The 142,623-nt window shown below is 50.9% G+C and overlaps 1 protein-coding gene across 2 annotated transcripts; it reads left to right on the forward strand.

Annotated features, from left to right (window-relative positions):
• Nucleotides 1–28,762: 28,762 nt before the first annotated feature.
• ADAMTS14 (ADAM metallopeptidase with thrombospondin type 1 motif 14) lies at nucleotides 28,763–119,168 on the forward strand (the record flags this gene model as incomplete). Of its 2 annotated transcripts, none has more annotated exons than XM_082674188.1 (22): nucleotides 28,763–28,859; nucleotides 30,557–30,999; nucleotides 53,490–53,646; nucleotides 59,193–59,383; nucleotides 88,718–88,801; nucleotides 89,489–89,645; nucleotides 91,618–91,723; nucleotides 93,441–93,584; nucleotides 94,236–94,368; nucleotides 95,768–95,881; nucleotides 98,200–98,348; nucleotides 100,300–100,475; nucleotides 102,729–102,862; nucleotides 103,226–103,349; nucleotides 104,324–104,404; nucleotides 107,836–107,999; nucleotides 110,825–110,993; nucleotides 111,442–111,574; nucleotides 113,423–113,630; nucleotides 116,442–116,571; nucleotides 116,680–116,790; nucleotides 118,482–119,168. In XM_082674188.1, 22 exons carry the CDS (start codon nucleotides 28,778–28,780, stop codon nucleotides 118,973–118,975), a joined length of 3,684 nt encoding a protein of 1,227 aa, XP_082530314.1. In that variant the 3' UTR covers nucleotides 118,976–119,168. The 2 variants fall into 2 exon arrangements, with proteins under 2 accessions (XP_082530314.1, XP_082530313.1); XM_082674187.1 differs by having other exon boundaries at nucleotides 28,778–28,859; nucleotides 89,489–89,636.
• Between the last annotated feature and the right edge of the window lie 23,455 nt (nucleotides 119,169–142,623).

The following is a 142,623-nucleotide window of genomic DNA, read 5'->3' on the forward strand; positions in this document are numbered from 1 at the left end:
GAACAGTAGGTCTGGGATTTCTCTGTGAGAGTGGTGGCCTCAGATTATAGAGTTTAGAAAATTGATGTGGGTTTTGTGAATGTCTTGAGGGCCATGCTTGGCCATGTCTGGGAGTTTTGTAATGGGTTACTAGTGGCCAAGGCTTGTGAAAATTTAAACGTCTCACTGAGCTTAAAGCTGAATGGAAAAAAAAAAAAAAAAAAAGAAGCTCTGAGTAAGAGTCTGACTAATGGCTCTTTGGAAGAAATAGAGCAGTGTAGGAGACTTTTCCATGTGCCTTTCAGCTAGAAAAGTTTTGTCTTAAAACCCTGAAGCCTTATGCATTTGACCAGCACAAAGTACTGTGCACATTCATCTGTTGTAACTCACCCATGAAGTCTTTACTGACCACCTACTATATGCTAGGTGCTGATGATTACAGAGCCACACAAGATAGGATTCTGTCTTTAATGGGGACTACAGTCCGGAGAAGTTTTAGCACCGTGGCTGAGTTTATAGTCTTGGGAGCCAGACTGCCTGGTCAAAATCACTGCTGTATCCCAACTAACAATCAACCTTGGATAAGTATCTAATCTCTTTAAGCCTCAGTGTCCTCATATGTAAAATAAGGCCAATAATTGTACCTATCCCACTATGCCTGTAACTCAAAGTATTGCTGTGGAGATTAAAAGGTAATGTATGTACAGGGCTTAGCACAGAGTAAAAGATCTAAATAAAAGGTAGGTCATTGGCATAAAATTTTAAAGGGGGTTTGGGATATGTGGCTTAGAAATGAGGAGCTTCAGTGGTCCAGAGTAGTGGTTTTAGGTTCAGTTAACCCACTGATGTCACAGGACTCAGACGCTCTTGACGGATTGGTAGGTGGCAGACATGGCGCATTGGTAGGTGGCAGACATGGTTTTCAGGGGGCAGGATAGCAGGAGCAATGGCATGGAGGCAGGAAAGAGAGAGACCCACATCAAGGAAATAGCTTGTGTTTATGAGTAGGACTAGTATGTAGGAAAAATGGGTAGGTATTAATGATCATAATTATTATAAATATCCCATATTTAACACTATCTGCCAGGCACCTTGAGAAGTGCTTTAAAATTATGATGTAAATTAATCCTCCCAGTAGCATATGAAATCTCCCCATGAAACGTTGAAAGTTGCCAGCCAAATATCCGTTTTAGGACAAAGCCCTACACTGAGGAGAAATGGCTGGGAGTGGAATCCAAACCAAACAGGACAGTGAGGAACCAAGTAAAGAGAAGATCCAGATGAAAGTAGGGGAGTGTAACAGGAAGCAGTTCTCAAGCTCCTCCGAAGCCACATCTTAAAGCCATTTTCCAGTACAACAGAAGGGGGAGCCCTAGAGCCATGAATCTTGGCCAAGAAATCTGCCCATTCTTCCTATTCAGGAGTACAGGGAAAACCTACCTCACTTAAACACTGGCAACAGAAAAGAGTTGAGGGAAGGAAGCCAGCCCCACTCAGTGTTCTAATAAGAAAAGGGACTAATGAGCATAAACAGGTCCTCAGACAATGAGGTTCTCTGGAAAGGCCTACAAAACAAATGACATTTTTACTTTAATATTTCAAAATGAGCTAAAAGAATTTTTTTGAAAAATGACTGAAGGTATGAAATTAAAGCATAACACAGGATCATAAAAATTCATAAATGAGGGCCTTCCCTGGTGGCGCAGTGGTTGAGAGTCCGCCTGCTGATGCAGGGGACACGGGTTCGTGCCCCGATCCGGGAAGATCCCACATGCCGCGGAGTGGCTGGGCCCGTGAGCCATGGCCGCTGAGCCTGCGCGTCCGGAGCCTGTGCTCCGCAATGGGAGAGGCCACAACAGTGAGAGGCCCACGTACCGCACAAAAAAAAAAAAAAAAAAAAAAAAAAATTCATAAATGAGATAATTGGACAAAAGGAAGAATTGAAAAGAGTTCACATAGAATTTAGTAAGGAGAAACTATTTTTCTTTTCTAAAAAGAAAAACCATCTCAGAAATGAAAACTAGAGTGAATACCAGAGTGAATAAATAACACAAATAATATCATAAGGGAAATAGAAGATGAAAAGAAGGAAAAAGAAATAAAAATAAACTGGAGAATGGGGGGAGAAAAGATATGAGAGAAAAAGATAGGTATGGAAGAGAAGATCCAGCCTGTATGTAAAAGAGCATCTTCTTTTAAGGGCACATTGAACATTTCTCTAAATTGTTTATCTATTGGGCCATAAAATAAGTCTCAAAAGTGGAATCAACTTCAATGGATTGAAAGTTTACAGAGAATGCTCTGTTATCTAATGGATTTAGCTAGAAATCAAGAACAAGAACAAAAGAAAATCCCAAGATGTTTGGAAATCAGCCAATATCTTTCAATATGACCCTAAGACAAAGAGTAAATTAGAAAATACTTTGAACTGGATGATAATAAAAATATAAAATGCTAAAATATGTGGGATGTGACAAAAGTCAAGCTTCGAGGGAAATTTATAGTCATAAATGCATATATTAGAAAAGGAGAAAGATTTACTATCAATAATTAAAGTATCTATCTCAAGATGCAAAAAAGGGCAACAGATTAAATCCGAAAAGTGTAGGAAGGAAATAATAAAGAGAAGAAATTAATGAAACAGAAAGCAGATATACCATAAAGAAAAATCAATAGCCATAGTTGTTTTTTTTAAATGACAAATAAAATGTATTAACCTTTAGCAAGACATATAGAAAAAGAGAGAGAAGGCACAAATTAAAAAGATCAGGGAAAAAAAAAAAAAGATCAGGAATGAAAAAGGTGATATCAGTACAGAGCCTACAAACATTAAAAAGATCATAAGATATTATGGACAATTTCATGCCAATAATTTTGACAATTTAGGTAAAATCAATATTTTCTTAAAACCATAGCTTACCGAAACTAACATGGAAAGAAATAAAAAATGAGAATAAGCCCATACCTAAAAATAAATGCTTTTCCTTTTTAAAATTAAGATTTGTGTACCATAAAAGTCACCCTTTTAAAGTGTAAAATTCAGTGGCATTAAGTACATGCATAGTGTAGTGCAACCATTACCACTAACAGTTCTAGAACATTTTCCTTACCCCCAAAAGAAGCCCATATCTAGCAACTAATCCACTTTCTCTCTCTGTGGGTTTGCCTATTCTGGAAATTTCATATACATGGAATCATATGATATATATATGTGACCTTGTGTGTCTGGATGCCTTCACTTAGCATAAGGCTTTCAAAATTTATCCATGTTGTAGCATTTATCAGTACTCTATTCTTTTCATCTCTGAATAATATTCCATTGTATAGTTATACCACATTTTGTTTACCAATTATCAAATGATGGGTTGTTTCCACTTTCTGACTATCATGCACAACGGGGCTATGAGTATTCATACACAAGTTTTTGTGCGGACATACATTTTCATTTCTTTGAGGTATATACCTAGGAGTGGAATTGCTGGGTCACATGGTGACTCTAGGTTTAACTTTTTGAGAAATTGCCATCTGCACGTGGGAAGTGGCATCTCGTTGTGGTTCTGATTTGCATTTCCCTAAGAACTAATGATGTTGAACATCTTTTCATGTGTTTATTGGTCATTTTGTATATCTTCTGTGGAATAATGTCTATTCAGGTACTTTGCCCATTTAAAAATTGAGTTATTTGTCTTACTGTTGAGTTGTAAATTTCTTTTATATATTCTGGATATTAGACCCTTTTCAGATATATGATTTGCAAAAATTTACCCCTGCTCTGTGGGTTGTCTTTTTCACTTTCTTTTTTTTTTTTTGCGGTATGCGGGCCTCTCACTGTTGTGGCCTCTCCCGTTGCGGAGCACAGGCTCCAGATGCACAGACCCAGCGGCCATGGCTCACGGGCCCAGCCGCTCTGCGGCATGTGGGATCTTCCCAGAGTGGGGCACGAACCCGTGTCCCCTGCATTGGCAGGCGGACTCTCAACCACTGCGCCACCAGGGAAGCCCTTTTTCACTTTCTTGATATTGTTCTTTGAAGCACAAAAGTTTTTAATTTTGATAAATTTCAGTTTATTTATTTTTTTCTTTTGTTGCTTATGTTTTTGGTGTCAAATCTAAGAAACAATAGCCTAACACAAGGCAGGATTGCCTAATCCATGAGGATTTATACCTAAATTTTCTTCTACGAGTTTTGTAATATTAGATTTTAGGTTTAGGTCTTTGATCCACTTTTTTTTCAGGTGATAAATTAATTTTTTAAAAATATCCTAAGAAAATCTCCAATATTAGAAAGAAAAACACAACTGCTATCAATGATAAACATTATCATGAGAAGACATTAGTATGGATATGGAAAATCTACTCCTAAAGCATACAGAGTACAGTCTGAGTGAAGTTGTAATGGTGGAATAAATAGAACTCCTGCTTGCTATTACTTTTTCCTTTCAACTTTATTGAGAAATAATTGACATATCTTGTAAGTTTAAGGTGTAGGTACCACATGATTTGACTTACCTATGTTGTGAAATGATTACCACAGTAAGTTTAGTTCACATCCTTTGATCCATTTTAATTTTATATATGATGTGAAGTGGAGGTCCCACTTCATTATTTTTCCCTGTATGTATAGCAAGTATGTATTCCCAGACCATTTGTTGAAAAGACTAATTTTTCCCCACTGAATGGTCTTGGTACACTTGTTGAAAATCAATTGGCTATAAAAGCATGTGTTTAGGGAATTCCCTGGCAGTCCTGTGGTTAGGACTCCGGGCTTTCATTGACGAGGGTGTGGGTTCAATCCCAGATCAGGGAACTAAGATCCTGCGTGCCGCAGAGCGTGGCCAGAAAGGCATGCATTTATTTCTGGGTCCTCAGTTTTATTTCACTGATATACCTCTATCTGTGCCACACATAAGAACCTTATGAAGGTCATTCTGAAGGGGCAAGACCTCCAGTTACCAGGAGTGTTTTATTTCCACCATCAAGATTCTATTCTGTCTGCATGCACTGGCCTTGGAGTCAACTTATCCTCTCCTGTGGCTTCCATTGCCACCCCAGAGGCTGATGATACTCGGATTTCTCCCCAGCCCAGGGATCTGGGGTGGGTTCCATGGGCTGAGTTCCAGAAACCTCAAACCTTTGTTCCAAGAAACTCTTCCCTTTCCCTTCTGAACTTCTCTTCCCCATTGCAGGGGGTGATTCCCACCTGCTCCCAGTCACCAAGACAAGAACCAGTGGGATCATCTTTATTTGCTCCTCGTCCCTCCAGCCCCTTCCCTCAATCCATCAACAGCTGTGTATATTCATCCAACCTCTTGGGTTTGCGTACCCTTTCCTAGACCTGCAGCCGGTAGGGTCAGGCCTCCTCATGTCACCCATGGCCTGTTGCACAGACCCTCATGTGCTCAGATCCTCTCCTGTAGAACAGGTTCATTCCCTGTCCAACCACCTTCCGTGCCTCCCTATCAACTAAGGGATAAACATCCAACTTGGGAAGGGAGCCAAGTAGGAGCTAGGCATGTGGAGGTATAGAATCATGCGAGCAAAGGAGCTGGCAGTGAGGGGAGGGTGCGTACTGTGGATACTGGAGGATTAAAGTTCAAATTTAAAAGTATTGTTTTGAGCATCTATTGGGGCAGACACTGTGTTAAGCACTTAATGTGCATTATCTCATTTAATCCTTACGCAAGGTCACGTAGTAGGCAGCAGAGCTGGGGTTTGAACCCAGGTGGGCTCAGTCCAGAACTCCTGCACTTAACCACCAGATGGCTTCTTTGCAATGTTGCCGGCAGCCAGTCCTGCACAGGGGGTAAAGTGCCAAGGAGGAGAGCAATCCTTGCCTGAACAATCTCTCGCCTTCTTCCCCCGCATTTTCTTGTCCTGCTTCTCATTTTGCAGATGAGGAAAGTGAGGCTGAGCGGTCCCTCAGCCAGCGGGAAGCAGAGCTGGGACTGACACAGACCATCCGACCCCAGAGCTTCCTGGGAGTGTGATCCAACATGACGAACGTGGCACTGACCGAGGAGTGGGGAGGCCTGGCTTCCAGGTTGGTGCACTTGTTTATGCATGAACTGGAGGCGATGGGAAAGTGTCCTGAGTGTCCGCCTCTCCGTCCGTGCCCAGACTAGCCCTGCCTACTGTTGCGAGGCTGTTGCGAGGCCCAAGGAGCTAGAGCCGGTCAAGTGCTCTAGGGACCGGAAACACGCTGTGTGTGAAGAAAGGCCAGTGAGCAAACCTCAGGGGTCCTTACTGCTGTCCAGCGATGCTGAGGGAGGAGCGTGTCTGGGTGCCCGGAGAAAAGACTAGACCATGAGGGAGGAGGGTCAGGCTTGAGCTGAAGGTGAGAAAACAACTGTTAATGAGTCATCCTTAACAGAATCATCCTGTTATGAAATGAGCATCCTTCAGAGGTAGTGAGCTCCCACCCCTGGGGAGGGGCAAGCAGCTGCTGGAGGGTGTGCACTGGGGGAGACAGGAGCTGAGTCATCTCAGTTCTGAGACCAGTTCATATGGAGATTCTATCTTTCGGAGAGGCTGTGCTTCTCAATGCAAATGGAGTTCTGAGAGTAGACCCTACTATATTTGAAAGTTTATTGTCAACAAGTGGGGAAAATGCTATTTTAGATTGACCAGCAGATTTTAAAAATTGAAGAATAGTTGATTTACAGTGTTTCAGGTGCACAGCAAGGTGATTTAGTTATACATATATATTTTTTTCAGATTCTTTTACATTATGGGTTATTATAAGATATTGAACTTAGTTCCCTGTGCTATACAGGAGGTCCTTATTGTTTATCTATTTTATATATGGTGGTGTGTATGTGTTAATCCCAAACTCCTAATTTATCTTCCCCCCTTACCCCTTTCCCCTTTGGTAACCATAAGTTTTTATTTTCTATGTGCGTGTGAGTCCATTTCTGTTCTGTAAATAAGTTCATTTGTATCATTTTTTTTTAGATTCCACATATAAGTGATATCATATGATGTTTGTGTTTCTCTGTCTGACTTCACTTAGTACGATAATCTCTAGGTCCATCCACGTTGCTGCAAACTGCATTATTGTATTCTTTTTTATGGCTGAGTAATATTCCATTGCCTATAGGTACCACATCTTCTTTATCCATTCCTCTGTCAATGGACATTTAGGTTGCTTCCATGTCTTGGCTGTCGTAAATAGTGCTGCAATGAACATTGAGGTACACGTATCTTTTTGAATTACAGTTTCCATCTTTTCAGGATATGGACCCAGGAGTGGGGTTGCAGGATCATATGGTAACTCCATTTTTAGTTTTTTAAACAATGTCTGTACTGTTTTCCATAGTGGCTGCACCAATTTACATTCCCACCAACAATGTAGGAGGGTTCCCTTTTCTCCACACCCCCTCCAGCATTTATTATTTGTAGACTTTTGGATGATAGCTGTTCTGATCGGTGTGTACCAGCAGATTTTTTTGTTTGTCTTCATTTGGTTTGGGGAAGAGCTAAAAGATAGAATTTATCTTTGGGTTAAAGATGGAGCTTTGGTTAAAAATAAAAACCACTTTTGGGCTTCCCTGGTGGTGCAGTGGTTGAGAGTCCGCCTGCCGATGCAGGGGACATGGGTTTGTGCCCCGGTCCGGGAAGATCCCACATGCCGCGGAGCGGCTGGGCCCATGAGCCATGGCTGCTGAGCCTGCGCGTCCAGAGCCTGTGCTCCGCAACGGGAGAGGCCACAACAGTGAGAGGCCTGCGTACCGCAAAAAAAACAAAAACCAAAAAATCCACTTTAAAATGGGCCTTTGGAGAAGAGGAAGAGAATAGACCAGATCCTGAGGGACCTTGGGGTCAGGCCTGCGGGTCTGAGGTGGGCGGTGAGGGACAGAATTGTCTTCCCTGTGACTGGCTCCCACAAGAGTCTTCAGGGCCTGGCCTCTGGGGGTGGAGTGGGGAGTGTGATTGTCTCCTGTCCCACCCAGGGTGGGTAACATGCAACATGTCAGCAAGCGGAGGACATCTGGGGATAGCGAGTCAGGAGCCTCTGTAGAGGTGGGCCGCCAGCAGACTCCACGGGCTTCAGATCCAGGGTCCCGCTGAAAGCGTTCTTTGCTGTGGCATAAGGCCCTCTTGAGGATTATAGGAAGGTTTTTGTTGAATGTCATATTCCAGTGGCTGGTACACCTCTTTCTTCAGTTTCCACCAAGAGAGAAATACACTCACGACAGGCATTTTTGTTGTTCCGTGGAACCCCAGAGCAGCTTACTAATCTCAGAGGGACCTGGAACTTTTCCATGAGTAGACCCACCCGGAGAGGGTTATCAGGACTGAGGTGGGTGACAGGGAGGCCAGCTCTGTTTGGTTCCCAGTGCAGGATGGGGAGGATGGAAGGAAGGCCCCTAAGTGGTCTCAGGAGATTTGGGGTTAGAGCAAAGTCAAGTTCATTGCAGCCCCTTCACTCCCTGGACAGCAAGGGGCTCTGAGCAGGACAGGCCGGGGCTGAGAGTCACCCAAAGCCCACATCACAGGATCCAGGTAATTAGCAGCAGGCTGTCCTCCTTCTCAGAGCCCAGCAGCTCTAAGAATAAACCCCGTGGTTCTCCGTGCCCGGCACAGCATTGGAGGGACCAGTTACGGGTCGTATAAGGATTCGTGAATTCATTGCCCAGCCAGGGCATCTGGGGAAGACACCTTTACAGAGCACCTGGTGGAATGAAAAGCAGGGGAGATCCCATCCCCATCCCACCTCCTCCCAGTAGCCCTTGATCTGCCCCGTCAGCCACCTCCTATCCCTTTATTTCCCTGGACGAAGGGCCTCAGCAGAGCTATGTCCCTTGCATTTCAGCTTCCTGGGAACCCAGATGTCTCGGTTGCTCTTGGGGAAGGCAGCAGGCCCAGCCTTTGGGTGGGATGAGCCCTCCCCACAAGCCCCACTGCAGTTCCTGAGAGCTCCCCCAAGACTTCCTGAGGGCTGTAGCGCAGGCACCCGGCTCCTCTCAGGCGTGGGGCGCCAGTCACCTTGCACACGAACTCCAGGGTCCCTTCACTGAGGGAACAGGTGTCTTTGACCTCCGACTTCTGTGCAGTAAGTTTGGGGTCACAAGAGCCAAGGTAGTCATCGTCCCAGCCAGAGTCCTGCACCCTCAGGTCCCCCCACCCCGTGGGCAGGGCGTGTCGTCCACCTGGGGTGATCACTGTACCACACCATGCCGGTCCTCAACTCCTGGCCGCCAAAAAAGACCTTCAGGTAGGCGTCCGTGGCAGTGGTCCAGTCTCCCCACAAACCTGTCACCAGGAAGTTCATGACCTCCAGGCGGGCCAGCCCCTTCTGCTGGGACCGCGGTCCTGGTTGGTGGCCGCCGAGCCATGGCACAGGCACTGGCACAGGTCACAGGGGCTCTTTCACTGTCCCTCCGAGGAGCCAGGAAGAACCTTGTGGAAGCCACATAGATAATGGATGTGGATGAGCCTATAGGTCTGATTTTGTTTAATGTTGCCCCCGATTATGAAAGCAATACTTACTCATGTTGAAAGTTTGGAAAGTACAGAAAAATCATTTAAATAACATAGTAAATGCTCTCTCAGCCTAATTCTCCATCAGTATCACCAACCACATCACTGACCCCCCTGTTAGTAAACTAGCACTGCTGGATCCATCCTATCCCGGGAAGGCTCCCGTGAGGCATCCTGAGTGGCCTCTGCTCATGCCCCCGTCTCCGTCTCTATGCTTCTCATTGCAAACAGAACATTGCTTCTTCTTCCTCCTTCCCAGCATTACATTCTCCTTGACCTTTCCCCCACCCAGCAGGCCTCACCCCTGCAAGAAGCAACACTCCACCAAGTTTGTGCTGAAGCTGTACTGGTTCTGGAACATTGGCCAACTTCCTCGGGAGTGCGGGAGAGCTGGATTTGGCCCTGGCCAGGTAACACTGGGAGCTGGAGCTGTAGGTGGGCCAGTTGGTGGGGGCCAAGGGCAGGTGCTGGAGAGAGCCCCACTGCAGGCATCGTGTCAGAGGGTGCAAGTGCCGTTGGGCCACAGAAAGTGCTATGTGTCCTCCAGGAAGGATCCCAAGTGCCGTAGGATGGTCGCATCCATGGGCTCTCCCGCCGGCCACAAGCAGGGCAAATGGGCCGCAGTAGGAGGGGGATGCCTGGGAGGAGCTGTGGAGACAGGAGCATCAGCTCACGTGGAGCTGAGCCCGAGAAGGAAGTATAAGAGCATATAAGTATATAAGTATAAGGTCTCTGCAGCTTCTCACCTCCTTCCCTCCTCAGCCTCTGCACACACCGCTGACTCAGCCACACCTGCCCTCTTTCTAGCACCTCCACCTCCAGCACGGGCAGGTCTCCTTGGCAACAGTGGAGTGAGTGTGGGGTGTGAAGCAGGAGCTGAGAATGGCTTCTCTGAGGGTACTTAGGGGCTCTCTGGAAGGGAATAGGCCCCATTCTGAAGCCAGTGGCTCCTGGTCACTGTTAACTGAACTGGACTTGGGTCTGCTTGCCCGACATGAAGCAAAACCAATCTGCTGACCCTGGGTTGTGGTGAAGGAAAGTACAGTGTTTGTTGCAGAGTGCCAAGCAAGGAGAATGGGCAGCTAATGCTCAAAAGACCCAACTACCTGATGGCTTTCAGGCAAGGGTTTCTACAGGCACATTAGGGGTGAGGGTTGCAGGGTGTGTGATCAGCTTGTGGACATTCTCTGATTGTTTGGTGGTGAGATAACAGGGTGGTATTTCAGGAATCTCAATCATCAATTTTCTCGTTCCAACCTGTCTGGGGTCTATGTTCTGGTGGTCATCACGCAGTTAACTTCTTCTGCCTGGTGGGGGGGCGGGTCTTAGTTTCTGCAAAACAACTCAAGGATATGTGTTAGGATATTATCTATAGCCCTTGAGGAGGAGCTGAGTGTCCTTGACTTTGTTTTATGGCTAAGCTATTATTATTTTGTTTTGTTTCACTGCTTTCCTTTGTTTTCCTCTAATTATTAACTGATTACGTTTGCTCTTTGGAACTCGGGGAATTCCTAGGAGGCTAAAACTTTTCAAAATATAAGCAAGAAGCGGGGGACATGGGAGGTCTGACCCAGGAAGGTGCCCTCAGGGCCTGCTCGATTTCATGACCAACCATCGCAGTTTGCCGAACAGGGACTTTGAATGCTACAACTGGAAAAGTCCTGGGCAAACCAGGATGAGTTGCTCACCCTTGTCACGCACCCAGCCAATGCTTAATCTGATCTGTGAGAAATAGGACAGGGGACCTCTAGATGCTGTAGACCCACCCGGCTCTGGCCCCACTGTGGTCCCTACATCTTTGGGACCTTGGGTGTTCTGTTGAATGGGTTCCAGTGCTGGCTCTGTGACCATGGGCCAGAGCCTCTGTTTTCACATCTATAAACAGGAGTATTGATACCCACTTGCCCAGCGAAGCACACAGGATCGTTGTGGATATGAAAGGACCTAGTGGGGACCCCTGACAGGCGGCTGCTGGCATTGTGGTCATCTTCACCCCTGTTCTCATTCTAGTGTAGGGAGCTTAGAAAACTGAGCCCAGCCTGTGGTCACCATGTCCTTACCCTGCTGCAGCTCTATGTACTTGCTCTGCTTCCAGACCTTTCTGATGGAAGCACGTTTCTGGGCCATTTAATCATTGCCTCTCTCACCTGCACAGCTTAGTATAGTTTAAAAGGGCTTTCACATCCGTGCACAGTCTTATTTGGTAATTTCTCATTTACAGAGCACAGAATATACCAAAGCCCCCAGACCTGTGTGTCTGAGTATTTTGTCACCCTCATTTAGAGCAAGAATACTAAATGCAGTCCGAATAACAGCTGACATTTGTCGAGTTCTTACGATGTGCCAGGCACTCTGCTAAGTACTTTGTATACAGTAACAGTCTGATAAACCAGCTCTGTGATTTTCCCACTATACAGATGGGGAAACTGAGACTTGGTGGGGCGGTTGTTTAAGAAACATTCTGTAAATCACAGAGCTGGTAAGTGGCGAGCCAGCATTGCTTATTTTCCTTAAGCCCTTTGGGATCCTGCAAACCAGGAGCAGTGCATGGAATCCCCCTGCCACAGTATCTACTGCCCGAGTTGGGGGTATCAGGCTGCTGAGGTTGGAGAGACGATGGAAGGAAGGAGGTAGAGTTGGTCGATAGGGCACCCCCTGTTGGCGTGGGTGCCCTGGGCAGGATGTTGGGGAGCTGGGTTGGAATATTAGAGCTTGTGTTCTCCTGCAGTGTGACTTTGGCCAATTCACCTACACTTTCTGCCTTCAGTTTTCCCACCAGAGAAATTGTTGGCATACTAGTTGTCATCATTCACAGCATTGCTACTTTGTGATAGCTTAGCCTTTCCCATGGGTTATCGGGTTAATCTTTGCAAGATTCCTCATGAGTGGGTACCATTTTCTTTTCATTTTACGGAGAAGGAAAGTGAGACACTTGAGTGGTGAAGTGACTTGGACCAGGTCACTCAGGTGGTTGGTTAGGCTTGGACGTGGACTTGAACCTGGTGTACTGGGCTTGAACCTGGGCTAGTCTGGTTCCAGAGCCCAGAGCTTTAACCTCTGGGCTGAATTTGTAGAGCCCTCTGGTTCCTACCATCTGGATGAGATCTGGGTTCCACTGGGACTTTCTGTCTTGTTAGGGTCGGGGAAGTAACATGGATCAAGCAGGAAGGAATCCCAAGGGTAGGGGTCCTCTGTGGGCAGTCACATCTGAGTCAGAGGCTGCACCCCGGGGGGACCTCCTTATCAGTTTGATGTGGTCCTGGAAGTCCCCACCCTGTCCCCAGCCTCCTTCCCTCTCCTGGACTCCAGTTACCTGGCTCTACCACCAGCCCTCCCCTGTGTTGTCTTGGATTCTGCTTCTAGATGCTCTAGTCCAAGGCAGAGCTCAGCCAAGGGCAGAAAAGGATGTGGCTCAGAGCTCGCCCTTGTGTTTATGGAGGCGGGTAGCGTCTCCTGCTTAGCTTACAGGCTTCTATTGCCCCCACAGTAGCTTTTGGGAGATGTCTATGGCTTTCTGTACAGAACTATCTCTTTGAGGATTTTTGCATAACAAATGGCCCTGCAAGGTGAGGATCTTATCTCTCCCCAGGGCAGAGGGCAGATTTTTTTTGCTGTGCCCCCAGGGCAATGATTGGGCAGGCTTGCTAGTAGCCCCTTATAAGATTGGAATTTCCTAAACTCAGGGCTCCTCAGCTGTGACCCAAACCCACCGAGGGCATGGCATCCACCCAGGCCCGCCTCCAACTTGGTGGAACTTGGGGGCGAGGGAATGTGAGGCTCATGCAGCTAAGAATGCTGTGAGCCAAAAGGTCCTTGATCTCTGGCCCGGGAGTTTCGTGTCTTCTGTCAGGGAACTGGGGATTGGCGTACAAGCGGGGTGACATCTCAGGGTCTTCGCAGCTTCACAGGTTTGGTGACAAGGATGGGTGCTGATGGAGACGTATCTTTCTGGAAGAGGAGAGGATAAGAGCCCGACAGAGGCAGCTGTGGGGGGGGGGGATATACCCCACAGACGTGGTAGCAAAGGCTCTCACCCAAGGGGTTTTTGGGGCATAAATGTTCCCCACTGTCCTTCCTGGTAATGAGGCTGTGGGGCTCGAGGGAGGAGGGAAGTGCGCTGCCCGCCTGTCACTTCGGCTGCTGTTTGCACTGCTGCAGCCAGGAGGAGGAGGAAGGACCAGGCGTCCCCGAGGCTGACAGACAGCGCTGGGTGGATCCAATCTGAGCCCAGGCTGTTGCAGTGCTGCTTGAAACCCAGAGCGCAGGATGGACCGCAGCTGTGGACATTTCTTCCGGTGACGGCTAAATCCACCTGCTTTCTGGGCCATTTGCCCCTCGACAGCGGTGCACCTTCCAAAAGCCGCTCCCTCGGGACTGAGGGAGGGCTCCCCCCCGTAAGGCAGTTAGGTCACCGGGTGTGGCTGCCTCCAGAGGGGGCTCATCTCTCAGCTGCTCTCCGGGCCATGGGGCTGCAGGGGTATGTGGACCTACTTTGATCACTCAGTGGAGGTCGCTTGCTTCCGAGTAGGAGGAAGCTTCCCCTGGGACAGCTGGAGCGGACTCAGGGAAGCACACGGCTCAGGAGCCCTGGTTCTGCAGCTCGTACTGTGCAGTCTTAGCCTATTTCACATTTGGGTCTTCACTGTGTACCTCAATTCTCCCTGCACTTTGCTCTCTCCATGACCTTGTGTTCTGCGGCTCTCTACCGCTCTGCCCGAGGCTCAGCTCCACTGACCCTAAGTAACCATTCGGGGACTGAGTCAGGGGCCCTGGGAGGGATTTCTGCCCTGCTTCCCACCCACACAAGCCTCCCAGTTTCCAAGGCTGACTTGGCTAATTGATCTGGAGGCCTGTGGAGCGTGAATGTGCACGGCTGGCTGCAGGGCTCAGCTGGCCTCAGCTGCTCGGAGTTATAAAAAGAACAGAAGTGCTGGTGGCGGTTGGGTGACTAATGGTGACCACTGGGGGTGTTGCCATCAGCTGTTGGGTGAGATGGTGTGTATCCAGCCTCACTGAGTTCCCAAGGCCTGAGTATCCCTGGAGCCTGATAGCCTTTCTCACCTTCCAGCTGGGCCTGCGGGGACTGTTTCTATCAAGAGCTTGATCAGTGCACAGAACTCAGTCAGGCACAGAACTTGATCAGTACCCTGCGGTCTCCTGAGAGCTGGCTGTGGATCCAGCCCAGCTCCAGGCACCATGGGGAGCCACGTGCTGTGAGGAACCATTAGGAAGCTAACAATTTGGTGACAAATGCTGTGCTTGCAGACCCTCCAGGAGCTTGGAGAGCGTGGATTTTGGAGTCTATGAGCCGACTCCAAGTCCCAACTCTGCTGCTTACTTGGGCTGGTTACTAACTTCTCTGGACCTCAGTTTGTCTCATCTGTAAATGGGGACAATCCCTAACCCACGGGGGTTAAATGAATCAAGATGGTAAAATCAGTTTTAACCTGACATTGGATCCTAAGGGAAGGAGACGTTATCCTTGGCTGGGTCACACTTAGGACATCCAACCCTCCCTGCCCCCGCCCCTGGCCGAAGGCTGAGCTGGCCTAGACCAGCCCTAACAGCAGTCTGTGGTACCTGCACTTCGCTCCACAGATGTACCATTATCACTATTATTTAGTAACAGGAGATAGGAGAGGTTCTCTCCTTGGTGACTTTTTTTTTTTTTTTTTGCGGTACGCGGGCCTCTCACTGTTGTGGCCTCTCCTGTTGCGGAGCACAGGCTCTGGACGCGCAGGCCCAGCGGCCGTGGCTCACGGGCCCAGCCGCTCCGCGGCATGTGGGATCTTCCCGGACCGGGGCACGAACCCGTGTCCCCTGCATCGGCAGGCGGACTCCCAACCACCGCGCCACCAGGGAAGCCCCCTTGGTGACTTTTCACTTAAGCCCGGGTTGGTAAACTATGGTGGTGATGGTCATCTTGGGCACGCTGTAGGAGCTGGCGGGCTTTTCTTTGCGATTAGCTCCCTGCCAATGGGAGCCTGACCTGCAGCTCCCCACACTGGTGCCAGCGTAGACATTTTCTATCCCAATCTAATCCCTAATCCACACGCCCTTCATGGCAATGAGTTCAAACTCTTAGAGGAATCATTGAGCCCCCTGGAGAGAGTGGCTCACCCAGTATGGAGGGCTGAGGGGAGGGGACCTTGATGCTGGTCCATGAAACACACATCCATTGAGCACCTACTGGGTGCCAAGCTCTGGTGAGACAAAACCTGAGCCAAGAATGGCCCCTGTCCTTAAGAAGTTGATAAGAAATGCTTCAACAGGAAATGTGTGTCTTTCTCCAGACCACAACAGGAATCTCCTAACACTGCAGCAGACTTAAGAAACCACAAATGATTAATTGATGCATTCATTCGTTGATTCATCCAACATTTACAAAGCATTTACTGTGTTCCAGACTATATGCTAGGCAGTAAGTAAAGGTGGAATGAGATCTTTAGTTCACAGTTATTAAACAGATGGATGATTTCAGCACAGGAAGTCCTACGGACTTGTCCAAGGTATAGACGTGGAGCAGAAGAGGGTGTGATTGGATGATTTGCTGGCTGGGAGAGTGGGAGTAGTTCTATGTCTCGGAGCGTTTCATGGAGGAGGTGACCACTGACAAAGGATTTGAAGGAAGGGTATTGGCCTGCTGGATGGAGGCGTGGGGCAGAGGCACCCGGGCTGAGGGGTGCAAAGCCCTGGGGGCTGAGTCATTGATGGTCGGGGCTTAGAGGCACCACAGAGATGATCTCATCTACCCACTCCTGGTGCAGAGGGCAGCAGGGACTGCCCAGAACTACCCAGTCAGTCAGCAGCAGAGTTCTGACCAGAGCCTGGCCTCCTCACTTCCCAACCAAGTTTTTTTTCTTGCTGAGCAAACGCTAGACATGACACGAAACATCATCTTCCCACTTGAATCACAAGCAGGTATGCATTCAGGTCATCTGAATTTAGCTCAAAGTTTGTAAATGGAGAGCAGAGCTGGAGGGGCTGACTGGGGTCAGAGCTGGGGTCTCTGCAGTGCTTTCCATCGTGCCCAGTACATAGTTGATGCTCAATAAACGTCTGCAGCCTTCTCCATGGCTGGATGGCGGGTGACAGCCTCTCCCTCTTTTGGAGGTTGCACACATGACAGTTTTTGACTCGCGATGACTTGAAGCTAGGGCTTATGAAAGCTCTGTGCGCTGGAAGGCAAGAATTTCACAGGCAAAGCGTGAGCACCTGGGTTGCCCTCAGTTTGAAAAGGGGCAGGTCATCCTGGAAATGAGTGAACGTAGATTCACCTCCAACCACTCTGCCCTTTGAGTGGTGCAGAGGGCAGGGTCTTCTGAGTCACTCAGGGCTTTCAGTTTTAGGGGCTAAGAAGGAAGTAGAAGTGCCAATAATATTATGCCTTCTCTGTGCTGGTTCTTAAAGAGCTTTCAGACATGGCTGGTGCGGTTAGTGTCTGTTCTTGATGGGAGGCAGATATTTGTAGTCTCATTATCCAGATTTAGAAAACTGAGGCTCAGAGAGGGGCACAGCCCAGGGCAACCTATTGGAGCAAAGTTGGCCTTGAGTAAAGAGAAGTCACCACCACCTGAATTGCATTTCAGAGACTCAATTTCACCACCAGACTGCTACTCCACCGTGTTGACAATATATAGAAACAAAGTAGTATTCTCTGTCCTTCTGAAGTATATCAAATATATATATAAGGCAGATATCTTTTTCTGGAAGATTTATTATTTGTTTATTTATTGGCTGCGTTGTGTCTTAGTTGTGGTACGTGGGATCTTCATTGAGGCATGCGGGATCTTTCATTGCTGCATGTGGGTTTTTCTCTTCTCTAGTTGTGGCATGCGGGTTCCAGAGTGCGTGGGCTCTGTAGTTTGTGGCACGCGGGCTCTCTAGTTGAGGTGCGGGAGCTCAGTGGTTGTGGCATGTGGGCTCAGTTGCCCCATGGCATGTGAGATCTTAGTTCCCTGACCAGGGATCGAACCCGTGTCCCCTGCATTGGAAGGTGGATTCTTTACCACTGGGCAACCAGGGGAGTCCCAAAGGTATATATCTTTATATTATAGTTTATATCGATACATAATTATATGACATATTATATAGTTACTAAAGTATGTATTGTATTATATATTAAATATGTTATACATTTATATATCATAATATATAATATATTATACATTTATTTATATACATTATATATAATATACATTTTATAGTATGTATTATATAAATTATATATTTAAATATAAACTATAACACAAAGATCTACATCTTAATATATGTATATCTGCTATATTTCAGAAAGACAGACAATCCCGTGATAAGCACCCCTCCCGCTATATCTTAACATTTTCACCCCTTCAGGCTCTAAATCCTCAAGTGCCCAGTACCACAGTGTGAGTGAGGAATTTGAGAGCAGTTTTTACATCTCACTAGCTTTCCAAATCCTAACACTGCTCCTGCCCACTCATAGAAGCTTCTGGTGGCTGCTGGAGCCCTCTGGATGGGCCAGAGCCCTGGACATGGCCTTTTAGGCACCTCAGGGTCGGATCCCTGCCCACTTCTCTCCACCAGCCACAGGGCATGTCCTCCAGGAAGCATCTTCCATCGGTTCACCTGTAGGTTTGGAGTCCCTGCTCTGTGCCCTCAAGCACCTGTGCCTACACCCCTCCCAGCAGGTCACCCCCCCACCAGAGCCCCCTTGTCTGTGACCCTCACTATGTTGCAGGAAACAGAGTGAGGCTCAAGAGGATGGTCACGTCCCAGGTCTCAGACGAGTCCCTGGGACAGCCACCAAGCGTGGGTCCTTGGCTTTGCGCAGGAAAGAGTTCAAGAACGAGCCATAGTAAAGTGAAGGAAGGTTTATTTAGGGAGATACGCACTCCATGGACAGAGTGTGGGCCATCTCAGAAGGCGAGAGTGGCACCAGGGTATGGGGTTGTCAGTGTTTATAGGGGTGGGTAATTTCATAGGCTAATGAGTGGGGGGAGTATTCCAGCTATTTTGGGGAAGGGGTGGAGATTTCCAGAAATTGGGCCACCACCCACTTTTTGACCTTTATGGCCGGCCTTGGGACTGTCACGGCGCCTGTGGGTGTGTCATTTACTTGCTGATGTGTTACAGTGAGCGTATACTGAGGCTCAAGATCTAGTGGAAGTCGACTCATCTGCCATCTTGGACCTATTTGGTTCTTTTTTTTTTTTTTAAATAAATTTATTTATTTATTTTTGGCTGCGTTCGGTCTTCATTGCTGCACACGGGCTTTCTTTCGTTGCGTCGAGCAGGGGTTGCTCTTCGTTGCGGTGCGCGGGCTTCTCATTGCGGTGGCTTCTCTTGTTGCAGGGCATGGGCTCTAGGCGCACGGGCTTCAGTAGTTGCAGCACACAGGCTGCAACTATGTTGTGGCTTGGGGGCTCTAGAACGCAGGCTCAGTAGTTGTGGCGCGTGGGCTTAGTTGCTCCGTGGCATGTGGGATCTTCGCAGACCAGGGATCAAACCCATGTCCCCTGCACTGGCAGGCGGATTCTTAACCACTGTGCCACCAGGGGAACCCGACCTACTTGGTTCTAATCAGTTTATGTCGTGTCCTCGGGCTATGTCATTCTTTCATTCTTTTAAAGGTTGTGCCCTGCCCCCTTCCCTCCTGTTTCAACTAGACGGTGAGTGCAGAACACACAGACTGGTCTGCCACGGTCACCTCTGACTCCCGGTGTCCAGCACAGAGCTGCGACAGGGGCATGCCAGGAGTTTGTTAGATGTTGGCCACGAGTTGGAAGCCAGAGCAGGGAGAATCTGTGTCCTGGGAGTGAGGAGGCCACCCTGACCATTAGAGCCGCAGGGGGAGACAGGACCAGCTGTGGCATTTTGCTGAGTTGGCTCATTTTGGAAAGTTGGAATCAATCTGGGCTTCCCACATAGTAACCATTCACTGCCCTCCCTCCTTTTTCATAGAAACATGATTTGTTCATCTTCTTCAGAGCAGCTATGGCTGCATAGGAGGGCCTTGGCCCTTGTTGGGGACTGGCTGAGGAATGGGCTGAGGGCAGTTCTGGACTCTGAGGGCAAACTGCTGCAAGGGGGCCTCTGGAAGCCTTTACCTTGTTCGTCAAAAGGGGCACGAGAAAATGCAGAATTCTGTAGGACAGATGTCCTGGTTTCTTCAATCAAAAAATGGAGAGGAAAAAAAGAGGAGGAAATTGTTTAGATTAGGGGTCAGCAAACCTTCTCTGGAAAGACCAAGTAATAAATATTTCAGTCTTTGCGGGCCATGCTGGCTCTGGGGAAACTACTCCACTCTCTTTGTAGCAAGGAATGAGCCAAAGAACATGTCAACGAGTGGATGTGGGTGGGAGTGTTTACAGGGCGGTGGCGGGATTTGGCCCTAGGTGTAGTTTGCCCACCCCTGGTTTAGATGAAAAGACTCTTCTGTGACACAACAGCCAAATGCAATGTGTGGACTTTGTTTGGACCCTGATTCGAGCAAACCAAGTCTTAAAAACAAAACTAAACAGAACAAAAAAAGTTGTGCCAGTCGGGGCAGTTTTAACAATGATGGGATATAAGACGATCTGAAGGAATTGTGGTTACGTGTGTTGTTAGGTGTGACAGAGACATTATGGTTTTTGTTGTTGATGTTGTTTTGTTTTTAAAGAAGAGAGAGTCTTTATCTATTAACTACTGATACTAAATGGGAGATAATGCCTGAGATTTGCTTTCAAATAACCCAGGGTGTGGAGGGGAGGAAGTAAAGAAAACGTGATTGGCCAGGGGCTGCTAATGATTGAAGCTGGGTTATGGGTGAAAGTGGGGAGAGGCGGGTCTTCATACTATTCTGTCATCTTTTGTGTATGTTTGAAAATTTGCATAGTACAATTTTTTTAAAGTGGGGACAAGAAAGAACTCCCTCTTCCATTGCCTCTGGTGATCTTCGCATCTGGTGAACACATGTTGCCTGGCACTAATGCAGCCATCTTGTGACTCAGAAGGGACAAGCCTGAGGATGAGACTAACCACCAGACATGGCAGAGTGGAAAGAGGAAGGAGCTGGGGTGTCGGATGATTCTTTCGGGTTGCCAAATTAACCAGGCCGGAATGGGCCTGCTCCAGTATTCCATATTACATGGGGTAATAAATTAAGCTATATTTAATTTTGTTGTTGTTACATGTAACTCAACTGATCTGGAGAAAGGAACAGAATGGAGGCCTGGCTCTTCTCTGCTGCAGGGTGCCACCATGGCATCTGAGGGGACACCAGGATTGGAAGAAAGGCTTGTGAGAAATGGGTCCTTGCCAAATCTCTCCGAGTCCTTCTGTCATACCCAAGGGGCTCCAGGAAATGGGAGTGGTCTCTGCTTTCTGCCTAGTGATGCCGAAAACTTGGCCTCTGTGCACTGGTGCCAAATCAAATCTCAGAGACAGAGTTTTGGGTGAAGTAGAAAAGAATAGGTTTATTGCTTTGACAGGCAAAGGGGGACACAGCGGGCTCATGCCCTCAAAATCTGTGTGTCCCAACCTGGGGGATTTGGTGCGGAGTTTTATAGCACTGGTTCAAAGGTGGGGTCGCTGCGAAGGATCAGGGTGTGTGCAGGGCCTGCGCTCCTTTAATCTGAACTCAGGTGGTCTCCTGATGAGCTTCTGTGGTTCTCGAGGTAATCAAACTGTGACCTCTCTGGAATGACGAATGCTTCATCAAGTACTGTACTTAACACCTTCCATTTGTTGGGGGTTTTAGTTCTGCAGAAGAGCTCAAAGATATTGTTATGTGTATCCTTTGAGGTGGAACCAGGACCCTGCCACAAGACTGCACTATTGTTCCTTTCTTTTTTTCTTTAATAAATATATATTTTTAAATTAATTAATTTTATTTTTTGGCTGCATTGGGTCTTTGTTGCAGTGTGCGGGCTTTCTCTAGTTGCGGCGAGTGGGGGCTACTCTTCCTTGCGGTGCCTGGGCTTCTCATTGCGGTGGCTTCTCTTGTTGCAGAGCACGGGCTCTAGGCATGTGGGCTTCAGTAGTTGTGGCACGTGGGCTCAGTAGTTGTGGCTCGTGGGCTCTAGAGCACAGGCTCAGTAGTTGTGGTGCATGGGCTTAGTTGCTCTGCAGCATGTGGGATCTTCCCGGACCTGGGCTTAAACTCGTGTCCCCTGCATTGGCAGGCAGATTCTTAACGCTGTGCCACCAGGGAAGCCCTGCACTATTGTTTCTTGATTGCTCCTTCCTTGTCTCTGCATCCCCTCACTTCCCTGATTAGCAACCCGTTGAACCTGCCCTTTGGAACTCAGGGAAGGTCATGGAGGCTGAAGCCTATTCCCTACAAACAAGAAACAGGGGACACAGGGTCCTGCTCGGTTTCACTACCTCTCCTGAACCCCAAAGGGCCAGTGTCAGGGGCTGCACTGGACTTTGGCTAGAGGGATGCTGGTATTGTAATTGTAGACCGACAGTTTGGGGAGAGGAAATGGCAGAAGGAGAGTTCCTGAAGGACAGCTGGCCTTTCTGGCATCCTTCCTTACAAGGACAGGGAGACCTCCTCTCCCTGAACCCTCAACACACAGTAACCACAACCACAGAAGGTCTACACACAGGGCACGACAGCATTGTTTCTAACTGATCTCACGGTTCAGCTGGTCTCGGGGGTATCAGCTGTTCTGTAATGCATGACAAATCACTGTGGTTAACTTAGCCCATCCGGGTCTCCTAGATACGGTCATTAGACATTTGCCAAAAAATGTGCAGAGGGAATGCTGGGGGAAAAATGGAGAAGGGTGATGTGGAGAAGGGCCTGGTTCCTCTGTATGTCCCAGAGCTCTGCCAAGGACTCAGAGTTCACATAAACTCAAGCTCGGGTTTTGGAGATGGGATGGGAGGTGGGGGGGGGCAGCCATCAATAAGGAGCAGGTCACAAATCCTCAGTGAGTTTGTTCTCAGTCCCACTTTTGCCCCTATTTTCAAGGCTATGCTTACAAAAATGATTCTTAAATAGGAACATGCATCAGAATGCCCTGGAGGACTTGTTAAAATACAGATTACTGGGCCCCTCCTCTGAGTTCCTGATTAAGCAGGCCTGGGGTGGGGCCTGAGAATCTGCATTGATGACAGACACTGAAGGGATGCCGATATTCTGTTGCTCCGGGAAACCCTGATTTGAGAACCACTGGCCTAGAACTTCTTGGCAGGACAGTGGCTCTCAGGTATCAGGAAGAAGAGATCCAAACTTTTCTTCATCTTCACTTTGGGCTGAGGTGGGAACCAATGATGAACGGCCAGGGGGGCCTGGTCCTGGGTGAGAGGAGCCTAGAGTGGTGATGCTCTAAGATTACCTGACCAGGAACCGGGAGTCTTGGGGTATTATTTTGCTCCTGAGTGATCTCACTGTGTGGCCTTGAAAAGGTCACCTCTGCTCTCTGGGCCTCAGTTTAGCCCTTTATAAAATGAGCACATGGCACTTGTCTGTATGTTATAGTTTTCACAACAAAAAGGTTTTTTGAAAATAAAAAGGAAGACAAAATGAACTAGGTGACCTCTAAGGGGATGAGGGTGGGGGAATCTCATGCAGGCACCACGTGTACTCAGAAGCTTGTGGGCTGGAATCCAACTTGGGAGTGAATATGCCTGATATTAAGTAGCTGCAAGTACTGCCTGGGGCAATCGCCCAACCTTGCAGAGCCTGGAAGGAGGATGAGGATACTCATGCCTAGGGCTGTTGTGGGAACTGATGCAGATATGCAAAGTGCCTGGTCATAGGTGGCTGCTAGGATGATTGCTTTGTTATTTTCAGTATCTCTTCAAGGGTTGGGGGGGACACAAAGGCGACTCTTCTCCCCCATCTCTGCCTGACTGTGGAGCCTGGTGACCTTCTTGTTGATGGTGGAATCAGAACTTGCAAGTATATATCTCAGGTTTTCCCCTGGAACGATTATTCTGATAAATGCTTAACTCCCCAAATTTTCTTTCTTCCTTTCTTCCTTTCTTTCTTCCTCACTCCCTCCCTCCCTTCCTTCCTTCTTTCTTTTTTTAAATTTTTATTGGAGTGTAGTTGATTTACAATGTTTTGTTAGTTTCTGCTGTCCAGCAAAGTGAATAGTTATGCATATACATATATCCACTCTTTTCTGGTCATTACAGAGTATTCAGAAGAGTTCCCTGTGCTATACAGTAGGTCCTTATTAGTTATCTATCCTTATCTATCTATATATAGTAGTGTGTATATGTCAATCCCAGTCTCCCAGTTTATCCCTCCTCTCCACCCTTTCCCCCTTGGTAACCATAAGTTTGTTTTCTACATCTGTGACTCTATTTCTGTTTTGTAAATAAGTTCATTTGTATCATTTTTTTAGATTCCACATAAGCAATATCATATGATATTTGTCTTTCTCTGTCTGACTTACTTCACTCAGTATGACGATGTCTAGGTCCATCCATTTTGCTGCAGATGACATTATTTCGTTCTGATTTATGGCTGAGTAATATTCCATTGTATATATGTACCACATCTTCTTTATCCATTCATCTGTCAATGGACACTTAGGTTGCTTCCAGTTCCTGGCTATTGTAAATAGTGCTGCAGTGAACATTGGGGTGCATGTGTCTTTTTGAATTATGGTTTTCTCAGGGTATATGCCCAGTAGTAGGATTGCTGGGTCATATGGTAATTCTATTTTTAGTTTTTTAAGGAAGCTCCATACTGTTCTCCATAATGGTTGTACCCATTTTTTTCTTTTTTTTAACAGCTTTATTGAGATGTAATTCACATACCATAAAATTCATTCTTCCAAAGTGTACAATTCAGTGTTTCTAGTATAGTCACAGTGTCTTCAGTATAGTCACATATATACTAAATATATGCAGTCATCACTACTATCTGAATTTAGATCGAAGCCCCACAGCCATTAGCACTCACTCCCTATTCCTTTCCTCCCCAAGCCGTGGCAGCCAGTAACCTAATTAGTATCTCTATAGATCTAGCTATGCTAGGCAGTTTTTATAAATGGTTAACTCCCCAAATTTTCCATGAACTTTTCCTTCTCCAGCTTCCATTCATTTGATTATTAATTTAACTAATATTTATTGAGGGCCCACTAGGTGCCAAACACAGGACAGGCACTGGGGATACAATTTGGAAAAAAATCCAGACAAGGTCCCTGCTCCCTGTGGAACTTGTGGTCCAGGGGGGGAAGCAGATGTTAATCTGTGAATCACACAAAATCAGGTGAAACTCAACAGTGAGAAGTACTGTGAAGGAGATGGACAGAGATGGTGTCCCTGGTTGGGCGGGCCAGACAGGCTTCAGGTAGTGACGACTAGAAGGCTGTCCAAACGGTGAGCAGGGATTGACTGGGCAAAGAGGCAGGATAGAGCATTCAGGGCAGAGTGGACAGCCTGTGCAAAGGCCCTGAGGCAAGATGAGCATGGTGCATACAAGGAGCTAGCCTGGAGGGCTGTGAGTGGGGGGACACGGAGGCAGGAAGGACAGCAGGACCACCCTGTGCAGAGCCTCATAGGCTGTGTTAGGGAGTCTGGTCTTTGTCCCAAGAGTAACAGAGCCTTTGGAGGTTTTATAGCAAAGGCAGATACATGATCTAAGGTGTGATTCAAATATGTCCTCGGATGCAGTTGGAGAAGAGGTGTCAGGGGCCAGAGCTGGGGAGAGGGTCTGTTAGGACAAACTTATGGCAGTGGCCATTGAAGGGACGCTGGTGACCTGGTGGGGCAGGGGACGCATTTGAGATGGAAGTAGCTGTATTTGGGGGTCCTTTGGAGTTGAGCACATAGGGCTTGGAGGTGAGTTGGTGACTAGGGTGGCCTGGCTGTCTGGCTTCCTAACTGGGTGGATGGTGTGGCTGTCACTGAGCTAGGGGGGAATTCCCTTTCTCCTCACCTGAGTACGTCAGAGCTCAGAGGGCCACTGGTCCCACCAGGAGACACAAGAAAGGGCTGCTCTGTGTGTGTTTCAGGGTAACATGTAAAGCACAGCAGCTGGCACTCAACAAATGACAGCCACCTGCTGGGCCCCCAAGCTGTGACAAGCCTATGCCACTAGTGTGCCGTGTCCCCCATCCACATCCTGCCAGGGACTTCCGGGCTTCTTGCTGCGCAGACCTGTCTCAGGCTGAGGCTCTTGCTTCCTTAGGGGCGTCTGTGGCGCCCCCTGAGGTGGGGAGATTTTGCTGTCTCAACCTCAAACCCCCTCTTCCTCCTCTTGGAAGGTGGAGCAGGGGAGGGAAAGAGCTGGTACCTGGGAGAGAGGCTGTGCTCCTGCAGGTGAGAGAGCAGGTACCTGGGTTTAGTCTCACTGTAAACTAGCTGTGTGACCAGAGGCGAGCCCCGTCCCTCTCTAGACAGAACCTGTAAAATGGGGTTGGGGCACTGGCTTGGAGACTGTCTCAGGGCACCTCCAGCCCCAGTCTCTAGGGTTTTGTCTGTGCTCAAAGGAGAATGTGCCAGTGGTTGGGGCTGTCTTCCTCGTCAGGGGGCGCTCACGGGTGACCCTCCTCCCGCATCCGCATCCGGTGCGCACTTCTCCGTTCCTGTCTCTCCTGGTTGTCAGGCTTTCTCTTGCACCTGTCATGTCTTCCAGGTGGTTGCCGACTGTGTGCAGTGCAAGCTGTTTGCATCTCCCCATCTCCTGCCAGGGCTTTGGACGGGAGGAGTGTTGGACAAGTGTCGGAGGGCTGTGAGCAAGAGAAACATCCAAGCAGAATCTCAGGTGAGAGACTGGGAACCCAGAACCTGCCGTCCTTGGAGGGTTCCAGCAGATGCCAGGAGATTTCTTTGCTTTGGCTCCGATCATCTCCAGAAACAGGGCCGGCCACGCAGCCATTTCCTCCACCTTCTGGCCCAGGCTCTGAGCTCTGCTCCCATGTCCCCTCTTCCTAACAAAGGCTTCCTCAGTAGAAAAGAGCTTGGACATACAATATTTGCCAACAAAAGCAACCATTGTAGCCCCAGGGAAGGGGGTTGGGGTAGAGAGCCAGGGAAAGGTTTTGCTCTCTGCTTGCCGAGACTGGCTCCAGGGAAGGCCTCAGCCCACAGTTCATGAGTCAGGCTGCTGGGGTCCCAGCTGTAGTCTCTCCCTCTTGACTTACCAAGTCTAAGGCAGGAAGTATGGGGTGGAGTCCAGGGAGAGCACTGCAAGTTCCCCTGGGATGGCCCTGCAGAGGGAGAAAATTAGCAATCACATGCCACGACTTTTCCCTTCTGTCGCCACAGGGCCCCCACTCTGCAGCTGGGAAAACTGAGCCCCTGAGAAGGGAGGCAGGCCATTTAATCCTGAGCTCATCTGACGGGTTTGCGGAGGGCCAGAATGGAGACGGTTCACTGCCTCTCCTGCAAGTTCCCACTGACACGTGGACACCTCACACTCTTGCTTCATCAGCCCTCACACACAAAACCACAGTCTGGCCCTTGACTTCACGGATCTTAAAGAACCAGAAAGAGGAGAAAGAGAACTCTGTTCTTCCCAAACTTAATGTAGATCTGTTTGCTGGTGCCATTTCAAATAACTGGATGCTCTGATGTTGCTTGGAATAGAACACACTCTGCATTTCCACAGGACTTTAAAGTTTACGTCTGTGACTCCTGTGATCCTCACCATTTCCTCTTTGACAGATGAGGTACTGCAGCCCAAAGGGGGAAATGACTTGCCCTTGGTCACTTGGTCTGTACTGGCAGTCTAGCCTACAACAGCCTTCTGACCCCTACCCTTGTCTCTCTCTCCTACTCAGCACTAGATTCTGGGTCCTGATGCCAGCTCTGCTGCAAATGAGCTGTGTGTCCTGGGACATGTCACTTCAGCTCTCTGAACCTCCTTCATAAATGTACTGGCCCTCCAAAACCCTGATGTCATTTCATTCATTCCACAAGTGCTGCTTTCCAGGAGGCCTGAGTCAGGTCCTGGAGCCGTGAGGATGAAGATTCCAGCTCTCTGCCCACAAAGTGGGACCATATTCAGAGCCCAGGGAGGGTGTGGACTGGGAAACCTCACATGGAGAGAAGAGGGCAGGAACCCAAGTTCTCTTTCAGGGGACCCAGGGATTCCCAAGAGAAGTCTGGTCAGAGAATTTGCATCCACAATTTGGCCACCCTTTAAGAAAGCCCTACAACAAAATGTCTGAACTCAAAAGAAAGATTAGGGGTCTTTATACACTTTACAGAAAGGTTCTTTACTCTGCAGTTCTTAAAAACAAAACAAACCAAAAATAACAAAACTCCTTTCTCCAATTCCCACCTCTGGATTTACAGTGCATTCGAAAATTGTTAGGAACACATTCACAGAGTAAAGCAGGAAAGGAAAGGAGGAGTTGGCCTGTTTGCCTGACTACTGAACGGGTCTCAGCAGCATTGCAAAACCAGCAGCCACTCTTATCTCTTAGACTCAGTTTTTCCCACCTTAGGCTGTGTGGTGGATACATTGGTGCCAGGTGTGGAAGCAGAGAATGGTTGTTTATTGAACCTTACTATGTGCTATAATTAACACCCATTTCGCAGACGAGGAAACCGAGGCTCAGAGCTAGGATTTCAATCAGGTCTGGCTGACTGTAATGCCAGGGCTCTCGGCTCACCTTGCTCAGCCCTGCTCTTGACTAAGACACAGATCAGTCACTGCACTTGGGGGCCCAGGGAGCTGTAGTCTACAAAATGGGTAGATTCAAGGGGCGGAAGATTACTGGGGACATCAAGACCATTAGGAGAGAAAGGAGACACTCTCTTGGGGGGGGGTGCTCACCATCTCGCCATCCAAAGGCGAGACATCCCATCGGCCCAGGAGCTCTGGAAACTGGGCCCTGCAGTCAAGTAAAGGGTGGTGGGGCGGAGGAGCCTAGGAAAGTAAGGGCCATCACTCCCGGGGAGCCCATGAGCCTGAGGGGACACTCGCCCAGGGAGCCCGAAGCCCCAGCTCGGGCTCCGCGTGGCACTTCCGATCCGAGCCCTGCGCCCCGCCCACGGGCGCTCTGAGCCCCCAGCTCCGACCCGCGCCCGGCCCCGCCCCGCCAGTGTGCCCACCCCCGGCCCGCCCCGCGGTCCACTTGCCCGGCTCCCGCAGCGTCCCGGAGCGTCAAGGCGCTGGCGGATTGACCCGCCAGCAGTTGGTAGTGGGGGCGCTGGCGCGTCGGCCGCTCCGCTCTCCCGCCGGCAACCTCGGGCTCCCGGAGCCAGCGGTCCAGACGGCGGCGCCGCGCGGGGGGCCGGGATCGGGCGGCTGGAGGCTGCGAGGCGGGAGGCAGCGGAGGAGGCGGAGGCCGGCCGAAGCCCCGAGCGCGCCCCAGTCTCGCTCGCAGCCCGGAGCTCGGGGCTCGGCGCCCTCCCGGCCCGCGTGCCCGCGCGGCCACATGGCTCCTCTCCGCGCGCGGCTGTCCTGCCTGCTGCTCTTGCACTGTGCGCTCTGCGCCAACGCGGGCAGCAGGACCCCAGGTGCGTGCGGGTAGGGCGCGCAGGGGCGCGCGGGGTCCGGGGTGCACGCGGGTCAGGGTGGCCCGAGGGTGCCCGAGGAGCCCGGCAGCTTTCGAGCGGGTGGGAGGCTGTGCACACGCTGGGTCTGAGCTCTCTTTTCTTACCCCAGTGCCACCGACGCTGTCCGGGGATTTCTCTTCCTTTCTGGCACAAGACTAGGGAGAGACTCCAGGAGAGCACTTGAGGATAGGAGCCTTTTCTTAGGGGTTGTGTATCTGTCTCTTGGTCTCTGTGTTTCTCTCTCACTCTCTGTCTCTCGCTCCTGTGTGTCTTTCTCTCAGTGTCTTCTCTGTCTCCAGCTTGTATGCATGTGTGCACATATGTGTGTACGTATGTGCAAGTGTCTGTCACACACACAGAATCAGGCTGGCAGGTGGTTGCCCCACACCCCAGTGAACACCGGGCACTCACACTGCTGCACAGAAACACACATACATCCCTCTCCCCCAGCATTCTCACACTCTGTGCTGTGCAGACAGCCTCTCACACGCAGATCAGACACACTCCACCCTCACTTTGCAGTGTGAGGTGCCCTCCTGGTGGCTCTGAGCATGGGGTGGGGGCTCTGGTCAGTTCCAGGCAGGGTGCCTGCTTGTCTCTGAGCTCTGTTCACGTACCAAACAGGATCCCCCTAGCTGAAGTCTTGGGGGTGCTCTGCTGCAAAGGGTAAAACCAGAGGAAAGTTCGTCGTCTCCCTCCCCGCCCTCCAATAACTGCCTTGGGCAGGAGGGATTTTCAGGGCACATCATTTTCTAGGTTTTATCAGTGCCGTGAAGGGGGCTGGGGACACGAGATAGAGCTGTGTGGAAATGAAAATTCCTCCCTAAGTCCTATCCATGAATCACTAGGCCTAGAAGCCAGGGAGCTGTCATTCCTGCCCTGCCTGGCTCGGCTTAGCGAGAGCTGTGTGAGGACGGGCTGCTGGCATGCGGCCTGGAGCATGGGGCCATGACCTCACGCTTAATTCAGTCCGAGTGGGCAGGTCACCCCTGTGTCTACTTTTATTTTTGAAGATCTATATTTACCCAGCTTGGGGCTGGGCCATGTGAAAATCTCGGCAGCCACTGCTGCTTAAAAAAGTTTTCTTTCTAAACCTGGAAAAATGTGGAACCTGCATTCCCTCCCTTCCCTCTCCAGCTCCTCTTTTCTCCTTGACACGTGCCCAGGAGGCCCTGAGTTTCTAGGTGTGTTTGTTTTGCCAGCTGTGTTCCGGGAGCTTGGCGACGAGGGCCCTACCTACCCCGGGGTGGGCTGGTGACTTCAGGGCACTGGGGAGTTTGGGCACATCCAGCCATCCCTCTTTGCCCTGGGGGCTTTCGGGGAATTTCCTCTGTAGTGCCCAAGGTTGGAAGGTTTGTTGCTAGAGTGACAGGACTCTGGCATCATTTGTTTCCCTCCGCCAGCTGTAACAAGGGCCTGGGGGCTGTGGGGAGCAACGTGTGTCTAGCAGTTTACGAACTTGAACACCGATCATCCAAGTGCAGAGATCCAAGGGCTCTGGAAGCACTGGATGAGAAATAGATGAAATTGGGCTAAGGGGTTCCTCCAAGGTGACGGTCAAGGTTGCAGAGCCCTTCCTGCCCCCATGGGATTTCCAGCTTCTCCCGCTTAGCTCTGCCCAGACGGCACTGAAGTAACTCTTTCTTTATTTCCAACAGAGTTGAGCTTCTCAAGAAAGCTCAGTGACTATGGTGTGACGGTGCCCTGCAGCACAGATTCTCAGGGACGCTTCCTCTCCCACGTGGTATCTGGGCCACCAGCAGCCTCCTCAGGGAGTACAGAGGTGGACAGACCACCCGCACCACGGTCACACTCCGGTCCCCTGCGGGTGGCTCGAAGCCCACTGCGCCCCAAAGGAGTGACCTTGCAGCCTGGCAGCGGGGGGCGCTCCTCCCTCTACTTCAACGTCACTGTTTCTGGGGAGGAACTGCACTTACACCTGCGGCCCAACCGGCGGCTGGTGGTGCCCGGAGCCTCGGTGGAGTGGCAGGAGGATTTTCGGGAGCTGTTCCGTCAGCCCTTGCAGAGGGAGTGTGTCTACACCGGGGGTGTCACGGGCATGCCAGGGGCAGCTGTCGCCATCAGCAACTGCGACGGATTGGTAAGGGACAAGGCTTTCATCAAGCAGCACCCCCCACCCTCCCCCTTTCCTCTCCGTCCCCCTCACCGAGCCAGACCGACATGGTTTTCTCCTTGGCTCCCGTGCGTTCGGGATTCCTGTGGGCACAGCCTGCAGTCTGGGCCAAGTCAGGGGCTGCGCCGTGTTCCAGAGAGAGCCCCGCGTGCCCCTTTGGCCACCAGGTTCATACTGTGCCAGCTGTAAAGTGGCCGAGATAGGATGGTACCTTATCCTGTTCATCCCCTCACCATCTACGGACACACGGGACCACAGCTCACCTGTCAGGGGTCTGAGAGCAGACACACGCAGGCGTGAGGCGGGCCGGCTCTGCTGGGGTTGGGTCCTGGCTGTGCCGCTCACTGGCCCTGTCACTTTGGATAAGTTACTTGCCCTCCTGTGGTCCTTTCCCTTAGCCATGAAGTGGGATTTATTCATTCTGAACGTATTTACCGTGCGCGCTCCACGTGCCAGTCGGGAGCTGGGAATACGGCAGTGCCTGAGACAGACACAGTACCCTGCCCTCTTGGAGCTGATGTGCGGTGATGAAAATATGACCTACCTCACCAGGCAGCACGGCCAGTGGTTGACACCTGCTTGGCACATGGTCAGGGCTGTCGGTATCAGCTGCTGTTATTATTATTAATTTATTTTTTTTTTGCGGTATGCGGGCCTCTCACTGTTGTGGCCTCTCCCGCTGCGGAGCACAGGCTCCGGACGTGCAGGCTCAGTGGCCATGGCTCACGGGCCCAGCCGCTCCATGGCATGTGGGATCTTCTCAGACCGGGGCATGAACCCACGTTCCCTGCATCGGCAGGCGGACTCTCAACCACTGCGCCACCAGGGAAGCCCGCCGTTATTATTTTTACTGCTGTGTCCTTCCTCGTGCCCCACTGTCTCTGGTCCCGAAGCCAGCCTGCTCTTCCGTGGCTCTCTGATGTGAGTTCCCTTTCTCAGGACCTGCTCCCTCCTCCCAGGCACAGGGAACCCCCTGCTAGTTGGTTCCATGTTGCAAACCAGAAAGCCACAGGTGGCTTCTCTCCTTCTTGTGCTCAACTCAGGCTGGATCCCATTCCCCTTGCTGCCCCGTCTGCTGTGTATCAGGCCCTTGTGAGCCTGCGTGGCAGCTCCAGGGCCTTGATGGGCACTGTTTTCATGGTCTCTGCTTTGCCAGGCACGAGCCGATATGTCCAGGAAAGGACCTGCTTGCCCGTCTGCCTTTGAGCTTTAAGAGAGGGATGCGTCAGATGCGGGGATGGTAAGGGGGGGAGTCTTCCCTTACTGGCAGGGCTGGGAACACTTCTTACCATCTTCCCATCCTTACGAGGTATCTTCCTGCTGAATGTCATGGCCGCCTTTCTCTAGACCAGGGTTTCTCAATCTTTTTTTCATTATCATCCCCTGAGGAGCCTTTTAGACATTTTTTTCCCCAATTGCTCCCCAATGAAACCTTAATACCACAGCTATACTGAATATCTGTGCTTTATATATGAAAAGAGTAAATTTTCTGCCTCCCAGATAACCAATTTTTGCCCCATCGGAGGCACTAGAGCCCCCATTGAGAGGCATGGTCTAGGCAGTGGTTGGTTTTCAGAGTTGAGTGTGCACCAGAATCACCTGGAATGCGAGGGTTCTGTGGAGCGGACGTTGAGGAACGCAGATTGTAAGGATAGCTGGAGAAGGCTGAGATCTTGTCCTGGTGCCAGGGTGAGCCTTGGCTGCCATCCCGCCCTGGCTCAGCGGTCCTGGGACTCTCCTCAGCCTGTGGCTAGCGCTATGCTGTGGCCACAAGTTTTGGTTGAAAATCCAAAGTGACGTGAGGAATCGCGTAGAGATGCCGTGTCTTTGCAGATGGAGAGATAGAAGGCACCAGTGCGCGTCAGCGGCTTGGGCTGAATGACGTGGTGACCTGAAGTCATCAGCCGAATGGGCCGTAAGCTGTTCAGTGACATTCCTTGACAACCTCCGTCAGTGTCCACGGGGACCTAAACAGAGGCGTGAGTGGATGATCATCGCCATTAATATGTAACTGCCCACACCCTTTGCACCCTGGAAACCTTCTTATCATTGAACCAGCTCAGCAGACATCGACAGGTGGTCACTGGATGCTCAGCTGACGTTGCTGACTTTTGGGGGCTTCTGAGGAAACGTTCTCATTGGCTCTGTGACCCGGGCAAGTCACTTCCCCTCTCTGGGCTTTACTCTTCTCATTTGTCCAAGGAGGGGCTGCACTCACGCCTCCCTGGCAGACAGAACTCGATTCTATGTGACATTTGCAGAAGCTGGGTCAGGTCTCGGAGGCTCCATGGATGAGCTCCTGGAAGCCTGTTCTGCGGTGGGACTGAGGCTCCGGGAGTGGCTTGCCTGGTCCCTGCATTTGGTGAGAGGCAGAACTGGACCTCCTGGGCTGGGCCCCTGCTTGTGCCCTGGGCTCCAGAGTCCAGTCCCTAAGGCCAGTTCTCAGGGGTCTCCCTGACCTGGTCCCTGACAGGGACCACAGCCCAGCACAGAGGCTCCCTGTCCAGGGCAGCGATTTCCTCACCTCCAGCCCACTCCAGAAAATGGCCCTGTGTCCCGTGAGAGCAAGGGCTGTTCACTGTCACCCAGCTGAGCCACCTTTGGATTCAAAGGCCACAGTGCAGCCCTTCTGATGATAAGATTTCACCCTGCATCTTTACGTGGACTCTGGGTTTTAACCCCATCTTCTTCCATGTCTCAAATGCTGAAGTCATTCTGTCCAAAAAAATACGTACTGATCACTGGCCATGGGCAGGGTCCACACGGAGATGTGAGAAAGTGAAAGTGACACGAATAATAACAGCAACAGTCATGAGCCATGGCCACAGCCCGGGCACAGCACACATACTGTCATGTGCATTCATTAACTTCAGCCATCGTGTAAGTGGGGAAACTGAGTCATGGGGAGGAGGTGTGAAGATAATATCAATACATATAGCTTCTATTGGCACAGGACTTTATAGTTTATAAAGCCTTTCAGTTGTATGAGGTGCGTACACAGATATTGTTGTAACCCTGCTTTGCAGAGAGTCAGGTCTTCAGGTCTCTGTCCTCAAGGAACTTGGGTGCTAAGCAGGGGGTACACCACAAATAGTTTCAACAGTAACTTTTTGGTTTTCTGTAGCACAGCAGGGAGGGCTATTTGGTAAATGGGAGTGATTATTATCTTTGTCTTAGAGAAGATAGTATTTGAACTGGGTCTTGAAGGATGAATAGAAGTTTGTTGGGGCCAGAGGGTGGGTAGGGCGTTCTGGGCAGAGGAAAGAACTTGCCAGTGAGGGAGCACCATGCTGGACGGGGCCGGGGAGGTGATCCTAGAAGACACTGGGCAGGTGGGCCTTGGTCTGACCTTGAAGGAAGGGCAGGATAGGAGAGGGGGCCCAGGGCAGGGAAGCAGCAGCCTGTTATCTGAGAAGAGTCTGGGCTGGGAGTTGGGAGCCATGACTGTGTGACCCTGGGCAAGCTGCCCTCCTTCTCTGGGCCTCCCTTGCCTCCTGGGTGTATCATGGAGCCTGTAATGGATGAGCTCAGAGCACCTTCTAGCTCTGGCATTGGGACCTTGTGACACAGGGCAGGCCTTGCTGGAGGAGTTTGAAGCCAGGCCACTGTAAACGTGTAGTCGACTGCCCCTTCCTGGCGGGTCCTGGGTCTGCTCCTGCCAGGCCTGGGCGGGGCTGCAGGTGCAGAGAGGAAAGACACCAACCCTGAGCTTGGCCCTCATGGCTTAGCAGACCTTCCAGTTGGAAGACGGTCGGAACAAACCCTCCTCTGTGTGGACAGACTTGCAGCCGTTTGGACTTCAGCTGCTCTGGTGAGAAGTGCTGTGTCTAAACTGATGACTCGATCCTCCTTTCCAGCTGGAACCTGCAGTGGGAGCAGTGACCATTATCTCTTCCACGTCTCCTGCCGTCCCACAGAGTCAGTCACCACGGGCACCGGGACAGACACTGGGCGGGTTCTGTGCACGGCGGTTAATTCATGCCTGACACTGAGGAATGGGCACTTTATCTCACTTCCCACCTGCTCTGCTGGAAGGCCTGGTGTGTCATAGTCGGGGAGGGGGTCGGAGGCGGGGGACCAGGAATGAGGAAGCCAGGACCCCTGCCCCAGATGAGTCTGGAGGATAATGGGAAACCAGACATAAAAGCAGACAGATTACAATCCTGTGTGAGTCAGCAGCAGGAGGACCCGTTTGTTTTGGTTAGGGGATCAGGGAGGGCTCCTGGAGGAGGTGGCATTGGCTCAAAATGGTTCAGACATTATAAACGTGAAAGAAAGTGCCAGGCCCTTGGCCAGCAGAGAGAACTGCTGACCCAGAGCAGGCTTGTGGGTGTTTGGGGGAAGGAAATAGGCGATGTGGGGAGGCCCAGTCGTACCTGCAGAGTGTTTCCTCTGGGGTTGGGGGCAGCTGCCAGACACTGGGGTCCCAGATTGGGAATGCGCCCAGGCAGCAGTGGCAGCCTGCTGGTCTACTCTTCAGAGCCTCGCTTGGGGATCCTGGCCAATCAACGTGGCAGTCCCCCCAATGCTCCTGTGACCCGAAACCTCAGGTCCTGTGGGCAGGGAGGGCCTGGGTCATCTCAGGTCCCCTGGCTGGGGCCAGGTGCAGAACAGACTCTCTGCTAGCAGTTGTGGTTCTGAAGTCCTGAGAGGCACATAGAGGCCTGGGTGGGGGGGCCACTACTTTGTGGGTCCTGGAGGGGTTGTGGGGTGCAGGAATGAGATCAGCAGAGTGGGACCCCTGCATACCATCAGGAGCCCAGGCTGCCAGCCTCCTGAAGGCCACTTGCCCCGCTTCTACCTCTGTCTCCGGGGCTCCTGGGCCTCGCTGCCCCTGCACTGGGGTCACGGGGGCTGGGAGGCGTCACGTCCCCCCCTCTTTGCCCTCAGTGCCTCTGTGAGTCAGGGGCCTGGTGTGGAAGCAGCCGCACGTGTAAGATTTGTCACCATCTGGTTCTGTTTTCCACCCTCTGCAGAACGTGCATTTTTAACGGGTTACAGAGTAGACCCCTGGCAGGCGGTATGGGGAGAGGGCAGGGGAGACTGTGTCCCAGTTCTGCTTCCTATCCTCTGCCCAATGGTGTGCAAGTCCCAGCAGTTCTCTGAGCCTCAGTCCTTTTGTCTTTAAAATGGTATTAAGATGCCAGGTGGAGGGTGTGTGTGTTGGGACTGACAGTTGAAATGGCCCGGGGTTCCTCTGTGGGGTGAGGAAACGTCCTAAAGATGATTGCGGTGGTGGTTGTACAGCTTTGTGCAGAGACGAAAAGCCATTACATTCTGCACTTTCTTTTTTTTTTAATTTAAAAAGAAATTTTTTTATTGGAGTAGAGTTGATTTACAATGTTGTGTTTCAGGTGTACAGCAAAGTGAATCAGTTATACATATACATATACAGACATTCTGCACTTTAAATGGGTGAATTGTACGGTACATGAATTATGTTTCAGTAAAGCTGTTACCCGTAGGGCCTGGCCCATAGAAAGCCCCGTGACAGGCATTTTTAGTCATAATTAGGAAACAGTCTAGGGTGGCAGAAATTGTGGAGTCTCTCTACTCTAGTACAGACTAGCTGTGTGACCTTGAATAAGTTTCTAAATCTCTCTGTGCTTGGGATTCCTCATCTGTAAGGAGGAGAGGAGAACAATCGTCTATAGGGCTGTTCAGAGGATTAAATAAGAAAATGTAAAAAAGTGAAGGGCCTGGTATATGGTGGGGCCTTAAAAATGGGGATTATTAATAGTAATATTTATTACTTTTTTATAGTAATTACTACAGTAATTACAGCTATCATTAATGGTGAGAAGTACTAAAAGTATTGTTGGAGTCCCTCGTACTGCAACAGTACGTAGATTATCAGTGCTCTCTGATGTGAGCCCGAGGCCACCTCTGGTTCCCTGCCTCCCCTCTGCTGTGGCAGCTTTCTCTGCAGAATGGTGCTTGCTCAGTGCGCGGGAGTGTATTACGACTGGTCTGTAATAACCCCACATGCCTTCCAGGGCAGGAGGGTACTGAGAGGTGCCAAGTGGAGCATTCTGTTAACAATCTGTAGGCACCTTCCCCCAGCCAGGCCCTTGACTAGCTCCTGGGGATGCAGGGTTGAAACTCACCCCTCTCTCCCTGTGCTCCAGAACCCATGGTTTAAAGAAGGCCGATATGCACAGTAGACAGCATGAAACAAGACTGATCACACTAAACGTCAGTGTTGTGTAGGAATGCAGGGAAGTGTAATGCACTTGGTAGGTGGCCTAGAGGTGAGTACTGAGAAGGAGAGGTGCTCAGGGAAGGCTTCCCAGCGGAGGGGACATTTGGCCTGGGTATAAAAGCATCAATAGGAGCTTTTAAAGCCAAGAGCTAGGAATTTTAGGCATTCGCAGGGAAGGAAATCCTACGTCTTTGCAGGATTCAGGAAATGGTGAGTCATCTCAGCTGCTCTCCACTGGAAAGGGGGGCGATGAAAATGTAGTTTGGAGAAACTCTGCCTCACTGTGGACTTAGATTTGCCCCTGTGGCCATAGGGAGCCATGGGTTTGTAAGCAGGAGTCGCTTTAGTATTTGGGGAAGATGCTAATCTTTCCAGCTGCATGCTGGCGCAGTCCTACTGTAGCAGATTTGCCTGGGGCTCCTCGGTGTCTTTGTGCCAATATCTGTCCTTGCCCCGAGGTTGCTCCATGACGTCTAGGGAGTGAGTGGGCTTTCCTGGCAGCTCCTTGGCAAGCACCCAGCTCTGCCTTGCTGTCTGTGCCTGCCCTGGGATGTGGAGTGTGAGGCCTGGAGTTTCAGAGGTGCCCTCACCCAACTGCCCGGCAGGCCTGTCCCCACACATCGTGGCCTGCGGGCTGCCTGCCCCTACACATCTGTGCCAACAACCCTGGGAGGGGCGGGGGATGTCTGGCCCCGCATTGGTGCAGAGCTCGTCGCCTTGCTCCACCTGCCTCTCCAGCCCCGATGGTGGATCCTGCCCTGCAGACCCTCCCCCTCCCCAGCCAGCCTGGTGTGTTTGCACCTCACTTTGGAGCCCATGCCTTTGCTCATGCTGTTCACACCTCCCACGGTGCCTTCCCTTCCCTCTGCTTGAGGCATCCCCCATCTTGGCCACCCAGTTTCCAGAAGTCAGGAACTGTCTTAAATGTTTGCATTTCTCTGCATGCCTAGCACAGGGCTGGGTTCGCGGTACACAGGAGGTCGGGACTTCAGCTGCCTCTAGGAGCAGGGATTAGCGCAAGGGAAGAGGGCCAGGTACTAGGGGAGAGGTGGGAGAGCGGCAAATTCCTGTTTAAAGGGAGTGCCGATCTGGTATCACATTTGAGAATTTTAAGAGAGAAATCAGAAATATGGATTTTTAAGCAAAGTGTTCTATTTTTTAAGACAGTGTGTGGGCCCAATGCAGCAGGGCTCTTAGCTGGAGGCCTCAGCTTGCCAGTGAGCAGTGCAGGGGATGAGAGCATGACCCCTGCAACCAGACTGCCTGAGGTGAAATCCCAGCCTTGGCTTTTTCATGCTGTGTGGCCTTGGGCAATTACTAAGCCTCTCTGTGCTTCAGTTTCCTCATCTGCAAAGTGGGGATAATATTAGTCACTTCATAAGAGTTGTCATGTGTGCAAAGGGCTTTATTAGCACAGTACCCTATATGCTTCAGCCGTCGCTATTAAATGGTGTGGATTTATTGGTTGAGTCTGCCGGGTCTGAGGGGATGGGAGCAGGAGAGAAGAGGAGAGGAAGTCAAGAGTACCCCAGTTTTCTGCTTTACAACCCCAGAGGGGTCTCTGGGCCTTTAGCTGGGCAGGCAGAGCCCATTCATCCCAGCCTCCTCCAGGCTTGTTCATTTTTTTCTCAGGCTGCAACTTGCTTCTCACTCCCGTCTACATTCTTCCCCTGGAACATTCCCATTGGGCTCTCAAAGGGCAGGGTCTGAGCTTAGTCACCTGTGTGTCTCTATGACCCCGGCACCTGCCACAGGGCAGGCCCTCAGTGGATGTTGAGTGAGCTGACGGACCAGGAGAGGGAACGTGGCGGGCTCCCTTTCAGAGGCGGCATAAAGCTCACGTTGGCATCTTCTCACCTCTGTCAGATGGGGAGGGACAGCGGGCCTGTCCTCCTCTCTGTGGCTGTCTGTCTGCTCCTAGGCCAGCGATGGATGACACATGGCACTCGCAGTGCCACTTGGCCTCCTGCACGCCCGGCAAGCCCAGCAGGTCAGCTGTGCACGCTGCCCCCGAGTGCGTGTCCCAGTGTGTGCTCCAGGCACCCATGCCCCGTGGGCCTGAGCCAGTGGGTGAGGCGAGACTGTTTGCTTTCCTGCCCTCAGTGTGCCCTTTACTGGCGAGTTTCTGTCTCCAGAGCTCGCATCCTCTGCGAGGGTGCAACCTGCTTCATCACGTTTGCTATTCAGGTAACACAGTTCCCTGAGAAGCCCTCAGTCCTTTGTAGAATTTATGTTTCTATAACGAAAACAAGAAATTGTCTTTTTAGAGAAAAAGGGAGCTTCTGACCTGCCACATCAGGGTGACTGTGGGTCTTTAGGTAGAAAGTGGCCTACAGCCCTTCTTACACTTCATAGAGTATGTCCCCCGTGGTCACTTCCTGCTTGTGGGGCTGTGGTCTGGGGGCTGCAGGCATGTGGTGACTTGACCCCAACCAAATCCCAGGAGGCGGGAGCACAGGTTTTCCTGGGGAGATAGGCAGTGTGGGGAAACTGAGTGACTGTATCAGTTATCCACAGCTGTGAAACAGACCAGCCTAAAACTGCTGAACTTAAAACAACGGCATATTCTTTCCACAATTCTGTTGGTTGGCTGGGTGATTCCTCTGCCGGTTGCTGCCTGGACAGTTGGTGAGGCTGGAAGGTCCAGGCTGACCTCATTCACACATCCGGCATTGGTGCTGGCTGTTGGCTAGGCAGCCTCAGTTCTCCTGTCTGTGGCCTCACACCCTCCAGTAGGTAAGACCAGCTTCTTTCACGGCAGTCTCAGGGTAGCATTCCAAGAGGGTAAAAGTGGAAGCTGCAAGATCTCGTAAGGAAGATCTTCTAGTCTTGGAAGTTGCATAATGTTGCTTCTGTGCATTCTGTTGGTCAAAGCAAGCCACGAGGCCAGACTAGATTTTCCAAGAGTGGAGGAATGGACCCTACCTCATTTCGAAGAGGCATGGGAGCAGAGACAGGAGGCATTGTTGCAGCCATCTTTGCAATCATTCTCCCATACTGACCCTAGGCAAGTGGCTCGACCTCTCTGAGCCTCAGTTTCTGTATCTGTAAAGTGGGTGTTCCTACCTTGTAGTTTTGTTGATTAGAAATCAGGCACTTACAAGTGCTGCCACAGTGTCCAGAACAATGAATGGTAGCATTTGCTGTTATTATTGTTGATCTCTTGGAATAAACATAGAAACTGAGGCAGGTTCCACAGTGGGTTTGTTTCCAGACCCCTGGACGCCCATTCTAGTGCTCTTGCTTCCCAGAAGGCCCCATCCCAGCAGGTCCTCTGTCTGAGTGGCCCAGGGTCTGGATCCTGGGTGGTTTTCCAGTCTTCGAGGCGGTCTGATCTTGCAGTTTCACTTCCCGAGTTTCCCCACGGCTGTGCCTTGCTGTCTGCTCTGGGTTAATAACTTATTTATGATATGGAATAGAAGCCAGACATCACCTCACTGCCGCTCCTTCCGTGCAGAGCCGGCCTCCCATTCCAGGGAGGGCTGGTCTAGGGGCTAGTTTTATTTTACTTCCCTGGTATCTTCGGGCTGGCTGGAGGGAGGGTGGCCTCTGGGCTGCTCCGTGGGCTGGTGAGTGGGGTGGGGGCTGTGCTTGCCTTCCACCTGCCTTCCAGCCTCAGTGCGGTCCAGGCCCAGGGCTGGGCTTTTGGTGAGGACCTGGGGAATTTCCGCATTCCCCGGACCCTGCAGTGGAAAGTTCCCAAATCATCCGCCAGGCCCGGCCTTCTGTTTTCAGCATGTGGGCCTTTTCCTGCCTATAAAGCCTTAGAAACAACAAGAACAACAATAAGAAGAACAGTAGCAGTAATATTTGTAGGCTGCCTCATCCCTGGCGGCTCCAGGGAGCTCTGTATCAGCACAAATAACCCTCCTGTTATGAACACCTCCGGCAGTGAATCTCAGCTCAGCGTCACTGCCAAAGTTCACCCTAACTCAGCTATGACCGGAAGAGGCTTTGGGGGCCTCTCGGTCCCCTTCTCACTTTTCCAGACAAGGAAGCTGAGGCTCAGGGAAGGGAAAAGACTCACCCAGGGTCACGCAGTGGGCGACAGTCAGGGCCGATGGGGTCCAGGTCCCTGACTCCCAGTCCCGTGCTCCCCCCACAATCCCACACAGCTTCTCCTGAGTTAGTAGACGGGAATCGTTCCTGGAGGTCCTAAACCCTGTAACGGCCAGGGCCTCGGTGGCCATGGCAACGACTTCAGAGCGCAAACACTGAAGGGATTGGTCCATCAGTTGCCTCGTGGGGGGCGTCCTGGGAGTCCTTGGGCCTGGGTGCCGAGTGGAGGTGTTTGCGAGGCTCCCCCTGCAAGGGTGGACAGCTCAACTTCTGCGTGTCGTTGTCCTCCTGAAGACTGGGAAACCTGTTCAGAGAAAACAAATGCCAGCCTCCCAGTGAGCAGGATTTGAAGCTCAAACGAAACCTTCTGGTGCATCTCAGCTCCAAGTCGCCATTGCCGCTGTTTTATCCATTTTCAGAATTTTGCAGGGCAGTGGGTTGCCGTTATGCACACATCACTTGACATGGAACATTAAAACCCTGCACTCTCCTTTTCTTCTTCTTGCCATAACATGGCTGAGGGGGCAGTAGATCAGGCCCTTTTAGAGAAACCTCTGAATGTGGGAGTGTTTGTTAGGACCTGGTCGGTCTGAATGCAAACCCTGTTCCCCACGCTTTGCTTGAAGCCCTTTGTCAGTTTTTGCTTTTAAGCCAGCCAAATATTTATACCTTTGATCTGTCCAGAAAACATTCGTCCCCCCAGGCCACCCCGCCCCACAGCAGAAGTTAATTTCCGCCCCTTGAGGTTGGCAGGAGCCCACACTCTGAATTAGCTCCTCCAGCCCAAAGAGGCCTTGTTGAGTGCTTATATTTTCTCACCTCATAATTCACAGTCCCGAGGCTGTCCCCTAAGCCACAGCGTGTTTTGTGGGAGAGGACTCTCATTAAGGGTGGTATGCCCAAGGGGGTTCATTCTGGAGGATTGGACCTGAGGATGTTGGCCGAAGGTGCCTTGTTCCGAAGTTGGTCCTGTGTTGTGGATCAGTACTTGTCCTCTTGTGGAGAAGCTCGCATCTGGAAGAGGGAAAGACAGACATATGTGGGCGGGATAGAGCACCCGCCAGAACCACTGGGGACGTGGAGGAGGGGGCGGTGATGGGGTAACATGTGAGCTGGGCTGGAAGGGCATCCCGCAGAGCTCTCCGCAGGGCACAGGCGTGGAGGCCCGCGTGCACAGGTGTGGCTTTCCAGCTAATGTGGTTCTGTCCGCTTGTCCCCACTGTGCAGAGGAGGGCGGCGATGCCTGGAGGGGTATATGTTGTCAGGACCCCCGTGTGGGGTTAGACCTGGGCCCGGCACAGGAGTTCAGGCGTCTAGGTCCACTCATCTTTCCATTCTCCTGTGCTCACCTGCCTCTGCAGGGCCCTCTGGGGGCAGGCTGATGTCAGGATGGATCAGAGGGGAGCCCTGGCTGGGACAAGTGACCTGCTGGGGGCCAGCCCTCCACTGCAGGTAGGACCGGCCGCACCCTTTCCTGGAGCCACCCCGCTGTCCTCTGGCTTGCTTCTGAGCTGTAGGGTTCAGGCCTAGAGGCGGGGAACCGTTCCCCAGCTCAGGGCCTGGCAGCTACACCGCCTCCTGGCGTTTGAGGGCTGCTTCCTGTCTCCTTGTCTTGAAGCCTCCGCTGCTGCCAGGACTTTGGGCCAAGCAGGGAGCCAGGTGGAGCTCCCAGCCCAAGCTTGGTGGGCCGTCCGTGGTGGTGACTGAGGGGGGAAGCCTCAGAGCCACTTGGCTCCTGGGCGTAGGGAATGGAAATTAATGGTGGCTGCCAGCCTGGCAAGGTCTGCCCTTGACTCTGGCTGGGCTCCAGGGTGGGGGCTTGCGGCACAGGGGGACTCTCTGAGCACCTGCATGTGAGGCCCCGCCCTGCCGCTGGGCCAGGACCCCTGCCACTGGGCAGGGAGGGGTGTCATAAAAAGCAAGCACCCTTCCTGTAAGAACATGTGCCAAGCCTGAAGCAGAGCTGCAGGAAGATCTAAGCAGCTCTGTTCCCCGCAGAGCCAGAGGACAGACTCGGTCGCCGCCTGCAGCAGCAGGAGCAACGTAGAGATGTCGCTGTTAATGTCCTCACTCTCTGCACTGTGGGCTCCCAGCTGGGAGGGCTGTGACAACATTGACTGGCCACTGGCCGCCCAGTAGATCACAGCCTCCCTCCCCACCTCGCGGACCCACCCAGCTCAGGGCAACTTTGGCGAATTACGCTTCACTCGCAGTGAAGTGGCACCTTAAGGGCAGGCGGTGGCTAGGTTCTAAGATAGCGCCTAAGGCACAACTCACGTGTCGTCCAGGTGATCCTTGGTCGTGCTCAGCCCGGGGAGATGCACACAGTGTAAGAGGGGTGCAGTCACCCGGCCTGTCTGGACTCCCCTTCCCCGCCCCCCCTTGGTCTGGGTGTATACTCAGTGTCCTCTTGTCCCCTGTCTGTCTTTCTTGCCCACTTCCTGTATTATGACCGACTGATTCTGGTCGGACACCTGATGCTGATACTGCTGTTTGTGAAACATGAATGATCACTTAAACGTTCCATTTAGTGCCATTACACCATTTGGGAGCTTCTAGAATTGAGACCAGGGGTTCCTAGCCCTGGGTGCACGTGAGAATCACCTGGGCAGCTTTGAGACACTGCTGATGCTTGCCGCTCCCCCACCCACCCACCGCCCCACCACTGCCCCATCTCCCTAGATGTGATTCATTTGTCTGGGGTGTGGCCTGGGCGTCAGTCGGTCTGCAGATTCCCCAGGTGACCCTAATGGACATCTAGGGGTAAGACCCACTGCTGTAGCCTCCTGGAAAAGTCTACTTTGTGTTTGACGGAAAAGTTGGGGGACCAGGGGAGCCAGTCCGAAGAAGGAAAGAAAGGAAAAGGCCACACACCTGCTGTGGGCCAGGCCTCAGCAGGGGGCATGTCCCCTTCATTACATCATTTCATTTCGTTTCAGGCATGGAAACTGAGGCTTGGAGAGTGTCACCCAGCTGGGAAGGGTCCAGGCTGGGACAGAGCCCCAGGTATTTCACTCCCAAGTGTAGCTGCTGCATCACTTTGCAGGGAGGTTGGATGACAGAAAAGGAGGGTTACATTGGGTTTGTTTCCTTCTTTTAAACTTTGTTTTAAAGTCATTGTTATACAATTTTTTCTTGCTCATTGTAGCAGGCAGACATGCTGTGCGGAATCAGGTTTCCTTTTCAGATAGGGGAATCATAGAAAAGTTAGAAAACACCTAAATGTTTAAAGAGAAGGAAATTGCCTGCAAGTTCACACCCAGGTGGTGCATTTCCACCATCCTTTGGTTTGCCCATGTTCTGTCTCACATTTACAATTCCTGTGAATCAGTCTTTTCTTGGTAAGGACTTTTCCCTTAAGGATGCCGGGGAGAAGGATCTTTGCTACAAATGGGCTGGGCCCACCAAGGCCCCAGTAGCCTTTCACCCAGCACCTCCCAGGGTGTGAGGCCTGCAGAGGTCATGACCCTGGGAAGTGGGCGGAGACAGCAAGCATTCATCCAGGGTAACTGCCTCCAGCTGGTGGAGGCTCTCCTCTTCCCGTGCTTCATCTGAGCCTCAGGGCCTTCTGGGACTTCTGCTGCGCCCGCCCGTGTGGGGTGTGCGTTGCCCTTTGAGGACAAACCTGGCGGCTCTCGGCTCCATCCTCCGAGGGCTCCTTCCTCCTGCCTGTCCCCAAGGCTGCAGCTCGGCGTGAATCAGCTTTCAGACTCCCCTTGGCTTGGGCCCAGGCCTTGGCAGCCCAGCCTCCAGCAGAGCTCCTGTGGCTTGGGGCTTCCACATCAGGTTTGAATTATGTGGAATCTCAGCGTCCGCAGGCTTTCATCCCAGCCGTGCTGACTCACGCTTCCATGGTAGCGGGCCGCCTGTGCACCTCATGCATGTGTGTCGTCTGAGTGCCTGTGTGTCGTCTGTGTGTGTGTCATCTGGGTGCACGTGTGTCCCTTGTTCCTGTGCATATGTGTCATCTCCGTGCTTATCTCCCTGTGTGTGTCATCTAATGGCTTTATTGAGATTCACGTACCATGTAAGTCACCCATTTAGAGTGTACGATTCAGTGGATTTTTATTATATGCCCAGAATTGTGTAATTATCACCATGTTCAATTTTAGAACATTTTCACTATCTCAGAAAGAAGCTCTGTGTCCTTTAGCTATCGCCGCCCCCACTCTCCACCCCCTCTCGCCACCCCCAGCTGGGATCCATTACTCCAGCCCGCGGCAACCACTAATCTATCTTCTGTCTCTATAGATTGCCCTATTCTAGAGTTTCAAATGAATGGAATTGTATAATATGTGGCCTTTTGTGACCGGCTTCTTTCACTTAGCATAATGTTTTCAAGATTCACCTATGTTGTAGTATTTTTCAGCATTTCTTACTTTTTTATGGCTAAGTAACATTCCATTATAGGATACACCACGTTTTGTTTATCCATTCATCTGCCGATGGGCATTTGGGTTGTTTCCACTTCTTGGCTGCTGTAAGTAATGCTGCAGTGAACATTTGTGTAAAGGTTTTTATGTAGACTTATGTTTTCATTTCTCTTGAGTTTATACCAAGTGGAATTGCTGGCTCATATGGAAACTCTGTTTAATATTTTGTGGAACTGCCAGACTGTTTTCCTAAGTAGCTGCATCGTTTTACATTCCCACCAGCAATGTATGAGGGTTCCAATTTCTCCACATCCCTGTCAACACTTGTTAGTGTCTGAGTTTTTGATTCTAGCCATCCTTGTGGGTATGAGGGGTATCTCATTGTGGTTTTGATTTGCATTTCCCTAATGACTAATGATGTTGAGCACCTTTTCATGTGCTTATTGGCCATTTGTATATCTTCCCTGGAGAAATGTTTACTTAGATTCTTTCCCCATTTTTAAATTGGGTTGTCTTCTTCTTAGTGAGCGGTAAGAGTTCTTTACCTATATTAGACGCAAGTCCCTCACTAGGAGAGCAGAGGCTGGTTTCATATCTTTTTGCACCCCACCCCCACCCCCAAGCCCAGCACGCAGTAGATGCTTCGTAAAGACCTACTGAGAGAGGGAACGATGGTCTCAGGCTATGGGGGCGTGTGGGGTGGCACTGGCCACCTCACGTTCATCGTGAATCAGAGGCAATGGCCCAGGATGATCCCACAGAGGGTCTGGTCCCTGCAGGTTATGTTGGGTGTGTCTTTCAGTTGAATTGACTTAACAGAACCACTGGGGAGGTGGAAGGACTTGAAAAAATCCTAATCCCTGGGCCCACCCCTCCCCTTGGTTTTTGGCTTGAGTAACTGGGGAAAAGATAGTGTCATTTGCTGAGATGGGGGAGGCATGGGGAGGAGGAGTAGGTCTGCTTTAAAGTTTGCGGTGCCCAGCGGAAGCCCAGGGTCTCTATCAGGGAGACTGTTGTACGGTCTTACATGGAATTTCGGGAGGGGTCAGAGCTGAGGATGTAATTTTGGAGTTACCTGCAAATACATAATCCCCATAGGATCAGGAGAAATCCCCAGGGAGCATGTGTGTGTGTGTGGCTGGAGGAGCTGAGTGAGACCGGGACAAAGAAGTGATTTCTGGCTCTGGCCACATGAGGTCACAGGTGACTGTGATGAGAGCAGTTTCGAGGAAGTGGTGGTTCTAGAAGCCCCTGTGGTGTGGATAGAGGCGAGGCATGGAGGTGCAGGCGGTGAGTGTGGACAACTCTTTCTGCTGTGGAGGGAAGCAGAGACCCTGGCAGTAGCTGGACAGGGCTGGGAGGGAATTTCACATATGGGAGATCCTCAAGTGCGCTTATCAATACATGTCAACGAGACTGAATCAGGAGAGAGGGAGGGCCTGGTGATGCCAGAAAGAGGGATGCTAATTGCAGGAGTTAAGTCTTGAGGCGGTGAGAAGGGGGTGGTCCTGAGCACAGGGCATGGCTATGGGAGCTCATGTGGTGGTGGGAGAGCCCTGCCTGACGGTGTCTGTTTTCTCCTTGAAAACAGGAGAGGGTGGGGGCGGGACCAGTGTTAGATGTCCAAGCCAATGGGAAAACGGGAACACAGGTGTAACAGGGCAGTGCTGCAGAGTCCCCTGCCTGCATCGTGCTCACGTGAGAGCTCTGGACACTGATTCCAAGGGAGACCAGTGGGCACCGTGTGCATTTTCTCCATCAGTGTGCAGACGTGGAGTGGGTGGCGGCTTGGGTTGAACCAGGGCAGAGGCTTCTCTGGGAGAGCAGGATGGAGGGAAAGGCAGGAGAGAGTTATGGGTGTTTGCACAAGAACTATTATGTGTCTGGATCGAGAAGTCCAAGGTGGTGAGAGGAGAAGTGAGGACTTGGAGGGGGGATTGACAGTGGTGGAGTGGTGGGGCCATGTGTTGGAGGTCTTGATGAAGTTTAATTGTAGCTGGAGCCAGCGTGCTAGAGTTAGGTGAGCAGGATGGTGCGGGGAGAGAAGGAGACACCCGCAGTCAAGGTTTCTGAGGTTGTAACAGGTGATGTGATCTCGGAGGCAGCCTGGCTGGCAGTGGCTGGGGATAGAAGTAGGTGGCTCTGTTGGGGGCGAGCCTAGTGGAAGCCACTTCTGATTCTCATGCCATTCCCAGGGTGTGCATCACCCAGCCTCCACTTGCTGGGTTTACTTTTGTTTCCTCCAGTGGAACAGTTTCAATCTGAATTTGCTGGAAGCCTAGAACCTGAGACAGCACAGCTGGCAGTCAAACCCTCGTAATGGAATTTCCAGAACAAGTTCAGGCCCGAGAATGCACTCTCCTTGGGAGGTGGCAGGATGGTAGGGTTGGGGGTGGCCTGCTCTGCTTCTTTCCCTGCTGGGGAGCCCCACATAGGCCGGCCTTGGAAGGAGGAGGAAGGGGAGACCTGGCCCACACCTCAGCTGGCTCCACTGCAGCCGCCATCTCGAAATGGGCCCTCTTTCTGGGCATTTGACAAAGGTTGGCCAATCTGAGGGGGCAGCAGGGGGGCTCGGGATTCCCCTTTCCCAGACCCGGGCTGGCACAGATGGACCCCTGTCCTTGTCCAAGTCTGGACTTGTGCACTGTCCAAGGTGTCCTTTGGGATCTCGATCTCTGGCCTCCCTGGAGATCTGTTTGTTGGCTCGTTTTACCTGTGCCTCCCAGTTTACGTGCAAGTACATGCAGTTTTAGAATAAACATGTTTATATATACACATTCCCACATACATACGAATTTCAAAATAGTATGACTTCAGTTATCTGCTGAAATATTTGGGACCTCACCCTGATGATAGGCAGCTGCTGGTAACCAGCTGAGCTCTTCAGTTATGACCCATGGCAGGACACAGGTGAGTTCTATGGCAGCAAGTCACCTACGCTGTCATCACCCGTCTCCTTCAGGTGCTCTGGAATTACACTCTGGGTTTGGGGTTTTTTCCTGAGGGGAAGCTGGACTGGAAGACCTTAGCTAGCACGGCCTGAGGGCCCCTGGATGAAGACGCAGAAGAAGCTGTCACCTTTGCAACCAGAACAGTGTCACAGCCGTGTTGGAAAATTCAAGCAGGCCCCTCCCTCAGCCACACAGCTTCCAGGAAAGAGTCCTCAGGAGCAGTCGTATTAACGGGTCTAGAGCAGGGCTGAGCGGCCAGGCTTGCCCTCTGGTGGGTTTCCATTTGGAGAAATTGCCCGAAGGCCTATAGAGTATGTGGCTCAATTGGATATAAACAGCTATTTGTTGTCATTTTTATTGCACGAAGGATCTTTCTGGAATATATTTCCTACTTATCTGCTGTTTCCAGAAGAATAACTTATGGGTGAAAACAGATACAGCTGACATTTATTTTCCATTCCACCAGAACTTAGTTTCTCCCCCTTTCTTGATTTCTTATACAGAAATTTGATTTGATTTTAGTGCTTAAAATTAGCCACCACTTGTCGGAAATATAAACATCTCATAAATTGAGAGACGGGAGTAATTTGGTGAGGAGGCAGAGAGCCAGAAGGTTCCCGTTGCCAGGCTGTCTGCCCTGAGCGGTGCCTGGTTTCCTGGCCAGGGCAGCGCTGGAGGGGAGCGCGGGCCAAACCTCTCCTGGTGCAGACGGGGAAACGGAGGGCCGCGGGGAGGAACTGGCCCAGGCCGCCTCCTGATCTGGTGGCCGGGCCTGCCTTGCCATCCCTTCTCCAGGAGGAGGGTCTCGGAGGCCAAGAGGGAGCCCAGACGTGGCCCAGAACTGCCAAGGCCTGGACATGATGCCCTAAATAGATGAGGGTGATCACTAGGGAGGTTCTGATCTGGATGTCAGTGAGGGGGTGGGGTGGAAGTGGGGCTGGTGGGATCTGCAGTTACAAAGAGGTTTGAAACTTACTTCCTAGCCCTTGCATATGACAGGGCTTGGGTCTTTGCCCTAAACAGTTCACTGGGTGGAAAAATAGGGGTTCCTTTAACTCTTCCCTGGGGAGAGGGCTGAGGGTATGGGGGCTAGTCCAGTCCCAGGAATCCCGGGGCTTCCATGGCTGGTAGAGGAGAGCTGGTGTGTGCGTGGAGGGTGGTCACCAGGCGGCGGGAGGGGTCTGCACCCCCTAAGGCTGTGTGCTGAAATTTCTCCTCATCCTCACGTCAGAGGTGGCAGGTGGACTGGCTTCCATCGAATGTTTTCGTCCAGAGGTGGGAAATGAATATCCTGCTTGCTCTGCAAGGCCAGACCAGAGGCCCAGGGACTTGCAGTCGGGACTACGAAAGAATGCTCCAAGTGGGCCCCCAGGCCAGGAGCAGGGCCCGAGCGGCCTGAGGTAATAGAGCCTAGGTCAAACAGCCACACAGAGCTGGGCTGTTGTTCTAGTGCTGTCCCTTACTTGCTGGGTGACTCTGGGCAAGTTACTTAACCATTCTGAACCTCTGTTTCCTCATCCATGAGATGAGTCTAATTTTTTTTTTTTTTTTTTTGCGGTACGCGGGCCTCTCACTGTTGTGGCCTCTCCCGTTGCGGAGCACAGGCTCCGGACGCGCAGGCCCAGTGGCCATGGCTCACGGGCCCAGCCGCTCCGCAGCATGTGGGATCTTCCCGGACCGGGGCATGAACCCGTGTCCCCTGCATCGGCAGGCGGACTCTCAACCACTGCGCCACCAGGGAAGCCCGAGATGAGTCTAATATTAGTGCCTATCTCATAGGGTTGTCGTAAAGATGAATTAAGATGTGTAAATATAAGTGGCAGGTACTGTTATTAATAGCAGTGGCAATAAGACTGTTCCTAAAGGGCAGAATGTAGAGAAGTGTGTTTCAACTCAGTAAGCCATTACGAGTGTCCCCACCCAGAATAGGTTATGTCTTGAGAGGGGGAGCTCCCTGTCACTGGAGGCATCCAAGCAAATGTCAGAGGTCCCCTGACTGGGGATGTTGTCAGGGTATTGAAGCCTCAGACTGGGGCAGGCATGGCCATCTTGAAAGGGAGGCGTGGGCTGGAAGGTAGTACCTTGCAGCCCAGCCCTGTGCTGTGCGCATCATTCTGGAACCTGCGTCCCTTATATGAGGCACTGAGGTCTGGCGGCCACAGGGACCCAGTGGGTGATGTGGCAGGGAATGCCAGATTCTGAAGAATCCTCCTGTGTAGTGGGTTAGCCAAGTCCCAGAACGGGGGAGGCTGTGATCAAGTGACCCAGTGTCGGGGGCGGGGGGCGGTAGCTGGATGGAGTCTCCTGCCCCCTGGTCTGGAGAATTCTCCTCTGCCGGGCTGTTTGCAGAGCTATGATGGGCAGAGAGAAACAGAGCAACTATAGCCCTCAGTGAGCCTGGGTCTGTGTGAGTTTGGCCTGGATGAAGCACAGGTTGTCTGACTTGTGCTGTGAGGGTCTCTTGCTTTGCTTGGTCCAGGGGGGCTTTGGAGGGGTGGCAACAGTGCCCTTGGGTATCAGACGGGGGTACAGAAGTTGGGATGGGATGGATGGGCGTGGGGCTTGGCAGAGAGTCTCTCTTGGCAGCCGAGCTGCAGTAGCTTTGGGGGGAATGCCCTGGGCCCTCCCATCCTGCAGCCCTATGTACCCTGGAAGACAGCTTCCTTCGGCAGGCTCTGCGGGTCCGCAGTGGCAGAGGACCTTCGACTTGGGCCTCTCACTTATGCAGGTAAGAGGCCCATCACTTATGCAGGTTTGGCTCAGTCTCTGCCCACGAGCCTGAATGCCTCCCCAGCCCCACACTGCCCTTCCTGCTTCCACACCTGTGCCTGGGTCCCCTACCTGCTGTGCCCTTTCCAGCTCACGTAGGTTTCTTTTGCTACCCTGTCGGTTTCTCCCTTCTTCCGATGCACTGATTACCCTGCCGCTGGCCGTGGAGGTTGAGCGGAGACTGCCAGTCCCAGGGTGACCATGTGACTCAGGCTGGACCAACCACAGTCTCCCTTGGGCTGTTCCAGATGAGACTATGCAAGGAAAGCCTGCTTGTCTGTGGTGTCAGAGCAGAGCTGTGCCTCTAAGAACATAGCCTTGTCCTGGAGAATGAAGCTGATGCAGAGCGGCCCATGAGGAGGGTGGAGAGGGAGCCGTGGGCACTGGGCCCCTCACTTCCAGTGCCTGCACCTGCCATGGTTTGTCCAGGGGCCAACACGCTCCCCTTTGGTCCACAGGGGTTCAAGTTGAATTTCTGCCCCTTACAACCGAGAGCCTGATGGATACCTGTCCCTCAGGTATATCCGCCAGTGCGCCAAGCCCAACAATTTGGATACCCTCTGCTCCTCTGTGGGCCCCTCCGTCCAGACAATGAGCAACTCACAGCCAAAGGCTGGGCCTTATTTATCTGTTTCTCCCTGCCCTGGGCACATGGCAGGTGCAAAAGTAAAAAAAAAGGGAAAGTGCTTTAAATGAAAGGACGTGTGCTTAATATAGAGTTTGACGTTGTCATTTTAGTAAGCAGACTAGAACTTTTGCAGACAATTGAGTGTCACCTGATCAAATGGTTACCTTGGGAAGCCCCAAACTTATTCGGGTAAGGCTGGCTATTTTCCCTAGAACGTTTTTTGGCCTCCTGATTGGAGCAGAAGGCCATCCTGGATTTGATCCAACATGGTGTTTGCAGTTTGATGGAGAGACATAGCAGGAAGGGACAGGAAGAAGATGGGCTGCTGCTGGGAGTTCGCTGTTGTGTGCTCAGGAAGCCTTGAAGGGGGTTCCCTAAGAAGCCAGCTCAGAACAGGCTGAGGTGGGACAGTTGGTGGAATTTTGTTGCGCACAGTAGCGGCTGCTTTACAAAGAGGCAGCTCCTATGCAAAGGGGAAGGTTTATAAAAATGGCTCCTTCCTTCCCTGCTTTGTGTTCACAGCTGCGTTCCCAGTGTCTGGCGCAGGGCTGGTATGTCGTAGGCACTCCGTAGGTATTTGTCGAATGAGTGAAGGAATTCAACAAGTATATATTTTTAAAGGATTGCCTCCTGTTTTCCAGGCACCATGATGGGTGTCTCTTACTGCTTTATAGAGCTGATGCGTGGGTGGTAGGTAGGGGACCTGTACCACGTCTCTTCACACACATCCAGTTATATGTTTCATTGGCCCCTGTGAATATTGCCTTCATTGGGACCTAATAACATGTTGGCTGGGCTTGGCCAAGGTTATATTTTTATGTTTTCATTTCCAAGGCCAACACTTGGTTTTTTTTTTTTTTAAGGGTCTGTTTTGATGCAGGCGAAAAATTAGAGTAAAAACAGAGCGCACACTCCTGGGGCACTGTCCTGGCTCATTTATCGTCAGCAGACATGAGCTGCCCTCCCTGGTGTGTATGCGCACATGCTTTAAATCTGAAATAACCGCGCTTTGTCCTGGAGTTGGGGTCCAGTGCCCACCTTAGGTAGGGATAATTAACCTTTACTGATAGGACTTTCCCTTCTTGTCTGTCTGTAGATGCAGGCAAATCCGCGGGATAGTGATAGCACTTTGGGGTGCTTTGGTGTGTGTACCTAGTCCCTGTGACAGTGACCTGCCATTTTAAGCACTGGAACCCTTTGTTTAAATGAAATGTTACATGGAACCCCGTGAGTGTACAACACAGTGGAAGTGGATCTGCTCTGCTTGCAGTGGGCATGGGAGCCCTTGCTTGGCCCCCTGACACCCCCTCCCATGTCCCTGCTGGCATCCCAGGGCCCCCCAAGCCCCTAGAGGAAGAGTCTGTACTCGTTTAGTCGCACTTGTTTGCAGTCGCACACGCTCACCCGTTCTGTCGTGTGTTCACATCTCTTCTCTCTCCCCCTCTTTCCTTCTGCTCGCCGTGCCCCTGGTTCAGGCGGGCCTCATCCGCACAGACAGCACTGACTACTTCATTGAGCCCCTGGAGCGGGGGCAGCAGGAGACGGAGGCCAGCGGGAGGATGCACGTGGTGTACCGCCGGGAAGTCATCCAGCAGGCGTGGACAGAGCCTCTCGGGGACCTTCACAATGAAGGTAGGCTGTGGGCGGGGCCCCCAGCTCTACCTCCGTCCACACCTCAGGGGTGTTTTTAGGTAACTTCTGGCCTGAACTTCTCAACTCCTGGCCTCAGTCTTCTCAGCTGTGTAATGGGACTGGGCCATGTAGACCTACTGCACTAGCAGAGAAATGCCACTGGGTTTTAGGGGCTACCATAACAGGCTGGAGTTGGGGCCCAGAAGGGTACTTGAGTCCCCTGAACTGTAGTCCTTGGGACTCCAGTGTCTCTGAGGGGCTCAGTGCTGCGTTGCAAGGCTGTTTCTCTGCCAAGGCAGAAGGTGGAATGGCTGCAGTTAGCTCTTCCCCCCCCGAAAATCATCTCAGCCCCTGGGAACCACGGGAAGGAGGTTCTTAGGGCACTTGTAGGGAGACTGCCTGGGGTCAGACCACCAGGGTCAGCTCTGTGTCCAACAGACCATTTAAAAATCCTACCTCCACCACTGTCTACTGTGTGACCCCAACAAGTTACTTAACATCTCTGAGCCTCTTTTTCTAATCTGTAAAGTGGGGGCGATCGTTGTTACCTCTAAGGCTGTGTGTATTATAGTGTGTACAGAAATCCCCGCATGGAGCTTAGCACCTAGTAGGTGTTTGATGAATGGTTGCTCTTATCACGGTCTTGTTATTGAGGTAACTGCTGCCATGTTAGGGTGAGAGCCCTGCGAGGGGTGTCTCTGCACCCCAGTGACCAGCACCAGAGCCTGCACCCCGGCCTGCACGCCTACTCAGGACGCGTGGTTAAGTGAATGAAGGAGTGGATGCAACCTGTGCTGGTCCTGGGGCCGTGCCGACTTCATAGTCGGACTGAGCTTTGTCTCGAAGCCCCTTTGGCCACTAAGACATGAGACCCTGGGTGGAATCTGGCCATGAGTGACCACACCCTCCTGCCTGGGCCCTGGCAGGGTTGGGCCCAGTGTGAAGGAATGCCTGGAAACCAGTTGTCCCCACATATAATGCCTCCGCTGAAGCCCCAGCTGCTGTCCCCCTGTTGCTCGCAGTGATGCTGCACTTACGTTGCGATGGTGGAGGCCTGGCGGCGGCGGGGTGGGGGGGGAGCTGAGGGACTGGGCGGAGCCTCCGGGGGTCTGGGGAGGGTCTCAGGAGCAGGTGGTGACCGTTCCCACCACCATGGCTGGGAGGAATGACAAGTCTCCCTCGGGCTCCAATTTTATCTGAGGCCAGTTCTGAATCAAAAGACCGTAAATCCTCCCTTATGGGGAGAGACCTTGGGGAAGTCCTACTCCAGGGCTGTGAGCCTGGAACCGACCACACAGTCCACCACCTCGGTCACTGGCTGGGAGGCTGAGACCGCTGAGCTCAGGGTGGGGTTCAGGCCCCGAATGCTGCTTTGACTCCCTTTCATCAGGCTGCCCGGCTGAACCTCCTGTGGGCCTGTGGGTGGTGTCGTGCCCTTGGTCCATGTGGGTCCTTCCTTAGAAAGACAAGGGTGATAGGGGACTTCCTTGAAAACCTGTGACTGTTAATTTAAGGCCAGCTTTGCATCTGAGCCCAGTTTGTGAAGTGTTTCTGGGTGCGGCTGTCTCCATTTAACATCTCAGTTAAGATGAGAGGTTTGACCTTGGAGGCTGTGCCCTGGACGTTCCTATGCTCCTAATGCTGTCCTTTCCTCAGTCCTGCTTTGTAGCCGCCTTCCCACTGTCCAGGTCCCTGGGACCTGGATGCCAACAGGACATACGTGCCTGTTGCCAGAGTTCTGGCTCCTCGGCTGGGGGCCGGGGCTGCCAGACGCCAGGGCAGCTCGTCCCCTGGCCAGGCTGGGGCTTAAGGCTGCTGCTGCTTTTTTGAATCGAGAGAAAATCCATTTTAACATACAATTCAGTTTGGGTTTTTGTTGTTGTTTTGTTTTGTTTTTTTTAACATCTTTATTGGGGTATAACTGCTTTACAATGGTGTGTTAGTTTCTGCTTTATAACAAAGTGAATCAGTTATACATATACATATGTTCCCATATGTCTTCCCTCTTGCATCTCCCTCCCTCCCACCCTCCCTATCCAACCCCTGCAGGCTGTCACAAAGCACCGAGCCAATATCCCTGTGCCATGCGGCTGCTTCCCACTAGCTATCTACCTTACTAAGTTTGTTAGTGTGTATATGTCCATGACTCTCTCTCGCCCTGTCACAGCTCACCCTTCCTCCTCCCCATATCCTCAAGTCCGTTCTCCAGTAGGTCTGCGTCTTTATTCCTGTCTTACCCCTAGGTTCTTCATGACATTTTTTTTTCTTAAATTCCATATATATGTGTTAGCATACGGTATTTGTCTTTTTCTTTCTGACTTACTTCACTCTGTATGACAGACTCTAGGTCTATCCACCTCATTACAAATAGCTCAATTTCGTTTCTTTTTATGGCTGAGTAATATTCCATTGTATATATGTGCCACATCTTCTTTATCCATTCATCCGATGATGGGCACTTAGGTTGTTTCCATCTCCGGGCTATTGTAAATAGAGCTGCAATGAACATTTTGGTACATGACTCTTTTTGAATTTTGGTTTTCTCAGGGTATATGCCCAGTAGTGGGATTGCTGGGTCATATGGTAGTTCTATTTGTAGTTTTTTAAGGAACCTCCATACTGTTCTCCATAGTGGCTGAACCAATTCACATTCCCAACAGCAGTGCAAGAGTGTTCCCTTTTCTCCACACCCTCTCCAACATTTATTGTTTCTAGATTTTTTTGATGATGGCCATTCTGACTGGTGTGAGATGATATCTCATTGTAGTTTTGATTTGCATTTCTCTAATGATTAATGATGTTGAGCATTCTTCCATGTGTTTGTTGGCAGTCTGTATATATCTCTTCACAATTTTGTGGGACCATCACAATTATCTAATTCTAGAACACTTCCATCACTCCCATAAAAAACTTGATACCCATGAATTAGCTGTCACTCCCGTTCTCCTCTCCTCAACCCCCTGGCAACCACCAATCGATCTTCTCTCTCTAGAGATTTGTCTCTTCTGGACATCCCCTGTATGTGGAATCATACAGTCTGTGGCCTTTGTGACTGGCCTTCTTTCACTTAGCATGTAGGGTTCATCCGTGCTGGAGCATGTATCAGTACTTTACTCCTTTTTATGGCAGGGTAATAGTCCATCCTGTGGAGAGACCACATTTTGTTTATCTGTTCTTCTGTTGGTGGACATTTGGGTTGTTTCCATTTTTTCGCTATTATGATAATGCTGCTATGAACATTCTTGTACAAGGTTTTGTGTGAACATATGTTTTCAGTTCTTTTGCATATATACCTAAGAGTGGATTGCTAGGTCCTATGGCTACACTGTGTTTAACTTTCGGGGGAGCTGCCAAACTGGTTTTCAAAGCAGCTGCAGCACTTTCCATTCTCATGGGGCTTCTTGGGTGGGCTCAGTGAACGTTCCCAGTGACCTGCTGCCCTCACCTCTCCTCGCTTTGAGGATTCCCTATATCTGGCCCATGAAAGAGGGTGTGACTGGAACATCTCCAAGGTCTATAGCTGATGTCAGCAGGCCCTCCCCAATGCCCGTTACTGTTTTTGTTGAGAGAGAAACCTGGGTGCTGGTTAGGGTGTGATAATGGGGAGTGGCAGGTCTGGGTTTACATTCTGGCCTTTTGCCGTGAACTTACTGTACGACCTGAGATGAGTCAGGCAACCTCTCTGAGCCTCCCTTTGACAGGCCTGGCAGGGAGAGCTGTGAGGGGTCAAGTTCCCTGTTTCACTTGCACTGCTGCAACCTCCGGGCACTGCTCATGTGTTGGAAGTGGCTGTTATGATTGTACTCACTCCGTGGATAGAGCCCTTGCCCCTCCTTCTGCCCTCCTGGGGGTCTTCTCCCCTCCCAGGAATTTGTCTCTGGGCTGCTGCACTCACTGTTGGACTCAGACAGCAGGGCCACCAGGAGCTCTGGTGCAGTGTCACCTGCAGAGAGAGAGGCGTTGGCTTCAGGGGCAGGGAGGGTGGACACCAGCCTGAGCCCTGCTCACCAGGCTGTGCCTTGCATTGTTCAGAGGGCCGGCTGCCCATTTCTGGTTTCTCCACTAGGCCAGTGGCCATACATTTTCCCAACTCTTTTTTTTTTCCCATATATTTATTTATTTTTGGCTGCGTTTGGGTCTTTGTTGCTGCACGCGGGCTTTCTCTAGTTGCGGCGAGTGGGGGCTACTCTTCGTCGCGGTGCGCGGGCTTCTCATTGCGGTGGCTTCTCTTGTTGCGGAGTACGGGCTCTAGGCATGTGGGCTTCAGTAGTTGTGACACACGGGCTTAGTTTCTCTGTGGCATGTGGGATCTTCCCGGGCCAGGGCTCAAACCCATGCCCCCTGCATTGGCAGGCGGATTCTTAACCACTGCGCCACCAGGGAATCCCGGCATGCGGACTCTTAGTTGTGGCATGCAGACTCTTAGTTGTGGCATGCATGTAGGATCTAGTTCCCCAACCAGGGATTGAACCCGGGCCCCCTGTACTGGGAGCGCAGAGTCTTACCCACTGGATCACCAGGGAAGTCCCCATTTTCCCAACTCTTAAATCTAGTGCTTTCCTTCCTTTGCACGATAGCACTACTAACCAAAGGGAAAACAGAAACAGTGACATGGAGCCCTGTGGTTCCCTGTTGCCCTGTGATCTGATTTCAGTCCCTGAAGTACCCATGTGCATGGAGGCTTAGAGGCAGAACTCGGGTGTCCGTTGATTCATTCCTGAGGGTCAGTGGGCGGGGTCTCCTTATACTCACAATAGATGCTGCAGGCGCAGCTCCCCCTGCTCGGGGCCCTGTGTTCCCCGCACTCCAGCGGGTTGTCTCCTGCTCTCCGCCAGCCAGTTCCGATACGCCCTTCTCCAGAAGCCTTCCCCAGCTCCCCAGTCCTGGTGTGGGTCTCGGTATGGAAGCCTGCCCTAGTCAGTCCTATTATAGCCTTGTCATACAAGTTAATCATACAAGTTTAAATCATATCATACAAGTTAATAAATGCTGGTTAAAGAAGTAAATATTTTGCTTTCATCCAAAAGGCCAAAGCTGTGATGGTGAAATTTGGAGTTGCTGGCGGTGATTGGGAGGGATTTGAGGGGCACAGGGCATACTCCAGGGGTCCCTAAAATGCCCCGTATAGGCCACGGTAACATCACAATTTTTTTCCTTTATTAAGATGTTTACACCCAGCGCCACCTTTGATTTTTACAGCAAGCTTGTGGGGCAAGAGATCAAGGATTATCCCTCCCCATGTCACAGCGGGGGAGGGAAGCCTGGAGCAGCAGCGGCGCTTGGGCTAGGATGCACAGGGAGATGGGACCGAGTAGGGACTGGAACCCGGGCCACTTCTCGCCTCTCTGCTCTTCATTGCCTCAGAGACTCGCCGTGTCCTCGTGCCAGGGAAAGGGCTCATGCCCACCAGTTACCTGGTATGGCACAGACCCTCATGCTGCCTTGGCTTTCAGAGGCAGGGAAAGGGGCACGCTTGACGGGGGCGGCGTCATGGTGACAGTCCCTTATGTGGGTTTGACCTCGGTTTCTTCCCGTCCCGGTTCCAGCTTTTGGCCTGGGTGACCTTCCCAACCTGCTGGGCCTGGTGGGGGACCGGCTGGGAGAAGCAGAGCGGAAGCGGCGACATGCCAAGCCGGGCAGTTACAGCATGGAGGTGCTGCTGGCGGTGGACGACTCGGTGGTGCGCTTCCACGGGAAGGAGCACGTGCAGAACTACGTCCTCACCCTCATGAACATCGTGAGTGTCCCCGAGTCCCGGGGCTGGGGGCAGGGACTGGGGTGGGGGCCCCCGGCGCTGGTCTGATGGACAGTTTCTCCTGGGCCTGGTGTTTTCTGGGTAGACTCGGGGAAGTCACTGCCTGCTCCCTAGTCCAGCTGGACAGCGATTTCCGTGGTGAGATGGGCCTGAGCAGGCATGATGTCCATCCCAGGCCTCAGCCTGGTCTCAGCTGTGCATGCCTGTGCTGAGGTGCCTACAGGCAAACCAGAGCCCATGGCCAGTGGCTTCTGGGCTTGGACACATTCAGAGCCTGGGTCAGGCACGGCCGGGGGCCTCACTTGCCTTAGAGTTGAAGGGACTTCCCTGAGATTCATCATCTGGAGAAAATGCCCAATCCCAGGCTGGGGAGACTGGCTAGTGAGCTGTCCGTCTGCTAGGGGGGATCCCAGGCCGCCAGGGTGGGCCTTGGGTGTTCGCAGAGATCAGACGGGCAGGGAAAATGAGGGTCATGGGCAGATTTTGAGACTGTGAAGCAGAGAGGCCATGCACTGTCCAAAGCAGGTGGTCACTGCTCAGCTGCCACTGGAGGCTCTCATGCTGAGATGCAGGGCTTTTGTCACAGAAAGGCCAGTTTTTTAAAGAAAAGTTAGAAATGCAGACAGTTTTGTTTTTTTAAAAAAACTTTTTATATGGAAAATTTAAATTGAGATATCCAAGTGGAACACCCAATTTTTTAAAATGCTAAAATAAAGAAACCCACTGTGAATGCGGAATAAAACCTATTTACACACCACATTTGGCCTGTGGGCTACAGTTGGGCACCTCTGACCTAAAGGGGCAGAGACGAGGGAGGCCAGGGGAAAGGAGGGTGAAAGCGTCAGGGGTGGGCTTGCACTGTTTCTCTTCCGGCAAGAGGCCTTTGTCAGAGGCGCCTGCAGCTGTGGCTCTGGGAGGATGGCGACCGGTCTAGGCACAGTGGGACCTATGGTGGAAACTGCTCAGGCCTCGGCCGGATGCTGGAGAGACGGGGCAGGACCTTAGGCCCTCCTTTATGAAGCCAGGTGGAGGGGTGACGTGGGGGTCAGGCCCCAGCTCAGAATACTAGGGTGCTGTGGAGTTCAGGCAGGAGGAGGCAAGCACCCCATCAACAGGAGACGACAGGGCGGGGCCTTCAGCTTGGAGTCTGCAGGAGACCCAGCTCGACGGCTCATCATAAACATTCATCCGGAACATAAGAGCTGAGAAGGAAGATATATATACATGGTGGGACCTCTTTATTTTTTATTTTATTTAAAAAATTTTTTATTGGAGTATAGGTGATTTACAGTGCTGTGTTAGTTTCAGGTGTACAGCAAAGTGAATCAGTTATACGTGTACAAATATCCAGTCTTTTTTAGATTCTTTTCCCACATAGGCCATCACAGAGTATTGAGTAGAGTTCCCTGTGCTAATAAGGACCTACTGGTCCTTATTAGTTATCTATTTTGTATATAGTAGGGTGTATGTGTCAATCCCATTCTCCCAATTTATCCCTCTCTCCCCCTTCCCCCCTGGTAACCATAAGTTTGTTTTCTACACGTGACTCAATTTCTGTTTTGTAAATAAGTTCATTTGTACCAGGTGGGGCCTCTTTAGAAAGCCAAAGTTTCCAGCCCCTGCCTGGGCCTCCACTGGCCTGAAGGTTAGGGTCCTCTGACCTGAGGCCTGTAAGAAAGTTGGCTGGCTGCATTCTCGCGCAGACCAAAAGGTGACTGCAGGCGGGCCAGGGCTGCGATAGGATCAACTTACACTCAGTCTAATATGCAAGGTTCTTGGAGGCTGTGACAGACGGACGTGCAGCCAATCACAATGATCACAGTACTGCGTGGGGAGGAACATTAGTGGATTGGCCAAGAGCGTGGGCTTTGAAATCAACCAGTCTGGCTCTGCCCCTTCCTGTCTTTTGACCTTGGGAGCAAGTCAAAACCCCAAAACACCAACCCTCTCGAGTGTCCCTTTTTTGGGTGCTTCAGGTCTTACTTGCGGCATGTGGGTTCTTTCATTGTGGCGCGCGGACTTCTGTCTAGTTGTGGCACGTGGGCTCTAGAGCGCATGGGCTCTGTAGTTGCGGCACGCGGGCTCTCTAGTTGATGCGCATGGGCTTAGTTGCCCCGCGGCATGTGGGATCTTAGTTCCCCGACCAGGGGTCGAACCTGCGTCCCCTGCATTGGAAGGTGGATTCTTTACCACTGGACCACCAGGGAAGTCCCTCCCCACTTTTAAAACAGCATTACCTGGGGACTTCCCTGGTGGTCCAGTGGTTGGGACTTCACTTTCCAGCGCAGGTGGTGTGGGTTCGATCCCTGGTCGGGGAGCTAAGATCCCACATGACTCGTGGCCAATAAACCAAAACGTAAAACAGAAGCAATATTGTAACAAACTCAATAAAGACTTTAAAAATGGTCCACGTTAAAAACAAAACCAAAAAACCAAAAAAACCAAATAAAACAAAAACCCCCCAGCACTACCAATACTTACTATGCAAGGGTTTGGGGAGATTAAATGAGGCGCATAGCACATAGCATGGTACCTCGCATGGCATAAGCTCCCAGTAAGTAGTTGGTGATAATAATATGGCTTTCATGAGGGACGTGGTAACACATTTCTGGGAACTAAACAGCTGATGAGCAGAAGTGTCAACTCCATGGTCATGCCAATCCCCCTGGCAACATTTGTAGGAAAATAAAATAGTGTGATGCTGCCTGTGCTGTCTGGGGTCCATAATCCAGCCACACGGGAGGCAAGGTGGCTCTTAGGAGGGCATGCAACCAGACCCTTGTAAGCTGTGTGACCTTAGGCAAGGGACCTGTATTCTTCGGAATGTGTAGCTTGTAAGTGATGGAAAACGAATTCAAACTAGGTTAAGAAAAACAGGGCTAAAAGAGATGGGCCAGGTTGTGGAAGGGACAGGATGGAGCTGGTTGTAAGTGTAATCGGTAGTAGAGGCTTACATGGACTCTGTTTTTAGGTTCCCTTCTCTCTGTGTGACATCCTAATTCTCTTTGACCAACATCTCTACAAGACAGATTCTGGCTATTAGCATCATGAAGCTCTTCTTTTTTTTTTTTAAATTTTTGTATTAAAGTATAGTTGATTTACAATGTTGTGTTAATTTCTGCTGTACAGCAAAGTGATTCAGTTATACATATATGTACATTCTTTTTTAAATATTCTTTTCCATTGTGATTTATCATAGGATATTGAATATAGTTCTCTGTGCTAGACAGTAGGACCTTGTTGTTTATCCATTCTATATATAAAAGCTTACATCTGCTCACCCTAACCTCCCACTCTATCCCTCCCCCAGGCCCCTGGCCCTTGGCAACCACCAGTCTGTTCTCTATGTCCGTGATTCTGTTTCTGTTTGATAGATAGGTTCATTTGTGCCAAATTTTACATTCCACATAGAGGTGATATCATATGGTATTTGTCTTTCTCTTTCTGACTTACTTCACTTAATATGATCATCTCTAATTGTATCCATGTTGCTGCAAATGGCATTATTTCATTCTTTTTTATGGCTGAGTAGTATTCCATTGTATATATGTACCACATCTTCTTTATCCATTCATTGATCCATGGACATTTAGGTTGTTTCCATGTCTTGGCTGTTGTGAATAGTGCTGGTATAAACATAGGGGTACCTGTATCTTTTTGAATTAGAGTTTTGTCTGGATATATGCTCAGGAGAGGGATTGCCAGATCATATGGTAGCACTATTTTTAGTTTTCTGAGGAACCTCCATACAGTTTTCCACAGTGGCTGTACCAACTTACATTCTCACAAACAGTGTAGGAGGGTTCCCTTTTCTCCACACCCTCTCCAGCATTTATAGTTTTGTAGACTTTTAAAAAATTTTTATTTATTTTATTTTATTTATTTTTGGCTGCGTTGGGTCTTCGTTGCTGCACTCAGGCTTTCTCTAGTTGTGGCGAGCGGGGGCTACTCTTCGTTGCGGTGCACGGGCTTCTCATTGCGGTGGCTCCTCCTGTTGTGGAGCATGGGCTCTAGGTGCACAGGCTTCAATAGTTGTGGCTCACGGGCTTTAGAGCGCAGGCTCAGTAGTTGTGGCGCACAGGCCTAGCTGCTCTGCAGCATGTGGGGTCTTCCCGGGCCAGAGATTGAACCCATGTCCCCTGCATTGGCAGGTAGATTCCTAACCACTGTGCCACCAGAAAAGCCCTGTAGACTTTTTAATCGTGGCCATTCTGACCAGTGTAAGGTGGTGCCTCGTGGTAGTTTTGATTTACATTTCTCTAATAATTAGTGACATTGAGCATCTTTTCAGTGAAGCTGACTCTTATTGCCATAGCTCCCTGGCCAGAGACAAAAGAAGTTTCCCCTCAAGTTCCCAGGCAAAAGTTCCTGGGGCTGGGCTCTGATTGGTCTAAGTTTGGGTCACATGACCACACTTTGGACCAATCACTATATGCTGGAGAAGGCGATACAGTTTTTCAAAGGAGGAGAGGGACTGGACATAGGCATGGCCACTGGAGAAATTGTTCTGAGCTCACGAGACACCCCATTCTGTGTCTGTTATACCATTTAATCCCTGAGAGCCTCCGTTTTTCAAAATAGCGTCTGCTCTTGGGTTGAATATGTGTAAAGTATTTAGCACACACCTGGCACATAGAGAGTACTCAAGCAATGTGTTCTGCGTTCTTATAGCTCTGTTGTCTTTGTGTGTGTGTATATGTGGTTCTTTGTCAAAGTCTCTGAAGGTGGGGTCCTTGAGGGTGAGAACTTTGACCTAGGCTGTTTTGAAACCCAACAGCACACAGCATAGGTGTCTAGTACAACACCTGATAGGTGATCGGTAAATGTGGAAGTGAATGGTGTCTATGGGAGAAGCAGGGAGCCAGCATGGGAAAAAGAGAAAACAGCAGATTTCTGTCTACAGTGCCAGCGTTAAGAAAAGGGCAGGGGTAGAAATCAGCTCCAACTGCAGGAGCCCCAGGGAGGGGAGGGGGGCCAGAAAGTCTACCCCTTGCCACCTCTTTGTTTGGTTACTAAGTCTTTTATCCCTGAAGTAGCATGTGGTTTGCCACTCAAAGAGCAAAAGCTACCATGTGCAGCCATTTGAGAAAGAGAGGGAGGGGGGGAGGGTGACTCTGCCTATGAACACACCCACCTCACTGGAGCACTTGACCGCCCACCCAGACTCTATAAATTGCTAGCCCAACCTAAGACCACACAGCTGAGTACTAATCCCATTAATGGCAGAGCCAGGCTGGCCCCTGGAGCCAGCAGGTGGAGAACAGGAGGGAGAATGGGAAGGGGGCAGGGGAGACCTTAGGAAGCGCTCGGTGCTGGGACCCTGGGTCCTGAATCCTGAAGACCCCAGGAATGTGAGCTGGGCTCTATTCACAGCCCCAGAGTTTGCTAAAAGAAAATTCTCAGAAAAAGGTAAAATCATGACTCTTCACACAGAAATAAAAGCAGGCGTTGTGTTAAAGATTTTACTCTACTCACTGATCAGTGAGGGAACCAGACAGATGTTACAAGCCATTCAAAAGAGAACCCAAAGAACAGAGACATTTATAGATCAGGAATTTTGAAACGAAAACGTGCAAATAGAGCCAAAATTGGCTTTTTCACAGGGCGGAAGGGAAGACAGAATTTACATGTCTGTAGACAAGAGTTTTGCATTGCTATCAGTTACCTAACACTGCTCTCAGTTGCAAAGCAGCTTCTGTAGCATCAGATTCAGATAAGGCCAATAGGTGTGCTGTGGACGGTGCATAGCTTTCACGGAAGTACACATTTTTATTCCCTGAATTTGCGGCCTGGACTGGGTTGCAGGTAGAGAGCCCTTTCCATGGATGGCAGGGAGTCTGGTGGTGCATGGGACTTATGGGCTGCATCCTCCCTCCTGGAGCTAGAGGAGTGGCAGATTCCCTCAGGACACAAGGGCACACCCTGGATTCTGGCTGTGTGAGAGGACTAAGCAACTACATGGTGGGACCTTCCCCCCCATACCTCCCCAAGAGCTGACCTGCCAACGCCCCTCCCTTTCTGGATTCTGGTTGGGGAGTAGGGTATGGAGAGAAGGCCTAGAGTTAGGAGTGCTTGAGAGTGGGTAGTCTGAGGAAGACCATAGAGCTCTCTTTTCTTGGGCCACATGCTCCATTCTCTCTCGCATCTCTCAGAGAAAGCTTCCCGTCTGGGCCCCTGCATTAAGGATTGCGTTGCTCAGCTTCTCTTGGTTGGACTGAAGTGTGAGCATGGCAGCAGGTTCTGGAAGGGTAGAACAGACTTGCTGGAGCCCCACTCCCCAGCTGGCCTGAACCCCAGTCTGGGCTGTCATTCATTCATTTGTTCAGAGCCAGGTGCTACGCTGCCTCAGTGGGCCTCCCCTATGCTAGGCATTTGGCAAGATGGGGGTGGGTGTGATCTGGGCTCTTATGGTCATAAGTGACAGAGACCCAGCTCACACTAGCTTAAGCCAAAGAAGGGATTTATGGGACAGGACAGCTCCAGGGACTCGGGCCTCAGGTCCATTAGGATGCTCTCTCCTTTCCTCCCTGCTTGTCTGCTTGGTGATATAAGCCAACAGGAGCCAGGCTTTCTCTCCATGGCAGGAAACAGGACCACTGGCAACCCCAGATTCCCACACTTCCTGCTCTTAGGACCCAAAGGCAAAGGGATCCTTTCTGCCCTCCTAGGGAGGATTAGCCTGGGTTGGGTCACATGGTCATCCTGGACTAATTGCTGTGATTGGAGCGTTGGCTTGGGCCCCCAGGTGGAATCTACTGCTGTGAATGCGGTCAGGTGGAGCAGTGTCTGTTCCTAGACACCAAGCGGTGAAGCATGCAGAGAGAATAGCTTCCACAGTGGAGGGCTCAGAAAGAGTGGAAAATGTATGTACTCCCTTCCCTCAGGGCACGTAAACTGTTGTATGTCCACAAACAATTGCAAATTGGGGACTTCCCTGGCGGTCCAGTGGTTAGGACTCCACACTTCCACTGCAGGGGGCCCAGGTTCGATCCCTGGTCCAGGAACTAAGATCCTGCATGCTGCACAGCACGGCCAAAAAAAAATAAATTAAAACTAAAAATAAATAAATAAGACACGATAGTGAAAGCCTTCATTTATTCATTAAAAATACATTAAAAAAAATTGCAAATTACATAATTCTTGAAGTCATTAGAATCATTTTTGAGCAACCGCCGGGAGCCAGGCTCTTTATAAACGTGACCTCGTTTACTCAAGTCTCCCAATAACCCTGTGAGAGGTCTGAGTATCCCTGATGTTCTTACACAGAAACCGAGGCGCAGAGAGCTGGCTGTAACATTTTGGTCGCCCAACTGGTCGGGTACGGGGCTGAGATCTGAGTGACAATCTGTCGACTTCAGAGCCACCCTCTCCCCACGGCCTCTGCAGAGGTCTGTAGCCTCAGCCAGGTGGTGTTGTCCATGGCTGGTGACCCAGATGTCAGGGAAGAATCAACTTTTCCTCTACCCTCTTAGGTTTAGTACCTGGAGACATGCAATTTAAACTGACAAAAGACAGATTAGCAAGAGAAAAAGAAAGTTTGTTTACGTATGCAATGTGCTTGTCCGTGCAAGTGCTCAGTGATGAGTAACTCACAAAAGGGTGGTTAGAATTTGGGGCTTATATGCTTAACTTAATAAATGGAGGAGAGGGGAGAAGAGGCTCTATGGGAAGGGCAAATAGGTTTCTTTAGGAAAGATAAATGGGCTTTAGGAGAACAACTGGGAAATAAGAAAGTTTGTGATAATATATGTTTATGCAGGTGCAAGTGGGCTTTCTGCCTTTTTTTTTTTTTTAATGACCATGAAATTCCCCTGGGGAGGGGATTTATAGTAGCTCATTTCCCCAGAAGTTGCTGCTTTGTCAGAGGTGGGAATTTCTGAGATGGTTTCTTTCTGCATCTGTTGAATCTCAAATGTCTTCAGCTTAAATTAATATTTATACCAACTCTACAGTTCTGAGTGGGTCCCCACACAGGCCAGGAGTGGGACCCTGGGAGTGACCCCAGGAAGTGAGTGATTATATGTGTGTGTGTCCTGGAGGGACCAGGGCCCCGTGCCAGTCCCTGAGGTCCCCGCTTAGGGTGGAAACCCACATGTTGTGGGCTCTGCGCCACTGTGTGCCCTTGGCGAGGCCCCTACGGGACACACAGCACTGAAGGCCATGCCAGGAGGGCCTGCTTTGGAGGCCTGTTTCCATAGTCTTGGTTCTACCTTCCTTCTCACAACCTACCAGAGAGTAGGCGAGGAGGAGAGTAAATGTCTTCTCTCAGAGGTTCTGGAGGACTGTTTGAGGCTGGTTCCTTGCTCACTGCTGCCTCGCCCTTGTGGGTGTGGGAACAGAGGTGTGCAGCTGAGACAGAGCTTCCCTCGAGGGCTTGTTCCTCCGGGGAAGAGAGGCTCACAGCACTGAGATGGGCCACGCCTAAGGAGCTGCTGCCTTGCAAACCTGCGGCTGCCCCAGGGGGAAAGTGAGGGTTTGGGGTTCGGACTTTCCCAGGTGCAGTGGACAGCTAGCCAGAGTTCCTCCTGTGGCAGTGAGTGGAGGGGCTGCCCACAACCTCTCGCTCCCAGGGGACCAACAGCACATCCTGTCCATCGTGTGGGAACTTGTATTTGGCTGGGATGCTTGAAGCGCTAATTCCCTTAGGGATTTCATGAAACCGGTAAAAAGGGTGTCCCTTTGCTCTTCCCTCGCAGCACCTGCCTGCCTGTGACCGTTTCTGATCCCGGTTTCCGGGGCCAGGGCTGGCCTGGTGGGATCAGAGAGAGATCTGGTTCCCAGGATGGATGGTCTCATTGTGCTAACGCAGGGAGGAGGCGACAAAGCCCTTAGTGGAGCTCGGAATGATCTGATCAGGCCATCAGGCCCCAGTCACTGTAGCTCTCAGGGGCACCTTGCCTCTCACTTTACTTTTGCATTAACCTGGGCATGTGCTATAAATATTCATGCAGCTCCAGATGGTGGGCAAGGACTCCTCCTCAGCAGTCCCTCACATGCTGCTGGGCCCTGGATGGACTTGGCTTTCCAAGCCGTTCCTTGCTTTACCCATCTGTAGTGGGTCTCTTTCCTTAAGGCTTCTTCAAATCTCAGGGCAAGGGAACCATTAAAACATTTTTTTTATTGGAGTATAGTTGATTTACAATGTTGCGTTAGTTCCAGGTGTACAGCAAAGTGAATCAGTTATACATATACATATATTCATTCTTTTTCAGACTCTTTTCCCATATAGGTTATTACAGAGTATTGAGTAGAGTTCCCTATGCTATACAGTAGGTCCTTGTTGGTTATCTATTTTATATATAGTAGTGTGTGTGTGTTAATCCCAAGCTCCTAATTTATCCCTCCCCTCCACGTTTCCCCTTTGGTAACCATAAGTTTGTTTTTGAAATCTGTGGGTCTGTTTCTATTTTATAAATAAGTTCATATACATCATTTTTTAAAACTAGATTCCACATGAGTGATATCATATGATATTTGTCTTTCTCTGTCTGACTTCACTTAGTATGATAATCTCTGGGTCCATCCATGTTGCTGCAAATAGCATTTTTTCATTCTTTTTTATGGTTGAGTAATATTTCATTGTATATATGTACCACATCTTCTGTATCCATTCATCTGTCGATGGGCATTTAGGTGGCTTCCATGACCTGGCTATTGTACATAGTGCTGCAATGAACATTGGGGTGCATGTATCTTTTTGAATTATGGTTTTCTTCAGACATATGCCCAGGAGTGCGATTGCTGGGTCATATGGTAGTTCTGTTTTTAGTTTCTTAAGGAACCTCCATACTGTTCTCCATAGTAGTTGTACCACTTTATATTCCCACCAACAGTATAAGAGGGTTCCCTTTTCTCCACACCCTCTCCAGCATTTATTGTTTGTAGACTTTTTGATGATAGCCATTCTGACCTATGTGAGGTGATACCTCGTTGTAGTTTTGATTTGCATTTCTCTGATAATTAGTGATGTTGAGCATCTTTTCATGTGCTTTTTGGCCATCTGTATGTCTTCTTTGGAGAAATGTCTATTTACTTATTTTTTATTTTTTTGGCCACACTGCACGGCTTGCAAGACCTTGGTTCCCCGACCAGGGATTGAACCTGTAGCCCCTGCAGTGGAAGTTCGGAGTCCTAACCACTGAACCACCAGGGAATGCCCAAGGAATGTCTATCTGGATCTTCTGCCCATGTTTTGATTGGGTTGTTTGTTTTTTTCTGGCATAGAGCTGCATGAGCTGTTAGTGTATTTTGAAGATTAATCCCTTGTCCGTCACTTTGTTTGCAAATATTTTCTCCCATTCTGTGGGTTGTCTTTTTGTTTAGTCTGTGGTTTCCTTGCTGTGCAAAAGATTTTAAGTTAAATTAGGTCCCATTTGTTTATTTTTATTTTCATTACTCTAGGAGGTGGATCAAAAAAGATATTGCTGTAATTTATGTCAAAGAGTGTTCTGCCTATGTTTTCCTCTAAGAGTTTTATAATGTCTGGCCTTACATTTAGGTCTTTGATCCATTTTGAGTTTATTTTTGTGTATGGTGTTAGAGAATGTTCTTTTTTTTTTAAATTTAATTAATTAATTTATTTATTTTTGGCTGTGTTGGGTCCTCATTGCTGCGCGCGGGCCACCTCCACTTGTGGTGAGTGGGAGCCACTCCTTGTCATGGTGCACGGGCTTCTCATTGTGGTGGCCTCTCCTGTTGTGGAGCATGGGCTCCAGGAGCATGGGCTTCAATAGTTGTGGCTTGTGGGCTCCAGAGCGCAGGCCCAGCAGCTGTGGTGCACGGGCTCAGCTGCTCTGCGGCATGTGGGATCCTCCTGGACCAGGGATCGAACCTGTGTCCCCTGCACTGGCAGGTGGACTCCAAACTACTGCACCACCAGGGAAACCCAGAGAATGTTCTAATTTCATTCTTTTATATGTAGCAGTCCAGTTTTCCCAGCACCACTTATTGAAGAGTCTGTCTTTTCTCCATTGTATATTCTTGCCTCCTTTGTCACAGATTAATTGACCTTAGGTGTGTGTGTTTATTTCTGGGTTTCCTATCCTGTTCCATTGAGCTATATTTCTGTTTTTGTGGCAGTACCATACTGTTTTGATGACTGTAGCTTTGTAGTACAGTCTGATTCCTCCAGCTCTCTTTTTCTTTCTCAGGATTGCTTTGGCCAAGGGAAACATTTGAAACATAAGGGGCAATTTTCAGCATTTAGTGAGTGCCTGTTGTGTACCTAGTATGACAGACAGACTCCTGTTCTAGGGGACCTTTGAGGGCAGTGCTGAAGGAGGTGGTATCCCTATGGACTCAGGGAGAGAGGAGAGCTTTCTGGAGGAGGTTGGTCCTGAGCTAATCTTGGCGGGGAGGGGTCTGGCAAGGTGAAGAGCATACAGGCCAAGCGTGGTGGCAGCCGGGCTGCACAGCCCTGGTGTGCAAGGGAGGTGACAGAGGCCTGCAGAGAACTCTCGGTAGTATAGCTGTGGTAGGATGGTCCATCAGGCAGTAACGTGGGCTCTTGAGTGGTGAGAATGCATGAAGAACATTGCCTGATGGTGGTACCCAGGTGGATGAGGGCAGGAGAGGATGGATGCCAGAGGCCAGCTGAGGCTTTGATGGGGCAGCAGAAAGACCCAGGATGTGGGGACTCTGAGCTATCCTGTCATTCCAGTACCTACCGCATATCAGGCACAGAGCTGAGGACTTTACAGGCAGGCTTCTTGAATCCTCACTGCTGCCTTATGCAGGCAACGTTCTGCGGCTCTGAGAAGCTAAGGCTTGCTCAGAATCTACACAGCTAACAAGTGGCAGAGCTGGGATTCGAACTCATACCTGTCTGATTCTAAAGTTTGCACCTTCCTTCCACTACTGCTGTGGCAGAACTTGAAGAGGGAGAAGGAGGGTCGCCGGACTCCCGGCCCAGGAGGTGGGAAGAACGTTGCCCCTTTGCAGAAGGAGCCTCTTCCTGAGATCGTCTCCATAGCAGAGTCAGGATCCTGACGTTTCACCCTGGGGCATGTTTCCTGCTCTTGGCTCCTGGCTGTGGCCAGGCCTGCTGCTGCCGGCAGGAGCCCCCTCCTTGCCTGGGGTGACGCACCGAATCTTCTCTGGGATGAAGAATCCCTTTGATGTGAGGATATGGGGATCCTCCTCAGGCCTGGAGCCAGGGCAGAGGGAGGTGAGAAGAGCAAAGAGGCCCTTTCATTGGTCCTCACCAAGCCAGCCTGCAGCCGGACGCCTCTTGGCATCCCACCTGTCTGGGTGGTGGACCCTTTGCCCACCCTGCTCCTTACCTGCCCCACTCGGCTGACACTACGAAGGTGTTGAGCACCTCTTAGATGGCCTGCTAGGAAAAGCTTGGCCCCCCTTCTAGATCCAGGAGGTTTGGCTGTCAGACCTGGACCTTGGTGGCCTCAGCCTGGGAGCGTGGCTTTCTGTTGTCACTAAACGTGTTAGATATTCATCATAACAGCTGGTTTGGAACACCATGAAAACTGCTTTCCTGCTGACAGAGTGTTGCTTTGCCAGACCTCTTCCTTTCGGGGATATGTGAGAAGGTCAGCCTCCCTGCTCACTGGAAGGATGCAGATCCCCCTCCCCCCTCTCCTTTTGGTCCTTTCTCTTTTTTTTGACTCTCCCCTAAAAACTTTCCACTGTCTTCATGACACTCAGAGGCCACTCCCCAAAAAGGGAAAGCAAAAATTCATTTACTTTAAGGTAGTTTTTCTTAACCGGGGGCAATTTTGCTCCCCAGGGGACACTTGGGAAGGTTTGGAGATATATCTTGGTTGTCACAGCTGGAGGGGCTGGGGTGCTTCTGGCGTCTAATGGGAGGGGCTCAGGGATGCTGCCAAACACCTTCCAGGGCACAGGACGCCCCCAAGAGAGAGAATCGTCAGTGTCAAAGTATCCCTCGTGACCACGTGTGACCCCCGCCCTAAGGTGTAAGCTCCTGAGTTCCCTGGCAGTCCGGTGGTTAGGACTCAGTGCTTTCACTGCCAAGGGCCCAGATTCAATCCCTGGTCGGGGCACTAAGATCCCATAAGCCACGTGGCACGGGCCAAACGAAAAAAAAAAGGTATACACTCCTGTTGCCCCACGCAGGCGAGCCCACCGGGAATAGAACAGGCCCGGTGCTGGGATTCCCGGCAGGCATTCCTGGCAGGAGAGCGGTGATAACAAGCAACACCCTTCGGGGATGAAGAGAGCCTGACGGCTCACCAAGGGCTGTTGTATCTGGCTTCTCCCTCGCAGGTGTGGAGGTCAGACTCCTGACTGCTTCTAGGGTGATCTCATGGGCCGCTCCTCAGCCGCCGAAGTGGGAGGTATAAGCTTTAAACTAACTATAGCCGTTGCTCTTGGTTGAGCGCAGGCCGTGTACCAGGCCCTGTGCCAAACGCTTGACCGCTGCCTCCCCTGCTGTCCCCAGGCCTCCACAGGCTCAGAGGAGGGTCGGCGCAGGGCGAGATCACGCGCGGAGCACGGGTCTTTCCAGGCCTGCTCACTGCCTGTCTTCACACACAAGCAGGCTGACCTGGGCTGTAACTGCTCCTGCATTTTGGAAATAGGTCGCGGGGGATAAATGCTGAGTATTGTGGACTCATGAAAGGGACTCTGTTGGGCTGGGAGGCCTGGCCCTGAGCACTCTGGAACCAGGCTGCACGAACAGCCCGGGTGTGAGGTGGGCTGAGTGGCCGGGCCCAGGAGGACGGCACGGGCCAGCCTGCAGGCTCTGGGAGCCCCAGGGACAGCCGCACCTGAAGAGGTGTGCCGGTTAGAGGCCGCTTGAAGTGCCGGCCTGTAGCCCACACCAGCCCGTAACTGAACTCGCGGGGAGGGGATGGAGTAGGTGAGCCTGTGGCAGCTGAGAAAGGAACCTGGAGATTCAGCACCCTCCTCACACCACCCAGAAAGCAGCCTCATATTCAAGAGCTCACTGGTGACCTCAAAGGCAGGGCCTGCCAACGTGGCATGTAAGTCAGCATGGCTCCCTGGTGAGGCCTCGGTGTCCCAGCCCAGGGCACAGCAGGGCCCAGCTCTGGCTCCTGCGTGGGTCAGCGCCCGAGGGCCTGGGGAGAGCAGGGACCCCAGGCTGTAGGCAGCAGTATATTGCTGACATACATCCGCACGTGAGCATGCAGGCGTGTTTACAGTACATGTGTTTACACACGTGCATATACATATGCCCGCATCTATCCGTGTGACATGGATACATGCACATGTGCACACACAGATGAGTTCAGATGTGTGTGAACACATATTTACTACATTTCATGAAATCTAAGACCCCATCAATCGTCAGATGCTCCGTTATTTCATCGACTCGAGAAAGAGAAAAAATGCTAGTGACTAAGTTCTGATATGATGTTTTCTTATCACTTAGCATGTGTATTTGTACTTATTGGAAGAGCTCTTTAGCCTTGTTTAGGCTTAGATTTTGATCATATATTACTCTTGTATGTACACAGATGTGACCAAGCGGGGAACTAAGGTATTCCCATAACTTCCTCACAGAGTATTACTTGTCCAAATCACTTTCAGCATAGAGTCATCAAAATCTGTGCTTTTCCACACAGTGTTGTCCCCTGGGCTATCAGGAGCCTGGGTGATGACGCAGGAACGCTCCTCTCTTCCTCTGGGACGTCATCCAATCCACGGACACCCATTCTGCAGGCTTCCATGCGGTGCCTTCTTGGTCCTTCCTGAAGGTGGCAGTGGAGGTTTTGGGACACCCATGATTCACATTCCTTCCTCAGATAGTCCCTAAACGGTTCATTGCCTGAAATGTTGAGGGATTGCGGTATCCTGTGAAGCCACCAGGAATAACAAGAGGATCTTGCTTGCACAGGCAGTGGCAACACACCTGAACTGCCACCTGGCCTCCTGCAATCATAAACAAGGGGAAGGAAGAGCGTCCTGGCCTCACGGGTGCCTTGGAGGGTGCACTGGAGCGCCTGATCTGCAGAGTCGCCATGTGCCGTGTTGCTAGAAGGGTCAGGGATTGGGGACAGTAGGACTGGCCCCAGAGCCCAGTATTGAGAAAGGGCCAGAGAAGTCATTGTAGCCATTCCCCGACCTTCAAGCAATGCTGCCGCATTCTGTTCAGGTTCAGAGGCACTCAGTGGCCAGGGAAGGCACATGAGTGGAGGCTGCGCTTGAACGCCAGCTGTGGTTGCTGTCCCTAGACGAGCGCTTCCATCACTTTGGGCCAGCTTTTCTGGCCATGAAAACAGAGATAACATACCATGCCCCTTGGAGCTCCTTAGAGGAGTGGCTGACTGTAGAGCTGGGGCAGGGACTTGCCCAAGATGAGCGTCTTGTAATGTCAGAAAGTAAGGAAGTGCTCCCCCAAGACCCCCAAGCCAAAAACGATGGGAGTGTGTTAGAAGGACAGGAGCCAACTGAAAGAGCTAAAGCTGGGACAATTTGAGCAATAAAATAAATAATGAGGTATTGGATTATAACCCAGAGTATAAAATAAATATCCAGGAGTCCATACTGATAAATGAATGACTGAATACATAAATAAATGGGGAAGAAGAAACAAATCTCTGCAGAAGAATTTCAAATAAATGACGTAGGTCCTTTGCCCTCAAGGAGGTAGACTTTAACTCCCCACTCCTGAAGGGGGGGACTGTGCATAGTGACATCCTTCAAAGAGCAGAGCATGGAAGCCAGGGCCAGGTGGCGGGGGGAGGTAGTCACTTTACAGCGGAGGAACCTGGCAAGCAGCCTCTCTTGCAGGTGATCAAGGTCAGCATCACCAATGATGTTATGTTGGTAGCACGCACTCCTTTTGTTTTTTTTTGGCCATGCCGCGTGGCATGCGGAATCTTAGTTTCCTGACCAGGGGTCGAACCCGCACCCCCTGCAGTGGAAGCGCAGAGTCTTAACCACGGGACCGCCAGGGAAGTCCCATAGCACGCACTCTTGACATGATGTGATGAGGGCGCTCACGTCTGTGTGTTTCCTCCCTAAACCCATAACCTCAGTCTAACCATGAGGAAAACATCAGACATACCCAAACTGAAGGACGGCCTGCAAAATACTTAACCAGTATTCCTGGAAACTGTTTAGGTCATCAACACGCAGGGAGGTCTGAGGGCCACCGGAGAGGATAAACAGCCTGGAGCAGTCGAAGGAGATAGGATAACTAAATGTAATGTGCTGACCCAGATGCGACCTCATAGCCAAAAAATGGGACAACACCCTTACATTAGGGAAATCTGAAAAAATATGGCCTTTAGTAAGTACTAATGTGTCCGTATTGGTTCATGCATTGTGACAAATGTACCATGGTAAGGGCAGATATTAATAACAGGGAACTCTGTACTATCCTTGCTGCTTTTCTGAAAATCTAAAGCTAAAATGGAAAGTATATTGATTAAAAAGGAAAGAAGGGCAATGACTTCCTTGCGAGCAGGTTGCTGGGAGGATTCTGTGAGGTGATGCTGGGAGGTGATGCTTAGGTGGCAGTAAGTACCCTCTCCTGTTTGAGTGAGGGGCGGGCTGAAGACCCCAGGGCCTGGCTTTCTCCGCACTGCCCCTCCCTGTGGAGCCCTGCTGAACCCGGCTGCCAAGCAGTAGGTGGACAGTCTGCTCCATAGCCCCACAGAAGCAACATTCCCTAGGGAGTAAGGGAACTTGGGGTTGGTGGGGGACCATTCTCTGCTGGAAGCAAGGAGAAGCCCATCTTGCCTTGGTTCAGAAGGGAAGGCTGCCAGCTGCCCTCGCATGGGCTCCCCGGGGCCTAGCTCTCCCCCGCCAGCCGTGGGCTGAAGCCTGGGCATTGCTGCTGCAGGTGCCCAGAGATTCTGATCCCCCCTTCGGGCAGGAGAACAGATTCAGAGCTCCCACCTCAGTAGACCCCCCTTCCCCTCTTCCTGCTCCCTGGGCTTGACCACAAGGCCCCCGGGAGGCCTGGCCACACAGGGTTACAGGAGAAGAGGGAAGGGGTTCTTATAGCAATCCCTGCCTGGCCGAGTTGCTGTTCACTGGACATGGAATCCCACTCTCCTCATCTTCTCTTCTAGGCCAGAGAAAGCCCACCCCAGCCAGCCTGCCACAGAAGCTGGTCTGGAGAGCAGCTGTGTGTACTGGCTAAGACTCATAGAGATCTGAGTTCAAATCCCAGCCCTCCCACTTTGCAGCTGGGTAGCCTCGGGCAAGTTACTTAACCTCTCTGAGCCTCGGATTTCTCACATATGAAACAGGAATAGGTCCTCCCTCCATAAGATTGCGTGAGGTTGCATCAAAGCCCTCAGCACAGTGCCTGGTACATTGTAGGTGTTCAGTGACTAGCAGTCACCCTCCAACCTTAGTGCTCTCTAGCCATCCTCTCGCTTCTGCTGTTTCGTCTCCCCTTGGCCAGAGGGAGTCCTGACCTGTGCTTGTTTTTCTGATACACAGGCAAGAGCCATCCCAGGCCAATATGTTATGTGGAACTCTAACCTGGGTCGGGGGGGTCTTGGTCTTGAACTTGGCTGAGGTTGGGGGAGCAGGGAGACCAGACACAGTGTTCTTTCCTGCCCCGTGGGTGTGTCTTGCAGCAATCGTGCTTTTTCCCACAACCACGGGAAGCGATTCTTGATCTCCCCTGAGCTGGCGAGCTGGCCTCACCTCTGGCATTTGGGAGACAGCCGTGGCGGGCAGAGGCTGACAGAGCCAGGCCTTGAGTGCACAGCCAGGCTGGAGCCTGTCAGGGAGCAGCTCTGTGTTTATTCCAAAGGACTGGGGTCCTGGGTCTCTCAGGCAGCCTCATCTCCTTGCTGGGGCACCAGTTCAGGGCTGTGCGTGGAACCCACGTGCCCACGGCCTCTGTGGTTCTGCTGGACACGGCAGCCCTGTCCAGCCCCCTCCTTGGCCTGTGCACAGTGTCAGCGTAGCTCCAGCTGAATCAAAGCCACTGAGGTCCCCACTCAAGGGCTAATAAGGGTGTGTACAGATGAGCCAGGGCCCCAGAGACAGACCAGACCCCTGGAGTGGCAGGGCCAACCCTACTTTTGGAGGGGCGGAATATGGGAGAAAATTTAACTGCTTCATTTTCATTATCCTTATTTAATATAAGAAGAGACCAGACTATCTCATTGCGGAACCTATCCTGTGCTCCTATCACAGGCTCAAAACTATTCATGCATTCTCGTATTTAGGCTGCCTTCCATCGTCCTTACCTGCAGATCCTTTAGTGGGTCCGTGTGCCAGTCGCAGGTTTCTTTCACTCGATAATGTCTTTATTTCATTATGGTTCTTAAAAGATGGTTTGCTGGGTCCAGGATTCTAGGTTGATGGTTTCTTTGTCATGGTGCTTTGATGGTGTTACTTCAGGGTCTCCCTTGTTGCTGTTGAAAACCTACTCCTAACGCAATGGTCCTTCCTTGGTGAGTGATCTGTCTTCTGTCTTGCTGCCTGTAAGACGTTCTCTTTGACTGATGTGAGCTTAGAGAGGAGTCCCTGGGAGTCAGTGGTGACTATCTGTCTCCAGGAATGGAGCCGATGCGCTCAGTGAAACTTCAAGAGGGAGACTTGAGGCCAGTGGGGGAGGTGGACAGGAAGGCCGAATGGGGCTCATGGCACAGAGCGCTTTCTAATGGCCGAGAGTGCCCTGTTGCTGGAGGTGTGCGGGCACGGGCTGGGAAGAAACTCCCCGTCACGTGGGGATTGGCCTCAGTTACCCTGATTGCCAGTGACCTTGGGGCTGTCTTGGTGGCTCCACATGGTTCCCGCGTTCTTCTCTCCTGCATCGAGCCTCTCCCCAACTCCAAAGGGTCAATGACCTTCTCAGTCCAGGATCGTTCTGGCTCATCCAGTAAGACCTGCCTGACCCTCTTTCCCACAAGCACCCTCTTCCTCTCCCCTGACCCCTGGGGTGGGGCACGGGGGGTCTGCGCCACAGAGATTGATACACCAGTGACCGGAAGCCTGTGGTGTCCAGATTATTTCAGAAGCCTGTGGTGTCTCACGTGGGAGATAAAAAGGTTGTCTTTCTGTCTTTGTAGGGATCTATCTATTTAGCTGATTAAATGTGTTATTTAATGGTGAAAGTGAATAATTGTGTAGCATTGATTATCAAAAGAGTTTTGTGCTTTTTTTCCCTAACCATGAAGGTTGATTTCAAGGTAAATTACTGTGCAAGAAGTGTGTATTTGACTTCTTTTTTATTTCTGTAGAAGAGGCAAAATTAATTTTTAGTATTAATTGCTCAGTATTTGCATCTGGGCCAGTTACCTGGGAGTGGGAGTTGGTGTCAGGAGGCCCCACTCAACCCCCTACTGTACTGGACACTCAGGCTCTGATTCTTCCTCCTGCTCAGAGAGCAGCAGCCCCCTTTCCAGTTCTGTGAGGACCTCCTAACATCCTGGCCTGGAGATGCAGTGTAGGGTAGGGGTCACTGCAGCCCTTGAAGAGTGGGTTTGGCTGGCGGAGTGTGGGACAGAAATGAGTAATGTGGCAGGATTCTGGCAGCAATCTGCCTGGTCCACTTTGGAGACAGAAGAGGGCAGGAAGGCAATGACCTGGGTACTCTAGATGGCCAGAGGCCCCACAGATGCCCCGCCCATGTACCCAGTGACCGCTTCCTTCCCCTGCCCTGGGGTCACTGGTGGGTTTACACACGTATACGAGGTGTACAGATGTGGCTGTGTGGAGCATGCATTGCTTGTGACCCCGTCCTTGGTCTGCACTCTTACGGGGCACCATCAGGGAGGTCTGAGACACTGGCCACACCCTTGTGTAGAAGGAAGGCCATGTACTGGTGTCGGAGGGGCTGAGATGTTGGGCTTATTTGAGTCATCCTACAGCAGATCGAGTGTGGTTTCAGTGGGTCAGCAAAGAGTACTCAGGTTGGAATTCTGTGAGGGAGAAAACGTGTGCGTGTTCTCCTAGGATGAGTCGGGGCAGGCGGGTGGAGAAGGACATCATCTATTTATGCATTTGGCCACTTTGCTCCCATGATGTCTTTGCTCCTGCAGGAGAGGGGAGGAGGGTGGAGGGAGGTGCTCCCACCCATCGGACTTTCCACTGTTATGTGTGATGGGGTTCGTGGGGCCTGCTGTCCCCCAGCAGGCACTGGTCTCTGGTCTCAGTTGGGGTCAGACATGGGTGCCAGGCAGGCCCTTGGGGGAAGCCTGGTGCTGGCTGCTCTGGAGTCTGCACGCTCACGGGTTGGGGCAGCTGCCAGGTGTGGGAGAGTAGGCTGGGGCTCTGTTCTTGTGTCCCAGGAGGGGTGCGTCAGCACAGGAGCAGACCTCTGGTCCCCCAGCTGGCCTTCCCCTCCCCATGGGACTCTCATAGGTAGGGTTGGCCACACTGTCCCTCTCCATCGCATAGACAGCAGTCCCTTTGTGGGTTGTAGGCTGGTTCCTTTGCTCATGAGCTGAAGGGCGTGGAGAGGTGAAATGGTGAGAACAGGGTCATGCATGAATCTCCAACCCCGCTCCCGGGAAGCCATGTGGGCAGGAGTCAGAGGCTGGTTCCACTTCTGCCTCCATCACTGACCGTGCCCGTGGGCCTCTCTGCCTGTGGGGCTCACTCATAATCCCCAGATGTTGAGTTGGCATGAGCTTCCACGTGCCAGCCCCACGACAGCCATTATGATCCCCAGTCTACAGAAACAGAGTTCTGAGGAGTTACCTGATGTGCCCCAAGCCACCCAGCTCCTAAGAGGCAGTGCTGGGGTTTGAACCCAGGACTCTGGCTCCTGGCAGCTACACTGCTGTGTACTGACACTGACTTGCTGACCACGTCATTTCTCCTCCTGGACAAGTCACTTCTCCTAGGGGAGTAGTTACGTAAGTGATGGCCCATCACCTGTAGACATTAGAGGTAATGCTTTTAAATTCACAGAATGATGTTTCAGGAAATAAGAAAAACACAAACAGTATATTCAGCATGATTCCAATTTTGTAAGATCACACACACACACGCACACGGCAGGAAGCTGTGTTAACCATAGTTATTATATATCTGGCTAATATATAATAGGAGACAACTTTTTTTTCTTTTCATAACTTGGGAGCTTTTTTTTTCATTGAAGTATAGTTGATTTACAATGTTGTGTCAATTTCTGCTGCTCAGCAAAGTGATTTAGTTATACATATACACATTCATTTTTAATATTCTTTCCCATTATGGTTTATCATAGGATACTCAGTATAGTTCTCTGTGCTATGCAGTAGGACCTTGTTGTTTATCCATTCCATATATAATAGCTTACATCTGCTAACACCAACCTCCCAGTTCATCCCTCCCCCAACCCCCTCCCCCTTGGCAACTACAAGTCTGTTCTCTGTATCTGTGAGTCTGTTTCTGTTTTGTAGATAGGTTCATTTGTGTCGTATTTTAGATTCCATATGTAAGTGATATCATATGGTATTTGTCTTTCTCTTTCTGACATACCTCACTTAGTATGGTAATCTCTAGTTGCATTCATGTTGCTGCAAATGGCGTTATTTTGTTCTTTTTTATAGCTGAGTAGTATTCCCTTGTATATACGTACCACATCTTCTTTATCCATTCACGTGTCAATGGACACTTAGTTGTTTCCACATCTTGGCTATTGTGAATAGTGCCTCTGTGAACATAGGGGTGCATGTATCTTTTTGTTTTAGAGTTTTGTCTGGAAATATGCCCAGGAGTGGGATTGCTGGATCATATGTAATTCTATTTTTAGTTTTCTGAGGAACCTCGATACTGTTTTCCACAGTGGCTGCACCAACTTACATTCCCACCAACAGTGTAGGAGGGTTCCCTTTTCTCCACACCTCCAACATTTATTGTTTCTAGACTTTTTAATGATGGCCATTCTGACTGGTGTGAAGTGGTACCTCATTGTAGTTTTGAATTGCATTTCTCTAATAATTAGCTATGTTGAGCATGTTTTCATGTGCCTATTGGCTATTTGTATTTCTACTTTGGAGAAATGTCTATTTAGGTCTTCTGCCCATATTTCTATTGGGTTGTTTGTTTTGTTGTTGTTGAGTTATATGAACTGTTTGTATATTTTGGAAATTAAGCCCTGTCGGTCATATTGTTTGCAAATATTTCCTCCCATTCTGTAGGTTGTCTTTTCGTTTTTTTTATGGTTTCCTTTGCTGTGCAAAAGCTTGTAAGTTTGACTAGGTCCCATTTGTTTATTTTTGTTTTTATTTGTATTGCCTGGGGAGACTGACCTAAGAAAAACATTGCTATGATTTATGTTAGAGAATGTTTTGCCTAGGATCTCTTCTAGGAGTTTTATGGCATCATGTCTTATGTTTAAATCTTTAAGCCATTTTGAGTTTATTTTTGTGTATGGTGTGGGGGTGTGTTCTAACTTCATTGATTTACATGCAGCTGTCCAGCTTTCCCAACTCCACTTGCTGAAGAGACTCTTTTTCCCATTGTATATATTCTTGCCTCCTTTGTTGAAGATTAATTGACCATAGGTGTGTGGGTTTATTTCTGGGTTCTCTGTTCTGTTCCACTGATCCATATGTCTGTTTTTGTGCCAATACCATGCTGTTTTGATTACTGTAGCTTTGCAGTATTGTCTGGAGTCTGGGAGGGTTATGCCTTCTGCTTTGTTCTCTTTCTTCAGGATTGCTTTGGCAATTTTGAGTCTTTTATGGTTCCATATAAGTTTTAGGATTATTTGTTCTAGTTCTGTGAAAAATGTCATGTGTAATTTGATAGGAATTGCATTAAAAATCTGTAGATTGCTTTGGCTAGTATGGCCATTTTAACAATATTAATTCTTCCTATACAAGAGCATGGATGTCTTTCCATTTCTTTGAATCATCTTCAGTTTCCTTTATTAATGATTTATAGTTGTCAGCATATAAGTCTTTCACCTCCTTGGTCAGGTTTATTCCTAAGTATTTTATTTTGGGAGTTGTGATTTTGAAAGGTATTGTTTTTTTACATTCCTTTTCTGATATTTCATTGTTAGTGTAAAGAAATGGAACCAATTTCTGTATGTTAATCTTGTATCCTGCTACCTTGCTGAATTCATTTATCAGTTCTAGTAGTTTTTGTGTGGAGTCTTTAGGGTTGTCTCAATATAGAATTACATCATCTGTCTATAATGACAATTTTACCTCTTCCCTTCCAATTTGGATACCTTTTATTTCTTTTTCTTGTCTGATTGCTGTGGCTAGGATTTCCAATACTATGTTGAACAGAAGAGGTGAGAGTGGGCATCCTTGTCTTGTTCCAGATTTTAGTGGGAAGGCTATCATCTTGTCACCATTGAGTATTATATTGGCTGTGGGTTTGTCGTAAATAGCTTTTATTATGTTGAGATATGTTCCCTCTGTAGCCACTTTGGTAAGAATTTTTATCATAAATGGATGTTGAATTTTGTCAAATGCTTTTTCTGCATCTATTGAGATGATCATGTGGTTTTTATCTTTTCTTTTGTTTATGTGACGTATCACATTGACTGATTTACATATGTTGAAACATCCTTGTGAACTTGGGATGAATCACACTTGGTCGTGGTGTGTGATTATTTTTATGTGTTGTTGGATTCGGTTTGCTGATATTTTGTTGAGACTTTTTGCATCTGTATTCACCAACGATATTGGCCTGTGATTTTCTTTTTTGGTGGTGTCTTTGTGTGGTTTTGGTATCAGGGTGATGGTGGCTTCATAGAATGTCTTTGGGTGTGTTCCCTCCTCTTCAATTTTTTGGAAGAGTTTGAGAAGGATCAGTATAAATTCTTTTTTGTATGTTTGGTAGAATTCGCCTATGAAGCCATCTAGTCCTGGACTTCTATTTGTAGGGAATTTTTTTTTTTTGTGGTACGCGAGCCTCTCACTGTTGTGGCCTCTCCCATTGCAGAGCACAGGCTCTGGACGTGCAGGCTCAGCGGCTATGGCTCATGGGCCCAGCCGCTCCGCGGCATGTGGGATCTTCCCGGACCGGGGCACAAACCCGTGTCCCCTGCATCGGCAGGCAGACTCTCAACCACTGCGCCACCAGGGAAGCCCTGTAGGGAATTTTTTAATTACAGATTCTATTTCAGCTCTAGTGATTGGTCTGTTCAAATTATCTGTTTCTTCTTGATTCAGTTTTGGTGAGCTGTATGTTTCTAGATCCTTGTCCATTTCTTCTAGGTTGTCAAATTTGTTGGCATATAAATTTTTGTAGTATTCCCTTAGGGTTTTTTGTATTTCTGTGGTATTCATTGTTATGTCTCCTTTTTCATTTCTTATTTTATTTATTTGGGTTCTCTCTCTTTTCTTCTTGGTGAACCTGACCAGAGGTTTGCCAGTCTTCTTTACCCTTTCAAAGAACCAGCTCTTGGCTTTATTGATTTTTTTCTATTTTTTTAAAAAAATTTAATTAATTTATTTATTTGGTTGTGCTGGGTCTTAGTTGCAGCAGGTGGGTTCCTTAGTTGTGGCTTTCAGGCTCCTTAGTTGCGGCTCGTGGGCTCCTTAGTTGCGGCATGCACGTGGGATCTAGTTTCCTGACCAGGGATCAAACCTGGGCCCCCTGCATTGGGAGCGTGGAGTCTTAACCACTGTGCCACCAGGGAAGTCCCTCTATTGTTTTTTAAATCTATTTTATTTATTTCCCCTCTGATCTTTATTATTTCCTTCCTTCTGCTGACTTTAGGTTTTGTTTGTTCTTCTCTTTCTATTTCTTTCTCTTTTTTTAAATAAATTTATTTATTTTTGGCTGAGTTGGGTCTTTGTTGCTGTGCATGGGCTTTCTCTAGTTGCAGCGAGCGGGGGGAAAAACTCTTTGTTGCGGTGCGCAGTTTTCTCATTACGGTGACTTCTCTTGCTGTGGAGCATGGACTCTAGGTGTGCAGGCTTCAGTAGTTGTGGCTTATGGGCTCTAGAGTGCAGGCTTAGTAGTTGTGGTGTCCGGGCTTATTTGCTCCGTGGCATGTGGGATTTTCCCAGACCAGGACTCAAACCCGTGTCCCCTGCATTGGCAGGTGGATTCTTAACTACTGCGCCACCAGGGAAGCCCTCATTCTAATTCTTTTAAGTGGTAGGTTAGGTTGTTTGAGATTTTTCTTGTTTTTTGAGGAAGGCCTGTGTTGCTATGAACTTCCCTCTAAGAACTGCTTTTGCAGCATCCCATAGATTTTGTATGGTTGTGTTTTCATTGTCATTTGTCTCAAGGTGTTTTTTAATTTCCTCTTTGATTTCATCATTGGCCCATTGGTTTTTTAGTAGCATGTTGTTTAGTTTCCATGTAATTTTTTTTTCTCATTTCTTTTTTTGTGGTTGATTTCTAGTTTCACGCTGTTGTGGTCAGAAAAGATGCTTGAGATAATTTCTATATTCTTAAATTTGTTGAGGCTTGTTTTATGCCCTAGTATATGGTCAATCCTAGAGAATGTTCCATGTGCACTTGAAAAGAATGTGTATTCTGGTTATTTTGGATGTAATGTCCTGAAAATATCAGTTAAGTCTTAACTGTTCTGTTGTATCATTTAGGATCTCTGTTGCATTATTGATTGTCTAGAAGATCTGTCCATTGATGTGAGTGTGGTGTTAAAGTCTCCTACTATTATTGTATTCTTGTCAGTTTCCCCCTTTATGTCTATTAGTATTTGTTTTATTTATTTGGGTGCTCCTACATTAGGTGCATTAATGTTGACAAGTGTAAAATCCTCTTCTTGTATTGATCCTTTTATCATTATATAGTGTCCTTCTTTACCTTTCTTTATGGCCTGTGTTTTAAAGTCTATTTTGTCTGATATGAGTACTGTGACCCCCCACTTTCTTTTCATTTCTGTTTGCATGAAATAACCTTTTCCATCCCCTCACTTTCAATCTGTGTGTGTCCTTTGCCCTAAAGTGGGTCTTTTGTAGGTAACATATTGTAGGCTGTTGTTTATTTATTTATTTATTTTATCCAATCTGCCACTCTGTGTCTTTCGATTGGAGCATTTAGTCCATTGACATTTAAGGTACTTATTAATAGATATGTATTTATTGCCATTTTAGCCTTGTTTTCCTGTTGATTTTATATTTCTTCTCTGTCCCTTTCTTTTTCTATTTCCTTTTGTTGTTTGATGATTTTCTTTTGTGTTATGCTTATGTTCTCTTCTTTTTGGTTTTTGTGAATCTCTTGTGTGTTTTTGATTTGTGGTTACCCTGCTTTTCAAGTATGTTAACCCCATCCTGTTTCTACTTGCCTTAGACTGGTAATCATATAGACTCAAACACATTCTAGGAAATGAAAAAAAATCTACATTTGCTTACTCTCCTCCCCTACTTTTTATGATTTTGATACCCTTTTACATCTTTGCGTTCATCCTTTTGCTGTTCACTGTGGTTATCATCACTTTCACAGAAATTCTTTGATCTTTTTTTAATCTGTGGACTGGCTTATTTAAGTGATTTGCTTTCCAATTGTGATTTTCTCTTTCCTATATATTCTTACTTCTTTTCTATTTAGAGATGACCTTTCAGCATTTCCTTCAGAGTAGGTTTTGTATTTCTGTATTCTTTTAGTTTTTGCTTGTCTGAGAAATACTTTAACTCTCCTTCTATTCTAAGTGATAATCTTGCTGGGTAGAGTATCCTAGGTTGCAGATTTTTCCCTTTCAGGACTTTGAAAATATCATGCCACTGTTTTCTGGCCTGCAATGTTTCTGTAGAGAAATCAGCTGATACCCTTATGGGGGTTCCCTTGTAATTAACTCTGTTTTTCTCTTGCTGCCTTTAGAACCCTCTCTTTAACTTTTGTCATTTTTATTATAATACATCTTGGTGTACGTGTGTTTGGCTTTATCTTGTTTGGGACCCTCTGTGCTTCCTGTACCTGGATATCTGTTTACTTCTTTACGTTTGGGAAGTTTGCAGCCATAATTTCTTCAAATACATTTTCGATCCCCTTTTGTCTTTCTTTCCCTTCTGGAATCCCTATTATGCATAGATTGGCACACTTTATAATATCCCATAGGATATTATATTATCCCATAGGATATTATTGCATATCCCATATGCATAGATTGGCACACTTTATATTATTCCCTTATGTTATCCCATAGGCACACTTTATATCATCCCATTAGCACACTTTATATTATCCTATAATATATTATCCCGTATAATATCTTATATTGCTTTCATTTGTTTTTCATTTGACTTTCTGTCTGCTCTCCTGATTGGGTGATTTCCATTGTTCTATCTTCCACGGCACTTATTCATTCTTCTGCATAATTTATTCTGCTATTCATTGCCTTTAGTTGCCTTTTTGTCTCGGCAAATGAGTTTTCTAATTTTTCCTGGTTCCCCTTTATAGTTTCTAGTTCCTTTTTACAGTACTCTGCATTTCTGTCGATAGCCTTTCTTAATTCCTTCAGTATTTCCATTATCTCCTTTTTGAAATCGGTGTCTATTACAGTGAAGAGGTCTGTTTCATTGTTTGTTCTTTCAGGGGAATTCCCTTGGTCTTTCAACTGGGAGTGGTTCCTCTGCTTCTTCATTTTACTTATATTTCTCTTAATTCTGTGAGTTTAGGAGAAACAATTATCTACTGTGGTCTCGGAGGGCTATTTATATGTGGGAGTGTCCCTGTGTAGCTTGTGTGGGTTTAATATTTTTGGTGCGAGGGCTGTTTTTCGTGTGGATGCATGTTGCGTCTTTCCTCAGCGTGTGCTGGCCGTTATCCCCTTGATACGGGTGTGCCGATGCAGCGGCTGGTGCCTGGTCGTGGGGTTATTGGCAGTGGTGGCAGCTCATGCGCACACTTGGAGCATGCCATGGGAGCAGAGGCAGCTCGCCACCGCTCCTGGAGCCCGTGTGGGCAGTGTCCTGCTGCCTGAGAGCTCACACAGGGAAAAACGCTGGAATAGCAGGTCCTCCCCTTGCCCGCACACACCGCCCACACAGTGGCACTTGGCCTCTAAGGCGGCCCAGGCTTCCTCTGTGTACACCCACAGTTGTGGTCGCACCAGACTCCAGCCCCTCAGGGTGTTCCCACGCAGCCCACCCCAGTCCTCTCCCCGGTCTGATCTCTGAAGCCCAAGCTTCCACACCCAGCCCCCGTCCACACTGGTGGCCACGTGTCTCAGGCTGGGGAATGCAGAGCGATGGCCCTGACCATCTGTGCAGGTTTCTTTCCATTCTAGCTGCTGGAGACCTGTCGCTGAGTTCTCCTCCGAGGCTCCGAAGCCCCCCTCTGTCCCTGCTGATCTCCCCACCAGTGAGGGGACTCCCCAGGTGCAGGAACATTTCCTCTTTGACAGCTCCCTCCCAGGGGCACAGGTCCTGTTCTGATTCCATTTTTTTTTTCCCCTTTTTTCTTTTGTCCTACCCAGTTGCATGGAGATTTTCTGGCCCTTTCAGAGCTCTGAGCTCTTCTGCCGCGTTCAGTAGATATTCTATGAGAATCATTCCACATGTAGATGTATTTTTGATGTATTTGTGGGAGGAGGTGAGCTTCACGTCTTACTATTCTGCCATCTTGATCGCCTCTGACTTTTTTCTTTTACTTTTTTGGGGTATTTTTCAGAGTTTTTAGAGTGAAATATCTTATATCCAGGAATAAAAGTTATTTAAAACAAAAAAGATGGATTTGTCCAGTGGGACCACTCAGGAGATAGGCATCTTCAGGAGTGGGTGAACTGCCTGTCCTTGGGGGTGGTGTCCATCTGTTATGGACACAGTTCTGGGACTTCCTGAACAGGGGAGTGGCTGGGGGCTGCATTCATCGATGAACTGTGCCATGACCGCCCCAAAGGTCCCTGAGCCTGTGGGAGAAGGGAATAATCCAATGCACTGCTCCTGTCCTCAAACTTGACCGTGCCTGAGTATCACTGGGGATCTTGTTCTAACTCAGACTCTGACTCAGGAGGTGGGCCCAAGACTCTGCATTTTTAACGAGCCCCAGGGGATGCTGCTGGTCCAAGGCCCTAGAGCCCTTTCCTCCTGGGTTTGCCCTGGAGGGGGGCCCAGGCACTGCAGAGCCCACGGATGATTCCAGAGGCGCTTGGAAAGGTACACAGGGCTGTGAGGATGAGTGACCTGAGCTGGGTGACATTTCTGGAAGGACTCTTCAGAGATATAAAAAGACAAGATTCCATCTGAGTTGTTGGGTTTGAGACCAGGTCCCCTCATGCTTTGGCTTCGTGGAAAGAGCTCAGTGTTGGAATTTGGTGGGCCAGGATTTGAAACCCAGTTGTGCATCTTGTTAGCTGTGTGTCCTTGGGCAGGTCATCTTGCCTCCCTCTGCCTCAGTTTCTTCGTCTGAGGATAGGAAAGCCTGCAGATAAAGCCATGGTAAGGGTGAAGTAGGGTAGCGTGTCAGATGCCTGGCATGCGGTGGGCCTTCAATGAACTCTTGCTTCCCCTAACACCACACGCTCATCTCTTCTTGAAGGTGGATGAGATTTACCACGATGAGTCCCTGGGGGTCCACATAAACATCGCCCTTGTCCGCTTGATCATGGTTGGCTACCGACAGGTAAACCCCTGTGTCAACAGGCAGTGTTTGAGGGAGAAGGGGTGGGGGGCCAGAGCATCAGACCAGCTAAGGTATCGGGGAGGGATAACAGCATCTAGGAAACATTTTGTTTCCAAAATTAGAACCCCCAAACCATTAGCGGAGGCATCTGGGGTTGGTAAGCGGGGACTTATGAATTCCCTCCAGTCGGGTAAATGGACAGTCCTCAACCCCTACAGCTGGAGGTCCTGCTCCATGAATCGGTGGGGAAAGTGGGGCTTAGAGGGGAGGCCAGTGACTGAGACAAGTCCTGCTAGGGTTGTGGCCGGGGGTTCTGGGCTCTGTTGCTTGTTTTCCCCCATACGGGAGTAAAAACAGAACTCTCCTCTAGGGGCTGTTGTGGAGATAATGACAGTGACTGCATAGAGGAGATGCTCAGTACAGCATCTGCCTGTGGGTTACTTGAGGAATTAGCAATAATGTGAGTTCTCAGCAGACAGGTGCCCCAGCACAGGGCTTGGCACAGGAACGTTCCCTAAAACGGAACGGGGCTGTGTGCCAGTGGCAGCCGGAGCCGGGACAGCAGTGACCTTGGGGCAGGCCCTGCCGTTTTGCGGGCCTCCGTGTCCCCTGCTGCTGGGAGCACAGGGCAGGGTGCCTGCTGCAGTCCGTGGGCTCTGACCGGCACTCTGCTCTCTGGCCCCCCAGTCCCTGAGCCTGATCGAGCGTGGGAACCCTTCTCGCAGCCTGGAGCAGGTGTGTCGCTGGGCACAGTCTCAGCAGCGCCAGGACCCCGGCCACGCAGAGCACCACGACCACGTCGTCTTCCTCACCCGGCAGGACTTTGGGCCCTCAGGTACGCAAGGTACTGTATTTGCCGTGGCCAAGTGTGTGCAGCTGCAGGGCAGAGGCCAAGGCTGTCTCTGGGGCCAGGTCTTCTGGCAACAAAAAGATCCTTGGGACTTTGGAGACAGGACCTGGCCGGACAGGTAGGCGAGCTTTGGAATGGTTTCTCGGGGGCCAGGGGAAGTGAAGGGGCCCCGCCCTGGTCCCTGCTGCCTTGGTTGAGCCTGCAGGTCGCTGTGAGTCAGGCCCTAGGCCCTGTGATCACCATCTTGGAGCCTGGCTGCTCGAAGACCTCAATGATCTTCAAGATGCTTCTGCCCACATTGTATCCTTCTGTCCTCACTGCAGGCCGTGGGGCACCTAGGGCGGGGCTGGTGTGGACTTCAGAAAGGATGGCCCTGCTCTACCCGCAGATCCATGCCTCTCCAGCCTAGTGATCCAAACTCATTCATCTCCTGAGATTCTCCCAACTGTGGAATGGGAGAAATAGTAGTATTTGCCTTCCTCCATTCCCGGGCTGCTAAAAGGGCTGAGGGATGCATCCCATGTCTGTGACAGAGGATGGCTGAAAGCGCTCTGCAGACATAGGAAGCTTTGATCACCCCCAGGTTTCTGTATGGGGAAACCAAGGCACAGAGTGGCAACGAGGCTTGCCTAGGCCTCACAGCAGAGAGGAGACAAAGCTGAGACTCAGACTGTATCTCCAGGCTCCAGGTTGAGGGCTTTGTAGTGTTTTCTGGTTTGATGCTAGAAGAGAGGCAGCCTCTACCAAAAGGGCTGCTTGTCTGAATCCCTGAAGCCCCAAAGGCAGGCTTGTACGCACACAAACAGATTTACACACCTACACGCAGACACTTGCGTGTACAGACACATGCACACTCATGCACAGACACACATGTGCAGACACACAGACACATGTGCAAAGAGACACACATACACGTGTGTACTTGCATGCCCTGTAGAGTACATCCAGACCTCCAGGACAATCGGGACCCAAGAAGCCTTCTCACCACAGCTTCTTGTTACACCCCCAAAACCATCTCAAATAAGAGAGGATTTCAGCAATTCCGAAGACAGGGAATAGCTATCTGGTCATGGTTGGCTGAAGGCCCGAGGCAGGGAGCGCTCTCTACCATCTCCCCCTCCTCAGATGTCTTCCTCAGCCCAGGCTGCCCTCCCAGCTGATTACGGGCCCTGGGGAGGCGGGGAAGCAGCCCCCGTAGATCACGGGCCTCGCACACAAAGCTGCTTACTCAGTGCCACGTGCCGGCCCCCTGCACTGCCCGCGGCTCCTGAGGCCTGCGCAGCTGTGTCTGCCCCTTGCCCGTGTCCTCCCCTCCCCCTGCCCGCCCCCCACCTCGCCAGAGTCTCTCGCCTGTCCTCCAGGCCCAGCTCTAGGCCCCCGTAAGTCATTCCCTGGTCCCGCTCAACCCCTTCGGTCAGAGGCCTTCCCCCTAGCCACCCCACACACCCCTCTGTGCTCCTTGAACTCCGGCCCTGCAGGCCCACACCTAGGCTGACCTCGTGACCCCTAGTCTCCCTGCTAAGCCGTCTGCCCCTCCGGTGTGTGGGTGTGCTGGGGGGATGCGGGCTCGTGCCTGTGTTCCCCGTAGTCTCTAACACGGTGCCACCTGCTACCCCGCGTAGACACATTTGGAGCTTGTTTGTTGACTCACCAGCGGCCTGACTGTCTGGAGGGATGCAGCTCGGAAGTCGGCTGTATGCAGGCTTGGGGCCGACAAGCACAGAGAGCTGCAGGCCAGGAGGGAGGGCGGCAAGCCTTAGGACGTGGGGGCAGCTTGGCCCAGGAGCTGTACTGCGGGTGCGTACACACGGGGGGCGCGTTGGAAGGATCCTTCTTCCTCCAGGGACCCTCCGGTGGTGACCAGGTCTGGACGCCCCTGCGGTGGCTGGCTCGGCACAGACCTCGTCGAGTCCTACCTCACCTGCACGTGACCTCTCTCTCTGCCCTCTCTCCCTCTCCCTGGCAGGGTACGCACCTGTTACTGGCATGTGCCACCCCCTGAGAAGCTGTGCCCTTAACCACGAAGACGGCTTCTCCTCGGCCTTCGTGGTGGCCCACGAGACCGGCCACGTGTAAGTGGCACTGAGGGGCGAGCGGTGCCTTGAGCTCTGCGGAGGTCTGCGGGTGTGGGAGGCTTCGCCCCAGTTGGGACTCCCTTCCTAGTGTCCAGGGAGATGCCAGAGGAGCTGCCCCGACGGGGATGGAGCCCTGGGGCCCAGACAGCAATTCTGGCCCTGCCTTGGGCCCAGCCCCAAATCCAGGGCCTTGGGAGACCAGATGTGGCCCTGCCTCTGGCAGGCCAGTAGCAGTGTCGCCTTATAGGCAGTGCTCTGCTCTCTGGGTGGCCTCTATTCCTCCATCTCAGCCACACCTCAAGGCCCTCCCAGTGCTCCGCGATGGAGCCCTGGCCTGAGTCCATCATAAACAGGGGCACTTAGACCCAGGCCTCGGGCCAAGCGGGTGGCGGGCTTGTGTGATCCTCGGGCCCGGATTTGGTTTAGAGCATGTTCATTCATTCATTCAACCAGTATTTCCTGAGCGCCTGAGGTGTGCCAGGCCCTGTTCTAGAAATAGGGCTGCAGTGGAGAACGGGACAGAAATGCACGCAAGAAGCTACGTGCTGGGAGAAAACAAATAGTCCACCATCCAGTGTCTGGTGGCGACATGTACCTGTCACAGTCACGTCTCCTGGCCTTGTCGGTCCACAAGGGCAGAGCTACGGGACCCGCCCCCAGCTTGCCCGCCCCCAGCCCACACACAGAGTGAGGGCTGTTTTCTGCAGCTGGAAGGACCTGGGAATGAGAGCAGTGGGCCAGTCCCGAGGGCGAGCCTGCCATCTGTGGTTGGCCATGCCCCTCCCTGCATCTGCCTGCCCCTGTGATTTCACCCCCGCCCTGCCCCTCACTGGGTGGGTAGCACCTCCTCTCTGGGGCCTCCGTTTCCTCATCTGCAACACGGAGGCTGACACCAGGGGAACCTCTGAGGTCCCTTCCTGCCCTGGCAGCCAATGCTTCCACATATCCTGGAGCCAGGAGTTTGTCTTCCTGTATGTGAGGGGGCAGGGTGTGTCCACTCTTCACTCACAGAGCCCCTCCCTATGGAGAGACAAGGTCAAGCTTAGAGGCCCATGTGTCTGTCTAGTGGTCAAGGCCAAATGCAGACTCCTGGGAGTGTTTAAGAATTTAGAACCTTTGGGCTTTGGTGTTAAATACTAACTAGAAAGAGCAAACTTTTACATTTAAACTATCATCACAGCAGGTAGGTACCACACACAAAGCTCTGTGCTGGGTACCGCGGGGTCTAGGAGAAGCTAAGGAGGCTGGCACCCAGGGAGGGCGCAGTAAGGGAGGTCGAACTGAACAGAATGAAACTGGTCCTTGCACGTGAGACCTTGGGTCTGGAGGGAAGACAGTGCATGGCGTGTGAGTTGTTAATGGTGGTACAGGCGTTCCCTGCTGTGGGAGGGCAGCCCACAGGGAGGGCGGCCAGGAAAGGTGTCCTGGGGCCAGAGTGGAGCTGGAGCTGACCTCGGAAACTGTGAGGACGTGGGTAGGGTTTGTGGAGGGGTCAGGAGGGCAGAATGAGTCCAGCCCCATTGGGGGGCCAGGTGGAGTCTCAGCTTCCATCCAGAGGGGTGGCCCTCTCCACTGCATGGTGGGGAAACTGAGGCCAAAAGTCACAGTCTGAAGCCTGGTCAGGGCAGGGTCTCAGGCCCGCCTGCTCATCTCCCGAGGGGCGGGCTCCCTGGGCATGACTGAGGGCTCCCCTCTGTCCTCCCCCACCCTCTAGGCTCGGCATGGAGCACGATGGTCAGGGGAACGGCTGCGCAGATGAGACCAGCCTGGGCAGCGTCATGGCGCCCCTGGTGCAGGCTGCCTTCCACCGCTTCCACTGGTCCCACTGCAGCAAGCTGGAACTCAGCCGCTACCTCCCGTAGGTCACCTCCACCCTCTGGGCCCGGATGGGGAGCAAGCGGCCTGCCACTCCATCTCCCCCAAGTCATCTCCCCTCCTAACACCATCCTACTCCTGACACATGCTCAATTCTGGGTTTGCTGGTCAGCTCCTGGGGCTCCGGGGACGTGGAGGCCCAGGACAAGCATTGGACTCAGGAGCTCAAGGCCGAGAATGGGCGCAGAGTGGATTTGGGCGGGATGGGTGCCGGCAGATATACTGTCTCTAACCTCACGCAGCAGCCGGCCAGTGCCCAGTGTACGTCCTGCACGGCGGGCTGACTTGTCTTCTTCTCTCAGTGCAGTGAGCCCTCAAATTGTCCACGAGCCAACCCTTCATCTGGGCCATGATGTGTCTCTGTAATGCGGGCAAAACAGGCCCTGTAAGAAAACCACAAGCTGAGTGCCTAACCGCAGTCCTGGGTCCCCTTGCCCTGGAGCTCCCAGACATGGTCGTGGGTGGAAGCGAGGGGAGGGCAGCCTGTCCTCCCTGGACAACCCAGCTCCTGGCACAGGGCAGCGGGGGCAGATTCCTGCAGGCCTTCCTTGCTTGGTTAACACCCCCTCCTCTGGGAGGGAGAGCTTGGGAATTCCTGTCCCCACCCTGCTCACCTCCCTGCCTCTGCCGGCAGCTCCTATGACTGCCTCCTTGATGATCCCTTTGCACCTGCCTGGCCCCGGCCCCCGGAGCTGCCCGGCATTGACTACTCAATGGACGAGCAATGCCGCTTTGACTTCGGCACTGGGTACCACACCTGCTCAGCGGTGAGTTCCCATGGCCTCTGCCAGCTGGATGCCAGGTCAGGTCCTCCTGGGATGCAGGCTGGTCATTCACAGAGCACCTTAGCCCAGGCAGGGTGACCAGGGCCCAGGCCCTGCCACTTTCTGCCATATCCCCGCCCCACGCAGGGGTGGGGGGCCAGCGTGTGTGGTGGCTGGAGAATGCCTGGAAAGATGGGAACAGAGTAGAACAGAGAGGATGGGCCACCGCTGGGGTCCTGGTTGGGCTGGTCACCGGGGGAGTTTATCTGTCAGGTGGCCCATGTGTCAGATCAGGTGCTGGGCTCTGGCCTGGTGGAGAAATACTTGCCACCCTCTGCTCTTTGGGCACTTGGAGGATGTTTTGGGCAGACTTCCCACACTGGTAAAGTTCTCGTGTGACCCATATAACCTCTCTCCAGGGGGTCAATTGCATGCTTCCCTACCCCTCCCCCACCCCCATCCCCTACTTGAGGAGATAGATACAAGGGAGCAGAGCCCTGTCCCTACTCTGCAGGACAGGGCAGGGGAGAGCCTGGAGCCACCTAGGAGAGAATTGAACAGCTGCTAACCAGGGCCCAGGTGGAGCCTCAGAGACGCAGACATCCCAGGGCAGGGGGCTCTCTGAGGGGTCAGGCCTTGATGCCTCGAGTACCTCAAACCGCCCCCATCCAGGAATGCAGCCCCCTCCTCAGCTCTGCAGGACCAGAAGGCCCTGTGTGTGGCCACCTTGCCCACTGCCCAGGCCACACTGGAACAGCTGGTCTCTGCTTTGGGAGTGGAGAAACAGCTGGGATATGGGATTTCAGTGCCCAGATGCTGTGTTTGTAGGACACTAGTCTGGCCAGCAGGGGATGATAGGAGAGAAAAGGAAATTGGGGCTTTCCTGGACAGTGTGAAGCAGAAGGGTGCCAACCTCTGGTGTGGCTGGGTGAGATTAGAGGGAGGTGGGAGTCCTGACCTTGTCTGGGTGCTGCAGGGTCTGGGCTAGACTGGCAGCCCTCTCAAAGCCCTCCACATGCACAGAGCTCAGGGGGTATCAGTGGACCCAGCCTCCCCAGAGCCTCAAACCCTGGTGCCTGCTCAGTCACAGAGTGGCCTCTGCAAAGGCAGGGAGGGAGGCCTGGGGAGGGAGACCAGAGGCGTGTGGGCTGTGGCTGGTGCCTTCTCTTCGGTGCCCTGTTGGAGAGAGGAGGGGTCACTGAGGCCAGTGGCTCTTGTGGTGGGGTCGAGCTTGTGTGCGCGCGGGGCTCTGGCTAGACGGACCCCTCCTGCCCCCCTCGCAGTGTTCTGGCCCCAATGCCCACCACACCCTCCCCTCGCTCTGTCACTGTCCTTTGCCCCCGGACAACGTGTCAGAGCTGGGGAGCTAGTCCGGCCCAGTGACCCTGAACCTGCCGTGCAGTTCAGGACCTTCGAGGCCTGCAAGCAGCTGTGGTGCAGCCATCCTGACAACCCTTACTTCTGCAAGACCAAGAAGGGGCCCCCGCTGGACGGGACGGAGTGTGCGCCAGGCAAGGTACCTGCGGACCGGGGGCTGCAGCAGGAGCGCCTTCCTGGGGCGCAGGCCCCACGGGAGACCCACCTTGCTGCTGAGTGTGGATATGAATGCGTGGCGGGGGCTGGGGGAGGGCTGAGGACAGGAGCCAGCCTCGCGTGCGGGCAGATGGGCAGGGAGTCCTCGCAGGAACTCACACACACGCCCTCTCCTCCCTGGCACCACAGTCCTTGGCTTCTACAGCAGCAGTCTGGCCTTGTCTCCCAGCCCATCGGCAGGAATGCTTACTGCCATCTGAGGAGAATGCAGCCCAGGCAGGTTAGGGAACTTGTGGAGGTCAGGCAGAGGGTGACTGGCTGAGAAGGGGTGAAGGGAAGATTCCAGGTGTTCTGCCTCCTCCCCCCGCCCACCATGCTGTTTCTTACCCCTCCCCCTGAAACCTGCCCTTTCGTGTACTTCCTGGGGTGTGTTTGCACCCTCTTGTGTGTGTGAGTGTCAGGAGGACCCCGGATCTGAGAGCCCTGAACTGAGGTCTGAAACCCACCTCTGCTCTATCGCTGGCCCTGTTCCCCCCCACCCCATTTCTGTGTGGTGACCTTGGTCCATTCTCTGACCCCTGCTGAGCCCTGACCAAGCATCCTTCCCGCTCCTCAGGTTGTTATGAAGTTGTGAGTCATGTCAAAGCAAATGAGAGGGCTGGGAAGAAGCGCGGTGCTGCCCCCAGCAGCCTGTCCTCTGCCCTTCACCCTCTGCCCTTATCTTCCCATTCTCATCTATAAATGGTCTGTCCTTTCACAGATGTGTGGGGCTTCCCATGGCCTTGTACAGGCCCTGTGGGCTCCAAACCTGGAGGGCTATTATCCTGGAGCCTCGGTCTACCTGCTCCAGGTGTGTTCGAGTTTCCAGGCCCTCTCCTATCACAATTTCACATAAGAGTTAATCAACGGCTCTCAGTTTTGTCTGCGTATTAGAACCATCTGGGGAGCTTTAAAATCCCCCACACCCCAGAACAGGGAGTGACTGCAAACGGGCACAAGATATCTCTTACGATGGTGGAAATGTTCCAAAATTGTATTGTGGTGATGGTTGCCAAATGCTGTAAGTTTATGAAAAGTCATTGAATTGTACACTTGAAATGAGTGAAGTTTATGGCCTGTAAATTTCAGTTGACCCTTGAATAACACAGGTTAGGACTGCACGGGTCTGCTTATATATCTGCTTATATCTGCGGATTTGTTTCTTTTCAACAGTAAATACCACAATACGACCAATCGGTGGTTGGGTGAATCTGTGGGTGCAGACCATGGATATGGAGGACCGACTATAAGTTATATGTAGATTTTCAACTGCAGAGGGCAGGCACCCCTAACCCCTGAGTTGTTCAATGGTCAACTGTATAGTGCTTCTTTTAAAAATTACCACTTCTTTTAACAATCCCTACCTCTAGAGAGCCTGACTCCGTCTGGGGTGAAGCTGAGGCATCCAGAGTTCTTAAATGTTCCCCAAGTGACTCCAAAACTGAGAACTACAGAGTTATCTCTTGAAAAAGACCCAGAGAGCTTTGCTGTCTTTCTCACCTATGGCCCTACAGGAAAAGGGAAGGGGGTTGACTTTGGTTGAGCCCTCCTTTGTGCCTGGCCTTGTGCTGAGGGCTTTGTGAGTGTTGCTGCCTTCAGTTCTTAGAACAGTCCCATTTAACAGGCAAGTACACTGAGGCTCAGCAAGGTGAAGCTATGCCAAAACCACACATAGCTAGTAGTGGCCGAGCTGGGATTCAAACCCAGGCCTCTTGGACTTGAGGCCTATGCTCCCTCCACTGCGTGGATGGACCTCCCGGGTGGCTGGCTTCCCTCCCATGAACATACCTGCCTGGGGTCCCTGGATGGTGATTTCAAGGTACAGAGCCAAGATCAACTCTAGATGGTGTGGGAAGATTGTGTCTTCTCTCCCTTATCAGCCCTTTGTTTCTCTGGGGGTGGTAAACCAAATAATTGCACAGCTGTTGTCACCATGAATAATACCATCTGCCGTTTCTGGAGGGCTGTGTGTGCCAGGTGTTATCTCATTGAATGCTCACAGCAGCCCTGTGGGCAGGTGCTGTTATCCCCATGGTACAGTCGAGGAATAGGGTCAGAAAGGGGAGCCCTTTGTTGAGGGTCCCTCAGCGCATGGTAGGGCTGGGATTCTGGGTGACCCTGAGGCTTGGGCTCTTAACGTTCCTTTTTCTGGGCTCACCTGTGGTGCCTGCCAGCTGTGCCGTGTGCCCGGCTGGGCACTTCCTATGGCAGGCTAGGCAGCGGTGGCCCTGGGGTGACCTCGCACCCTCTGCTCCATCCCAGTGGTGCTTCAAAGGTCACTGCATCTGGAAGTCGCCGGAACAGACTTACGGCCAGGATGGAGGCTGGAGCTCCTGGACTAAGTTCGGGTCATGTTCACGGTCGTGTGGGGGCGGGGTTCGATCCCGTAGCCGGAGCTGTGACAATCCCCCGTGAGTGCACTGGGCTGAGGTGGGCAGGGCAGGGGCCCGAGGGGGTTGGAGAGGGAGTCGCTGGGGGGCAGGGCACAAGAAAGAAGGTCCCCTGCAGGTGGCTGTGTACGTATTCCAGTGGATGACGGCCCAGAATTGTTGGGGGCGCCAAACCACTTCCACCTGGGTCCGACATCTCCCTTTGTGTCTGACTGACATCTGAGAATGGGTCCGAACCAGTGATTCTCAGATTCTCGTCTGCGAAGAATCTGGGTGGGCCCAAGGCTTGGCCAGTTTAACGAGCCCTCCTGTGACCCTCATCCTCCAGCTAAACGTTGAGAAAACACTGGTCTAAATGTTCACTAGCCATGTCTTGGGAGGATAAATTCCCCAAGTCTGTTTCCTACTACCTGAAGCAAAACTTCCTTCAATTTTTCTTAACTTATCTCTTTCGAACATCAAGTCCCCCCCCCCTCACTACCCCCTACCCGTATGTCAGCATTCTGGGGGAATAATCTCTTTCTCGCATTTATCCCCTCTATGGGGACCCCCTCCCATGGTTTTGGAACCTCTGAGCACCAGCTTTTGATGGCCTCCGTCTCCCAAGCTGAAGCAGCCTGCTTAGAACAGCTTCGTGAGAGATGGGGGCCGGCTGGGGCCGGCCGTGTGGCTCAGCTGTCTCCACGTTCAGTGATTCTGAACCTCTGTGGGGCAGGGCCGGTCCCAGCCCTCACAGTGCTGAGTGACGCGATGGGGACCTCAGAATGGCAGGGTCCTAGGATCACAGAGGCTCGGGGGTGGTCACCCTCCCTCCAGCATCCTCAGGAGTGGTCCTTCATACTCTGCTGTGTACCTCCAGGGATGGGACGCTCCGTGCCCCCTGGAGCAGCCTATTCCTGTGTACTGGCCCTTTACAAATATGAGACGAGATGAACAGCCTTCGACCTGTTGGGGGTAGGAGAGCCAGGTTAAAGAAAGGCACGGTGATGCCCACTCTGGATGGACCACCTCCCAGTCACGAGAGAGAGTTATCCCCATTTACTGAACTCGTCTACGATAATAACTATTTTTATTTTATGAGGCTTAAATGAAGTATAATCTATGCACTCTCAGCACCATGCCCATGCCCAGCACAGATTAGTAAAGGACAGCTGCTGTTATAATTACCCCAGTGCACGGAGCACTTTCTCTGTGCCAGGCGGGGTGCTAAGCACGTCCATGCATAAACCCATGTAATCCTTCCAGCATCTCTGAGCAGAGTTCCAGTAACCTTGTTCACTTGGGTGCTTTGTATCCATAATCTTACCGGATCCTTTTAATTTCATGGGGAAGAGAGTACAGATTTAAATACCTTTTTAAAACGTATTCTTCACAGACACACCAGGAGGTAGGTAAAATAAGACGTGTTATGGGCCCTCCTTTAAAGCAGAAGTTAAGACAGCAAGCCTCGGGGTTAGATTTAGCCAGGTCTTCTTACTGCACATCCGAGTCTCTTTTTACCACTCCGCAGTTTTTTATGATATTAAATGGAAGTGCATGCAAGTAGGAGCAGCTGAGTCATTTATTGAGGGCCTGCCATGTGTCAGGAGCTGTGTGACGGCTGAAAGAATAAACGAAGATGAATCAGATTGATTTCTCTTCTAGCCCGGCTGGAGGGGGTTAGTCATTCCCTCCTGTCTTCCTCCCTCTCCCTCCCCCCCATCCTTTGCCCCCTTTCTTTTGCTCATTCTCTCCTCTCCCCCATCACACACACACACACACACACACACACAATAGGTGGCATATGCCTGAAGGGACCACAAGGCTCTGAGCTCAGCAGTCCTCACAGTGGGGGTTCCTCTCTAGTTTGTAAGTTAGTGGAGCCCCTTTTTATGCTACTCTAAAAGGCTGGGCTACCCCAGGTCACCATGTGGGAAGCCTGCCCCCACCCCGAGCCTTTCCAGCCAGCACGGTCTCTCTGCGCTCGCCCCAGCCCAGCCTATGGAGGCCGCCTGTGCTCGGGGCCCACGTTCCAGTACCAGGTCTGCAACGGCGAGGAGTGTCCGGGGCCCTACGAGGACTTCCGGGCCCAGCAGTGCGCCAAGCGCAACTCCTATTACGTCCACCAGAATGCCAAGCACAGCTGGATCCCCTACGAGCCGGACGACGGTGAGTGGAGTCCTGCTCCCCACGCCCACCCCGTGGCCTTGGGCATCTGCTGGGTCCATGTCTTCCCAGGCAGGGCTTCCCAGGCCTGGCCCACCAGTGAAGGTGGAGGGACAGCGGTGGCACCAAAAGGGATATTGCAGTCGGCAAGTTTGCCACGCGCCTTTGTGCAGGCCTTTGCGCTGTGCACGTTGGGGGAGCCCCAATCCTCATCACAGCCATCCTTGATTTGTACGCTTATGCTGACCGTGTTCTGTCAGATGCAAGGACAATGTCTTGAGCAAGGGTTACTTGGCCCAGAGGCACCGGCTGGCAGCAGTGCTGGCTGTCGGGGTTGGTGCCTTTCGGACATGTCCTTACCTGTGCAGAAGGCCCAGTACAGGTGCGGGTGCCCCTTGCTCTGCTCCTGAGAAGTTTGTCCTATTACATACCACGTTTTTAGGTTTTACTGATGGTGCTACTGTTTCAGTAGTTAAGGAAAATGATTTGAAAGTCAGGCCGATGGGAGTCTGTGGGATCCTCCTACTGACCCCCTACAGGCTACCCTGGACACAGGTCTCAGGACTCAAGCGGAGGGTCTGAATTCTGGGGCCAAGCCAGTGCCTGTCTGTTTTGGAGCATTTCCGGGGATGGCTCTCGCAGCGGCAGAGAGAACCCAGTGAAGGGCTGGATTCATGCCTTCAGGCTGGAAGGGCCTTTCACGGTCCTCTCAGTCTACTTTCCCCTGCCGGCCTCTCCATGGTCCTTCCATAGCCTGATGCTTACCCCCTACCACGTAGCCCTCGCATCAGACGGCGCCGATCAGAATGGCCGTTCCTGAGCCCAGGGCCGCCTCTTCGTAGCCCTGGTTCCAGAGTATCAGTGGCAAGACCCTCCGTCTTCAGCTCACGTTGAGAATGACAGCCTTCAAGTTGGAAGGGACCTTGGAGGCCTGTGTATTGCCCGCCAGTGCACAGACCCCTCCAGAACATGCTTGTAGGGAGTGTCTTCTCCCTGCTTAGACTCCTCCTAGCCTGGGGAGCTCACCACTCCCGTGCCATTGTCGGCCGGCTTCCAGGGCTGCCCAGAAACCCACCTGCCTGGGGTGCACTGGTCAGGGTCCTGCCTGTCTTCGGGAGGGATGCAGCCCCCCACCCCTTAGCCCCTGGCCCAGGTCCCACCAGGAATATGACTCCCGCTCTGCATGAAATCCGAAGTAGTATTGGGTGTTGTGGCTCCGGACTTGAGTCCTGAGTGCTGGGGCAAGACGCCGCCAGGTATCCCGGGAGCCCGGGGATGAGGACCCTGGAGCCAGATGGTTCCTTACCAATTTTGCTTTGGAAGCCTTGCACATCCATGCAGACCCACACAAGCTGCTGCCACAGGGGTGGAGAAGGGCTGCAAGGCCAATGGGACAGCTGGACTTTGGGTTTTCCCAGGACTTTTAGTCAAATTCCAGGAAGTTAGCTAAGCCCCAACCTCCCTTTTCCTAAGAAACACAGCAAGTGTTTATATGTTCTCCGGAACCTACTCTTGTAGGACGTTAATAGCCTTGATTTGATTGTTAGAACTAGAAAGGATCTCCCTCCTTCCCTCACTGCCGCTCTGTTTTGTAAACCCAAGCACAGACCACTGTTCTGCCTTACTTTCATGCAGCCTTCTCATGTTCACGAGCATGGTAAGGTTCACCATCACATGTGTGACGGTGATGTGTATGTAGAGGTCAGAGCAGGACTCAAGCCAGACTGCCTGGGTTAGAATCCTGGCTCTGCCACTTACTGGGTGGCTGTACGGCCTTGAGCAAATTCCTTAGCCTCTCTGGTCCTTGGTTTCCTCCTCTGTAATGCTACTTCCTTGGGGGTATTGAGAGGCTTAACTTAAGTTAATTCACAAAAAGCATTTAAAGTTGTACAGTGAGAATGTATAAAGGTTTTAGAAGTCTGGCACATAGTAAGCTTTCATTAAGTGTGGGCTTATTATTATTGTTATTATTATTGTTTTATCACTTGATGTTTCTTAACGACGTGATGTGGCATTTTACTGATCAGGCGTAATAAATAAGGAACTGAGGCTCAGAGAGGTCAGATAATTTGCCCAAGGTCACATGGCTCGTAAGTGACACAGCACGGATTTGAAGCCCAGCTCCACACCTAGTTCTCCCCCCGTTGCCCAGAGCTGGCCCCTGGAGCTTCCTGTTCGGGCCACGTGTTAATGTCGGTCTAGGCCAACCCACCTTCTCCGAGCCCAGCTGGCTCAGTGTGGTCCCTTTCCCCACAGACGCCCAGAAGTGTGAGCTGATCTGCCAGTCAGAGGACACAGGGGACGTGGTCTTCATGAACCAGGTGGTCCACGACGGGACTCGCTGCAGCTACCGGGACCCGTACAGCGTCTGTGCCCGCGGCGAGTGTGTGGTAGGTGCCCCCCTCCTGGCTGCCCACCCTCTCCCTGCCCCGGGAGACTGGAGGGCTGCACTGCCTCCTTCTGCTCCCTGGGAACACAGGCATTGCCTCCCCTTCCTCACCCATGACACCCCTTGGTCCTCAACATGACCTTGGGATGCTGGAAAAGGGTTACTGCCCAACCCCATTCGATGGGAGAGGCGTGGCCAGGTTTAAGACCTTGCCCATGTCACACGGTGACTCCAAGAATGGCTCTCGGTCCAGGGTTCTCTCCTGTCAGGGCCTGGGGACTGAGGAGGGGGCCAGGGGCTGCCGACCTGGGGGTGGTGGTGGGGCATGGAAGCCTCTTCCCGCTGACCCCGTCTCTGGCTTCAGCCCGTCGGCTGTGACAAGGAGGTGGGGTCCATGAAGGCAGATGACAAGTGTGGGGTCTGCGGCGGCGACAACTCCCACTGCAGGACTGTGAAGGGGACTCTGGGCAAGGCCTCCAAGCAGGCAGGTGAGCAGGTTAGGGCTGGGGGACGACCAGGAGGGGCTGGGGTTCTGGCCCAGCTAGCGTCCCTAGAGCCCGAACCATCCCTTAGGTGGGCCCTCCCTCCTTGAGCTGGGCCACAGTTCTGGTGCGGGGGGGCGCCCTGGAGCCTGTCTCAGACCACAGCTGCCCCCGGCTGTGGTTCCTCATTTTCCAGGCGTGCTGCGCCTGCACTTGGGCTCGGGAGCTCAGAAGCATTTCCTGCTTGGCACTGTGTTGTCCTAGGAACTCAGCCATCTCTTTGGCCTGGGGCTGTTAGTGGGAATGAGGGTCCAGACAGATCTGTAGATGAGGCCCAGGCTGGACTGGTAATTTCCTTTTTGCTCTTCTCTCTCACTTTTTTTTTTTTTTTTAACTGAAGTGCTTCCTGCTTTGAACTCCCGGTGCCTTAGAGTTCCTTGACTTCCCTCCCCACCTCCAATCTGGCCACACTTGCTGTTGAAAAGGGCCAGATATTAGTCCTTTACACTTTAGTATGAACTAGATTCATTTCCCCTTGGGGATTCACCTTTGCCATGCCTCTCCTCGTTGGGGGAAAGTTGATTGCTCTGAGAAAGGTTAGTTTTCAGGCCTTGGATTGGGAGGATCACGGGGGCCCCCCATGCTGGATCTTCATGGCCTATTTCATCAAGATTCCTACAGTGGCTTAAAGTGTGAGAAGAAAGCGGGGAGGGAAAGTCAGGAGAGAAAAGGAGGGTCAAGAAAGTGGCAGATAATAGGAACTAACACACACACAGAGCCCAGTAGTATTTATAGAGCATCTTGAGCGATATGAACTGCGATCCTCTCAGCACCTTATGGAGAAGGGCCCATTCCTATTTTACAGACAAAGAAACTGAGGTTCCTGGGTATCTGTGAGGAGAGGGGGTGATGGGGGATGCTGGCAGTGGGGCTACCAGCTCAGGATGCTCATGGTTTTTCTGGATCTTCCTCTGTGGCAGGAGCTCTCAAGCTGGTGCAGATCCCAGCAGGTGCCAGGCACATCCAGGTTGAGGAGCTGGAGAAGGTCCCCCACCACATTGGTGAGTGCCAGGGTGCCAGGAGATGGGCAGCCAGGCCCTGGGACCTGCCCTCGGGTGTGGGGGGAGCTGGGAGGGCAGAGGAGAGGATTCTAATGCAGAGGGCATTTCATGAGTTCGAATGATGGGAGAGAACCCTTTTTTTTTTTGGTATGCGGGCCTCTCACTGTCGTGGCCTCTCCTGTTGCGGAGCACAGACTCCGGATGCGCAGGCTCAGCAGCCATGGCTCACGGGCCCAGCCGCTCTGCGGCATGTGGGATCTTCCCAGACCGGGGCACGAACCCGTGTCCCCTGCATCGGCAGGCGGACTCTCAACCTCTGCGCCACCAGGGAAGCCTGAGGGAACCCTTTTTTATTGATTGATTGATTTTTATTCATGTTGAAATGGGAACCTGCTCCATGGTTCAAATATCAGAAGGTATGAAAGGAGATCCAGTGAAGATTCCCCCCCAGCCCACAGCCCCCATGGGCAGATTTCTTTGGGGGGTGATGAAAATGTTCTGGCGTTAGACAGTGGTGATGATTGCAGTCACTGAATTGCATACCTTGAAAGGCAGAATGGTTTGGTATGTGAATTAATCTCAATTTAAAACATGCAAGCATGGTTTGGCGGAGGCTCCTGGCGAGCAGGTGGGCAGAAGGCCGCTGCCCGCACGTTGGGCTGTGGCTGGGTTCCCCCACACTCGTCTGTGCTCAGGCTCCTTACTGAGGGCATGTGGGCTGTGATGTCACTGGGCCTCAGCATGTCACAGAGGCCGCTCTTACCCACTGTGCCCACCAAGTCACCCTGCTTGTCACCAGCTCGTCATAAACACGAACCCAGAACCTAACGTCTCTGGGCAAGCTTGTATATTACAAAAGTGCTAACTTTTCATATTTTTAGGTTATTATTAAAATAATACAAGACATTTTTAAAGTCTCCTGGAGAACTTGCACTCCCTGGAGAATACATCTGCATTAGCACAGCTGTAAAAATTCCTAACCTGCTCTGGAGGGCACCTGAGTGTAGTCCAAGCAGGCATAAGGCACAAGGGGAAACTGACGCGCAAAGTGGCTGTGGGCCCTCTGCGTGCCCTCATTCACTTGCGGGGTGAGCCAGTCTGGGCCTGGGTCTGCCATCTTCTACCCCGTGCCCCTGCCAACTGCACCTCTGCACAGGGAGTGTGAGACGGGAGGGCTTTGGCTTGGCCGCCTCCCTGCCCGCTTGCCTGTCTGGCTGTGGAGTATTACGCCTGCACAGGGACAAGGGGAGAAGGTCATTTACCCCTGGAAGAGGATGGTTGCTTACAGACACTCCTCCTACTGCACCCCTACAGATGATTCCATAATGTCAGCAGCCCCTTGGGCCCCTGGCCAGCCCCTTCCACCCACGGCCCCCCAACCCCGCTCAGATGTCCAGCCCTTCCAAGGAGCTAGATGCGCTTGTAGGCAGCGGATGGGCTTCCCTGGAGGTCGGGGCAGAGGCTCCTAGCACCTGTGGCAGGCTGTGGGCAGGCACACTTGCTGTGTGTTTATGGGGTGAGGGTTAGAGCTCTCCGGGAGCCTGGGGGAGAGGGAAGCAGCACTGAGACCTGTCGTCAGCACAGGTTGTGTGATTACACGTGTGTGAGATCCGCAGCGGCCCTGGTGTAAACGTGCAGAGTGTGTATGTGGGAGTGAGTGTGTGCGTGCCCGTGTGTGTGCACACGCGCGCTAACAGGGTATGTACTCTCTGGAGAAGCCCGGGACAGGTGGCAGCCTTGGCAGTGAAGGCCGAGGCCCTGGTCCAAATGTGTGAGGCGCTCCTGGAATTCGGGGTCACGGACTCTGAAAGGAAGTGAAGGGAAGACAAGCCGTGCTGTTAATACCCACCGTGTGGGGGGCTTGGAGCTGGCGCTTTTCATTCGTTATCTCGTCGGAGCCTCATGATAACCCTCTTGTTATCCCATTTTTGCAGTTGAGGAAATTGAGGCTCCGAGAAGTTAAAAGAGTTGCTGGAGGTACCGAGTGGGTCAGTGGTAGGACCTGGGCTCAGAGCTGGTAGGAGGTGGTGGAGATTCCAGCCCACCACCCCCAGGAAGGCGGGGAGTACATCCAGGGACCGGGGACAGCAGTGGTCGTGAGCTGCAGAGGCAGACAAGGGCCTGAGGAGATGCTCAGCTCTAGCCTGGAGGGTCTGGTGATTCTGGGGGCTGGCAGAGATCAGGTTGCGGGAAAGGAGGGGGTGTCTCTCTTCCCACTCAGCAGGGAGGCTGGCCCTCCGGAGAGCTGGGCTACCAGCCTCTGTGTGTCCAGGACAAACCCTTGCCCCTCTCAGGGCCTCTGATTCCCCATCTGGATTAATAACAGCACCAACCTCAGGATGCGTGTGAGGACCCCACTGAGGCGGGAGCAGAGTAAACAGCATGTGGTTCATCCCTGGATCCTTAGCTCTTATAATTACACCAGGTGGGGACACCCCGGGGCTCCAGAGCCTTTGCCAGCCCCACCTGGCTGGGGGCTCGGGTCCCACGGTGCAGCCATTCTCTGACCCCTGATGCCTCCAGGGTGGATGAGGCTGTAACTCGGGGGCCTTTGCTGGGGTGTCTGCAGCTACACACCTTCCGCCCGCCAGTCACCCAGCGCCTTTCAGTTACAAGTTGTGAGTTACTCGCTGACTGGGACTTTAAGGGGGAAAAATGAACAGATATTTTTTATACTCTGGCTCTGTGCCAGGCGCTGTGCTGGGCCAAGGACACTGAGATGGCGGAGGTACACTGACAGGCTATGGGAGAGACAGGATATCTGTAATTGCAACAGTGCTAAAAGTCAGGGGCTGATTTGATGACAGTAATAGTGCCTACCATTTATTAAGTGCCAACTGCATGCCATGCACTCTGCCTAGTTCTTTATATATATGAACTCCTTTGATTGTCCCAAGAGCCCCATGGCAGGGTAGGTGGGCAAGGGATACTGCGATTATCCCCATGGGACAGCAGCCCTATGAGCTAGGTAGAATTACCATTCCCATTTTACAGATGGTAAAACAGAGGCAGCACAGGGAGGCTAAGTAACTTTCCCAGATCAGTCTGGCTCCAGAGCCTGTACTCTTAGCCTCTATGCTCTGCTGTCGAAGTTGTAGGGAGGGCAAATCCCTGAGGACTGGACAATCAAAGAAGGCTTCCTGGAGGAGGGGAGAATTGTGCTGAGCCTTAAATGTGGGTGGAGATTAGTCGGGCAGGAAGAAGGGGAGACAAAGTGAGAGGAATGGTGTGTACCAGGGTCCAGAGGCAGGGGTGCTATGTGGGGGCAGTGGGATGATCCATCGGACTGGAGAAAGGCTCAGGTGGGAAGGAGTGACAGGTGGGCAGGGAGCCCCTAGGGGCCCACTGGGACGGCCTTGAAACCCCTGAGGTGTGGCTGGTGCTCCTGTGGAGGGGAATAGAAATCTGTGTGACCCTCTCCCCATGGCCAGCGGTGAAGAACCAGGTCACAGGCAGCTTCATCCTCAACCCCAAGGGCAAGGAACCCACGAGCCGGACCTTCACTGCAATGGGCCTGGAGTGGGAGTACGCGGTGGAGGACGCCAAGGAGAGCCTCAAGACCAGTGGGCCCCTGCCGGAAGCCATTGCCGTCCTGGTGAGTCCCCACCCTGCATGGTGGCCCCTGCCCCCGCCCCCCGCTTGCTGCCCCAGCCCATCCCCTAGCTCACCGTCTCTGCTGCTGAGCCAACGCAGGCCTGGTGGAAATCCTCCTGTTCTGGTGTCTTCAGGAGCCTGGGCAAGGCCAAGATGCCCTCTGTGCTTCGAGGCTGGGAGGATGGCAAGTGAGGAGGAAAAAAGAAATGGTTGTCTCACTGTCTGATCAGAGATGCCCCACACAGGGAGTCTGTTCTCCTTAACACGGGGTCAGAAATAGGGCCCAGGAGGAACTGGAGGAACCTGGGTTGGTTCCCCCATGGTTCTGCCATCATCCAGTATCCAGTTGCATTATGGCTTTGCCAGCAAGTGAGTCCAGGAGTCCAGTGGCCTGTGGCCCAGGAGTGCTGTCTGGCACTGCCAGCCTCCTGAGAGGGGGATGGGGCCACTGTCCCAGCTGAGGCCCACCTCTGCCCACACCCCCTCTTCCTAGACCATGAGCCAGGGCTTATGAAGCAGGGATTGTTAACTCAGGAGACCAGACTGGGAGGGGCTCTATTGGCACCGGCTGGTGGCAGGGAGGCCTTCTACAGGCTTTGTTCCTGGTGCTACCCTCATTAGTCAGGGAGGTCCTAGAGGGCAGGGTCTGAAGCCTATTGATGTCAGCATACTAATTCAATCCAGCGTGTGCTTCCTACTCACCCTATATTTGTTGTCCACCCGTACACCCATGGCTGATTAATTTTCAACGAGAGTACTAAGACCATTCAGTGGGGAAAGAAGAATCTCTTCAACTAATGGTGCTGGGACAACTGGATATGCACATGCAGAAGAATGAAGTTGAACCCCTGCCTCACACCGTATACCAAAATCAGCTCAAGATAGATCAAAGCCCCAAGTACAAGAGCTAAAACCATAGAACTCTTGGAGAAAAGAGAGGGATAAATCTCATGATCTTGGATTCTTAGATATGATCCCAAAAGCATGAGCAACAACAACAAAAAAGAGAGAAATTGGTCTTCATGGAAATTGAAAGCTTTTGTACATCAAAAAAGACGTTTTGAAGAAAGTGAGAAGATAACCTGAACAGACTGGGAGAAAATATTGGCAATCCTATATGTGATAAGAGTCTCTATTGTAGACCATCTTCTAGAGTCAGGCAGTATGGGTGCTCTGGTGAGCAGGACAGACCAGCAGACATGGTTCCTGCCTTCATTGGAACTTAGGTGTGTGGGAAGGAGAATCACCGATGGGCACACAGGCTGTTCTCAGGCCTGGCACACAGTAGCTGCTTAGCTTGAGTTTTTTTTTTTTTTAAAAACATCTTTATTAGAGTATAATTGCTTTACAATGGTGTGTCAGTTTCTGCTTTATAACAGAGTGAATCAGTTATACATATACATATGTCCCCACATCTCTTCCCTCTTGCATCTCCCTCCCTCCCACCCTCCCTATCCCACCCCTCTAGGTGGTCACAAAGCACCAGCTGATCTCCCTGTGCTATGTGGCTGCTTCCCACTAGCTATCTATTATACATTTGGTAGTGTATATATGTCCATGCCACTCTCTCACTTTGTCACAGCTTACCCTTCCCCCTCCCCATATCCTCAAGTCCATTCTCTAGTAGGTCTGCGTCTTTATTCCCGTCTTGCCCCTAGGTTCTTCTGACCATTTTGTTTTTTAGATTCCATATATATGTGTTAGCATACAGTATTTGTTTTTCTCTTTCTGACTTACACTTCACTCTGTATGACAGTCTGTAGGTCCATCCACCTCACTACAAATAACTCAATTTCATTTCTTTTTATGGCTGAGTAATATTTCATTGTATATATGTGCCACATCTTCTTTATCCATTCACCCGATGATGGACACTTAGGTTGTTTCCATCTCCTGGCTATTGTAAATAGAGCTGCAATGAACATTTTGTTACATGACTCTTTTTGAATTATGGTTTTCTCAGGGTATATGCCCAGTAGTGGGATTGCTGGGTCATATGGTAGTTCTATTTTTAGTTTTTTAAGGAATCTCCATACTGCTCTCCATAGTGGCTCTATCAATTTACATTCCCACCAAGAGTGCAAGAGTGTTCCCTTTTCTCCACACCCTCTCCAGCATTTATTGTTTGTAGATTTTTTTTTTTCTGTTTTGGAGTTTATATTATTTTGCTGTTGTTATTTTTATTTTTTAGCGTCTTTATTGGAATATAATTGCTTTATAATGCTGTGTTAGTTTCTGCTTTATAACAAAGTGAATCAGTTATACATATACATATGTTCCCATATCTCTTCCCTCTTGAATCTCCCTCCCTCCCACCCTCCCTATCCCACCCCTCTAGGTGGTCACAAAGCACCAGCTGATCTCCCTGTGCTATGCGGCTGCTTCCCACTAGCTATCTATTTTACGTTTGGTAGTGTATATATGATGATGGCTATTCTGACTGGTGTGAGATGATATCTCATTGTAGTTTTGGTTTGCGTTTCTCTAATGATTAACGATGTTGAGCATTCTTTCATGTGTTTGTTGGCAGTCTGTATATCTTCTTTGGAGAAATGTCTATTTAGGTCTTCTGCCCGTTTTTGGATTGGGTTGTTTGTTTTTTTGATATTGAGCTGCGTGAGTTGGTTGTATTAGCCTCAGTTTTGCCATGTGGCTACAGGTCTGAAAGGCCTCGCCAGTGCGTGCTCAGTGCTGCCCCCTCCTGGCTCTCACTGGTTCTGCTTCTAACCCCACATCCTCCCCTTTGACCCCTCCTCCCCGGTCTCCCTATGCTGGCCTTGCCTCCCTGCTCTCCAGTCCTTTGCCACCTCGTCTGTCTCCCTTCAGGTGCTCCCCCCAGCTGAGGGTGGCCCCCGCAGCAGCCTGGCCTACAAGTACGTCATCCACGAGGACCTGCTGCCCCTTATCGGGAGCAACAACGTGCTCCTGGAGGAGACAGACACCTACGAGTGGGCACTCAAGAACTGGGCACCCTGCACCAAGGCCTGCGGAGGAGGTACTCGCTTGCCTGACTGCAGACGCCTTGTGGGAGGAGCGGGAGGGGTCGGGGGCCTGACATCGTCTCCACTTGGCATGTCCCCGGCTCGTGCCTCAGTTTCTCCTTGAAGGTCTCTGGGGTGTGGCAGGGTGCCTGGGCAGGGCCTTGGGGCTGGGCTGGGGGTGCTAGAGCAGTATCCGGGGCAGGTCCTCTGCCCTGTAAGGGCTCACCAGCTGCGCGCAGAGACAGCAGCCCACGTCCCCAGCTGTGCTATACCAGTGACACCTGAGATGGGCTGGTCAAGGAAGGCTTCTTCAGAAAGTGACTTGGGGATGGCAAGATGCAAAGGCACAGAGGGAGGGGGGATTGGCTGCAGTCTCTCCAGAGCTCACTGTCCCTGAGGCTCTGGGCAGGACAGTGGGGACCTGGTGAGACTGACCCCCACGGCAGGCTGTCCTCCCTTCAGGGATCCAGTTCACCAAGTACGGCTGCCGGCGCCGACGAGACCACCACATGGTCCAGCGGCACCTGTGCGACCACAGGAAGAGGCCCAAGCCCATCCGCCGGCGCTGCAACCAGCACCCGTGTGCCCAGCCTGCGTGAGTGCTTTCTGGGGGAGGGACAAGAGGCTGACAGCAGACCCTCTCTCTGCCCTGACGTCAGGACGAGGGGCGGGTGAGCCTGCTTCCGCCAGTGCTGGAGGGTGGAGGCACGTAGCCCCCGCAGCCGGGACTTCTTGAGCAGAGAGCACCCACACGCCAGCCTCTGCCCATGGCCCGCGCGGCCTTCCTTGCCCGTCCATCCCCTCTGGGATTTCTGCATTAACTTTCACTCCCAGAAGGAGGAAGATGCTGCCTTTGTTCTGCTCCTCCCAGGCTTATTTTACAGATGCGGAAGCTGAGGCCCGATCTGGGGACACAGCTTTCCCTCAGTGATCCAGGGGGTCCATGCAGGTGAAGAGGATTTCAGTGTTTCCAGGCCCTAGGCCAGGACGCTGTCTACCAGTTCCTCCCTGCCCAGTCATGTGGGGCCCAGGGATGCGGTCTGGCCTTTCAGCGCCCAGCTGTGGTCTAGCCCTGATTGGGATTCCCTGGCCTGAGGACACAGGCTCTTTTTGAGCCCAAGGTCATGTTCTTGGGGTTACTTGGAGGTGGCTTTGGGGAGAGGAGAGAGCTATAATCTGTGGAGGATCGATGTCTGGTCTCTGGGCCTGATGCCCAGCTCGTCCTCAGCCCCAGCAGGCTTCTCTAGTGGCCCCCAGGTAGGGCCGAGGGTGGCTGGCCAGTAGGAAACCATGAAGAGCTGAGTCCATCCTCCTGCCTCCCAGGAGTCCTCCCAGGGTTGGGGGGTTCCAACTCGGCCTTGCTGATCCACAGCAGCTCTGCTTCCACAGGGTAGAGGGACCTCAGAGCCAGGGCGGGAGCTGCTGACCGGTGCTAGAGGCTGCCATGGCCTCCCTGTGCCCGGCCCAGGCCACGATCCCCAGCCCCCTGGCTCTCCATGGTTCTTTTTTATGTATTACTTTTTATTCAGGCCACTTTGCCCACAAACATCTGTGATCACAGAGCACGCGGGGCTAACTCTTCCATGACCCCTAGCAGGTCACCCCACCCCGGCTTGTCTCCTTATCTGTAAAATGTCAAATGAAGTTTCGGGGCTTTTTGTTTTGTTTGTTAAGGGAAGGGGTTGGCTAAAGCCGTCGTTTACTAAATGATGCCTCAGGAAACAGAGGGGAGTGGGAGTTGGGGGCTGCCCCTCCCTCCACCCCACCAGAGCAGTTTTGCTTTTGTCTAACTCTTCCAGTGGGCGCCTGCTTAAGATGCTGCTGGAAGTTGCTCTATGGCTAAAAGACGCTTGGAGACTAGCGGCTTAGCTGATCAGCACCAAAGCTCTGCAGGCACTGACGGTGATGATAATAGTGCCTGCACTTATGACATGCCTACTGCATGCCATGCACTCTGCCATGTGCTTTACATATACAGGTCCTTTAATTGTCCCAAGAGCCCCATGGTAGGGGCTTCTACTCTGCAAGCTGTGATTTTCATCTGTTTGTGCCCGGCTGAATGTCAGCACCTAGGACAGTGCCTGCACATGCTAGACACGCAAATATTCATGAAGTGTTGAAAGAATCCTGATGTAAAGATGGGGTAACTGAGGCTTAGAGGGGTTAATAGCTTGTCCAAGGACCTGCAGGGTGTCAGGATTTAAATATGCATTATACCCATTTTTCAGATGAGGAAACAGAGGAGAGAATACGTGACCTCCCTAAGGCCACACGCCTGACAGCTGCAGAGCCACGTGGGTGGCTGGCTTGGCCCCCAAGCATTCTGAAGCCCAAACCATCTCTGTGGCTCCTGCCTTTGGTGGTTCAGGGAGTGGGAGTGGCCTTGGGAGGAAGTGTCCCATAGTCCTGCCTTTCCTCCACCTTTCTCCCTGTCTGTCTCCAGGTGGATGACGGAGGAGTGGGGCACCTGCAGCCGGAGTTGTGGGAAGCTGGGGGTGCAGACTCGGGGAGTGCAGTGCCTGCTGCCCCTCCCCAACGGTACCCACAAGGCCATGCCGGCCAAGGCCTGCCCCGGGGACCGGCCCGAGGCCCGCCGGCCCTGCCACCGCGTGCCCTGTCCAGCCCAGTGGCGGACGGGAGCCTGGTCCCAGGTGAGCTGTCCTCAGGGCGTGGGAGGGGCTGGGCCGACAGGCGCCTTCCTTGCAAAGTCAAGGAAGAGGAGGGTCTGGGTGGAGGAGCTGCAGAGAGATCTGGCGCTCCCTGCAGGCCGAGTGTTTCTGGCTGAATCCCTCTCCACACATCTGATCTGATTTTTCTCAAAACTAAGTCCAACGGCATGCTGGGCCATGGTTTTGGGCTTGGCCTTTATATCCATTCACTATCAGCTTTGACCTTCACAGAGTTAGGAGGCCTGGGCTAATATCCCTGTGTTACAGATGAGCAAATTGTAAGACACTCTTGTATTAAGAAATATTTACTGGGACTCCCCTGGATGTCCAGTGGTTAAGACTCGGCACTTCCACTGCAGGGCGCACGGGTTCAATCCCTGGTCGGGAAACTAAGGTGCCAAGTACGTTCCAGGCACACTGTACTAAGAATGCCTGGAACCCACTACCAACCAGACAGACCTGATTCTTGTCCTCATGGTGCTTACAGTCTAGTGAGGGAGACATAAGAGACAAGTACCAATAACAAAAGCATTTACAGGTTGCAGTTGGAGCTGAGCAGAAGTAAACAGGGTAACATATCAGGGAGGGCCTCTCTGAGGAGGTGACATTCGAGCTGAGACCTGAGATGTGAGCCATATGAAGACCCTGGGACAAGAACAACCTTGCCATGTTCCAGAAACCTAAAGGACATTGGGACTAGAGCTTAATGAGAGGGGCAGGGCTTACACGACATCTTTGGAGAGTGAGCAGGGGGTCAAATCCTGCAGGGCTTTATGAGGAGTTAGAGTTATTCTAAGAGCAGTGGGAAACTTGAAAGGTTTTAACGTGTATGTCACCAGCTCTGATTTCAGGTTTAAAGATCACTCTGGCAGCTCTGTAGCAAGTTCATTGCTGGGAGGCCAGGGAAGAAAAAGGCAAACAGTAAGAAGGTTGTGGAATAGTCCAGGGGCCACAGGGAAGTTTTTTCAAGTTTGGGGTTTTTTCTTAAAAACGCGTTTGATATGAACCTTGAAGACATTATGTAGAGTGAAATAAGCCAGACACAAAATGACAAATACAGTATGATTCCACTTATGCGAGACACCTAGAGCAGTCAAATTCATAGAGAGAGAAAGTAGAAGTGTGGTTGCCAGGGACCAGGGGAGAGGGGAATGGGAAGTTAATGTTTAATGGGCACAGAGTTTCAGTTTGGGAAGAAGAAACCGTTCTAGAGATGGATGGTTACACAGTAATGTGAAAGTACTTAGTGCCACTGAACTGTACACTTAAAAATGGTTATGATGTAAATTTTATGATCTGTATATTTGATTACAGTTTTTAAAACCTCTTTTGATCATGGAAATAAGCACAATGATGTTTATTGTAATAACAGAATATCAGGAAATATTCTAAATATCTATCCATAGGAAATTGGACCCCCCCCAAAAAAACCCCATGGTCTATTCATGTAATAAAATACTATACAGCAAGAAAAATGAATAAGCTTGAACTGTACTCATCAATATAGATAACCCTCAGAAAAATAGGTGAGAAAAAGCACTGAAGTATGAAGAAAGTAGGCCTACCAATGGGGATACCAATTACTTAAAGTTTAAAAAGGCACAACACGGTATTTGAAAATGCGCCAGAATACTGATCTACTAAAGTCGCTAGTGGGGGTGTTTGAACAGGCGTTCACGACCAGCTTCCTCATACCTTCCTGTAGGCTTGAAATATTGCATAATACAGAGTATTTTAAAGAACTAAAAATCTCCACACAACCTGTGCAGATTTTATATTCTTTTCCATAATATATAGCTTTATTTGTTTGAATATAAACCAGAAAGACCGCTGATCCATAAAGGGCCCCTTACGTAAAACAGAGAGGTGACAGCTGGTGGAAGATAGTTGCCCCTGTAAGATGGGCAGAGCATTCCAGAGCTATTGCTGTTTGTAATTATTCCTCCTGGGAAGATGAGCCGTCTTTGTCCCACTGTTCTGTGTGGCATGTGACCCTTGTGTCTCCCTTGCTCATCACCTGCCCTGGCATGAGAAGTGGACCTTTGCAAGTCCTTCCCATCCCGCTAGGAGAGGCTGTGCTCAGTGCCTACAAACCCAGTGACCTGATCACGTGGGGCACCCTTGCTTTTCCTGAAGCCACTGCACCCCTTTATCAGAGTATGTGGGTTCCAGGGCGTGATGTGTGTGGCAGCCCTTTCAAATGGCCTTCTGTTCCTTGTACCCACACCTTTTCCTCTTAGAGAAGAAGACACTTTTGAGCATGTCTCTACGAGCTGAGTGCTGGAAACAAAGTCATTGAATGTCAGAGCTAGAGGGGTCCATGGTGACCCCATCACCCAGCTCTCTCAGCTTAGCCGTTGTTACAGTCTGGGTTCCTACATCCCCTTAACAAGGTATCATCAAGTGCGTGGACCTGCCTCAGGTCCCTTGGGCTAGTGGATGGCGGCAGGGTGATACACAAAATATTTAAGGACACAGGCACAGGCCAGACAGAGTGAACACAAGCAGTAGTGCCGGAATGGGGTCCCACAGGCCCCCTCCAGATGGTGGGAAGGTTCAGGGGGTTCCAAGATCAGGGCAGTGGCTCTTTCCCACCTGGTACAGGAGTATTTGACAGTTGCTGTGCTGTCCTGGAGAGGCTGTTGAGAGCAGTCCTTGCATGTCCCTCTGGTCCAGCAGAGACTTGGCACCCTTCTCTGTCCCCTTTCTGTCCTGGGCACTGGCTGGACTGCAGAGCTCACCGCCTCCTTCCACTGTCTCTCCACACCCCCCGCCCCCATCTCCCCACGGCAGTGCTCCGTCACTTGCGGAGAGGGCGTCCAGCTGCGGCAGGTGGTGTGCCGGGCCAACGCCAGCAGTCTGGGGCAGTGTGAGGGGGACAAGCCGGACACGGTCCAGGTCTGCAGTCTGCCCGCCTGCGGAGGTGAGCCGGGTAGGATGGGGGTCCAGCCCAGCTCCTCTGGCCTAGACCTGAGGCCCAGCTTGGCTGGCTTCCCAGCCCAAATACTAGAGCTGCTTTTCCCCCTCACAGAAAATCTCCAGAATTCCACAGTGGGGGCTGACGTCCGGGAACTTGTGACCCCAGACGGGGAGTGGGTGCCACAGTCGGGGCCCCTAGATCCCATCAACAAGATCTCATCAAGTAAGTGTATCTCTGGACCCCACCCCCTCCCCATTCTTCCAGTGTTCACGGCATCGTGGGCATGGGCCGTGCAGTGGAGTGGACCCGGCTTCCCGTCTGTCCACGTGACCTTAGCCTCTTGGAGCCTTGGATTCCTCAGCTGTGAGGTGGGGGTGATGCTTATATTGGTCCATGACTCCTTATCTGCAGTTCCAAAATATTGAAAGCTGCAAGCGTCCCCCTAAATTTGGTGCAGACTCACTGGGAAGCAAAATCTGAACTGAACTAATGAGAGATTAGTTATTCTTTTGCTACGGAAACATTGCCGTATTTGGTTGCAAGGTGACCTCCAGTCTCCACTGGGGACCTTAACGTAAATACACTGAATATTACTCTTCTAACCTCAGAAGTTCTGAATTATGAACCATATCTGCTTTTTGGATGAGCAGTTGTAGTTCTGAGCTCTCTTTATAGGGCTGTTGAGAGAATTAAATGAGATAATGCATGCATTCCTGCTTAGCAGTCAGCCAACAACAAATATAGTAGCAGCCATTTCTCTCTGCTTCATGATCAGGAGCCCAGCAGCTCACCCTCTCATCTTTCCATCCATCCACCCATCCATCTAACCACCCATCCATCCATTAATAAATATTAACTAAGCACCTACTATATACCAGGCTCTATGTTCTGTGCTTCCTTCCTAGGTTCCTTCTCTGTTTCCCTTTCTTACCTTCCCAAGGACCAGGGTCTGACAAGATGAGTAGCAGAAAGATCCCAGACCCAAACTCCTAGGTAGAGGATCAGTTGGCTGTGTGACCTTGTACAAATTCGTGAAACTCTCTGAGCTCAGCAACCTCATCTGGAAAATAGAGGGGTCTGATTAAATGTCCTCAGAGGAACTTCTGGCTCCAGCCTTGCTGCTGCTCTGCTCCTGTGCTGAGGCTCAGGCTGTTCAAGTGCTTGGGTTTCCTTTCCTTTTCCTCTGGGAGCAAAGGGGAGCTCTGATTCTGACCCTAGAATTCTAGCGCCATCTAGAGGCCACTGGCTTTCCATTTTCTCTAGTCTCTCTCCTGTTCCCCTAAGCCAGCACCCTACCTTTTCTCTTTTCTCTTTCTCTCCCCCTCCTCTCCTCTTCCCTGTCCCCCTCCTTTTCTCTTTCCCTGGAAAAATTAATAGAAAGCAAAGCTCCTGCCTTCACATCGTCTGGAGAGACCTACCTGAAGTTATCACAGAAATGCAAAAACATTTTTAGATGACATTTGAACAAAAGCAAACAAAACTAATATAATGAGCACCCCTCTATGCCAGGAACTTTACAAATGCTACTTACAATAATAATATAATTATTCATTGGTAAATGTCAGCATTATCCCCATTTCACAGAAGAAACTGAGTGTTGGACAGTTTAAATGACTTGCCCGAAGCCTTGCAGCTTTTTAGTGATAGAGCCTTGATCGGAACCTAGATCTGCTTGATTCCAAATTTGTTGGTGGGGGGCTTACTGTTCCAAGTGCGTGCTCACCAGGGGCAGGACGTTTAAGCTGCTTGTCACAGTGTGAGTAACCCGGGCATCTGCCTGGCCCTGGCCAGGGTGGCTCGGATTCCTTTGGGTTGATTGGGAGGTGGTGAGGGCGGGAGGTGGAGGGCCGAGTGGGAGTTGTAACCTGGCTGATGGGCGTCCTCCAGCGTCGGTCCTTGTGCTGTGTGTGCAGCGGAGCCCTGTGTGGAGGACAGGTCCATCTTCTGCCAGATGGAAGTGCTTGGTCGCTACTGCTCCATCCCCGGCTACCACCGGTTGTGCTGTGAGTCCTGTACCACGAAGACCTCGGGCCCTGATGCGAGCCCGGACCCCAGCCTGGCCTCACCACCACCCTTCTCCACTCCTGGGAGCCCCTTCCGAGGACCCAAGGCCCCTCCAGAGGCTGTGGAGCCCACTGTGGGACCAGCGGGATCAGACGGCCATCAGCATGGCCGAGCCACACAGCTCCCAGGACCTCTGGGCACAAGCTCCCCAGTGAGCCAGCGCCACTTTGCTGCCCAGAAACGGAACCCTACAGTGTTCTGGGGCACTTCTCCTAGTGCCCCCCGGGGACTGCCCTGGGGCTGGGCTGGGGCCCCTACACCAGTCTCTGAAGATAAGGGGCAGCTCAGGGAAGACCCGAAGCATCCAGGCACCAGCCTTCCCACCACCTCCCCGGTGACATGAGCCTCGCCTTGCCCATCCCTCCGGTCAAGTTTACACTCTCTGTGCTGCCCCAGACATCCCGGCTCAGAGGACACACAGCGGGGCCAGGGCAAGCACGGACTGCCTTTTAAATTATTTGCCTTCTTATTGTTCTAGTTTGGGGCTGTGACACTTTTCACCCCATGAAGTGGGTCTATGAGGAAGAAACAGATCAGGGAAAGCCCTAACCGGAGATACCTCAGCAAGCAGCCCAGGTGACCGAATGGAACCTCTCAGGGGCTCCTGGCTGTCTCTCCTGCCAGGACTGAGGGCCAGCTAAGTCCCCCCAACGCGCACACACACACACACACACTGAGGGCCAGCTAAGTCCCCCCAACGCGCACACACACACACACACACTGAGGGCCAGCTAAGTCCCCCCAACACACACACACACACACACACACACACACACACACACACACACACACACACACACACACACACACACACACACACACACACACACACACACACACACACACACACACACCCGGGCCTCACACTGCCTCCCTTTGCCAGAAATTGTGGGGACCCCTGTGGAGACCCCGAGTACCGGGCTCCTCTGCCAAGAGGGGCAAAGCCCGGCCGGGGAAGGTCGGGGGAACCCTCACAGGGTGGTCCAAGAGGAAGTGGCTGGGGCCGAATGTGGTCGTGAGGCTCCAGCTGCAGGGCTAGGGTGGGCGGGAGGCCAGTTCATCTCAGACCCAGCTCTTCATAGCGAGAGCTCCAGACAGCTCCTCTGGCCATGGCCAAAGGGCAGAGTCCACCTTGCACTTGCTGGCTGGAGGGCCATGTTGGTGGCCACCTCTGCCCCTGAAGATGGCATTTCCTATTACTTCTGGTGCCTCCAGTTTACAGGTGGGCCTGTTAACCTCACCCCAGGCCCCCCTGAGAAGGGGGCTCTGGACACTCGGGAACATGTGTCCTCATCATCCAGGGGGTCCCCAGCTGGTGCTAGGCCCCCTGGCTGGACCAGGAACGGCAACTGTGGTCGTCACTCCGGTGTGTGAAGAGAGCACGGGCTGGAAGGTGACTTTGTGGGGCACAGAGGAGACGTGAGTTCTCAGGCTGAGCCCTGCCAATCATTGCCCTCTACCAAAGGCCGCTCCTGCTGGAGTCAGGCGTCTTCTTCTCCCGCCTGGCTTAAGCTGGACTGGAGGTCCATTCGTGGTACTGGGTGCGGGTGCGGGGGTGACCAGGCTCCAGGGCTGAGGACCGGAGTCCACTCATAGCCGGGTCCTGGAGATGACAAGGGCCCCAAGTGCCCCTCGTGCAGGTGGGGAGGAGACAGCACTGTGGAGCCTCAGCTGCACCCATGTTACCTCCAAGGGCAGGTAACTTCCCTGGGCCTTCTGGCCCTCAGGAAGCCACCCGGTTCCCGGGACCTCTCCCAGGGATCCTCACTCTAAGTCATGCAGAGTGTCTCCCAGACTCCTCAGCAGGCCGTAGAGGTGCTGGCTAGTTCTGTTCCAGGGCAAGGGGGCCACTCTGAGCCAGGCTAGAGGAATAGGAGCAGTGGGCCCCGGGCGGCAACCCCCGGAGAGTGGAGGCCCTAGCGGGGCTCCCCAGGTGCCCTCTCCACCCGCTGCCTGCCCCCTCCCGGCAAGGCTGGGGCATACACTGAACCATTCCTGCGCGACCCAGCCTGCCTGTGTTAAGTACCTTTGAGATCCAGATCCTTACAATTTTATGTATTTATTAACATTGTCCTTGGTGTTTGTTTTGGACCCCAGAACGTTGTGCTGTGTTTTTCTTTTTCTCTCTGTTTTAGTTGAAAGGGCCAGCAAAGCCAGAGCTCTAATGTGCTGGGCTGGTAAGATGATTGGGGCTGGGGGTGGACAGGGAGGGGACAGAGCCACGAGAAGACGGCCCCCAGCCTCCCCGCCGTGGCCCCGCTTGCTCTGGGGCTCCTCTAAACATCACCTCAGGGTGGAGAGGCAAGAATGGGCCTGGGGGTCCTACTTACAAGTAGCTGTGTGGCCTCGGGCAAGTCACCGTCCAGAACTTGGTCCAAAGGGTGGAAGCACCTGGGAGGTAATCTGGGGGTCGGCATAGAGAAGGACGTTCTAATGAACTTTCAAACACACAGGGGGTGTCTCCCTTGGAAGGTGGTGAGCGCTCTTTCCCTGGAAAAGTCCGTGCAGGATGAGGGTGCCAGACAGGAGGTGGAAGGAACGTGATGCCTCTTACTGGGCAGGGAGGGCCGACATGCAAGGCGCTGTATAATTCAAACTACCCCTTGCCCATGACAGACATCATTAATCCTTACCACACCCTTTCAACGAGTGTATCACAGGCCCCTCCCTGACATTTGTGGGGCCCAGGGCAAGAGGAGACCCCTGTCCAGGGACCTCACACACCTGTGTGTGTCTAGGCCTCAAGTCCAAGCTCCATTTACATCCCTGTGCAAACAGCTTCCCCTTGGAAACTGCCCCTTCTAAACAGCTACCACTTGGGCCTAGGGGTGCCTACATGGTGACCCAGTCACACCTTAGGGGGACTGACCTAGGGAGATGCTACCACAGGCCCTAGATTTGGGACTGTTTGGGCGGGGCATTCTGGGGGCCATTGTACTCAGAGTGTAGCCTGCAAGGAGGGAGATCATGGACCCTGGGTGGGCACATGCCCTTGGTGCAGTGCAGTCCTTGCCACGGTGGGTAGTATGGGTGGAGTGGGGCCCTCTAAGAGCCCCAGCACCCCAGCTCTGACAGCAGTCCTGGCACACTTCACGGGGCAGGGATAGCACATGGAAGCGCACGCCGATGCTTCCCCATCTCTTGCCCGCGGCAGACATCGCCGATCCATCAGTGCATTCTCCCCTAAGAGTCCTTCACAGGGTGGTCCAGGTACTGACCTCCGATCAGCTGCCATCAGCAGGACAAGGAATGCTGTTAAATAGGATAACGCTTGGCTGTCTGTGCCACTCATGCCGATGGCGGGGTGATCATAATGGAAACACCTTTGGTTTTGATGAGGCGTCCAGCAACAGGGAGATAACGTTCTTGGGGGCACAAAACCAGACGTACAAACAGCAACCACCACCACAGACACTTGCAGCATTTCTTTTGGTAGTTCTGCCTCTTGCTGCCTGAATTGTCATAGTAAGTAATGAGCTGTGACTCAGGGAAACCTCAGCTGCGGGGTGGCCCTGATGAAGTGCGGAGGATTGGGAAGCAGCTAAGGAAGAGGGTTTTTATCTTCTTTCCCACAATGTAAAGTATTATAACTAACAAGGCTACACAGTTTTTTTTGGTATGAGAAAACCAGGTTTATCTGCTGTTGTCAGTTCTAGAGTATTGCAAACAACAAGATCATAGATTTAAAAAAAAAAAAAAAGGAGAGCTCATCCGACCATGCCACAGGAGTGGGCCAGAGTCAGGGGTTTGGGCTCCTCTAAGCCCCCAGGCCTCCACCTGTGGAATCCTTCCCCTTTTCCAGTCTCCCGGTGGCCCTCCCATCCCTGAGGGGACTGTGGTCTTGGAAGCCCAGGCCACGGCCCTGACCAAAAGTTACCTACACCCTGCTTAGGATGCAGAACGCTACAAAAAGATACCAGTCCTACCCTAACGATGAGAAGAAGCTAATAATCCACAGAGTCATACCTCTTAGCCCCAGGTGGATTAAATTTCAGAGGGTGACAAGTCCCTAGAAGAGAGAGGGCCCATGCACTCTTCCACCTCTGGCAGAACATGGAAGAGCATGGAAGAAAGTGGTCAACAGAGAAGCAGAAAATGCAACTGAAATTTTAACAGATTTTTAAAGGTTAGGGTGACAATTTAGAATCATAGGGAGCCCTGTGCGCAGGGGAGTCTACACCTGCTCATCCCCTCTTCTCCACAGGCCTCCTCCGGATGCACACGAGGAATATCTGGGGCAGGACAGGAGAGCCTCGACAGCATCCCCGGGGGCTCCAACCAAGTTTGAGAGTGCAAATTAAGAAAGCAATACCTGTTCACAGTGCATCAGGACATAAAATACCTGTACATGAAAAACTATAATGCCTTGCTGAGAGAAACATGAGAATATCTAAAAGAAGCCTCAATATTGTTAAGATATCAAATTCTCCCCAAAATGATCTATAAATTTAACGTTTTTCCACTCAAAATTCCAGCAGACTGCGTGTTTTTTAGAAATTGGCAAACTGATGATAAAATTTTTATGGCAGATCTAGAATATCCAAAACAATTCTGAAAAAGAACGAAGTGGGAGGATTTACACTACCTGATTTCTAGGCTTACTGTGAAGCTATAGTAACCAAGACAGTAAGGCTTTGGTGTAAGAATAGACTCACAGAACAATGGAACAGAATAGAAAGTCCAGAAATAGACTCACACAACCGTGGTTAGTTCTCAACAAAGTGCCAAGGTAGGTCAATCAGGACAGGGTAGTCTTCTCAATAAATGATGCTGGAAAAATGGAAGCTCCGTGTGGAAAAAAATAAATCTCAACCTTCACCTCATATCATGTGTGAAAATTGACTCAGTCAAAATGGATAATCGACTTAAAGGTAAGAACTAAAACCATAACACTTACCGAGGAAAAACATTTTAAAAAATCTTTGTGACCTTGGGTTAGACAAAGATGACACTAAAAGTATAAACCATAAAAGAAGAGCTTGACAAATTGGACTTTGTCAAGACTAAAAACTCCTACTCTTCAAAAGACAGTGGTGAAAAAATGAGAAGGCAAAAAACAGAAAAAAACGAAACCCCACAAGCTGGGAGAAGATATTTTCACATCGTATATCTGATATTGGACTTGTATCCAGAATATATAAAGAGTTCTTAACCCCCCCAAAGAATGGACAAAAGATTTGGACACTTTACTAAAGATATACAGTGACAAATAGATACAGGAAAAGATGCTCAGCGTCATTGGTTATTAGGGAAAGGCCCATTGAAACCACAAAGATCCTACTTCCTACCCATTAGAACAGCTAAAAGTAACAAGATTGACCACATCAAGTATTGGGAGGATGCTGGGCAACTGGAACTCTCATACATTTGGGTGGGAATGCAAAGTGGTAGAGCCGCTTAGGAAAACATTTGGACTGCTTCTTATAAAGTTGAACAATACACTTACCTACAACTCAGCAACGACTGCCCTATGTACTCACACAAGGGAAATGAAAACTTTTGTCCACAAAGCGACCTGTATGCGAATGTCCATTAACAACTTTATTCAAAATAGCCTTCAACTGGAAACAACCCAAACGTATAGCAAATAGTGAATGGATGAATAAACTGGCGTATCCATACAACGGACGGAATACTACTCAACAATAAAAAGGCGTGAGCCACTCACGTGTACATGCATGCATCAACACGCACAGATACTCACAGCGTTCTGCGAAGTGAAGGAGCCAGGCCCCAAGAGACTACACACCAGGTGAGTCCCTTCACAGGAGATTTTGGAAAAGATAAAACCCTGAGGACAGAAAACAGGTGACTAGTTGCCAGGGCTGGGGGTAGGAAGGAGACTGGAGTGGGCATGAGGGAACTTTGTGGAGAGCTGGAGATGCTCTGTACCTTGATTCTGGTGGTGGTTACACACATTTTCACACACATTTTCCTGTGTGAAAATTATATCTCAGTTAAAAAAAAATTTTTTTTAATCACATAACCAGGGTAATGGGAGACCTCTGTCACCCAAGCTCTCTGCGAAAACGCTGCACTGTTTTCCTGGGGAAAACTGCTCCCCTCCCCCAATTGGACAGGGATTCTTTTGACTCCCAGCATCACCATTTACCAGCTGGGTGGAATTGGAAGTTATTTTACCTCTCTGATCCTTAGACTGTCATCTGTAAAATGGGCATACTTTTTCCCTATCAGAATTGCTGATCACTCCTTGAGCTGCTGAGTGCAGTGTCTCTGCCTCCCTAGGCTGTAGGCTGCTGGAGGAGAGGCATGCTTTTCTTATTTGTATCTTTCTCTCTCCACCCCCTGCCTCCCAAAAGGCCTCAGCAGAGGCCTCCGGGACTCCTGGCTGCGTGCTGCTGGAAGAAACGTGCACGGACAGCCAGAGGCGCCTCGGCAAATCCTCTGCTGCTGGGCGAAGGCCCTGTTCCTGCTGCCAGGACTCCCTGGGAGGGGGTGGCCACCAGGGCTGGCGGTGCCTCATCGCTCCTGGAGAGGTGGAGGCAGCTGGGTGCCCGCCAAGATCAGAGTCCCCCTGGGACAAGCTCAGGGAGGCAGGGGGCCTGGCTCCACACCAGCTCTTGGACCCACGTGCAGCCTGCCCGGCCACCGCCTCCCTTCCAGCCTCAGCTCCCTTATTTGCAAAATGGGAATATGGAACGATTCACAAGGTTGGTTTAGAGCAAAGGAGAAAGTGTCTATGAAAGTGCTTAGCAAGTGAGGAATTACTATTGTTCCTGAAAATCTGATGATGAATAATAACATTAAAGAGATCTGGTGGGGGGGAGGGTGGTTCAGTTCTGCCTCACAGGGGCCCTGCCAAAAGCCATCCAGTGGCTTCCATTGCCCTTAGGGAGAAGGCCAGAATCCTTCCCGCAGCTGCCGAGGCCCTGCCGGTCTTCCTCAGAGGATGTTTCTCCAACCTCTGCTTCAGAGAATTTGGTGCATTTGTGAGTTGATCTCCGTGGTGACTGAATAAGGCCTGTCTGCCCCCTAGACCGTAAGCCCATGACGGCGGGACTTGCCCTTAATAACTGCAGCATTTGCAGGATAAACAGGGATGCACAGAGGTGGCGGGTTCCCTGCCTCCCTTCAAAGTCCCACAGGGCTCCCTAGATTCTTCCTGGGGGCCGCGCCCTGGAAACCAAGCGGCAGCTGGAAGCCAGGAGAGGGGGTGAGCAGCCCGCCGGGCCTTGCAGCTGGAGGTCGTGTCTCCTAGGAGGAGCCTATCACTGGCTGGTCGGTAAGAGGACACTTAGGCCTTCAGTTCATACAAGATTAGCAGCAGGAGAATGACCCCCTTGTGCAAATGGGGAAACTAAGGCCCAGAGAGACCAAATGACTCTGCCCAAACCAAACCGGTGGTAGCAGCGTCCAGGCCAGGAGTTAAGATTTGCCTGTGCTCATGCAATATGTTCCTGACAGATCTCACATCTCCTCTTAGGCCAGTGGTTTTCCACCCTCTGTTCCATCTAAGCTCCAGGTGTTACCATGTGGGTTGGGGGGAGCATAGGCCCTGGTGAGGGAGACGATGGGGGCTCAGAAGCCTCCTGTGGAAAAGAGCAGAGACCAGATTGCCTGGCTTCCAGTTCTGACTCCATCACTCACTGTTGTGTGATCTTTGGCGAGTTACTTAACCTCTCTGAGCCTCAGTTTCTTCATCTATAAAATGGAAATAATACATATTTCACAGGATTAGTGTGAGGATTAAGTGGTTTATTTTTGCATGCGTTGCATACGTGTTCGTGGTACGTGTAAAGCGCTTAGGAGAGTGTGTGCACATACCAAGTGCTACGTACGTGTTAGCTGCCATTTCCATCCTACCCTCCCTCCCCCAGCTATTCCTACAGCCTATCGAGGGGAGAGTGGTGGTAAGGGTCCCATACAGCCGATGCAGGGGGTCTGGGGATGGCTGAGGGGACAGGAACATCACCAGCATTCTGTCCTGCTCCGGGCTACTGAAGTTCAGGAAGTCCGTGTGCAGCCAGGGAGACTCTGAGCGGAGGTGGCCACGTCCCCCAGAGAGGGCTGGCGGTGGGCGCAGGCCAGGCCACACTGTGGAGGCTGAGAGGATAGGAGGAGGGCGCAGCTGAGAGAGGCTTTCAGCCACGCAGGGATGCTGGGTAGGCACCCATCCCAGGCAAAGGGAGCTGGAGGCGTTCATCCACCTCTGGGCAGTTGGGTGAGCCCTTGGTGACGCCCCTTGGGGGGATGCTGGTTCAAGCAAGGGTCCCCTAGTACAAAGACTGCCGAAGCCTGGGGGCGACAGTTTGTGAGCAAGGGGCCTCCGTGAGAGCTGAGTGGGAGGTGGCAGTGGGCGGAGAGAGATGGGGGAAGGGGGGAATGGTGGTTGAATGCCAGGGGCTAACAGCGGAGCTCTTCCCTGGGACCCACACAACTCCTGCAAAATCTCCAGAAATCCCAGATGCTCATGAGGACTGGATTCCTCCTGACAGTTTGTGCAGGAACCAAATTCTGCATCTGGGTTGGTATGAGGGGCAGAGCTGGGGCCACAGGCAGTGGGCCCCCAAGTCTCTATGTTTGCAGGAGCCCCAGAAATCTTCAGTCTGTGGGAACCTGGAGGGTTCAAGGATTTCTCACCTGGAATGCCATGGGCAGGGGGATGGAGGGTCACAGAGCCACAGGGGACTAAATACTGGGCAGGAGCCCTGAACCAGGAGGCTGGGATGATATTTTTTGCTAATATATACTGTACTTGGGTCTGACACTGGCATTGGGCCAGTTTGCAAGGTGCTTTCACTGAATAATCTCGTTCTGTGTTTCATTATTCCACCTTACAGATGTGGCCACTGATGCACTGAGAATAAAGGGACCTGTCCAAGGGAGGCATCCAGAGCTGGAAGGTGAGCCCCAATGGGGGTTCAGCCCCAGAGCGTCTGGGCCCTGCCCCTAGGAGGCCGGTGAGCGAAGGGACTTAGCCCTAAGTCCCCGCGCCAGGCTGAGACAGGCGAGGGGCATTTGCTGGGTAAGCGGTGAGGAGAGGGGGTGCTTCCCGCCTGCAGCCCCTCCAGCTAGCTCCCCAGGTTCCCGGGGCACCCTTTGCTGGGAGGGGGCTGGGGGGGGAGAAGAGGGATGTTGGGGGGCAGCCTTGCACCCCGGTTCGGGAGGGCTGGGGCTCCAGGGTGCGCGGGTCCCACCTCGCTGTCCTGGGGAAGGGTGTTCCTCCTGTGGCTCCTTGACCTTCCCACCCACACCGGGCACTGCCAGGCTGGCACTGAGACTTCCACCAGGTTGCGGGGTAATAAATCTCACGCTTCCCTGAGGCCCGAATTGCAGGACTGCACTTTATCTCAGCGTTGTGCTGTAGGAAAGAAAAAAATCTTTGGGATTCAAATGTATGAAAGTCTCATCCTGTTCTAAACGTAACTAGGGGAGCTCACTAAAGAAATCTCAAGAGGCTTTGATAGAGCAATCCCCACTGACAAAAAAATGTCACTGAAAGCAAATGACTGGAGCCACTCTTGCCTTCTAAGTGAGAGGCAGAATTTGTATCACCGATTGAGTGGGTCTGCGCTGCTGGGGGCGCTGAGAAAAGTGAGGCTGCGTAAGGGGCCCCTTGTAACCACGGAGAGCACCCTTAATGCGGAGAGAAAATGGTTGTGGAGACGGGGTGGGGGGAGCCACAGAGACAGAGATGGCAGCGGGGGCAGGTGGGAGCGGCTGGGGGCTTTTTAGGATGCAATTTGCCTAATACGTCTAATACTTAATTGTTCTGGCGTGGCTGTCCCCTCAGTCCTTTGGGAATGTCCAAATTAAGGGCTTTGCATGAATCAGGATTTTTGTTTATTTCGGTGGCAATTGAGAGAAATGAACTGATGCATGGGTGAAGATAAAGGGGTGAGCACAGCCCTGGAAATCGGAGCTCAGCAGGCAGTCCCTCCCACGCACACACTCACTGCGGGAAGTCACAGAAATACTGAGGAGGGCCCCAAACTCTGCGCAGAGATTCTAGCCGCTTGAGGACCTCAGGGGGCAGGAACCCCACGCTGACGTGTGGGTTTCAGTAGAGAAATCGCCTCTGCTTTAGCGACTTTGTTGACATGGCACGTATTTGTGTTGGGATAGTTGGGGTAGTGCCCATCTGCAAGCGCACCCCACTTCTCTCCCGTGGAGTCAGAGCCTGTCTGGACTTGGAAGGAGCCTGAAAATCTTCTGGACCCTCAACTTTACAGAATGGGGAGATGGGCCCAGGGAGGATGTACGTACGTTCTCAGGGTCACACAGTGGGCTATGGCAGCGCTAGGTGGCTCCTTTTCTCAAGTGGGTCTCAAACCCAGAGTGAGGAAGAGGCTGGAGTGGCAGGGGCAGGAGAGACACACTGGGGGCAGGGAGGCGACAGGGCCTGGCTGGTGACGGGAGTGGGGGAGCTGGCCAGCCACTGCCAGAGTTCCCCGCAGGCTCTGCCCGGAGGTGCCCGGGGGAGCTGGGCAGGAATGAAGAGACCAGCACTGGCTGTTGCCTGGAGGGAGAAGGGCAGAGAGAAGGCACCCATCGCACACCCACAGTCCCTAGCCCCGGCTCTACCACCCCACCTGTCCGCAGAGGATGTTGTTATTCCGTGGGGAGGTGGGTCGCAGCCGGCAGAGTCCCCTCCACCACCACCACTCGGACCCCACGTCGGGGAAGCCCAAATGCCGAGCTCCTGGGTGAGTCCTCACCGTGTGCTGGGAGCCCCTGCCCCACCAGCCTATTCTAGGCCTGGAACCTTTGGTTCTGGTGGGGCAGCACCCACCTGGAGGTGTCTCTGGCCCCCACCGTAAAGGGAGAGGGAAAGAGTGTGTTCCTCCTGGGCCCGCACCTCATGGGTCAGGCCCCACCAAGGCCATGGCGGCTGAGGCTCCAGGGCTGCCAGCACCCACCAAACACCTTCAGAGGCAAACACCAGAGCCCAGCCTCAGTGAGTCACGGGGAAGGGTGCAGAGGATGGGCAGGGGCGTCCTTGGAGGGCTGGCATGGGCGTGGATGAGACGCTTACACAGCCTGTCCAAGTCCTAGGGAGCTGTGAGGATGGAATAACCCATTCTCTCTCCCTTCTACCCAAATGGTAGCTCACAAGGGCATGAAAAGAGGACTTTGGTCTCCCTTCCTGCATCCAGAGAGTCTTAGAATAAGGAAATCTTAGAATTTTTGAATCATAGAATCCTAGAAATACTTGATATTGGGATTCCAGGAATAACTGAAGCATAAGATTTTAAAACACATTTTAATGCACCTTGCTCTTTTATTTACCATCGTATCTTGGAGAATGAGAAAATATGTTAAAAAAAATACTAGTAGTTTTCTTTGGGGTCTTGACTCTATTTTTTACTTTTCCCAATTTTCTCTATTTTCCAAACATTTGCAATGAGCATGGATTTTTTTTTTATATATAATGAAAAATAATAACATTTAAAGATAGCACGGTGCCTCTCATTACCAGAGGTGGTAGGCTCTTATAACTGAGTGGAGGCTAATAATGTCCTGTTGGCTGGGTCAGTCCTTTTTTTTTCCTCACATGCAAAAATATTGGAAAATAAGATTTGTGTGTATGTCTTTTTTTTTTTAATTGGAGTATAGTTGTTTTACAATGTTGTGTTAAAACATAAGATTTTAAAATCAGTTGCTAAAATATAAAAATCTTACACTTGCAGAATCTTAGGAAAAAAGACACCAACCTGCCCAGAGAGGTGAAGCAGCTTAGAACTTTTGGCCAGGGGCTCTCGAAGGACTTCAGAATCACCTGGTCCAGCCCCTTCGTTTATATCTGAGGACTCTAGCGAGAGGGCAGAAACTTGTGTGAGGTCACCTTCTTCTGTGGCTCCCATCTCTTCCAAGGGTGGCAGTGCATCTCCCGGCTAGCAGGTAGGCAGGGGGCCGCGTGATGTCGCCGGCCACTCCTGACCCTGGCCCCAGTGCTGTCTCAGACTGGGGCTGCACCTGAGGGAGACGGACCAGATCCAAGGTCTGGGGGCCTCCAGCCTTGTCTCCATACAGTGTGTCCACCTGGCCAGGGGGAGGCGGCAGAGAAGCCCTTGAGACGAAAATGCCTGGTATAGGGGAGAAACTAAAACACTGTGTTTTGAGTGAATGAATGAATGAGTGTTTGTGATGGTCTTAGTGATTAAGAACCTGGAGTAGGACAGACTTGGGACCTGAGTCTTGGCTGTGCCCCTTACGCACCATGTGGCTAGGTGACGAACCTCCCAGAGACGATACCCGTACCCGTATCACAGGTCGGTGAGGACTAAGTGAGATCCTGCCCGATGCCTGATACACAGCAAGTGCTTGCTGAGTGCTAGCTTCATCGTCATTATTGTGAATATTAGTAACAACAGCAAGCCGCCTTAGGACTAGCACCGAGGGCCAGGCCTCCTTCCATTGCAATGTTGGAAACATCCCTCACTTCTTTTAGCTTGGAAAGGTTGCACAGGAATGATGGAGAGCAGGGTCCAGGTGTCAGGCCGCCTGTCTCTATCCCGGAGGCGGTTCTCAGGGCCCGTGCAACTGCACGGCTGTGTCCACGCCTGCCCCACGCTTAGCAGAGCCCTGATGGGGTGACCAGATGCTCCGGGTCTGTCAGCCCCCACTCGCTCTCAGAGCCCTGTCGTGGTCTGCCAAGCTTTCTCTGGCCATGGCCACCTTCTTGCAAGGGGCCACCACAGCTGTCACCTTAGGAAGGCTCCTGGATCTCGGAGTCCCCTTGCCCTTGGAGCGGTAGGGACAGGTCTGTGTCGGGGTGGGAAACGTTTTCCTCAACACTCTTAGGGTCCCTGTCTGGGTCTGAAAATTAAACCGATAAAGACAGATTTATAGGAGAAGAGCACGCAGATTTGCTTGATAGAAGTTTTATGTGTCATGGGAACCTTCATAAGAACATGAAGACCTGAAGAAACAGGCCTTAGTGTTTCTGTGCCGGGGGTGATGATGGGGGGTAGTTGTGCGAGGGTGACAGGTTCAGGACTGTGAGGTGAGGGTAGGAAACTGGGGACCGTAGTGAGGCCTGTGTGTTAGGATTCTTCTCGCTGACCCTTTGTCTTCAGAGCTGGAGGCTCCTTTCCTCTGCGTATAAGGGCACCTCTCCCTTGAGGGTTTATGACCTGCTTCAGAGGAGAAGGACGGGGGAAGGGCAGAGTGACCTTCCTGCTTCCGTTGTTTCCTCAGACACCTTCAGATTAAACTACTCAGCATGCCAAGGTGCCATATGTGGGGGCAGCGTTTCTTAAACTCCATCATCTGCATAGATTACCCTCACTCTCTTGCCCATGTGGCCTGGGAGGCCCTCACTATGACTGTCCTCTGTGCCCAGATGGCCTCCCTGGGGCTCCAGCCTGTGACTTCTGTTGGGACTCAGCTGTTGGCCCTGGGGCTCTTGCAGAGACGAGGAGGGAGATGGGAGGGAGAGGGGGAGGGAGAAGGCTAGATCTCAAGGAGGGCAAGAAACTCAGCTTCCCAATCTTCTAGGGGAGCAGTCAGAGCCTTGTCACGTTCCCGGAAACAGCCAGCCTCCGTGGGGCAGCCTGGCCTCTGGTCCCTTTCTTGCTGGAAACCACCTCCTGGTGGACCTCCAGGCTGTCCACCTGAGATGACCAAGCAGGCAGAGGAAGAGGGGAAGACACAGAGCCTGTTGACCTGGAACTCCGAGGAACACCTGCTCCCTGCATCACTTCAGGTGCCTGAGGGCTTGGGGGAAGGGGGAGGTATGGGTGGAGGTGGAGGTTTAAGGGTGGGATCACGGCTGGGGAGGAACCCAGCTTCCACTGAGGAGAAATCCCCAAGGCCTGCACCCCAGATCTTTTTCTCCTTGAAAAAATTGCACAAGGCATATAGGCTCATTATTGAAAAAAATCTATAAACCTGATGAGAGAAAAGAAAGTTCGTGTTTCTACTTAGCAGACATATTCAGATATGTGCATTTATGAAGTGCATGTGTAAGGGAGGGTGTTTGTACACACACACACACACACACACACACACACACACACAGGATGTTACTTTGTGTACCATCAGTAACTTCTCCCCTCCCTACTGCGCCTGCAACAATATAAGAATGACAGCTTTCCATCCTGAAATATGTCAAGCTACATATCTACTTTTAATGACACGTAGTACCCCATTGTATGGCAAATGATCATTTATTTAACCAAATCCCCTAGTACCATAAATTTAGGTTGTTTCTAAATTTTGTTATTGTAAACAGTGATACAAGGTTGATCTTTTCATGTTTACCTCATTTTTCTCAGAAGACATTTCCAGTTAACTTCTGAAGTTAACTTTCCAGAAGTTTACTGGAGTGAAAGGTGTACCAAAGCCACATCTTGAAGGCACCTGATGTATATTTCCCAGTGCCTTCCAGAAAGGACGTTTACATTTTAGTCTCTCCAATGGCGTAAAAGCACCATAGCCCAAATATTAAAAATTTTGGTTTTCATCATCTTCTCTCAAAAATCTTACGGAAGAAGTCTTGGGCATCCAAACAGATGATATTATCAGAACTTTTTGAATTTGCTGTCTGCATGGTGAGAATTGACATTCATAATGTTGTCCCCAAGAGCGTAGGACATTCAAAGAGCCTTCTCAATCACTGTCTCAGGGACTTCCCTGGTGGCGCAGTGGTTAAGAATCCACCTGCCAATTCAGGGGACACGGGTTTGATCCCTGGTCTGGGAAGATCCCACATGCTGCAGAGCAACTAAGCCCGTGCGCCACAACTACTGAGCCCGCGTGCCACAACGACTGAAGCCCGTGCGCCCAGAGCCTGTGCTCCTCAACATGAGAAGCCACTGCAGTGAGAAGCCTGTGCACCACAACGAAGAGTAGCCCCCGTTCGCCGCAACTAGAGAATGCCTGCGCGCAGCGACAAAACAACGTAGCCCCCCCTTCCAAAAATTAATAATAATAATAAAATACTTCTAAAAAAAAAATCACCATCTCAGCTGATCCTCTTGCCAAGTGGTCAGCAAGACGTAGGAGGCAGAATACTGGTCTGGGGGGTAGGAGACCCAGATTCTAGTTCAGCCGTCTTCGTGTCTGACCATTAGTGTATCACTTTACCCATCATGTAGAAGACAGGAAAAGCCATCTCTGGACTGAGCCTTCCGCAGGGCAGTCATGAAGATTGGGACAGTGGCCATGAGATCCCTTTGTGTTAGCCTGTCCCTTGTATAAAGTGTTATCAAGGAAGTAGGTGTGGTATTAGTAATGTGGCTTTCATTCGAGATTAATTTCTGGAAATGAGTGCTTGAGTGTAGGGAAATACATTGCTAACATTTATTGAACACATACTATATACCAGGCACTGTGACATGCCAGCTAATATCTCACTAAATCTTTACAGCAACGCTATGAAGTTGGTGCTATTATCATTCCCATTTCACAGATGAAGAAACTGAGACTCATAGAGGTTGAGTCACTTGCCTAAAGTCACACAGCTAGCAAAGGGTACAGACAATCTCTATATAGGCAGTTGAGGGGAGATAGTGCAATTGACAAAACACACACCTGTAATTCTGTATGCAGGACAGCCTCAGTTATCCAGTAAGTGACAGTCTTTGCAAAAAGAGAAGGGCTGGGGCTCCTAGTATCGAAATCCACTTACTGATTAATCTAATGCTCTAGCTGGGAACAGTTCTCATATGAATCAGAAGCCAAGACTCAGAGTCACGAGGTACTTGCAGAAGGCCACACGATGAGCAGTTGAGCTGGCTCTAAAGCCACCAAGCCTATCCTTCCACTCAGTGAGTAACTGCAGAGCTGGAATGTGGTCAGGACGCAACAGGGGGTCAGTCAACACCTACTGCAGTGAATGGAATTGGAGTCCCTCTGGGAATTTTCTGTAATTTAGAATGCAGTAGAATACACTTCACTCAGAACTTCTCCTGATCCGTGACTATGGACAAAACCTTCCCCGGGACTTCCCTGGTGGCTCAGTGGTTAAGGATCTGCCTGCTAACGCAGGGGACACGGGTTCGAGCCGTGATCCGGGAAGATCCCACATGCCACGGAGCAACTAAGCCTGTGTTCCACAACTACTGAGCCTGCTCTCTAGAGCCACAACTACTGAGGCCACGTGCCACAACTACTGAAGCCCGCGCGCCTAGAGCCTGTGCTCCGCAACAAGAGAAGCCACTGCAATGAGAAGCCCGCACACCGCAACAAAGTGTAGCCCCCACTCACCACAACTAGAGAAAACCCGCACAGCAACGAAGACCCATAAATAAATTAAAAAAAAAAAAAGCTTCCCTTCTCTAGGGCTCAGTGATTTAATGAAATGCTCCTTGGGCAATTGTTGCAGCCAAGAACTTGTCCCATTGTCTCAGGGCCTTGAGGCCACTGTTACGTGGATGCAGCGAGTTAGGGGATGGGGAGCTAGAGAGCTAAGGGGCGGACCTGAGCAAGCTAGAGTAGCAACAAAGGGGCAGTGTGTGTGTCCAGGGTGGGGCTCTCAGACACGAGGCAAGTCTTGTAAATGAGGGTGTGGACTATGGTGAATGAGAGCTCATACTAGTGTATCAAGGACCCTGGGTTTCCACAGCTTCTGGTGTTTCAAGAGGAACCCTAGATCCTGAGTTTTAAATCTGGTCTGCTGAGCTGGGCAAAGGTGGGCTGGGCTGGACCCTCCCACGGGAGCATCTTGTCTTGGAGCCTTCCTCTCCTCCCCATTTGCCTCGCTCTCCTAGTCCAGGGTGTGCAGCTCCAGGTCCAGTTACCTTAAAGGGCGGAGGGCCCTTACTTTACCTAGGCTAGACAGGTCTGGAGGGGACATGCCTAGCTGCTCTAGAAGGAGAGGCCTAGGAGCCAGGGGACCTGGTTTGGGGCGTGACTGAGGGGAGTGATAGTGATTTTTATTACTGGGAACCCCACTTATTTTTGTCATTTGAACTTAGATCATAGACTGTCCAGGTAGGAAGAAGGGACCTTAGTAAGCTGAGGGGTGAACGGGGGCCCAACGAGAGGAAGGACTGTGTGGGGACAGACGGCTCGTTGAGGGCAGGATCAAGTGCCGTGAAGGTTGCTCCCTAGCTCCATGGAGAGGCCCTGGCGTGTGCACACTGATGGTGGGCCCTTCACCCAAATGCTGTCCCTGGTTGGGGCTGGACGGTTGTGCACCTTCCTGTGTGGGCAGCCGGGTTTGGAACCCACCCCTATCCTAGAAGTGGTGAACAGATCCGGGAGAGCCACTAATAGGTACTATTTTTCTCCTTTCCCGCTGGCAGGAGGAAGGAACCTAATCAGTCACTACGCTGGGTTAATTATTGCTGGCGGCAAACAAAAGCTGAGCTGAATGGGAACAACAGCGGGGCGACACTAATCTAATACCCACTCTTACACTCCAAGCAGCCACAGACCCAGAGGACAAGGCTGTGGTCGGACAAAATCAAAACTGACTGACCTGGGTCAGTGAGGGAGTGTGGAATGCCGCTGGACTAAAGAGAGCCAGCAGGGAGTGTCTTTTCTAAGGGTTGGGTTCCCCCCGAAGGGTTCTGGAAGAGTCCCAGGGAAGCAGGGGTCAGTCCTGGATTGGTGACTGTTTCTGAGGCAGGATGAGAAGTGGCGATTAACCAGGGGCTGGGTGCTGTCATGGGGCAATTGGGTATCCCCAGGAATACAGGAAAATAGCAACAGAGCTCTGGGGGTCTCACTGGCAAGAAAGCAACAGTCACGCAGGGTGGGCGTGATTATGGCATTTTACAGCTGTGGCATGACCTAGGGAAGAGCTGCATTTTCTGTTAACTTTGCATCTGGCTTTGTCTGTGTCTGTCCCCGCCTGATGACGGCAGGGCTGCTTTTTCAGTGCGAGTTGATCCTCATGCCTTTAATCTTGTCCAGGTTTTTATTCCTTCACAGCCAAGTCAGCAAAAATTGAAACACAATTACTATTATGGCATCTCTGTTGCTATTTTTATTTCCTTTTGCATACTGAAATGGCCCAAAGGAAAAAAAAATTGCAAGGAATGGGTTACTCACATAGAAACTTGGGAAGGGTCTCAACCAAAACCACATGCTTCGTGAAGATTCACGTTAGGGAGGCAACAATTTAGGCCAGACTGAATGAAGGCTCCAGGAACGGACACAGGCTTTGATCATTAAAAGTAGTACGATGAGAGAAGTTGGGCAAAGAAAAATCTAAAACGTCATGGGTGCCCCCCAGTTTGGTGGAAAGGGACTCAGGTGGAGACAGAAGAACTGCTAGCGTGAACTTTTACCCTCTCCCAGCTGCTGGGAAGAAAGTATGCAAGCACTGATTACCCGATGTTAATAATCTCTGATGGCAAACAAAGGCTTAGCAGGACGGAATTAACAAAGTGCTGGGCTATAGCAAAAGCAAAAATAACTGAGACCCGCGAACCAGAGTGGCTGGTGGGCTTTCCTTTCAGGGCGTCCCCTGTAGAACTAGGAAAGTTCCAGACAGGATGGAGAATCCTCATATACAAAACAGGAGTTTTGTTTGTTTGTTTGTTTGTTTGTTTGCGGTATGCGGGCCTCTCACTGTTGTGGCCTCTCCCATTGCGGAGCACAGGCTCCGAACGCACAGGCTCAGAGGCCATGGCTCATGTGGGATCTTCCCAGACTGGGGCACGAACCCGTGTCCCCTGCATCGGCAGGCGGACTCTCAATCACTGCGCCACCAGGGAGGCCCAGGAGTTTTGTTTTTAAAAACAAAATTACATCTGAATAGACATTTCTTCAAAGCAGATACACAAATAGCCAATGAGCACATGAAAAGATGCTCAACTTCACGAGCCTTCAGGGAAATGCAGATGAAAAGCACAATGTGATACCACTTCACTCCCACTAGGATGGCAATAATTAAAAAGACAATACAAATTGTGAAATGTTTTGTTCTAGTTCTGTGAAAAATGCCAGTGGTAGTTTGATAGGGATTGTATTATATCTGTAGAATGCTTTGGGTAGTAGAGTCATTTTCACAATGTTGATTCTTCCAATCCAAGAACATGGTATATCACTCCATCTATTGTATCATCTTCAATTTCTTTCATCAGTGTCTTATAATTTTCTGCATACAGGTCTTTTGTCTTCCTAGGTAGATTTATTCCTAGGTATTTTTTTACTTTCGTTGCAATGGTAAATGGGAGTGTTTTCTTAATTTCACTTTCAGATTTTTCATCATTAGTATATAGGAATGCAAGAGATTTCTGTGCATTAATTTTGTATCCCGCTACTTTACCAAATTCATTGATTAGCTCTAGTAGTTTTCTGGTAGCATCTTTAGGATTCTCTATGTATAGTATCATGTCATCTGCAAACAGTGACAGCTTTACTTCTTTTCCAGTTTGGATTCCTTTTATTTCTTTTTTTTTCTCTGATTGCTGTGGCTAAAACTTCCAAAACTATGTTGAATAATAGTGGTGAGAGTGGACATCCTTGTCTTGTTCCTGATCTTAGTGGAAATGGTTTCAGTTTTTCACCACTGAGGATGATGTTGGCTGTAGGTTTATCATATATGACCTTTATTATGTTGAGGAAAGGTCCCTCTATGCCTACTTTCTGCAGGGTTTTTATCATAAATGGGTGTTGAATTTTGTCGAAAGCTTTCTCTGCATCGATTGAGATGATCATATGGTTTTTCTCCTTCAGTTTGTTAATATGGTGTATCACATTGATTGATTTGCATATATTGAAGACTCCTTGCATCCCTGGGATAAATTCCACTTGATCATGATGTATGTGCTGTTGGATTCTGTTTGCTAGTACTTTGTTGAGGATTTTTGCATCTATGTTCATCAGTGATATTGGCCTGTACTTTTCTTTCTTTGTGACATCTTTGTCTGGTTTTGGTATCAGGGTGATGGTGGCCTCGTAGAATGAGTTTGGGAGTGTTCCTCCCTCTGCTATATTTTGGAAGAGTTTGAGAAGGAAGGTGTTAGCTCTTCTCTAAATGTTTGATAGAATTCGCATGTGAAGCCATCTGGTCCTGGGCTTTTGTTTGTTGGAAGATTTTTAATCACAGTTTCAATTTCAGTGCTTGTGATTGGTCTGTTCATATTTTCTATTTCTTCCTGGTTCAGTCTCAGAAGGTTGTGCATTTCTAAGAATTTGTCCATTTCTTCCAGGTTGTCCATTTTATTGGCATAGAGTTGTTTGTAGTAATCTCTCATGATCCTTTGTGTTTCTGCAGTGTCAGTTGTTACGTCTCCTTTTTCATTTCTAATTCTATTGATTTGAGTCTTCTCCCTTTTTTTCTTGATGAGTCTGGCTAATGGTTTATCAATTTTGTTTATCTCCTCAAAGAACCAGCTTTTAGTTTTACTGATCTTTGCTATTGTTTCCTTCATTTCTTTTTCATTTATTTCTGATCTGATCTTTATGATTTCTTTCCTTCTGCTAACTTTTTTGTTCTTCTTTCTCTAATTGCTTTAGGTGCAAGGTTAGGTTGTTTATTTGAGATGTTTCCTGTTTCTTAAGGTGGAATCAGGCTCCCTGACTTCAGACTATACTACAAAGCTACAGTAATCAAGACAGTATGGTAGTGGCACAAACACAGAAATATAGATCAATGGAACAGGATAGAAAGCCCAGAGATAAACCCATGCACATATGGTCACCTTATCTTTGATAAAGGAGGCAAGAATATACAGTGGAGAAAGGACAGCCTCTTCAATAAGTGGTGCTGGGAAAACTGGACAGGTACATGTAAAAGTATGAAATTAGAACACTTCCTAATACCATACACAAAAATAAACTCAAAATGGATTAAAGACCTAAATGTAAGGCCAGACACTATCAAACTCTTAGAAGAAAACATAGGCAGAACACTCTATGACATAAATCACAGCAAGATCCTTTTTGACCCACCTCCTAGAGAAATGGAAATAAAAACAAAATTAAACAAATGGGACCTCTTGAAACTTAAAAGCTTTTGCACAGCAAAGGAAGCCATAAACAAGACCAAAAGACAACCCTCTGAATGGGAAAAAAAATTTGCAAATGAAGCAACTGACAAAGGATTAATCTCCAAAATTTGCAAGCAGCTCATGCAGCTCAGTTTCAAAAAAACAAACAACCCATCCAAAAATGGGCAGAAGACCTAAATAGACATTTCTCCAAAAAAGATATACAGATTGCCAACAAACACATGAAAGAATGCTCAACATCATTAATCATTAGAGAAATGCAAATCAAAACTACAGTGAGATATCTCACACCGGTCAGAATGGCCATCATCAAAAAATCTAGAAACAATAAATGCTGGAGAGGGTGTGGAGAAAAGGGAACACTCTTGTACTCTTGGTGGGAATGTAAATTGATACAGCCACTATGGAGAACAGTATGGAGGTTCCTTAAAAACTACAAATAGAACTACCATACGACCCAGCAATCCCCCTACTGGGCATATACCCTGAGAAAACCATAATTCAAAAAGAGTCATGTACCACAATGTTCATTGCAGCTCTATTTACAATAGCCAGGACATGGAAGCAACCTAAGTGTCCATCAACAGATGAATGGATAAAGAAGATGTGTCACATATATACAATGGAATATTACTCAGCCATAAAAAGAAACGGAATTGAGTTATTTGTAGTGAGGTGGATGGACCTAGTGTCTGTCATACAAAGTGAAGTAAGTCGGAAAGAGAAAAACAAATACCGTATGCTAACACATATATGTGGCATCTAAGAAAAAAAAAATGTCATGAAGAACCTAGGGGCAAGACGGGAATAAACACACAGACCTACTAGAAAATGGACTTGAGGATGGGGAGGGGGAAGGGTAAGCTGTGACAAAGTGAGAGAGTGGCGTGGACATATGTACACTACCCAATGTAAAATAGACAGCTAGTGGGAAGCAGCCGCATGGCACAGGGATATCAGCTCGCTGGTGTGTGACCACCTAGAGGGGTGGGATAGGGAGGGTGGGAGGGAGGGAGACGCAAGAGGGAAGAGATATGGGAACATATGTATATGTATAACTGATTCACTTTGTTATAAAGCAGAAATTAACACACCATTGTAAAGTAATTATACTCCAATAAAGATGTTAAAAACAAAAATAAAATTAAACTAAAAGTCTTATAATTAAAAAAAGAAGACAATAACAAGTATTGACAGGATGCTGAGAAATTCAAATCCTTATACACTGCTGGTAGGAATATAAAATGTTGCAGTTGCTTTGGAAAACAGCCTGGCCATTCCTCAAAAAGTTTAACACAGTTATCATAGGACCCAGCAATTCTACTCCTAGGTAGAGACCCCAAATAATTGAAAACATATGTACACAAAAAGCTTGTCCATGAATGTTCATAGCAGTGCTATTCACAATTGCCAAAAGATAGAAACCACCCAAATGTCCATCAACTGGTAAATGGATAGACAAAATGTGGTATATCCGTACAATGCAATATTATTCAGCCATAAAGGAATGAAGTACTGACGCATGCGACAACATGGATGATCCTTGGAAATGTTATGCTGAGTGAAAGAGGCCAGTCACAAAATCACATATTAAATGATTCCATTTATATGAAAAGGCCAGAATAGGCAAATCCATGGAGAGAGAAAATAGTTTAGTGGCCGCATAGGGAAGGGGGAGCTTTTAGGGAAATAGAGTGACTGCCAATGTGTATTGGAGTTTCTTTTTGGAGTAACGAAAATGTTCTGGAATTGATTGTGTTGCACAACTCTGTGAATACTAAACACTATTGAATTGTACACTTGAAATAGGTGGACTTCACAGGGTGTGAATTAGATCTCAGTGAAGCTGTTACATTAAAAAGAAAAAAGAGTGGGAGAAGCTGGATGTAGGATATATGGATACTCTGTTTTTTCACAGTTTTTCTGTAAACCTAACACAGTTTTAAAGTTAAAAGTTTATTTTTTAATAGTTACAGATGAAGAGAACAGAGACGCAGTTGGTTTGCTGGCTTCCCAGGACCCAGTTTTCTCCAACCCCTCTGTCCCAGAAAGCTGAAGAGGGAAACAGGAAGAATATAAACCAATGACAGTCAGACCTCAAGCTAATGTTCAGAGAGGAGGGTGCACACAGGGCCCAGGTAAACAAAGAGGAGAATCAAGAAGTCACCATCTGTGCAAATAAGGGGCTTGGAAAGACGTACTCCAGATCCAACGTAAGCGAAACCAGAAGAAACTGACAGGGTACCTGTGCAAAAACTCCACAGGAGAAGAGGACGGAGTGGGACAGAGGAAGGAGAACATGGCAAAGAAAGATGACATGCACATTTCTGGAAGAAGATACACCCAGGAACAGAAGAAAATATTAGATAAGAACTGTTTGGGGGCTTCCCTGGTGGCACAGGGGTTAAGAATCCGCCTGCCAATGCAGGGGACACGGGTTCGAGCCCTGCTCCAGGAAGATCCCACATGCCACGGAGCAACTAAGCCCATGCGCCACAACTACTGAGCTTGCGTTCCAGAGCCCAGGAGCCACAACTCCTGAAGCCCGGGCGCCTAGAACCCGTGCTCTGCAACAAGAGAAGCCACTGCAACGAAAGCCCGCGTACCACAACTAGAGTAAGCCCGCGCACAGCAACAAAGACCTGATGCAGCCAAAAATAAACAAGTAAAACAAATAAATTTTAAAAAAACAAAACTGTTTTGCATTCTCAAGAAATTAAAGACAACTTGAACTCTGAAACAAGAGATTGAAGTTCAGACAAGGCAATAGAATGAGTTGAAAAGGACTAAGAAAAGAAACAAGGACAAAAATAATACCACTACAGAATTAATGAATGTAGTAGAATAATATCAAGGGTATAGCTGACATGATAGAAACACAAGACAGTGAAATGGAAGACAGATTTGAGGGAAATAAATCACACAGCACGCAGAAGAACTTAAGCCAATGTGCAGTAGATATAAACTCTAAGACGACCCTGTTGACCTGTGAGAAGGATGTACTTGTCAGCTGTTTGACCTTGGACGAATCCCTTAACCTCTCTTCTGAATTCTCGTCTATAAAATTGTGCTAATATCTACCATGTGGAGTTATTATGGGGAGTTAGAATGGGGTTAA

This window comes from Grampus griseus (assembly GCF_964374135.1).
Source record: "Grampus griseus genome assembly, chromosome: 16".
In the NCBI taxonomy this organism is placed as follows: domain Eukaryota; kingdom Metazoa; phylum Chordata; class Mammalia; order Artiodactyla; family Delphinidae; genus Grampus; species Grampus griseus.